Consider the following 144,179-nt stretch of genomic DNA (forward strand, 5'->3'; position numbering starts at 1 on the left):
TTTACTGCAGGCCTTTCAATCTACAATGCTACTGATGAAGAAGCCATTCACTTCTCTCAGAGATGTTTTAATTTAAAAGTGAGCAAACATTTGAAAGAGCATACTTTTACTTTTTGTTGCAAAGTACATTTGTCATGATACTTCTTACCTAATGTAAGTGTATGCAATTCTGAGATGTCAGTGAATGTTGCAAATCAGATTTTTTAAAATTCATGAATGAACACAAAGAAAAAAAAATGCACGTGGTTGTTATTTAAATGTGAGTTTGTCCTTCGCTCTCATGATAAAAGACTACAAAAGTGAAGTACGACGGCCAAAATGACATTAAAGTTAAACACACTTCTTGACATTTTACATCTATAAAATATGTTGAGATGCTCAGGCTGTGGCTTGTGGACCATGGTGAGAGGGGGATGAATATCCGAGGCTTTTAGTGGAATCAGCACGGTATGACTCCAATAAGGTATTCCGGCTCATGTCGGCTCATTTAAACCAATGCAAGCTTTATCTTGTGGTTTCAAATCATAGAAAGACAATTAAAAGTGTGTTAAAGAACCTGCTACTCTTCCCAGGAAATTATGATTCCGTTTTACACTGCTCAGGTGATGAGATCACATGCCTATATTGGGATAGCCAAGAATGTGTTTGTTGTATAAACATACCAACCCCCCACACACACACACATACACACATCTGCATGTACACATACTTGCATCAGGAGGCTAATTACTGGAGCTCATGCGTTACTGATACAATCTCTTATTTTTCTCCCCTTCCATGTCTAATGGCTGTGACAGTAAATGAAGAATGCCTGGGGGGGCATTTTCATTGTGACACGTTTGAGAACGCTAGCAAGCATGATGTGCGTGTGTGCATCTGTGAACGCCAGTGAGCCTCTTTGCGACACTTCAAAGTGCTGTCACAAATCACAAACACACACACACTGAAAGCTTGATAAGATCTGTTCAAATTCTCCATCAAAGATCCACCATTAGTTGTCATCTGTCACCACTGTGTTGAGGCTAGGATGAAGCGGTTATATTTCCATCAAGATGCATTTTTTTAAAAATATTATTATTATTATTATTCTTTTTTTAAAGGATGGATGGCTTGTGATAGCAGCAAGATAGACCTGGCATCTCACAATTAGGCCGCTATTGTTGGTGTTCACAACTGACCACAATCTTTTTCTCTGCATCATCTAATTGGAGCTCTCACAAGGACTTCACTTTAATAAAAGAATACATAATGTGTAAGATAAAGTGCCTTTTACATGTTTCTATTCCATTCCAATAGGTCACAAATGTCAAAGTCAAGGGCCGGGGGCCAGATACGGCCCGCCACATCATTTTAGGTGGCCCGCGAAGACAAATTGTGCATCAAATTGATATGTCAATTCCAAAATTTCAAATTGTTTTTACTTTTAAAAAATAGAGATATTGATAGCAATTTTTATTACCGTTCATTTTTTTTAATCATTTTTATTTTTAAATATTTGATTTGATTTCAATACAGCGAACACTTGTTTTTCGCGGGGGGGTGCGTTCCAAAAATAAACCGTGATGGGCAAAAGAGTGACCTTTTTTTTTTGCAATTATTATACGTATTTCATTTTTAAATATTTGAACAGTTTTTATTAGTCTCTGGTTATTCATCAGTTTGTTGTGTTGCCCATACGATGTATACAATATGAGACATTCATACATTCATTTGGTTTGACAATTTGAATGGTCCTTGAAGGCAAACTATAACTATGATGCGCCCCGCGACAAAAATAAGTTTCACACCCCTTCAGTAGGTGAACAAGAGTTGACATTGCAGCCTGCCATCAAATTTCAAAAGTTAAAAAGAATGTAGATCTTCCAATGGTTCTGGCACACTTAATCTTGACATTTCTTAACAAATGCATGTCAACATCAACATCATTTTCAGTATCAACTTTGTTTTGTTCTACACGGTACCTTTTGTGGATATTTTGTTCTTTTTACATGTCTCTTATCTTAATTCTCATTACCTTGTCTATTTTTACAATGAGTCTCCCATCCTGATATCTATTCTAGTGTATCTATAGTGCGACAGATGCTGTCCCTCATGACATTCCTGCAAGAGAATGCTTAAGAATGCAGGAGGCCCAGCACTCATGGATCACACTGACATGTGGTCAGCATCAGCACATTATGAACTTCAGTTACTTGACACCTCACCATTGCTGCTCCATCTAAATATGAACAATAAGGCTCATCCGAGCCACACTAACAGCACATTTACGCTTATCGTTTCGGCGTAGTCGTCTCACTTGATCTGGCCAATTCGCTTCCATTTTTTGGATTCCCCAATTTAACCAACTAAGATCCCCTAAAAGCAGCCCCCCCCACCCCACCCCACCCCTCTTGATGTTTCAGTCCCTTGTGAGATCAACCACAGGGCAAGTGTGTAAAGCAATGTGGCAAAGGGCATGGAGGAGCTACTCAGTGGAAGATGATCTTATCTTGAAGGCGCCTCAATGTTTTGTTGAAGGCACTTGGGGGCAGTCGTGTTTAGCCCCGTTTTGCCCCACGTGTCCATCTTGATGGTTCAGTGGCTGGATGTTCCTGTAATTGCGCGGCCATCGGGTTGATTCCCACTCAAGCCCTTTTGTCTCGTCGTCATTACTGTCTTTGTCCTCAACTGCTTGTCACTGAAAACTATCAGTTGAGAGCAAAGTCCTTTGGATAGATCTTTAAGAGGTCAGAAACTGTGCAACTTTTGAGCATCGTTAGAACATCAACTCAACTTTCATTTGACCTAGGGATGACATACACGAACATTTTCATCTATAGCAACACATCTGTTTGATTTGATTGGTTATGCAAAATAAAAATGTAAATGTAAGTTGCGGCTCTGTGATGGATGGTGAACTCCTGCGCGAATGTCCAATTCACCTTCCACTTTGCTATTTATAGACACATTACCTACTATTTTGGTGTTGAATGTACAAGTGGGTGCTTATGGGATCATAAAGAATATTTTTGTGTAGAGTGGTTGGAAGAACTGGGGGTGGAATAGAGCCTAGTTTGGTTAATGGACTGTTTCGCCAACCATGACACTGATCTGCACATCTACTGTATGTCACCGTCAAATCCTCACACCCTCTACCAGCTTATAATGAGACTGCTGAGGTCCTTGTCGACAGCATACCTTACATAAAGAGCAGGAGGAGAGGGGAACCGAGGTTGGATGAAGTAGTGGATGAGAGCAGTGTGGGGAAAATTAGGAAGTGAACAGAGGTGGAGCGCTGCGGCTTTGTGAGAGGGGAAGAAATTAACAGGACCCCAGGGATGGTCAGATCACAGCCACAGTCCCTGGAGAGAACTTGCCACAGGGCTCCCCGCCCATTGCTTGTTACGCAAGGCGGGGGCCACTAGGGGACTCCTTGGGCTACACTTCACAAATGTGAGGCTCAACTTAAGTTCACCGAGCAAGCTGGTTAAAAGTCAGCTTGGATGGGAAGGAAGCTCACCTCAAGTATGGCCTGCTTTAAAGCATTCTATTAGGACAGAAGCTGGGAAATTATCATAAACTCAGATACGTTTAAAATCAATTTGGGAATAAATCCTCACAATGACGTCGTCTTATACGCTGAGAACATTACACTCAATAGGCCGAGTGAGTCCCATGTAGGGAATTTTAGGGGACTGAAATGTCAAGCAGATCACTAGGGATGAGAAAATTGGCCAATAATATGCGTCCAGCTCAATGACACTGACACCTTCCATTGGCAGCACCATAAATTTGGGACTGCACTTTTCCAAAGGACAGGCGTAGCATCACATTCAATAGCAGTGAAGAGGGAAAAAAAACTCAATACAGCAAATGAGATCATGCAGAGAGTGGTGGTGTCACTTCCTCACTTTAAATTAGAAGGGAGTGTAACAGAAAAGGAGAAAAGTCACATTTTCTGTTTGTACTCATTTATACACATTTGACACTGTGATGAGGGCGGACAATTGCATTGAAGTGGTATGAATGAAAACCAAGAGATGTTTATTCATCTTCACTAAGGGTATTTGTAATGTAATCCATTCTTGCCACTCGGTCAAGTTTGCACAACATACATGAATATAAAATTGATGACATCAATCTTGTGACAACCACTGGAATCCAACAGTAAAATATAATCTACAGACTATGTTATCATATCCAATATAATTAGGTACCAGGAACTGTTTTAGGATTTAATGTTCTTTTGATTATTAAAATGATTCATTTATTTAACAAAAAAAATTCTTGGGCTTTTGATATTTGGATTATTGATGTCAAAACTATTCATTATGCATGTCTAACATGCCATGAGATTGACAGGCAACCATTGCATATTGTACAAAGTCAAGGTATCTTCCCCTCAGCCATGACCCTGAAATAGCCAAAGTGGTCAATAAAAGGTAGACAAAAAACTAATATCAAACCCCAGATTTTAACTAGGGTTTGAATCAATCCATCTATACCACTTGCCCTTATTAGGGTCACAGCTGAGGTGGAGCTGACTTTTTGGGAGAGAGGAGTAGTTCAACTTGGATTGGTCACCAGGGAATTGCAGGCACATATAGACAAAGAAACATTATATTCACATCCACACCAATGGACAACTGACTTCAGTTAACCTAAATATGTTTTCTCCTGCTACCTCCCACATTTTGGAATGTGGGCGGTAGCAGGAGAAAACATATGTGTACAAAATACATTCACTTCGAAGAAAGGTGACCAAGTCTCAAAGGTCTTCCGTAACTACTCAGCCACTGGCTGCTCATTCGGAATGGTGAGGTGGAAACGGAGAGTGTAGGATAAGGAGGGACAGAAAGGAAAGGATCCAGCGATTAAAAAAAAAAAAAGTTTTTGGGATGTGGGAGGAAACCGGCGTGCCTAGAGAAAACCCATGGAGGCACGGGGAGAACATGCAAACTCCACTAAGGGTCAGAGGACCACTTGCATTGCAAACTACAAATCCAAAACACCCTACATTTTTAACAACAGCAATAATAATAATAATAATAATAATAATAATAATAATAACGGCAATGATTATTATCATTATTATAATGATAATATCTTTTTTTGATGTGACTGACTGATGAGTGTACGTAACTAAAATTCACACACTAAACTATGAACTGCATTTACAACTTTGCACTGGATGACTGCACTGCATGACCCATTTTTGCCATGTAAACTATCCGTGTCATGAAACATTATTCCAAGGTGTGAATTAAAAAAACAAAAATCAACAACCCAAATTAAAAGGTTTTATTTGACTTCATCCGTCACACTGTTTATTTTTCCAAGATGAAAACAGCAACAGAATCAAGCCCTCTGCGGCAGTGCTGACATAAAGCAGATGGCTGCAGCAGCCGTGTAGAAGGTGTTATCGCAGGCTGACAGTGAAGATCTGCTATTGAAACAAGAGGGGCGGAGTGTTGGCATAAGGTAAAGTGCCACCTTCTCTCAGTCTATATGCAGTATTGCCACTGTGTGATAAAACATGAGCTTCTCTAATGGCAGGAGTTAGATTTAAACTTGGAATTCCATCAATCTATTTGCTCTGTTGTTTATCCTGTTCAGGGAGCTTGAGCCTATCTCAGCTAACTTTGGGGGAAAGTTAGTTACTACTAAATCACAAGATGTATACTTTCTCCGAGTGGGTCCTGGCTGCGTGAAACTCAGGCAAGTCAACTAGGACATGACGTTAACTGACATCTTGAGAATACCAAACAATGACTATTTCGATTTAGAAGTACGGTTTGATTGCTTTCAGAGTAGTCTGTTTCAAATTAGTTTCAAGTAGTCTTTTCCAAACTTAGGGTCAAGAACCAAAGCAGAATTTGTTATGCCAAAACACAACATTTTTTTTAATGTTTCAGTGTTGGGGTTTTAGCTTGCAGTTGCAGATAATTAATGGGAACAATTGTTTTGGTTTGTGAACATTTCGATTTGCAAACAGTCTCAGAAAGAATTAAAGTTTGTGGGCTGAGGTGTCATTGTGCCTGCGTTTGACAACGAAGAGGAGTCATTAGCAAGAGATGAATTATTCATTCTTTTTTTTTATCATTTACATTCCCTTCATTCAACACTCAGGGCCCCTATTTTCATAGACAGGTGCCCTTGGCGCAGCTTCATTTTTGTGCAGGAATAAGTCGAGTTTACCATGTTTGGGACCGTGTTGTGCCTCGCTGGGTGTTCCGGTGGACAGAGCTGCTGCCCACGGCGAACCTGGCAATTTGGTGACAGAACATGGACAGCGTTTGGAGTAAAAATGCGTGCATTTTCATTTTCACCTCTCGTTTAGTGTATTTGTGAATTTGGCAAACCATCTTCTCTTTTCACAGTGCTTTAACTGAAACTTACATCATTGTTTAACGAATGGTGAGCTAATCAAGTCCATTTCCAATCAGACTTTGTATTTAATATAACACTGCCGACTTTGAATGGGACACAAGTTACTTCCTCTGTGGCTTGGAATTCTTTTTGGGGTGTAAAAGAAAGCTTCCCTATGAAGGAGCAGAGGACGTTTGCCAGTTTAGAAGGTGGTGGGTAGTGGCGGTTGGTAGAGTGGGCTGTCAATTTGTGTATATGCGATGCAGACCAACGATGGGGGAGGGGGGCTCTAGACAGGGATTAACATGATCAAAGAAACAAATGCAGAACCACATAGAAAAATAAGAGAGCCAGAAGAGCCATGCACCCCCTCTTAGTCCTTTCCCATAATAACTCCCAGGGAGGCAAAGTACTAGAACTGAACCATGGCTTCAACTGTTCTCAGCCCCTCAAACAAATACAAAAGAAATCATTTTTCCTGTATCTGGCATTAGTTTGTACACATCATTTTGAAATCATGTGCTGGCATGTGCAGTATCGGACAGCAAATAAACAAGCAAATGGAGTTTAATAGGGTAGTACCTGAAGCCTCCAGGACATGCACACATGCACACTTGGACACACACACTCATGCACGCAAACACACACACATGCATGCACGCACGCAAGTAGAGCATATCATAGCTGGCATGCTAATACTGCCAAAGGGAAGCCAAAAACTAATAGCGGAGACATTAAGGAAATGATCCCCAGGCTGATGTGTTTTCTATTGATGGCGACTAAACACAATTGCTATATTTATCATACTCCGAGAAACAGAGCGAAAGAGAACCCCACACCACCACACCATTCTCACTGCCGTCCCTCTCACTTGTCCCCGGGAGAGTGATGAGAGTTGCCTGCAGGAGGGAGAGCAACTTAGTGTTTCGTGTGTATGTGTGTGAGTGTGTGAGTGTGTGTGTGAGTGTGTGTGTGACCCATCATTGTACTGCACTATTGAAACAGATATAAATTACGGGCTATACATATGTTCTCACTGCACGTGTTTGACTGGGAATATGCATATTCCTAGTACCAAGCTATGAAAAGGACATTCTTTAAGAAAACAGAAGATAGTTCACAGGCATGGCCACTTTAGAGCGCCTCGTTGTCATGACATGGAACATTTCCACAATGGCCAGATGGGATTGATAGTATTCCACCCAGTGGCAGTGAAAATGGGAGAATGAAAAGGATCATTCTTAATTGACAGGGATTAAAATACTCGCACAACATGACAGTCAGTAATAAACGAATTTATATATTCAATACACCAGTGGTAGGTAATACCAAGTGCATTTGCTTTGCATAAGATTTTTCAACATTGATTCCTGTAAAATGCTTCAGGCTACCTGCTCCTACCTGCAGAGTTCTAACTTTGCACCGACAAGGAACGGAAGCTGAAACAGCAGGATGCCTAAAAAAAGACCAGAAGCTCAGAAAGGAGAAAGGTGACAGACAAGGTGGATATGTTTGTGGATCATCTGATGGAAAGTTCTGAAACACTGTTGTCTTTTCATTACAGTTTATATATTCTATTAGCTCACTTTAATCTCCTCATAAACTCGTAATTAACCCCCTCCCCTCCACAAAAAAAAAAAAGGGGCCCAACTTTTGATAGGGGTTATTTATTGGTTTTTTATTTGAATTGGTAGAGACTGCAGTTATAAATACTTTGGGCTGAGAACATCTTATCGAGAAAAAAAATAGTCATTGGCTTTTCCTTCTTCATTTTAAAGCATGTGCTTGAGATGACCACCATTGAGAATTTCTTGAGGCGCGGCAGTGTATCTTTCTTTGGTGACTGTCGCTATTGCTCTCAATTCTTCAAAGAACATTGATGCGATGACGCCTCTGGCCGAGATTGCAGCCTACGCTGTGCACTTAAGATAGTCTTGAGGTTTGGTGGCTACTTTGTTGGGCCTGCAGGTTTCCCAGATGACATTTGTCTTTGACATCACCTTTCCTTCAGGAAATTTCACCCAAATTGTGCACTGGGCCTGTTTTTTTTTTTTTGGGGCTGCCATGTACATCATACAGTTTCTTTAGTTCAATAATGTAATTTGGCAAAAAATGAGAAAGCTGTTGTGCTCATGTTCAATCAGTCAAAAATAACACGTCAGGCTTCGGTCCGGCTCATTATTATTCAGTCATACCTATCTTCATTCATAGTCTATCTTCATGAGGGTTGCTGGTGGGTCATTATTATTTTCGATAATTCATTGTAGTTGTTATTTTAATTTCATTTTGAGTTTCTTTTGATTCGTTTTTAGAGTGGGTTTGTTAGTTTTTAGGTGTTTTCATTTGCCCTTCTCCAAAATGCTTCAATTGAGCAGGTGAGGTATGTGACACGGAACCTGCGGTGATGAGGAGAGGCAGGTAAATCCAAGGGAGTTGGGAGGGGTTTTTGGACCAGTGCCAGGTGAGGCTTACCCTCTCAATTTAAATATGAGAGGGACATTGGCCTCAAACCCAAATCATGTTTTCATTATTCATACCTTTCCTTTCTTCAAATTACATATTTGTTTGAAATTGAAACTTTATACTGTGGGTATTGTTTTTTTTCTGTAATTTATTTTGGTATGATTACTGTTTTTGTGTCTGTAAGTAATAAATACAAACAAGTCTCCAAAAAAGTATTATTCCTCAAGATAAAAGTTCTATTTATTTTTTTTAAAACAGTTGGGACAGTGGCAATGAGCCCTGATGTGCGTCACTGTGGACGTAACTGAGTTCAAGTGCAGGATACGGCAACTGGTGCAGAAGGAGTCGGTACACGTAACCATATCACGTGTTTTTTTTCTTTTATTTACTGTAAAGGTACAATACAGTGTGGGAATGGTAATTAAGGGAATGAGAAAGGTTTATGCGGCGTAAAAGTATTGAGGAGGATTTAAAAGGCTTTAATATTGTGTACTGGACCACAAGGCAACAAGAGATTCATGCATGAGTCATTTTGGTTTGGCTGTGCATGATGTCCCCTGGGTTAGTGTAGCGTGGTAATTCTGAAGGTGCACACTTTGCACAGCTAGGCAATAAAACCACTCCCCAATTGACTTGCAATACACCCATGTCCCCTAACGGCCAACAAGAAACACTGTGTTGGAAGTTGCATGACAATGGTGTATAAATAGAAATACATATACCTTTTCGATTTCGCGAGTGTTTGTTTATTAAGGTTAGATCTCGACCGCACCTCCTGCAATAAACGAGGGAAAGCTGTATTTTTTATCTGATGCAAAAAAAATAAAAACAGAAAAGGTCAACTTCTCAAACTGAGGATGTGTGAATACAGAAACAGCAAAGTTATTGTATCTTGCTCAAGATAAGCTGAAAAAACTTTACCAAAAAAAGTTGAGAGAAAATACTCCATAATTACCATAGTACAACTGCTATTCTCAACTCAAGGTTTTAAAAATAAGAGTATTAAAGATAAGATTATGGATGAGACCAGGTAGATCAAACAATTGGTGGTAATGCCCATCGTACAGATGCAGGGTAAGGAAACGTAAATTTCCTCTGGCATTGTGGTAATTGCGTGACTGGATCTTCTGGATGTGGAACTCAATGGAAAAAAAAAGCTTTTACACTTCAACATCTCTCACAACAGTGTGTTTTTGCGGCTTGCATTCGCAGAGCACAGCAAAGTCCGTTCCAACAAAAGAGTCGCTTCCTGATTAGCCATCCTTGAATAAAAATACTTTTACCGTGCATCATTTGCAGCCTCGTCTGTACTTTGTCACGCTCGTCTCTCATTCCCCGACCCCCCTTGTCCCCCGCTGCCCTTTCCTGCTCTCCAATTAAACTTCAGCGGCAGGTTTCCATCAGCCGTCTGGTCATTTGCAGCCGAAAGCCTGTCAGGAAATTAACTCATCACTGGGTGACAGCTGCTAATTTCTCCCTCCTCCATGTCACACAAGTGGTCTGCTGCAGTTAATAACGAGACATCCTGCACTGATTAGGGAGATATAGACAGGGAGAGAAGGTGGATATGCATACAATACAGCACACAATCACTCAGTCAGACGTGGAGAATAATAACTGAGCAGATAAACAGACAGGCGTCCATATTTAGAGCAAGATCATCAGCAAAGTTTGCAGCGGAGGGCACAAAACTTGTTTCACTAAGTTCCGCTTTGATTGAAACACACAAATGCTAAATTTACTGGCAAGATGAGAAGCTTGTCAATAAAAATTCAAACATTAACCGTTTCGCATTAAAGGCTGCAGGGTTCAAACTCTAAACATGGGGAAAAAGTAGTCCGTAAAGTATGGTATGTACTGATAATATCCCCTTTTACATAATAATAATGCTCGTACACTTTCTCAGGAATATTATCAATAATGATATTTCTCTACTGATTTTATTTTGTCATCTGAACCTCAGCGAGTTGCTAAAATACTTTAAAAATAAAATTGTTGAAAACAGACCAATAAAACTTGTTTTTGAACTGACTTGCCTGTTTTGAACTTGCAATCCTTTTCAATTCAGATCTTATGTATATGGTCAACCTTTGCGGACTAAAAGTCACAAACTTGAGTGCTTTATACCAATCCTATATTGTGTAAATGTTGAGCATTCAAATGTGATTCCTCCACTCAGTGGCTGTTAAAACATTGGTTCCAGCTAAGAGATGTGCATGACCTCTGTTAAATGCGCAGGGCCTTTGTTGAAAGAGGAGGGTGAGGGGGGGAAAAAAAAAGAATATAAAGTGTGACTTTATCAAATGCTGTATGAGCGTGAGGACAGAAGACAGGTCGAAAAAGCAGACAGGTGTTTTGTGAAATTGCAGGCTCCGTGTGTGTTTGTGGGCTTTACTGCTCTTCCACTTCTCTGTGGCTTCACCTCTCTCAACATCCATCTGAAATCCTCTCATTTTTCTCCTGCCCACTCGTCCACCACTTTCTCTCTCAGCCCACCTCCTCACTCGCTCACTGTTTGTGTGTGTTGGTGTTAAAGGGATGATCTTTTGATGCCCTCGTAGTGTTTGAGTGCTTTCTCCCTCTACTTTTAGCGGTTAGCCATTGTGCTCACAGCCGTCATACTGCTCTCCCACTCACTCCATCAGAAACTACAGGCCTGTGTAGCGGCCTAAATGAATATTGATTCTCCCTCCAGTGCCAAATACTGCATCGAGGGGGGAAACGATGAGTGTATTACACGCAATGAAGGGAATAGGCCTGATGGGGGGAAAGGAAGAGAGGATGGCGATTAGGGTGATCATTGTGGTGATAATGATAATGGTGATGATAATGACTGTGTTAGTGATCACAAAGCATGATGGGAGCTATCAGTAAATGCATGTATGTGCATGGAGGTTTCTCACTGGACGGCGCAGTGCTGTGAACGTAATTGCCGTATTGATGCTGAAATGACATGACAATCGCGGCGCACGTTACAATAAAGTGTCAGGGCAACAATGAAAACCTATGGATGCACTTGTTCAAAGTGGCTCGAATGTTTATTGTTCGATATTAAAATGAATTTAGAACACAGAGAGCTTACAAATAAGCAGCGGCCTTCCAACCATCTACATAATGTAGCTTCAGCAATGCATAAACCAACGATAAGGTTTCAACTATGCAAAACAGTGGTTCGTCACTAATTGTATGCTAATAACTATAAAGGAGAAGAAAAAAAAAATCACAAAGGCTTGAAGTTATGTGATACAAAAAGGAGGGAAAACAACAATACACTGCAACCCTAACAAGCAGATTATATATGGACACCCCACTGATGACCAAATACAATGTGATATGAAAAAGGCAAAAGCAATTTTCAGAAATGTGGCATGACATTAAGCTTTGTATGGGTGGGGGCAAAACATTTAAATTCGCCCAATTATACAGAAAAATCCTCTTTCCTTTGTTGTATACTCGATGATAGGTTGAGGGGTGGTGATGAAAAACTCAATTTCAATTGCTGGCCAAGACAAAATGGTGCTTCTCCAATTACGGGGCGTCATCGTGACGGCCCTCGGCCTCCTGCTCTCCGGTTTCTCCTGCTGCAGCCTCTTCATACACAGCTCCCTCCACCTGCAGGGTGCAGTTGTCCAGCTCCGTAACGATGTAGTGGGTGCCCTCATCGTTGACAATGACCTGGGTGAGACCTTCTTTTATCATCCTCGAGGCTGCTAGCTGCAGGAGATTCTGCATCTCTTCCTGGCCTGTCTGGTTAATGACGTGCACCTCCTCCTCCTGCTTGATCTGCGCTTCATCTCGCGCTGGCTCGGCCGTCTGCGACGACGCGGCCTCGTGGACGGCTGACGCCTCTTCCTGCATTTTTTCCTGTTGGCCCATCTCGCTCACAACGCTGAGCAGGGCATCCAGAGCAGTGGACGACTCGGACAGGACGTGACCTTTTCCTGCAGCTGCGCAGGCTTCGTCTGCTTTTTGAGCTGCGTCCTGCAGCTCATTCGCAGCCTCCCCTGCTGACAGCACCACATATTGGGCGCTCCTTCTGGCAAGCTGGGCCCCTGAGGACGTCACCTCACTGCCTGAAGCGATCACTTCTCCATCTTCTGTGATGTGGAGCACCTCTGTTACCTGGCCTGCCATGGCCAGAGTCTGCAGGGTGGCGGCAGCAGACTCCTCCAGGGTTTGGTCGACGGTCACCTCTCCATCGCCGTAGCCTTGGATGATGATGACCTGCTGGACAGCTCCTTCATCACCGAGCTTCCTCTCTACAGAGGACTCCAAAATCTCTGTCTCCACAAAAGATGCTCCCTGGCCTTTAAGACGGCACTCAAAAGCTTTGGACACGATACCTGAGGACAAAAAGGGAGGCACAGATTAGCACCGCATTGCCTAGTGACATTTACTTCATACCAAAATAATTCAAACAAGCAAGTATATGTTGCACGTTCTCCCGCTACTCTAGATGTGTTTGTGGAAAAGGAATTAAGCAGATGATTCCATCCATGTAGGGGGGCTGCCCATCTGAGGCGACCTGAAATTGACATCAAACTGCCTTACGGCTCTCATTGCATATGTCACATAACCATATCAAACTAATAAACTGTTTAACAGTGATGGCCACAATGCGAGCCTAAAGGCAGTTTGACCTCAATTTCAATCGATAGTAGAAGGGGATATTAGCGTGGCAAACTCCATTGCATGTCTAAAACAAAACAAGAAAAACAAAGGCAGCAAGTAGGAACGAATGATCAGCATACAGTCCAGACGGGAAGGGCAGTTGTGTTTCAAATAGTGACATGTCACTTTTCATATTTATGTGACTTTTTGCTTGATATGACACAGAATAGAGAGATAGAAGGCTGCCAGAAAAATGTAGAAAGAGACATCTGGTACTAATTGAGCCACGTGGTGCCCTCATAGACCACAGGTTGCCATGGTGTTACCAAGGTGATAGGAATAGTGCTAAAATGCCATCGTTTGAACAATGAGCAAGGTCTGGCTATGACACAAAGACTAATCTTTTCCATGAAAAAAAAACGTAAATAGTAGGACTAATAGTACTGAAGTGTGGATGGTGGTAAAACTTTTGAGAATGGATTTACTTATTTGAAAAACACATTTTACCTGTTTTTATTACAGACTCTGGGGGAGAATGAAAGAAAAAAAGCTCGGAAGGTTTGACTTTTTTTTTTTTTTAAAGGAAAAATATATAGTTTTCATGTATGGCTTAGGTGACGTTGACATTTTAGAGGTCCAGGATTTAATGCTCAGATGACATCACAAAGATCTCAGAGTGTATGGAGGGAAAAATCATCCATCACTGATATAACTTATCTCTCCCAGACATTTCATGTCCAGCACCAAAGGTGACAATGTGATCACAAAGTCAGATTGGTTTTTGCAAATGTGCCTTTGTTTTGGAATGCAATGACTAAAATGCTGTATTATGACCAAACAACAACTAATTGGAATAATCTTTTATAACGGAAAGATAATCGGACTTCAATGAACACATTTGCATGTTTCGCATGTTTGTTTGTTCAATGAAGACACAATACTGACTATGTAACTGAGTGAAATCGATTAGCAGTTGGTAATTTAATTTCATGTTTTCTATCTAAATTTTTGTTACGTTGCATTGTTTGAAGCATTTTTTTTCCTCTATGAATAATAGAGACACCTTAATGACAGAATTCAGCAACATCAAATCTATTGACTAATGAAAACGCCCACATCTCACTGAAGGGTGAACGTTTATGTGTGTTGGCAAAGAGGTTAGCAGTGGTTCGTTCTTGTTGTAAAGACATTTTGAACAACAAGAAAAGTAGTCTGTTGAGCGTTTCAGTTGGATAGCTTGTATCCCCAGTGAGGCGACCATTGCAAAGCTCGTAAATGTTGCGTTTTTGTCACGTTTTGTCCAAGGTCTCCAAACGGTTGCCAGAACTTTGCTTCTGGCAAGGGAATTTTGAATATGTTCCTTGTGACAAGAAAAAAAACATGAAGACTATTGGCGAATGTCTGGAGAGCGTTATATCCCGTGTCATACTATTTATTCATCTGATCAAGAGACCTACTTACATGCTGAAGAGTGGACGATTTAGTTGACATTTTCAATGATTTGTTTGCCCTTTTACATATAACTCTGTCTCAGATTATAGACGGTGGTATGTATCTGATGGAGGTTACCAATACCAGAAAGAGCCTAAGCAGCTGTTTGGCAGTAATAAGTGTAGGATTCTAAACAGAAAAACAAAGTTTCAAAGTCAAACGTTCGTGTGACTCTTTAATTCTTCATCTGAATTGAAGGCATTTTGAACTCTATGCTTTTCTCTTTTCCAGCACGACTGCTCCCGTCAACGTAATTGAAGGGTTTTATTTTAGGTGAGCTTGAACACAGAAATATATTTAAATTAATTTTTTATGTTACATGCTCTTTTATTTATTTTTGCATTTTCGGCATCTGTACCTATATACTTTCATGGACTGTACAGAATGCCATGTAAGAGTCCGACTATGTGCAAATAGATTGTTTGATGAGGATACCCCAGAAACTGTACGATCGCCATACCCAACAGAGACCTTTCAATATATATCTAGCCATCTCAATATTTTTTTTCCTCTCCAGTAATTCATTTGTTTATGACTATCAATCTCACATTACTGTCCACAAACTACATGTCTGTAAAATGTTGAGACAGATGGATATTAGTCCGTTCCCGTTTCTATTAGTACAAGATGTCCCTGTATGTGGTTGTGGGCGTACTTATGTTGTGCCATGGGGGTGGTGAGGCTATGCGTTGCTAGTGTGTGTCACATTAGCCATGGGGTGCTGTTGGCAGGTCCCAGTGGCGGCCTGCTGAGGTTTATGGAGTGTCACTCAGTCGTCGCAGCCGTGAATCAAGTTAATGTTGCACATTCCATCTCTTGTGCTGTCCTGCACTCCCGGTGGAAGAACAACATTTGAGCAGCGTGATTTGGCCCTGGCGAGAGCTTGATGCCTGTTTAATATGTATTCTGAGTGTTCTTCGTGACTCATTTCTTTAAAAGGAAATGCTAGAAGAGATGAGAGAGAAAGTAAAGAAGGCTGCTTCATTTACTGAGATGTGAAAGGATTGCTGAGAGGAGCGAAATAAACAAGAAGAAAAGCAGAAGATGAGATTGTGATGTAATTTAAAGGTTTGATAACAAAAATGTCTAGGGTAATTGTTACCGGGGCACTGGGATCAATAATTAGAATCGTTATGACATTGTTCAGACTTTTGGCTCAATTGCGATAATTTTTTTTTTTTTTACTACCGATGTGCAGTGTTGTTTTTGGGAGCCAATTTATTTCTGCTCAGTCTGCCCCACTTCCAAAATCACCCTTAAAAAGTTGTTTTCCCTTCTTCTGTACTTGTGTACAACACAGTTCTCTGATTTGTTGGCATCCTTGGTTGTACTGGTCAATCTTTTTTTTCGAGTGGCAGAGATATACTTTAATGGATTTTAAGAAATTCTGGGCTGCTGAGTCTAGAAATAGCATCCATTTATTTGAATGTGCTCTATTTGTTTTTTTTTATAATTTTGATATTTGTCAACTAATTGATTTATAATTCATTTGGGTACATCAGAAATGCTTCTTGTTTATTCTCTAATAAAAGTGAAACAACTTTGTTGTTTACTGCTTCTTTTGACAGATTTTCAGAATTTATACATGATTTTCCCCCCAAAAAAAACAATTTGCATGAAAAGGCTCTATGTGATAAAGCTTGCTGTCTTTCATGATATTGGATAAAAAACTGAAAGAGTACTGTATTACGTGAAAAGACAGATACAGCTTCAAAGTTGTGGATTAAAGGGAAAACAAATGTCGAAATATGCGTATTTTAGCCATTTTTTAAGCAAAAACTGTAAAAATTCTCTTGCCACATAAAATAATGTTTTGATTAGATTCAAAACATAATAATACCAAATAAATACTTTTAAATCCAGGTTAAAAACTCATCATAATTTTGTTGTCAATGAGCCATATTTGGTCTGTTACTGTTTAGTTGTCATCGAGAAAAACGGGCGTCAACAAAATCATTTTGTCATCGTCATTGTTGACGAAAACACGGTTCCTACGGAGAACATTAATTGCTTGCGAAATTATTGCTGTTTTGGTAGATGATGCTACTGGTACCCTTCAAGTAGTAATGTATGTTGTTGTTTTTTCCCATGCGTGGGTTACGCGGGGTGCCGAGTCTAACAGCAGTTGGTGTCTTAGCATCCTTGTTCGGCGTAAGCTCCAGATGCAACTATTGATCACTGGATCAATGGGCTGGCCAGAAGCGAGGGCCCGAGACCTCTAAGTGGCATTACTTAAGCTCAGAGAGGCTACCAAGGGAGTGGTCAGACAGCACTTACCAGCAGTTACAGAAATTAACCTTAACACTAAGACACCAGTGCATGCAAACACAACCAATTACACTTGCTGTGACACACACACACACACACACACACACACACACACACACACACACACACACACACTTAGAGCAAAGTTGAGGTTAATCCACCCTGGTCTTGATTGAGCACATCCAAACTCAAAGCACACAGAAAAATAAATAAATAAAGCAAAATTGTCAATTATAGTAATAAACACAAGTATACTGTATCAAACCATAACATACGAGAGGACAACAAAACATGATCAAAATCTGTTACAAGGTCAATGGCAGCAGCATCTTGAAAGGCCAGAGTGGAGTGACACAGAACTCTTGCTCAATCAGTTTATCAAGCAATTACCTTCAATTATAGATATAAAGGCAGCGTGGTTAAAAAGAGCAAGATGGAGACCTTTGAACCTTACACACATATGGCTGTTATTTGGGTGGATAGGTGGGAGGGTTAGAGAGTAGGGGTGTAAATGCGTGTCACTGGTGCAGGTTATTTTGAAGGTGAAACTGTTAAGCTGATTAACTGTCAGTTGTTGGTGTATCTAGGTCACCGAAGAACAATAGTATTGTGACAGCTATCCATCTACTCTCCACCTATCTATCTATACCCGTTTAAAATGGAAAATTCTGCATTATATTTTGTAAAGGAAGTATATTTGATAGAGCTCTTATTAATGTATACAATTTTTGCATGTGCTGACTGCATGAACAGAACAACTCCTCAGTCACGCATGTCTTTATTATGGTTCTTTGGTCAAGCAGTGTATTTGGTGACCTTAACAGACATACCTCTCCACACCGACAAGAACTGCATGCGTTTTCTTTTTTTTTATGTATTGGTGTGTGTGTGTGTGGGGCGGTGTAAAATGTAGAGGGTCAGCTGAGGTCCAGCTAGTGATGGCTGTACTTTGTCTGGTAGGGATAACCGCTACTGTCCCCTTTACAAACGCCATGAATCAACACCACTGAGGACAGTCCGGTCGACCAAAAAACAACCAATTATACAGCAGCCAGATTGACACCAAGTGGACAGGGCAGCGAGATGGCGACTCACTCAACCCCAAAGGACGAACAAACAGAAGACGAGGAGGGCACAGGCTGACAAGAGGGCCTTCTACCTTCAATTCGATTCAATGACACGAGTGTGTTTAAAAGTCCCTTATGGCTTCAATCTTCTACTATTGATTTGATTGTTACTGATGTTGTATTATTCAAATGTATGTATATACATTCAGGTATTTGCTCAAATGGTGAATTGAAAGACATGGGATGACGTTTTGTCAGCTTCTCACTCATTCATCTAAGCAATCAAAAGCTAATGCCGAGAAAATGGTATACGTTTAACAGTCCGTTCTTTTATGCTGCATTTCCTACTAATTATATTGCTCAGGGTCACGGGTGAGTTCTCAGCTAACTTTGGGTAAAAAGTGGGGTTCACCCTGAACCTATTGCCAGTCAATCACGGGGCACAAAAAAACAAACAACCAAGTAAAGTTTACAGTACATAGCTAAGGTGACATCACATTAACTGGTGATGGAAATCCACGTTACTGGTATTTCAAGTTTACTCTAAACCATGAAAGTTTAAAAAAAAAAAAAGGTCATAAGTCAATCTTGCAGTTTGCCGATTGAGGTGCACAGAACTCAGAGGGGGTTGGAAAAACACAAACATGGAGTAAGCGTGGGCCGGGGGGTCAGTGTCCTGCTCTCAGCTCTTTTTCTGCTGACAGTGGATGACCCAGTATAATCTAGTCCACAATAACCCGAACTCTATCCCCCTCGGGGTCAAGTCAGCGGTCTAGAAGAAAGGAAACTACAAATAAATACAACAACTTAGGAGGTGTGTAATGTGGTATACAGTAGATTGGCAGAGTAGTACATAACCACCCTACAAAGTCTTTCCTGTATACTGTATCTGGCAAGTTACCTGGACAACCTATATGAGCACGAAATGTTCTAAATCTTTCAATCTTTCTGGTCCAGGTAATTTTGAGTGCGTCAAATGTGAATGTAACATAGAACAGCAAGAGAGCTTGGTAAGGTAAATGAAGATACACCTTGAATTAGGGTAGATGGTACGGAGGAAGACATGTTCTCGCATTCAACATGAAATAATGTAACAACACCATAACGTATGTTGACTTTCAGAAGAGCACATCATTTAAAAAATATTATATTCATTCATTCTCCGAAATGCTTATTGTCATGAGGGTTGTGGGCGTGCTGGAGAGGCCCGGTAAAATGTAATATATGACACCCAAAATATGATGATGAAAGGCAAACTTTGTCTCAGAGTGGCGGGATAAAAATGTGTTTGATTTCTTTGGCACTTGATGAAGAGAAACCTCAAATATAATTCAGTGAGAGGACAACTGCTGACTGCTGGTTATATCAGCTGATATTGGCCATTGATATTGGCCTTGAAACCCATCAGGCAAGCCATCTTTTCAGCCAATCAGATACGAGTAATGTAATACCATTGGTTGACATGCTGGTTATTTCCTTGATGCTGTAAATCTTTGCGATTCGCTCTTTACAGATGAAGGTCAGAAACGATCAGTGTGATAGGGCCAGATACAAGCATTGAAAAACACCCCAAAACAGATTGAATATAAAAACCTCATCTCGAAAAGAATATGACATTTGACATAAGAAATGATAACAACGATCACTTTCTCGCTTCTCCCTAATAAGCATTCTTTCTATTTCTTCGGCACGTATCCTCTCTTTATTTTTTCCCTTTCAAAATCTCGAGAGGTGGACCTTTGATTGCTCCTTTAATTAGCCATGTCAGACGGCTCAGTGGATTTACTAGGGATGTTGAACTTGTGCAGATAATTATGTGTCTTTTCCTTTTCTGTCTATTGCTATTGCATTCACCCCCCCCCCCGCCATCTATCCCCCATCTTCCTTTCACTTGGCCTCCCTATCTATCCGTCTCACTCACTCTCCTATGATTTAATGATTAATTATGGATGTGAGTTTGAGAATAAAAGCTTTTTTGCTAATCAAAATGAAATGTCCCTCATTCTTGTAATTACAGTGTGAGAAGTCTCTTTGTTGCAAAAGCCCGGACTTCACTGTGATCAGCAGTCCATCAAGGCAAATGAAATGAATAATCGGAACGTAATGACTTCAGAATGCAATAGAATTTCAAAATAAAAAAGGGGATTGATTTGTAAGAGAGAAACAACGAATAATTGTGTGGAATATGTTTCTGTACAGTGAACAGAACAGTGGAAATCAGGGGCAAGACAACAAGTAAGATTAAATGCAAAAACAGAACGTGTCCACATGAATAGGCAAATGTGTATTATTTTCCTCAAAAGGACACCACTAATTTGAGCCTTATTTGAATCCGCCAAAAAGCATTGGATTGTATTACGGAATTAGGCACGTTTTTTTTTTTTTGCTACTTGCTGAGGAAAACACTTTAACATAATGATATCATTTTTTTTTATGGACTGTCATCGAAGCAAACATTTTGGAACAAAACCCGTTAAGTGACTCAGATCTACCATATATACAAAGTGCACCAAAGGTATTGGAAGAATGAGGATTTTTCCTTTAATTTTGCGCTACACTAACATTTGAGCTTGAGAGCAAAACACAAATATGAAAAAAGAGATCAACATCTCAGCATTTATTTAGCTCCTTTTGTTTGATCCCAGCCACTTTTCATGTGAGCAAAAGCATTGGAATATGTTACTGATAGGTTTTTTTTAACTGCCTATGCGTGTCTTATTGATATTCATTATTCTAACAATAAATAGTGCTGAATGTCTATGCTCAGGTTCAAATTTGGCTTTTGTCAACAAAAATAAATGAAAACCAGACAGCTTTCTGTGGGTGAAAAACAAGCAATTGTGAAGCTGAATGAAGAGGGAAAATCAATAGGCGCCATTGCAAAAGTATTGGCTTTAGCCAATACAAGCATTTTAACCACTTGTTTTTAGCATTGAACAGGTATATCTAGAACAGCAGACAGAAACATGCCTCTGACATCAAAGACCACAGAACAGATGTCAATATATTACAAATGCAGGATTTTGGTAATGCCAGTGGGTGGGTTACACGCTAGGTGCCGTTTGCAATTAAATATTGGATTTGCGATTAAAGTATCAGTTCAACTATTGTTACAAGTGAGGCGGCTTCACAATCATTGTCAGGATATATTCTTTCCACATCTGTCCTTCGACCCACCATGCCATATTAACTGGGTATTTATTCACTTAACAGAGGGATACTCAAAATATTTATCGTTCTGATGGCATTATAGGGCCGATGAGCTTGTGAGAGCAGAGGCAGGCGCGGTGGGAGGTTGTTCTCTAATCTCCATCTCCAGACTGACAGGCTTGAAAAGGCCCTAATGAATGGATCTTTTCATCTGCACGCCTGTGTGTATGTGACAGTATAAATATTTAGCAATATTGGAGTCAGCTCGTGATTTTACACAGATGGAGTGATTGATGCCTCAACCCTGACGCATGCCAATGAAAATGCCGGAGTTATATAAACCACCGCCTATCTTTCCCTCTAACACCGTTATACCAGCTCACTTTCTCTCCATGTTTCACACTGCCTCCTCTGCTCACCGCCTCCTTCCCAGCTTGTCTTCTCACTGTTGATCTGCCCTCTGTGGCGCTGCCAATTGGCTTCATTGTTGAATTTCGATCATACATTATGGCATCGCTATGGTTAAAACAAAGCAAACAACCTGACAAGGAAGGTTTGAGCAGATGATTGCCTTGTCGACATTGTAAAGTTTATTTTAAATAAAAAATATATCTTCAGGATTAAACGGCCCAATGCTCGCACGTCTGCCTCGCAGTCAAATATTACTCTTAAGTTCAGCTTGTTCCACCACATGCCAAAAACATGCAACAATGTGAACAAGCAGTAGAAAATTAATGAATGAGCCAAACATTGTTTGACAGTATAAGCTAGGCAAATGTCTATCAGATAGTGACTTTGGGAAAGTCAATTCTCAGGTCAAATTTCTCAGTAAACTTTTAGATTTAGACAAGATCAAGTTTGTTATGTAGACATAAACTCAGAGGTTTCTGGTTGTGATTGCTAAGCTCTTCCTCACATAATATATCAAGACTGAACACTGGGTCATATCACATATACATACCACCCAAACAAAATCTCTTCGCCCACACAGAAGCAGAAAATGATTCATACAACATTCAGTTAAGTAAATATATTTGTCTTCTCTTTAGCCCAAACCAAACCATAGTATGCTTTCGTTGACCATATTGACTTGAGGGTCACTGTTTAAAATTCGGGATCCTGTGAGAAAAAGTCCAAGTAAGAGCAGTTATTATACGATATGGGTTTCATATCTTCCAACCGAGGAAAAAAATGTAACGGAAATTTATTACGCATGGTATATACTGCATTATAGTGCATCTATAACGCAGATATTTTGCAAAGCCAATTAAACTGAAGAAAATAAGATGATTTCAAGGAGTACAATGAAGAATATCTATTAATAACATATTTGTCATCAATATATTTAGCTAGTCATGAACATGTATTGTTTTATTTGGATAAATTACTTGTTTGCACTTTCACCTTGCATTGGCGCTCATTTTCATTTATAATATCAATCTGAATTTAACTATGCATTAGGGGTAATATATTTCAACCGTGATCAGCCCCCCTCAGTGACTTTGCCACCGCTTGTAATTCCAACAAAATCTACTCCAATTCAGTAGCTATAGTGCACTTCAAGTGCACTTCTGCTACCCATTGACAAAGCATTGATTTGTATTTGTTCCAAAATGAGAACAATTAGTCTTTTACGAGGCCTCCATCTATCATCTACATGTTGTTGTGCCACGAAGCCCATCCCTGTCTTTAAAACCCAGCTGGCAGTCCTTTCTTTTGGCAGACAGCACAAAAGAAGAAAAGAAAAACACAGAGATGAGGACACCATAGAAGAGCAATAACAGAGAATTGTTTTTCTGACAATGGCATAAAAGTATGACTATAATCTTGTGCAAGCACGTAAGACGTCTCACCCTATGTGTTTCTCGATTAGGTTATTATAGTCATCGTCAAACACTGTAGAGGATACTTGTTACACTTTTCAAAGCAATGAGCAAAACTATTACAAGGAGGTCTTGGTGTCATATCCTCCCCAAAATGTTGTATCTCCAATAACTGAAAGCCATTAACTTAACTTCTACTGTCGTAACTGCACAACAACGGGTTTCAAATGAGTTCAGTCGCCTGATGGTCAAAAGGTCAACTAGAATTAGGGTTGGGTTAAGCGTGAAATGGTAGGAGACATGTTGAGAGAAAAGAGACTTAATTTGGTATTGGGGTAAAATTTAAAGTGGTCAATGGAAGGTTTAAAAAAAGAAATAGAGGCAACCACACCGCAAAAACATTTTGCTGTAGTTATTTTACTTGTGCTTTTATTTATTTTTTTCAGATGAAAGATATATTGGTATATTCATTAGCTAAAGTGCTAAATTCTGTTCAGAATGAAAATATGGGAGTATATCTCAGAACACTGGGGTTAAAAAGAATGAATGATCATCAGTCAGCCATAAAGCTAAACAACCAATCACAATCATATTCCTACCCAAGGGCAATTCAAAGTCTTCATAACATAAAATATATGTTATTGGAAAATGGAACAATAATTTGTACAATCCAGACTTTTTTCTTATTGATATTATTCAAAACAATGACTATCCACAAAATGTCTGATGTTAACATGTATCATAAAAGACTATAAGACAATAATTTATATTCAGCCATTAGTAGCCATTTAATTTCTGCTATGGCAGAAGAGTGGCAGCTGGGGCTGACTAGCAGTGATCAGGAGACTTTAGATCCAATAAACCACCTGACTGACATGGTGATTTGTGACTGACTGACTTGATAAGTGGCTGGCTCTTTCAGTGAATTTGTGAGAGTATGTGCGTGCATGTGTGTGTGTAACGGCCATGGCCAGTGAGGAATGAAGCATGTGAAATAATTCATTTCTCTTAAGCCGTACTCACCCTAATGATGTATAATAGCCTGCAACTACACTTAGCATGACCATTACTGTGGTAAATACTGACCGAGAGGCACGAACAAACACGTATCCTCATAAAGAACCAGTTTTCTAGAGGCTGTTTACCAAAGGCTGTGAGGGCGGGAAATAACTTGGCATGCAGAGAAACGAAGGAGTCACAAATTACACTCCGTCAAATGCGATCCGATTGCAAGCTGTATAAAAACATGCACTCTGACAGCTGTATCCTAGTTTTCTCGCATCCATCTCTCGCACTTCACTCTTGTAATAACCTAAATGTTACAGCTACAATTCGAATCAGTCGTCTCAAAATTAAACTCTTCTTTTTGTAGGATTAAACACGCAGTGTGTTATCCAGCCCTTTAACCCTTGATACATTCATTAGTGCAAATGAGATGAAGCTCATCACTAACACGCATACTCCTTAAGTGTCGTGATGAACGTGTGTGCATGCAAGACGGGTCAGAGACAGTGGAGAGACAGTAAATGACAGTGTCACGTGAGGCGGCTACTGTATGAAACCTCAGATCTAATCAATAGCGGTGAGGAGGACGCCAGGCGCCAGCCGGAGGGTCACCGCTCATCACTCAGGTCAACAGTGAGCATACTCACGTGCACATATGCACACATTCAGAAGCAGGCCATTGTGTAGGTCATATTAGTAGACAAGACTATGAGGAAGTAGAGAATGGGTCAGAGAGAGGGTAAAGCACATAGCAATACATAGAGAGCTGGATCAATAAGAGAGACGAAAGGACCAGAATCATGGATGTCCAGAATACAGCCAAGCAGAGTAAGCAGACAGGTTGCAAGTTTAAAGAGTTTTGTACCACAGATAGGAAGCAACAACAGGCCACCAAAGAGGTCAGGTAAAATGAGAAATTTGGATTTTCATCACGGTTGAAAGAAACGGTCTAATTACCAAGATCTTGAAAAAGGGATTATTGAAGATGGATTCATGCAATGTCTGAAACATAAAATAAACTATAAAAGGACAGCAAAATTACAGCATGGAATTAATGCCTTGGTATTGTTATGTGTTTTTTGTGTGCATTTGACATTGTTCACTGAGAGAGATGAACCACGCCTGGTGGCATTTAGCCCTCCTCTCTAATGACACTGAGAGCTCGGGAGGAGACACAGCCACTGTTATTGAATTATTGAAGGTGCACAGTGAGGTATAAATCCACCATGGTGTAGCACACATACACACAAACACACACACGCAAAGTGAAGATACAAACTCATACACAGAGGCCACTGACAGGGCTGGCGTGACGACTGCAGGCTTTGACTTGCTGACCTTGAGGTTGTTAAAACAAGCTCTCTGTCAGCTTTTCTGCAAATGTTTACATCTTGAGAGGGACACATAGAGGAAGGAAAACTGCATGCGTGCTGCGCCGACAGAACTCTGTTTGTCAAAAGCAACAAGGGTTAACAAGGGTTAAGTTTTAAAGCTTACTTATAGTGATAATATTCCATTAATATTGGTGTTACAGCTTCAAATTTTAATTACATTGACTACTGTATTTTGTCTCGGAAAGTAAAAGTTGATTTTCAACTCCTCTCATTTGGTGCAGACCACAAAAGCAAACAAAAAGAGATGGAAGAAGATGTGAATTGTCAGGTAAGAAGTAGAGCACATCATGCAGACCGAGGTGAATATGTCAGATACATATTAAGATGCCATAAAACATAGCTGTATCTTTAAGTTGTCTCTGTGATCTTCACCCCAAAAAGTTTTTTTTTAGTTCAAAATATCACAGTCATTTAATTGTAATTATAGCTTGTACTTTTAAGTATATTCTTTGGGTGAAGCTAACTAGAATTTCTGCAAAATATGCCTACGGTTACTGTTTCATTTAGTGCATGTCTACATTTTGGTAATATTGTGATGATAGGGAAAAGCGTGTTAATTTATTGTCGCATAATTATGACATTTTCATAGCGTTTCATTTTTGCAACAAAAGTGAAGGAGGAATAAGGTGACAAATGTCATGTACTGCCAGCCTGAATAAAAGGAACATTGTGACGGAAAGGCCACATGAAGCAGTTAGGCTTCTAACAAACAGATTCCTGTGAAGCCACGGTGCTCAAACAGAATAGCCGCATAAAGCAATATATGGGTAAGTACATGTGTGTACCTGTATCCAAACTCATACATCAACCACCAATTACTGATTTTTATCTGTTAAATAAAAAGAGGAAGAATATTGTGACATGCATGAAGACCTTGCGATACCACATGTGGTAATTCCCCCTTCCAGCAGATTTTTACTGCATCCACAATTGCATTTCTACTTCTATTATTATTTCTGTATCTTGGTAAAGAACGGGGTGCCGTTTGTCATTTCCACTGCCTTCTCTTTTTGAACAAATGAAAAGCCTTAAGTGCAATACTGTCAGCAAAATTGTGTGACGGCAAAATGTCGCAAAATGCTTATTTGTATGAATGCATATTTGTGCATGGATATCTGTGTATGAGGAGAAGGCATCGGTGTCTGTCCTGTAGCCAAGGGGAGGGGGGGCTCATCTTATTAACATCATCAGTCTGCATCATTACTGGGCTGCCAGCAGGTACCATAACAGTGCCATGGCTACAATGGCCCGTACAATTGTACTTGCAAAACACACACACGTGCATGCACACTCACAAAGTGGACAAAGACAGACTCAAAGCCCCCTTTTTAAATCCTCCAAAGGGTATGCTGGGTGTGTGTATCTATCTGTTATCCAGCGGGTGACCATTGGAAGCCCGGCCATGTTTTCACTGGGTGGGACAGACTCCATCCATCCTCTTGACAACAAGGCTGTGATACACAGCAGAGGGTGGAATAAACTCGAGTCAGAACATGGGAGGGTCCCAAAGTCAACCATCTCTGAATGAATAAACACAGGCAAACTATTGGGAAACCTAGCTGTTACCCCTACAGATATGGAAAATGGGAGAAAATGTAGAGCTTGCCTATCTTTTATGTACGTATAGGTTTTCCTTCAAGGTTTTAGAGGGTGTATTTTGCGCAAATCGTTCAGGAGAACACTGGTAAGGTCAGAGGTCCCCGATGTTGGACAAAAGAGCCTGTTCTTTAGTTAGAAACTCAACCAGTACTTTATAGATCTTGCTTTGTGCCTTCCCAACATCAATTCACGCTACTGCATATCCTGTTAATGGTCACAGGAAAGCATGCACCTAGCCCAGCTCACTGCAGGCGAAAAACAGACTTTACCGTGGATATTTTACCTGTTAATTGCATGGCACATAGCGACAGAACAATTCAAACCCAAATCCATATGTATGGCAACCGAGTGGTAATCATTTGCCAGAAGAGGTGTCAAATATAAACGATTAATTGACAACAAATCCACTATCACATTAAACACTTTGTATTTTAACGAACAAGTAATCTTTCAGAGCCATTTTTAAATAAAAGTTTGTCCAAATCTTTTAATTTAAGGCCCTCAAAAGTAATAATTCTCTGATTTCACTAGGGAAAACAATGGCCACCAAATTCTGGATAGTTATTAATCACTGAATAATACCAAAACAAGTACAATTGGTTAATCAACAGTAATCGAAGAAAAATATGCCTTTTAAAACACTTTAATGCAAACAAAATTGTGCAAAATTATTCGATTGATTTTTTCACGCATAACAGGTCAAAATGAGTCTGTGACATGCTTTAATTTTGATATTTATACAGTTTGCTGTTTCCATGGAAAATAATTGGCCTGCAAAAACAAGCGGATTGAATTTAGACTTTACTCTAAATATTATATCGTACAGTAGGTGACTGTTTAAGTTCTGTGTCTGCAAATCTTTGTCCGTAGTGTCTAATAAAAAACAACACATGGTGGAAATTCCAATATTGCATCAACATTCTGTAAGACAGCATTTGCATATTGATAGATGGATAGCTATAGTAGTGAAGTTAATGGTAATAAAATACTTCACATTATTATGGCATGTAACTGGAGAATGGTAATGAAAGCTCTACTGTAGGAATGGCAACCAGCCCCAGTCTAAGGCGCCTGTACGGCACCACCCGTGACACCAAAGATGCGTCAAAGGCATCAGACACTCAATATAGCGCTACTCTACCAACTGTTATGGATTATGTAGCCGGTAAGCATTCATGTAAGATACACATTGATTTGGCATTGACAAACCAGTTCATATTAGCTAGGGTTTGCTCTTTACAGCATCAAGGACAATCAGCCCAATGATACCGGATCAAGCTAAATTTAACCTCCTATCAATACAAATATGATTCAAGTTATCCTGCTCATCTACAAAAGGGTTTTGTAAATACCAACCTTATAAAAAGATTCAAGTAAAAATACAAATGAATAAGCGACAATTGATGACTGACAGTGAGAGAGAGAGAGGGAGAGAGAGGGAGAGAGAGAGCGAGAGAGAGAGAGAGAGAGAGCGAGAGAGAGAGAGAGTGATGGAGGAAAGAAAATACAGAATGATAAATGAATGAATGCATTTGCTCTCGTACACTAAAGCAGGAGAAATAAATGTTGCCGGTTAGTTAGTGTTGTTAATTGGGCATGCAAAATTAATATGTTAAAAGTCATCGCTAGAAATGCAGAAGGGCCCTCTAGATGTGTTTGACCTAACAGAGCATGTTTCTTTTCATTCCGTTTCTCTCTGCCACGTGTCTCCAAAACTAATAAAAAAAAAAAAAAGCTGCACAAATCCCCCATGAAACTCTCCATATGAACTGTCACATTAATAACACTGCACTCGTATTCAAATTTTCTGTCGAAAAGCTAAAGAAAGATTGAATGCCCTGCCGTTGCACAGCCAAAGATTGAAGACGTGTCTCATTGACATTGTTAAAAGTTTATGAAAATATATGAATTCTCAAACGTGGTGGGCCACCGTGCAGCTCCACTCTCAACACTTCTCTTAGAGACCGTGGCTTTTAATCAAAATGATTGAATACCGAGAGTTTGGATTCAGGGATTTTAATAGAGGACGGATAAAGTGTCACGGTCCAGAACTAGAAAACCCACACGGGATCACACATGCATACATAAAACCTTACAACACTTTTCTTGTTTTTCTAGTTACGAACAATGACAAATACATGTTTCCCTAGTAATACAACGCTCAAATGAATGACATCGAAGGTGACTGAGTAGTGGCTAGTTTGTCATCAGATTATTTTCCCATAATGTTTTGGCGCTGATAATCATTACTTAAATGGTGCTGTTTTATAATCATTAGTCACATACTCGATACTCATTTCAACTCAACTTTATATAGAGCACTGTAAAAACAACCATCGCTGTACATGGAGTAAAAATCAGACATACAAACAAAGACAAGAAAAAGATGAATGAATAAAAGAAAAACTGGTGTCCACATCGAACCCTCGAGGGCCACTGTCTGGCATGTTTTAAATATTTCTCTCATCCAACAGACCGAATTTAAATTATCCTGATCTTTATCAGGCTTCTATAGAGCTTCCTGACGAGTTGATAATTTGAATCAGAAGTGGTGGAGGAGGGCAAAATCTAAAACATACAAAAATGTAGTGGCACGCTTGGACCGGATCTGGACACCCCTGACAAAACAATGGCAAGTCTAATGCTGAGTTAAAAAACAGACTAAGAATGTGTTTCAAGGCGAGTTTTAAAAGTGGACTGAGAGTGGGCTTGCTTAGCATTTACTGGGAAGTCATTCCAAAGAGACGGACCTGCAACCTCTAGTAGCATCTGGTCCGCTGAACTGAGGCACTGGGCACATGCTTAGGGGTGGATGAGCTCAGGGGGACAAGACAATTTAAGACTTGAGTACAAATAAAATAATCTTAAAATGAACTCTGTACAGGGAACTAGTGAAAGGAGGCAAGGGGGAGTTATGTGCTTCCTCCTACGAGCTCCAGTTAGGAGGCGAGCACCAGCTTCTAAGACCAATTGAAGACACTGGCTGACTCCAAAATAAAGTGCAGTTGAGATGACGAACCAAACAAGCATGCACACATGAACGAGCAGGCAGATGGACAGACTGACAGACACAGTCGGCGGTCTTGTCACTGATCAAGCACTCTTTTCAGTCCACAGTAATGCATTCACACCAAATATGTTGCCAGTGTTTCTGGCGACGTGATCCAATCACATTCAGCGGCGTTTCGGTATGCGGGTGCATGCGAGTGTAGAGCATTTGGACTGTGGGATGCGGAAACATCCAACGCAAATTCCCTCATTCCGCCTCTCCGCTTGATCAAAGTGAAGGTAACTTTTTATGCACTACACCTTGTATCAGCCAATCAGCTTCGAGGATATACCACGAGACACACTAAAGCATACTGGCTGCCACTCGCATTCGTCAGCAATGACAATGGCAATAAAGTGAATTTTGATTCTGATTCTAAAACAGGGAGTATTTTGTTTCCTTTCTTCATGGATATTTCTGACTGTTGTCTGCAGTGGCTCAATGGGTAACATAAGTGCAGTAGATTTCATTTCCATGTACTGTTTAGTATATATTATGTGTCTTCTCATGTTGCTGTGGCAAGTAGGTGGTATTTTTCTCTCACTCCAGAAGGCTACCCAAACAAAGAGGCTTTTTTGCCAACATGCTGTATCACTCTCTACTTTGACATCCAAAATGGTTGCGTGGGGGGCCGACAGGCTGTGAGGTGACAACAAGTACAGAAAACACACTTGATGCTTGGGTACACAATGTATGGGCCGCCTGCGTGGTGTTGTGGGAGGTGACTCTTACCTGTTTACATAAGTATCGATCAAAACTGGTCAAGGCAACACTATTAGGGGCAAATGAAGTCGCGTTCACATTGGAGCAATATGTACCTTAGCCACATACGGAGAATAAATCTTGATGCCAAAATGATCATCTCTTTCTTGTAAACAGCACAGAAAAAATCATCCTTTAGGAGTCTAAAGATGACGGTTTTAAATAAATTTCGCCCAAGCCGGATGGAGCAGAGGTTGAAGCCCGCCCAGTAAATGTGGTGAGTTGCAAGTCCTTCTACAAATAAACGTAAAGGCCTCATCTTTCTCACAGTTGGGCTTTTCAAAGAAGCTCAGGAGCCACAGCTATCACTCTCCCTCCCCTCCTCCCCCTCCACCCATCATCCACCTTCTTGATTCCCCTTTTCATTATCTCTACAGCGAGTGTGGGGGGCTCGAGGAAGAGCGGAGAGGTCTGAAGAGGTTTTCAAATCCACTGAAGCCTGTCACATTACAAAAACATGTCGCTTTAAACTAAATGTGAAATATCAGTAATTGAAGCCATAAATCCACTTTTGTGTTTCCCTCCTCACCTCCGCCTCACCCCCCTTTCCTCTCTTTCTCAAAGCTCCCTCGCTTTCTCTCTCTTTTTGTATGAGTGCTTTTGATGAGCAGTAAATTGGAAATTATTTTGTGTTGTACTGCTGCTCTGAAACGTCTTCCCATTACCATGTGTCAGTCAGCACTGACAGTGGAATTACTCATCTGTCAATCTGGCAATCAAAAGACGTTGGTGGAGGTGGTTTGTGGAGGAAGGTGGGAAGGCAAGGAGGGGTATAAAAGGAGGAAGAGAATGATCAATAAAGATAGGGTGACGGGAGAGGCTGGTAAAGGGAAGACGTTGGGGGAGAGGGGGCGTTCAGTCCGTCATTTTTCTTCTGTTTGTCTGATTGAATAAATTGAAACTCTTGTGCCATTTATTGCCACACTGCTGGAGAATGTTCTAATTATGGGTGTGTGTTTTTTACATGGTATTGGTGCCATGAGTTGATAGAAGGTTGTGAGGGCAGCGGCAAATTAACCAGAATTGCCAATAAAGGAAAAGGGAGCAAGAAATAATGTTGTCGTATGGAAGTGTTTACTGTTGGGGTAACCTGGCCGAATTTCTCTTCCTGACGAAATGTCCAAGTCTCAGATGGCACAGCTGTGTTGTGCGTTTCCTTTTTTGTTTTCATTTAAGAGGCTATGTGGACCTCCGGATGATGGTATAATACAGGTAGAATTTAAGTGTAAGTAAAGCCTATTTTTGAGCTCTCACATTGACCTCAACGGTCGCTTTACAACAACTACTTTACACGAACATCATCAAAGAATCTGATTGCAGGATGCAGGTTTACTGCGTGATTGTGCAGAGTCAGGTTTTCTTGCTTTGCTGAGTTCTGTGTAAACGAGGTTTTCAAACCCTAAAGTGAGACACACCACCAACAACGCGCACTATTTTCAAAAGAAAGACATACTCTGCCAATATTTAGAATCACTTTGGAGTTGAAAGCAATTGTATATTCTGCTAAAAATAATAAATACTAATGTAATGTGACAGTTTTTATTAATACATATAAATAGTACATACTTTCCCAAAAAATCCTACAATGTGGTCAAGAAAAGACACTATTTGCATACAAACCTTCACCCTCACCTGCATGTTCAAGGATAGTTCATGATCATGTTCTAGTGAGATCACTACAACACTGTTTTTGCTATGTGTCTGTAATGAATGCTGGGGTTGAGAGGTTTTGCATTAAATTTGGACATAGAATTACAAAGACAGAGGAGAGTGAGAAGTACTCTATTGCTCAATGCTAAATTAATTGCACCAATTATTCACAGAAAGAGTTGTCGAGTGGCGGCCTTTGGGGGGCAAGGCCCTGACCGCTCTCCCTCATTTTTAATTGGGTGTCCTGTTGAATAATTGATTGGAGCAAATGTGAAATGGATGGGAAGGTCCAAATGTCTTTCATCACAACTGGCTGGCTGCTCTGACAGTCGGTCACAAACAAACTCTGCTGCTGTGCGCAATAAACAAAACACATGCACATACACAGCATGTGTAAACACGCGGGCACACACACACACACACACACACACACACACACACACACACACACACACGCACACACACACACACACACACACACACATCATATACAAACACACACACATGCGCACACGCGCATATGCCTGCTGTAGTGGGGTTAAAATAACAGATAGGACTTCCGTAAGACCTCAACCTATGACCACCCCTCCTTCCAGACCCCCAACAGAAAAACAAAAATCAAACAAATGGGAAAAAAAATCCTGACAGACACAAACAAAGAAAAACAAAAAACAAAAAAATGAAAAAAATTAAATCCTGATAGGGATGGAAGCACCTGTGCAGGTGAGCACAGTGCCGATTTGTATTATTGAGAAAAAAAGGGACATGAAACAGCATACTGAACCATGAAGAATACTGTAACTCATCAAATAGGACCCTGATGGGAAGAAATACTGAACCATGAAGAATACCGTAACTCATCAAATAGGACCCTGATGGGAAGAAATACTAAGAGTTCCTACAAGGCACTTAATGTTCTGTCAGTACCGGCTCAACTTATAGTTCTTTTGACATATTGTAACCAAATGATCAGAATGAGGGTAAAGGGATTATCTGCACCAAAAATACTCTCAAATCTGCCCAAATTAATTTCTTGGTGGAGCCCCACAATTTATGGAGGTCAAAAAATGTGTTTTCCAAAAATGGAAAATTTCCCCTAAAACTGAGTCAATTTCATAACTAATATTGAGAAACAACAGTGCTTGTGCGAGTTTTACGGCTGAAGCGGCATCAGAAATGAAGACAAAACTGAGCAGACTATGGAGCTAAAACTTCCTCCAACCACTCAGGAGATAACTAAATGACAGTACAAGCATTTAGTAACAAATATTACATTGTTTCATATTCTCAAGTACACGCACGCACGTACGCGCACACACGCGTACCGTGGCAATCTAGTAATCAAAGGCTATTAACTCGTGATGCTTTCACAACAAAACAGATGTAAGATTCATGACTTCCAGCGCATGTCTGTTGTCTTTGCCACAGCCTAGTAAAGAAACAATTAGTGCAGCGCTAGCTTCACTGTCCACTCCAATCGATAGTCCCTGATGGTCTTCTAAGCTTATTGACTGAGAACCGTTCCTCTGTCTGACCCCCATCTGTAGCAGCCGACAGCAGTTTAAGTCCACCTTTCTAGATCATGAGAGAGGGTTACAAGGTTAACCAAGACCCAATCCATACTAAGAAAGCATTTATCAAGACCTTCTGCCTCAATCTGCATTTGGTGCTGAGATGCAATAAATTTAGGTCAAAAGTGGATACAGTGAGTGACAGAGAGTCTCCACTCTTGAATATTGTTGTGTCCCTAACGATCTGATTGTCTTGAAAACCTATCCTACGTCTAAACCCTGTCATTACGTTACTCAAATTCATTTGAAGAATTTTTTTTCCTTGTAAACGTAGCCACCGAGGCAACATGTTGATGTTAGTTGTCAGTGTCTTGACAAGAATCCAACTCCTTTTTCGCATAAAAGAACATCTGGACCTGTTTTATTAACCGCTACCTCACCTAACGAGCCTCGCCTCTGTGTTGCAATAGTGGGAGGAGGGGACGAAGGAGGGCAACGAACAAGGAAGGCTTAGGCAGTGGGACGAGAGCAGCTGTAAAGATGAAGTGGTGAGCAGTGGTGAACAGGTGTCACTCCCACTGACAGGCTGCCGCTGTGCCCCACCATGACCCAGGCTACCACGTGCACACCCACACAGGGTAGGTGTCTAGCAGTAAGTGGAGAACACGCTCCTTACCCAACGCCTACCCTTCCTTATCCTCAGTCGGCATTCGAGGCCCCTCAATCTGGTTGTTTTGCTGACAGACTGACATACAAACATGCACATATGCCCTAATTAGCAAACACAAATGTCTGTACATATTCATAGGTATATGCAATGAGCATAAAATTGCAAATGCATGCAAGGAAATTAAAACAGAGACCTTTGTTAGGATTTAGTTCTCTAACGTATAATCTCACAAAGTGATAGTTCCAGTCAATCATCACAGCTTTCATTTTGACGAAAACTAAATGGGTTGCACAATAGTGGAGGTGGCACCTAACTGTTTTTGCTCAATTGGTAACATTTAATTAATTTAAAAAAAAAATGGCACGATTCAAGTAACTTCAATGGTAAATGAACTTCTTTATTCCAAGCTGACACTACTTTGCAGAAACGTGTTTTACCAGAACAGTACAATTGTGTTGCTACACAAAGTACGGGACATCAGTTTTACAACGGATGTAAAGACATCTGACATTAGTCCAGTGATTACACGCTTAGCTTGACAGTACAGATGGACAATCACTACAAAAGATACGACTCCAGCAAAACTTGTGGGGTACATTCACACGCACATGCATGTGCGCACATAGCAAGGGTGATCTGGAAGGCTTTCAAAACCATTTTTCGGCAGGGGAACATAAGAATATGGTACAGGACCTGAGGGACGTCAAGCAAGGCTGTTGTGAGCCAGTGGACCATAGTGATTTTTTTTCTGTATTTCGGTCATTGATGCATTTTCTGGACTGCTACCTACATGTAATGACTGATTTTAACTGAACCCGCACTTTCGGCATGAAAGGAAGCAGCATGTACCCACTACACTACCAGTGCGCTGTCTCTTGAATCTACGTTATTCATCATTGATAAAAAAATACAGTTATAAATGTGAGTGGTGGGGTTCAATCCCTTTCTCGAGGACAACTCACTGAAGCTAAACCATGGCTGGAGAGTCAGAGGGAATATTAATTCTGTCATGTCTGATGACATAAATGATACAAAATAACTTATGTCTATGTCTAGCCATCACAATTGATTTATACTAAAACTTCCCTTGTAGCCTTGGGTTTGTGCATTGGGTGTTGCAGGCAATTGTGGATGGGTAGGGGTGGGTGCGTGGTTACAGAGGGCGTTTGGGGTGTTTGTATAAAACTGCTATCCGGCCCAATAGATACACCTAGACACAGACCACTATGCCCTCAGCCCACTTCCACTCCCTCCTTTCAGTGTTGCGGTGGTGAGGAGGTAAGTAATTACTCTGGTGTCAGTGTTGCTAGGTACAACTCCTCCCCCAGCAAGGGGCGGCGGGCATCCATTACCCATCGTCCTGCCACAGGGTAAACGCTGCGCCATCCATCATGCACCCACTTGACAAATACCTTCCATAATAGAAGTTTATTTTTATGGGAGGCTGAATCAAGGACTTTCCCATGCATACAAAAACGTGTCAGAATTATTTATGGCTTGTGCTGAGACGCACAATATGTCATATCAAAGCCCCATCCCATTTGCCGGCGTTGCTGGAAGCTGCCTTGTGCTTGGCCTGTCGATATCTTTGCTCGCTATCAATAATGTGGAACACTGCCACGATAAGCCTCGGTATTCGGAGGTCATACACACACAATCGCTTACACATGGGAGCTGATAGACATAAACAAGCATTACATGCATACACAGGAAAGGACATTTAAAAAAACAAAAAACAAACACAAGATGACACACAGAGATGTGCTTTGAAATGCATATCAAATAAAAACGCACACATTGACGTTTAACTCGTGCAGGAAGGAAAGACGCACCCAGATAAAAATGAAAATATAAATTTAGTTTCACACATCTACAACAAAAGAAATATGTTGCATACGAAATAACTATATAATAGAAATACCCCCCCCCCCCTTGTGAGTCCAGGCCAAATTTAATTAATTTCAATACTGATTCTGTGGATAAAACCCATGCCTAAACAAAGATGTTCACTAAGCTAAAGGCAACCTGGAACGTGCTGAGCAGACTACAGATTGCCATCTGTCAACTGAAATCACTGCCAAGGTCAGACCAAAACAAAACAGCAGCTAATACACAAGCACATGTGCGATCTTAAAAAAGCAAAAATAAACATGACAACTTAAAGGAAATCCCAGCTCTACAGTCTGCAAGGCTGAGAGCTGTCAATCACTTTGAGTGGCAACTCGCTTTGGCGCCAAGAAAAAAACAAACAAACCAAACAATAAATTGGGTTTCCTGATAAGACCCCATTACAGTGTCTGACCAAGAAGAAAAAAATTGAAAAGAAAAAAATGAGACACTTTACCGTGGGCCACTTGAGTGCTGTCAATCAATTTGACTGGCAGGCTTACATGTCACCAGAGAAGAGAGCAATGGAGGGAAAATATATTAATGTACAGAAGAAGGATCTGTGAGAGAGCAAGCGTGAGGAAGAGAGACAGCATTAAGCAGGACAGAATGAATAAATATGATAATTGAAATTGGGGGCCTGGTATTGAATACACCCAAACGGATTAGCCCTTCACTCACTGTCATTTTTAGCCCTTATGTCCCATATATATACACACAAATAATGTGCCCATGTATAAATGCCCCAGAAAAATACATTATTGATGCTTTCGATAGGGATAAAGCTGGGGTGATGTGGTCAACTCCCAACCCAGAAAATGGGGGTTTGATTCCCAACCGTTGCGACCATGTCAAAATGTCTTTGAGCAAGAAACCAAATTGTTCAGTTGCTATTGATGGTTTGTCATCAGTATGTGAATGAAGACGCAGCGTGAAGCGCTTTGAGTACAAAGAATAGAAAAGCATAATACAAGTTACAAGCCATACCATTTACCATAAAGCGGAAGGTGAAAACCTTGAAAGTAGCTGTTATTTTATAAATGCAATGAAAAGTAAAACACAGTTTTAAAAAAGTGAGAAGCAGCGGCATAACTTTGTCCTGTGAAGACAGAAGATGTATGGCTTAGGGTAGATAGTAGCAACAGTAAATGATTACCTTTTTACAAACTGGGCCTCTGTAATAAAATGCATACGGGTGAGTATTATCAATTCAGCAGCCGGGTGAAGATAACATTTCTGAAGCCACAGCCAGGCTGATGACTATCTACAGGGGGACCTGCATCTGTATTCTTCACTGTGAGTCCAGAAGGGTGAGTTTGAGACCCGCTTGTATGTGTGTGTGTAAGGGAAAGGTTTTGCTTGTGTGCTTCACTGAGAGAGAAATCCGTTAAGGTCTCTTATGCCCGCAGGTTGAGATTTGACAGAACTAAGATCTATTTTCCAGGAATGAATGTAGTAGAGTGACATACGAGACTTCATGTTCACATGAAATCTCCGATATGCACAAACATACACACTTAGTCCTTGGGCAAAGATCTATGAGTTTGTAAATTAAATTCTGAGTCTGTTTTAGTATCCGCACAGGCTGTGTATTGCATACTGAGAATCTCTATTAAACGTCTCACTCTAGGGAAACGTACGGGAGATGTTCGCATACTCCAACATCACGCTTGAGAGCAGTCAAATGGAGGAGATAAAATACAACAGTCAGACAACAGATATTTTGGATGGACGTTAAAAGCCACTCCCCAGCACAAACACAGTAAATGATGAAACTGGCGACACGTTTGTAAAAATAAGTTCATCACTTTGCCGTTGCCTCACGTTAACACCACACATCATGGCGAGCCTTGAAAGAATAAGTTCTTGTGGGACATTTAAGTTATGTTGGTTGGGTGAAAACATGAGACGAATTTGAATTTTGCGGCTTCGCTGTATTATCTCATGTATCTTACTTGGGAGGAAGCGATCAAAAGAATATACTGTAATGAAAACTCCTAATTTATTATAACCAGTACCCCTTATCAAAAACATAATTGAGGGACATCTTTCGTAGAAGATCCAAATCAAAGACTGTTCATAAAAAAAATTACTTTACACTGGATAGGAACAACAGAGGCCTTAATATGGGAAAGAGTGATCATCTCCCAACCATCATGACACTGAAACACTTTGTAATGCTGGAACAGAAGTACCTAACATTTTTTTTCTAATTAGAACGTGACTCTGCTTTTTGTGGTTGTACTTCTTTGATTGCAAACTTCTTTTCAGAAAAAAAGTGCTCCATTAAGCCACATAAAACCAAAAAATGCAAAGCACATATGCAAAGCCATATGCTTCTTTGTGAAAATGTTGGCCGACTTCCAAATGTTTATTAATAAAAGAGGGTGACTAACTGAATATTGCTGTGAAACTGTGAGGTGTCATTTTGTATTCAACTCATATCAAAGAAAAAGACAATATGCCTTGAGATCTCATTAAGACATTTCCCCTTTCTTCATCCTCCTTGTTCCTTTTTTTTTTTTTTGCCTTTTACCAAAGGTGCCAAAAGAGATTTCATGGCCTGTGTGGAATTTGAATTTGCCACACCCCTTTTGAGTGCTAATTTACCCTTTTAGATTTAAACTCTCTGTGAGTGGCTTCTCTTGCCCTTTAATTAGGCTGTGGGGAGTCGACACCGACACTAAACACACAGACTTTAAGATGTGCGCACTTTCTTTTTGTAACACACGGACACGCATGCACGTGTGCATGTACACACACGTACACACACAACACACACACACGTACAGATTCTCAATTCTCATATAAATTCAAAAGCTACTCTCTGTGGGCTTCTTTCACAATTTAGCCCCACTCAACTTTAGCAGTCACCAAGATGTGACCAAGAGAAAAGCAGCGATATGTTCAGCACGTCCTAAAAGACAAAACAGGTCCTGTTGCGGAAAGCGTTTAATTCCAAACTTTTTTTTTCTTCTCAAATCTAAAATCTGCAATAAGACGCATCCAATTTTGCCAGAGAGGCCCATGAGGCAGCAGGAGATAGATGTTTGCATTTGTAGTTTAGCAGCTTCAGTGCCTATCTATTTGCTAATGAGAGGTTTGTGATATGTGCACTCATTAAACCTAAATAAAAGTGGTTGAAAAAACATTTGCAATAGATTAGGTTGAGCACTCCCCGATGTTACAGAGGCACTTGGATTACATCCATCAGTTTCATCATGAAATCAGTGTTTCAGGCACAGCACAGATTTATGTTGACATTAAACTTACTCTGCAAATGGAAGCAGACCATAAAATTTAATCTCGAAAGAAATGGACTAAACTCCTTTGATACAGCTTGTACTGTAAAAGACTATTTTGTGTAGAAAACAGGAATAAACAAAGCAGTGAGCCACGTCAATTCAACGATTGAGAGCTTTGTATTTACATCACAACTCATTTTAGTAGTTCCTCATCATGTGTGTGTGTGTGGGAAAAAAAAGAAACAAAAGAAAAACCCAAAGCGCTGTTAACACTGAAATTAACCTTTGCCCTTTTGTTTTTTGCACTCCAAACAGAAACTGGCCGCTAAAAAGAGAACTACAATAACAGTAGTGGCAGTAGCGACTTGTTATGTTGGAAATAAGAGGGCACTTAATTGGGATCTGATAGTCTAATAGGCAGGACCTCTGATTACCAACTGCACATTGCCTTAAAATAGCCCACTGATTAGCAGCCAGGGGATTCAATTATGCTGGGGGAGAAATAAGGGTCCTTAATAGGCCACTGTATCAGAAAACATGGGACTCGGCTTTAGCTAAAGCGCTGATAATTGGTTGTTTAGTTGGGAAAGTTGAGCCTGCTGGTAATTAGCGATGCTTCTACTGTGTCTGGAGTCACCAAACAGACGACGAGAGGCAAATGAAGAAGACAAAGGGTGCTCGGTACAGTAACAGAGGGCAAAGGTCACGTCAGAGTTCATAAAAAGAACACTTGAGTCAAAGAGGGTGTAGATGAGGTAAGACATCGAGACAAAGGGTTGAGTTGGCTCAGTAAAGGTCAAGATTTGGCTGAAACTAAAAAGCTGCAGTCTTGTCTCAATATGCTTTCCAAAAGTTCTAGTCCAATTCTTTCATTTGGTCAGTAACCCCCCACCCGTCTGTATCTCTCTCGCCTTAGACAGCTCAGATGTATCTGGGTAAGTAGTGTGTGTCTGAATTGAGGGAGAAGGTGGATTGAATAATGGATTAGGATTTATAGGAGGACGGCCTGTCTGCCTGGTTTTAGTCACTATCCCATGGAGGAACAGTGCTGCATTCGAGTATTCCTTCCATACATCACTCACAGGAAAGGACCTCGTGTGTGTTTGACTGTTTCAGTTTATGTATAATACACAGATATTAAACCGCACACACTAGTGTTGCTCAAAGTATTCCACAAACACAAATAGGTGTTGCTGTCAGTGGTCGAAGAAAGTGGTGATGCTGTATGACACCAAGTCTAAGTTATGACAATAGTTAATATTTTGTTTCAAGACAACCATTAGGTGGATGAACATCGATAGATAACATGTTGTTACAGTAATCCATTTCTTATAGATGCAGTCAAGATGTTTGTATGTTTATTCGTCTTACTATGTATGAATGTCGACCATGTGAAGTAGTTAGTTAAAAGCGATACACTGTGACTTGATGGGAATAAACTGCAGTATGTATGTCAAGCATTTGGATGAGATATAGTACAGATTGTATGTAGTTTATCACAGCAGCTGATATCACCATTTAAGTGGATCGGTCATTGGATAAATGACGGCTTCTGCAACGCATGAACGTGCACGATGCTTTTCTCAATGTTGACTGTGACTCACTACCTGATTGCCTTTCTCGTCATCCAGAAAATATTGGTAAATAATTTTACACAATATCTTCACATTTTCATTTTAAAATTCCATATTTTTCTCAAACTATGATTTTCAGGCTTCTTGTAAAAAAATAAAAAATCTAATATGTGACGTGAGATGTTTATCATTTTAATTCTTTATGACACAAAATATTTTCTAGGAGATTAATGATACATAGCTCATGCAATTCAGTATTTTTTTATGTAAAGGCTCATGAAAGCTGTCTCTGTCTCTATCCCTCTGTCAGTCTTCATAGACGGGTCAGTGGCATATAATTATCGCAATATATCACTCAGTAAAATGTCCATTGTATTTGTTTATTTTTGTGTCAGGAAGTGTCAAGCAGTTTTAATTGCCTATTGTATTGTTTTCCTTGTTTGGATTTCAACCATCTTGATTGTGTGTTGATTTCAAAGGAACCTCAACTTTAATGACATGTTTGCGCTATGAGTTTTGTTTAGTTGTTAGGAGCATAATTGTTAAACACATGTTTGGAAAATAATTACGTTTTCATTTCATTTGCATATCTGTTGTCATTGTAGTTTGTCATAATGCACTCGGCGTAGTGATATAACACGCAAATCACGGCTCACCTGTTTTCTATGTTTCATCATGTGACGTTCACGATGCGAGCCGTGATTTGCTGTGGTTTCCCGTATTTAAAATACAGTTTTTTTTTTACTAATAGAGAGAAAATAAACATATTACTGAGATACAGAAAATACATTGACAATTTGGGGGAAGCCAGCAACTGCATAAAAGCCATGTTTTGTTTTAATTAACTCGACCCAAGTGTGTAGCAAAAGTGCAGCTCATCTTGACATACTGTCCTGTGCAGAGCGTACTGAATCTGTCTGGCATATCTGACTGCGGATTGCAAAAGAAAGACAATTGCCATTACCATTTGATTACACCAAACCCTCCCTTTTCCTCATTTTCTTCTCAAATTCCAATCATCATTCCCAAGCATTACTTCGGGAGTCTAATTCCCTTCTTTCTTTCATTTGGAAAATCCCTCTGCTTTTCATCCCTGAGAATGGTTTTAATTCAAGTTGCAACACTGAATAAAGAAGGGGAAGATGGAGAGAGACGTGGGTGAAGAGAATTATTTGGGAAGACAGAGCAGCAGCCAAGATATTTGGATGTCAATCAATCCGATGGGGCTGCAAGGAATCGTGAGTAGGGTGCGTTTGATCTGTGTCTTTCAAAGGCGAAAAAGCAAGAAGGGCCATCACAGATGATTTGCCTCTCGCTGCTGGCCCTGGTGCCACTCTGACAGAGAGCAATCACATGCAGGTTAATTCAACATCCACCTTCTTAATCTTTTTTTCTTCTGTCTCTTTCTTTTGGTCTTGTTCTGCCTAGTTAGATGAAACAGTTTTTTTTGGGTGACCATCTCACCTTTTTTTTAGAAAGCCGGAAAGATCACAAGCGCAATTTCAGTGATTCCAACCTCCCACCAACCACCTAGAGCTTGTATGCATTGATGTGGGAAACATTTTTTTTTTGCCATTTATGCAATGATATATTACCATGCCATTTGGCAGAGGCAAGATCATCACATCACTTAAGATGATCATCATAATTTATAGTCAACACAAGTGAAGCCATGTTTGTTTGTTTACTGTGTTATATTTTGTATTTGTCATGGAAAAATTGAATAAAAGAGGAGAATACTATTGTTCCTTCACAGTATACATGTTCCAGACAGGAGTCGACCTTCAATCTGAAACCCTGACCATGAACTATATGTTTACACAACTTTATATTGTTAGAATGAATTGTGGTCATAGCATGATGCCCATAAATGTGACCTTGAAATCAACAGGATTTTGGAATAACTATTGTGTTTTCTTATAAATGACAATTAAAAATGAAAGGGAACAAAAATCTAATAAAAAGCAAAAGAGTCTTTGCAGCAAAGTCATCCATGTATGCAGTCAAACAGAGGTGAGGGAAATTATGGGGTGAAAGGTTTTCAGGAAGGTGCGAGGTGAGAGGATACGATTTAGGTTCAGCTAGAGTTTTAAGAAAGAACACAAACAGTCCTTGAATCTGAAAAATTATTATAACTTCATAACTCTTTAGAAAAAAAAATGTTTTCAGAAACAACAGAAGGGCAATATCGGCCCTGTTTAGTTTCAATAGGAAATGAAGAACAATGCCGCAGAAAATGCATTGTAGTGCTATAGTTTGAAGAGGTCAGAAGGATAACAGGATAAAGGCTACCTCCTCTGTTACTATGAAGGACAAGCACTCTGTCAATTGGATTTGGTGGCTCTTCAAGGACAAATGAAGACCAATGGGATCCAAAGAAACCAACCGAGGAAGATCATGATTTCATCTGTCTCTGTGGTCTGAGTGACTGACAGCAAAGACTAGACCAGCAATCTTTGAGAGCAGTGTCTTTGTGACTGTGAATAGCAAGACTTGATCTCCAGACAAAAAGAACATTCAGTGAGATGAGAAGATCTGACCTCTACAATTGTCAAAGAGCTTGGTTTGGTTGACCTTAATTACCTCAGATGTCTTTAGTTGGATTCATACAAAACCCATTAAAAAAAACATTGAAATAGAAATCTATTCCTTGAAAATTAAAAAAAATAATACAGGGTGAAATAAAAAAAAAAAAGAAGCGAAAGAAAGAAAAACAATTTAACAATAATACAAATGGTAGAGGACAGTCAGTGTGTAACATGGATTGGTGTATGAAGCTGACATAAAATATGTATTTGTGTATTAAATGTGTTGTGTTTGGAAAGGCAAAAAACATAAAGATGACATACCTGCATGGAGGTAGGCAAGGTCTGGATTCTCAATATCGGGGTGGCTTTCCTTTAGGTGGTTGCGGAACTCTGTCGGAGAGTTGGTACCATAGTCACATTTTGGACAGTTGTACATCTTCACCCCCTCATGTTTTCCCGTATGGAGGATGTGCTTTCGAATGTTCTCAGCACAGTTGGATCTGGCAAGAGTAGAGGTTTGTAAAGGCAAATAAAAAAAACAACAACTCACATTTAAGGCTCACCACACACACACTGAACAATGGAAGTAGCCTAAAGGCCTCTTTATACAATGTTTGGAGGTGTTGCAGAGACTCTATTTTCTCAATCTGACCACAGACACGATGGTGAGCTTGTCAAGGAAGATGTGATTTCCCTGGCCACTGTAGCTTAAATAATACAAAAAAATGTGTGTGTGTGTGTGTGTGTGTGTGTGTGTGTGTGTGTGTGTGTGTGTGTGTGTGTGTGTGTGTGTGTGTGTGTGTGTGGATAAAGCAACCATAGTGTCCAACAGTAGACCACTTCTAAAAATGAGAGATTAAACCCCACACAGTGCAAGACAGTTCAGTAACACAGCCACATCCCCTGTGCACCACCACATTATCTCATTTGTTTGTTCTTTTCCCTTTTAGAAAATTATTATTATTTTTTTTTTGCTCAATTGAGTTATATAGGTGATAGGTGAGCAGGGTCTCATTTTCTATATAAAAAGTAGCATTTTAACAGTGGTATGGAGACTTTTCTTTAATCCACGGTAGATGTGATTCTGCATGTACTGCACATATGCTTGTAGTAAGACATCATTTAAGCAAGAATGTATAGGTAGAAAGCGTTTTTTTTTTCTCCGCGGACACAAACACACACACCATCATGCGATGATGGATGGGATATCCATGCTCAGTTTGGACCTGACATTCTGGACAGTACAGTGCACAATTACTCTCCCTTATCACCTTGGCCAGGCCAATAAAGCCTTACTGTGCCATAGCTCACACAAGCTGAAGAGAAAATTTGTTTTCACTTTTGCAGAGACACCGATCTCCATCACGGGCCACAGTCCACTGGAGCTCCCCAAAAAAATAACCTATATGTTCTGCTCACGCTGTATAAAACCTATGAACACTAGCCATTGATCAACCTTGAGAGCAGGTCACAAGGATGAAGGCCAGTGTGTAATGCTGCGTTAGCCCAAATATAAACTGTTCATAAAAGCTGCATTTAGATATATTCTATTTGACATTGGATTCCTGATGACAGTAAAACTAACATGTCAGGTTTTCAGGTAAGACCACAAACACTTGACATGTGAAGGGAGCATAGCAATAGCCGTCATTTCCTTTGTGATTGTTTTCCCTCAGCAGCACTGAGTATTTAGTCAAGGTCAACCAACCGCTATTGGTCACAAAATAAACAACCCAAATAAATAAATAAATAAATAAATAAATAAATAAATGAATGAATGAATGAATGACAACAGAAACACTTTGTATTAAACTTTGTTTGTCACGTTCTATGCCCTCGTAAGTGCCTGTCTTTGTTGTTATGTGTGTCATTAAAGTAGTGACTCCTAACCAGTTGCCTTCATAACTGATTCATCATAACTAACTGATCAGTGTAGAGTCACCAAATACTGACAGTCCTCACAATTATTCATTCATGAATCCAAGGGATCAGTTATTAAATTCTACACATACCGTATGAATACTGTATGTATAAACATTAGACTGACTCATACATCTGCGGTGGCCATATCATTATATTAAACTGTGAAACTAACAGACCTATGACTACTGTATCAGTTGTTGATTAAGACAGAAACTGTCGTAAAATCTGCATATATTACAAAGAGTGACTTATTTTGCAAAAGTGAGAGTAAAATGTGTATTTAAGGTGACACTTAAAAACTTCTGCAGGGAGCGTAGGTGGATTCCTAGGGGGTATACTATCTCTCAGATATGGTAATGGTGTAATTGTCATATTAAAACAACACAGCGAGCATTTAGAAGTCAGCAGGTGCCACAGTTAGTGAAAGCCCACATCAGCCCTCCTACTATACACTGTATTAATTAGCCCAACACTGTTTCAACTTCCTCCCCCATCAATGCACTCACCATGGGAATCAGCCATACTGATGCTGAGCGCGTTCATCACCCTTTCTGTCTAATTCTGTCTCTCCTGCTCTTCTGCCCTCCTTTATTTTAATAATTTCCATATTTCTCCTTGCAGCAAGCATATGGTAATTGGAAAAGTGTAATTGAGAGGCACTTGTGTAGAGGACAGTCAAATGTGTTTGAGTTTGTTAAGAGGTGCATGAGGGGCTTATTTAGATCAGTGGTGTTTTTTGGACCTTTTACTGCCAAGAAAATCTCACTAATAATCATTACCAGCCTCCACATACCTGCCTTCACTTTACAAGGTTGCATACATTTCTGCCGCTGTCAAGAGGCGTGTCATCCTCAAAGCCACCATTTTTTTTCAAACTGAGGCAGTATTTTCATGAAAGGTATATATAATAAAATCTATGTAGCACCGATACATAAACAGTCATTAGTTGCTGGCAGGAGTCAGAGGCTACGTAACAATTCGAGAAGTCAATTTGCCACTTTGACTTTAAGAATGTAAATAAAACTAATAGGTAAAGAAATAAATATCAAAAAGCAGGTTTCACAATTTTTAGAAAATGCTGAAAAATAGTGCCATCGATAGAATTAATAAGCAGCTGTGTTTGTTCACATGCAGTATAATTCTGCTCCTCTCACCAACGAAAACCTTGTATGTATGCGCTAAACAAAAGTGCTCGATAAAATTTGATTAAAAAATTTAATATTCGAGCTTTGACAATGGTCTTAATGGCTTTCAAGTAATAAAAATACTGAGAACACTGAGTAATAGGACTGTTTCCAATTACATCATTTACATTTTTTCTGAACAAGTAAAACATTTTTTTCATATCACTCACAATTTCTTGTTTAATTAATGATGTGGTATGATGGTGTTATAATGACATGGACCTGCCAAAGTCGGCAACATTGTGTCTGAGTGGGCGATTTTACTGAGATTGTTGATAATGAGATGGAGCAGTGTTGGGAGATTAAAGCAGTCTACGCTTCACCTCCTACATCCAGGTTTTATAACAACACACATGCATGCACACGCAGAAACTGTGCCACCTGCTTGGCAAATTACGTATTCCCCCAAGTACCATACACCGGCTCTGATCATCATTGGCCATCAGCATCACCAAGTGTGGGCAGGTCAATGATCTGATACCAACCTGTATTCGCACCAGGGGCAACGGTATGGTTTCTCCCCAGTGTGAACCCGACTGTGTCTTGACAGGTGGGACTGCGTGGTAGAAGCGAAGCTGCAAAGTTTACATTTGAAGGGTCTCTCTCCTGTGGGGTAGAGATTTAAATTGAGATTTGACAATAAAACAGACAGCAGAAAGAAAAAAAAAACAATTGATTGAATTAACACATGCAAGGAAGTGGAAAACAAACTGAGTTGCACACAAACTAAATTAGAAAAAAAATAATTTGAACTAGTAATATGATTATTGATCCTTGGGCCCTTTCTTGACTGCAGTTAAGAGCATTATGTTGTTTCATTTCCTCATTTCCTCCCCCCCAAAAAAACACTATTATTGACAGCCCATCTAAAAATATGCAATTTCCCTAAGCAACAGACTGACATGGTGGAATGATAACTAAAATTAAAAATCTCAGCCATGCTGGTACACATGCCTATCACTGACAGCGGCGTGTCACACCGATGGGAGTCTTGTTTGTATCATAGTTGGTAAAATTATGTACAGCGGGAAAATACTACTTTTTTTATCTTAAAGTGTCACTCTCAGTCCGAGATTATTGAGTTCACACATTGCTGCCGGTGTGTATTTCATACCTGTGTGCTGGCGTCTGTGTTTGGTGAGAGCGTGTCGTGTGCCTCCAGCAAAACCGCACAGGTCACAAAGGAAAGTCTTTTCACCTGTACAAGGAGGAAAAAAACAGGAAGTAGACACATAATTCTATATGCAGGAACATTATATAATTAGCACACAAAACAAAGTTGAATGTGAATTTCGCCAGCTTGTGTTGTTGTTCTTTTTGACCATTGTTATTTTGACACTGGGTTAAAAAAAAAAAAAAGTCTTTCTGCAACAATTTTAAGTCGACGGTGTCAAACTTATTTCTTATTTAAAAACTCGGTGGAAAAAAAAGTCACAGCTATGGTACCACTAAGGAAAATATTTTTTAAAAAGCCAATGTTAAGACCAAAAGGGAAATGTGTTAGAAGGGTGATTTAAAGTATTATAAAAAGAGAATAGAACGAGTTAGAGTAAATATATGAGAAAGGTTGAGTTGTATCACAGATGAGCCATGCAAAAGTCACAGATCAGTAGTGTATATCCATCAGAGCTCTCGGAGCTAACTAATTCCTCCAATCAGATGGATCCATGTAAATATGTCAAATGGGGGACGGGAAATTGCCAGTGTGGTTTATTGACTGTGATAAAATCTGAAAAGCACCGCTGAACATAATTACATACTTGTCAGAGCCATAAAAATTAGCTTTATTATCAATGGGATGGTTTTCTACAACTTCATTTGGGGGCGATGCCTTCCAGATGGGGAGCGTGGAGAGCTTTTTCACACTCCTCCTCCCTTCTCTGCATCTGGCCTTGTCATTAACAGCATGATGAGCTCCCTCTCTCTTTCTCCCTCCCATTTGTGCAGAACTTCACGCACATACACACACCTGCACCTACACACGCACACACATTTGTGATAGGCACGTTTTGATAATAATGGAGGCCTTTTACAGAGTTGACACAGATGTCTTGCCAAATAATATGTACTATGTCCAACACATCGAACTTCATGTATTGTGGTATATTTTTCCATGCATGATGATTCAAATACAGTTCGGTAGAAACTGAACTCACACACACTTGCACATAGAATTTTAGCAAGCCAAGCCATTAAATATTCATATAAATTCAAATATTGAACTGCATTTTCTGATTATTGAAGTAGGTTACTCTCGCAGCTGGGCCTCTGTGGTACGCCACACGCTTTTCTGAAACGCAGATAGCAACTTTCAGTGAGAGCCCAGAGAGACAAACTTGCATCAAATTTCCTCGAACCTATCTGTTTAAAACCCCTCAACTGTGAAAATAGCTTTAATGCAGCACCATTTAAATAAGAGAAAACAGCCTTAAAAAGCCACATTTGTCAAGCTGCATGAATAGATTCACTTTCTTCAATGAAAACGTATTAGTCTCCCCCAAAAAAAGAAACGTTTTCCAACACGTTAAAACTCTAATAATGGCGGCCCACAGGGTAAAATTGACAAGATAAATAATATGAGATTTTATTCATTTGAATTTTAAGATTAGTTTTTACTTTTTTTCAATTTATTACACATTCGGCGTGTAGTTCGGTTTAATATATACTTCAGTTCAATATATAGTTCAAATACTCCAGTCAAGATGATGATTAAAAGTGCTCCTATTTTGTGGTCTGCAATGTGACGATGCTCACGATAGTGTTTTGAACAGATGCCCAGCATAAACGAGGTCCTACCTTCTTCGTTGTCTCTAGCCTGTAAACCCTATCTACTTAGACCTTGACTTTATATGAGAAAATACGATGCTGGTCACTCTCGCCCTTTCCCTCTCTCCATCTCTCATTACACCCAGCGCTCCAAGACCTCACCACAGAAAAATCCATAACCATCGATCCTTATGCCTAGCTGCGGTCGCCACAATTATTCTTGAGCATTCTTGAGGAGAAAACATTGGCAATAAATTACTTGCGCGCTTTTCATCTGCTGATATGTGGTGGAACACACACTCTTGGCTGACCAAAAAGGCAAGGTGGTGGGTGCAGCGGAAGAGTGATACACAGTTGTTAAAACTAAGGGTCGTAGTGACTTTACTAACCCACAATGACATGTAGGGCCTGACGTCAACCAGCCGCTAATCACACAGTTTTGACTTGCAGCAACAGATAAGTACACTGAATGAAATACGTCCATCACTATGAACCAGTGAAGGGGAAATAACTATAAAAGTGGAAGGTGGAAATTACTTCATCCCACACAAAGATGTCCCCCATTATTTGCAAACACCACAAATGCCCACCATGCTGTCCTGGGCCCGGAAGGAGAAAAGGCCAAGTCTGTGCAAACATTATCTGGTCGCATTGGAGGATTTTTATTTGACCTCTTCCTGTGATTGTTTCATTTACAGTACCGAAAAAATATTCACAACATCAATGACTAGAGAAAAATTTAAATTGTGCAGTTCCTAGAAAGAACTGACCGATCACCTACTGTATCTAATCGACAACTATGATTTAACTGAACATTTTCACATGTAACATATTTGCAGTATTACCACAAACCTCTAAGAGTAGTCAACTGATTATATTCTTAAAGTACTTTAATGCAAAACAATAAAATAAGTATCTTTAAATCTAAACAGTACAACCTTTCCTACTGTGTGTGTGTTCATATATATTCCATGATATGTGTGTATGTTTCAACCCTGAAGGAGTCTGCATGCTATAATTGCCACCCTCATTAGTTATGTTTTAACAGGAGAGGACGGGAGGGCAATTAATTTTACCGCTTAATTTTTGACACGGAATCCGCTGCTGTATTGATGTGCTCGCCATTTTGGCTCTCATTTTTCAGAGAAATTAATTGACAAAGTACGAAGATTTATCAGCATATCGCCAGATTAAGCGACAAACTCAGGCAATGAGGAAATCAATTGTAGCCCTGTCGCTGTGTTCAGCCCCCAACGCATCCCTCCCCCCCTCACCGCAGCCCCCCTTTCCTTGCAATGCCCAAGAGCATGGGGGGAAAAAAAAGCTGGGTGGGTAAGATGCGGCACACTTATTTATTTATTTGTGTCGTTCATTCATCAGCGGTTACAAATGACCCTGGCGGCTGAAGACCACAGAACTCCTCTCGCTGCCCCACCCCCCCTCCCTCCCAATCGCTCAGACTACTGCTGTGCGAGAAAAAGTGATTAATAACAAAAGCACACAAATCAGAAAGGAACAACGCATGCAGTTCAGGGCAGTAAAGGAGAGCTGGAGGTGCTAACGTTTTTCTCTTTAAACAATAACAACAACAAGGAGACCACCGTTTAGGAATCACAGTTAATATGGATTGCACTGGATATCACCCCTCCAAAATAATTTGCCATTCAAAATGAATGATTACCCCAAAAGTCATTTGGTTGTTCTTAAAAGACAAGATATCAACATTTATTCTAGATTTCCAGGTAACCATATCTGGTGAGCAAAAGTATAGGAACAGAGAGATATAAAATACCATGAATTTAGGTGAACAGGAGTTAAGATTTGTAAAAAAATTTGTGCTTGCAACAACTGTACCAAGCCTGTAACCTATCGACAGTAAGAAACATTACAATTCTTCAGTGATGATGTTTCAGGATTTCACCACATCTGCATGGAAAATAAATGCATGCTCTACAGACTTTGTGTCTGGAGACTGAAGTGGCCTGATGGGTTCCGGGTTCTTTCTTCTTCAGGACATTCCCAAAGGTTGTAAGGGCTATGTGTAATGGGGCCGACTGATTGCTTAACTATAGATCGTTTTTCTACACAATATCGGATTTGGTTAATAACTTTAAATATTGTTAGTACAGCAATTATGTAAAAAAAATCCCAGGAGGATGCTATTGGAAAAATAATTTGTAATATTGAAACAGGCTGATGTTTATTTAGTATTACTTGTATTTTTAGATGCCATTACTTAATTAAATTAATTTTTTCAATAGAAAAGAAAAGAAAAGTTACCTTACAATGTGATTATTACAGCAATGACTTTTAGCTTTCAAATTGTAGATTAATGCCGGTTTATTCTTTTTATTCATTTATGTATTTTTGTGGATTCCAGTTTGCCTCAAGGTTGTGGTTCTGATCAGAGCTTCAACAACTAAAGAAGGTTATTTTAAAATGCTTGTTTTTCTATTTGTCTGTCTGAAATTGTGGTATAAAGCAATTTTTGAGTACGGGGACGTTCTTAGTAAATGACAATATCACAATAACTTTGGGCTCATAATCGCACAGTACAGTTACTGTCCTGTGAGTGCATTATTCATTCTCATTCATTCTCTTTTCTTTTCCATCTCACTTAATTCAGTCATTTCAAATTGGTGTTTCTTTTCTGTCCAAGACAAAAACATACACGTGCAACGACAACTGCACACGGCTCTTCTGGTGACAACTGGGTGGCAGCGATGTCAGCAACCTGATGGGGAATGATGAGTGCTTGATACAAATGAAAATGAAATGTCTAATTGTGTCAGAGGTGCCTCTCGACGTTATATCACTGTTGAAACACATTTAAAATAACATCCAGCAAATCTCGCTCCCACACAGCAGGCACCCATGACGGATGGAGAGCTCTCCTGCAAGCATTCAGTCAGGCTGTCAGGCCGCTGGCTGCTGCTGCGTCTGTCACTGACTTAAACGGCCACGTATGGGACATTATTAAAGCTGAGGGGAAACTGCTTGGCTGCAACAAAGACACATTTGGGTTGGCCTGGACTACCACTGAGGTATTATTTAGGGGAGGGGGGGGTTAAGAGTGGAAAATTGACTTTTTAATTGATTGTTAATAAATATTTGGGTCTCGAGAGTGAATGTCCACCCATCAAGGGTTGTTCGTCTTTGCGTGCCCTGCGATTGGCTTGCAACCTGTTCAGGGTGTCCCCCGCCCGATGACTGCTGGGATAAGATCCAGCACGCGTGCAACCCCTGTGGGGACAAGCGGTATAGAAAATGGATGGATGGATGTTCTGATTATATTAAAATTATTTGTGGTTGGTGAAAAAATAAGGATAAGGAACACCATACTAACCGGCGGAACCTGGTCCAAATATCTAAATTAAAGTAAAAAATAAAAACATTGTTTTTTTCTTATCCCTTTGAATCTAAATAGTTGATTACAGTACTTTATATAAATTTGATGGCAGTGATTGAATCTGGAAGTGTAAGCGTTTCTAGTTTCAATGACTGCTCAACTATCTCTGGGTGTTGAAAATGAATACAGATGGCCAATAGTCAGGCAAAAATGTGTGATTTTCTAAACAAACTTGTGAAGTTTTTTTTATGCGAGATGACATTTTCACAGTTTACACACAGATTTCAGCTTTTTAGTTTCTCCACCTATTGTCCATCTTTTTTTTTTTTAACATAAGAATGGTGTTTCAGAAACTAATTGTGGTGTTTATTTATGAGTGCATGTCACTGTAAATAATTACAGGATTTAAAGTAGAAGTAACTCAATTTCTTACCAGTGTGTGTACGGTAATGGTCTTTCATTGCTGACAGGTTGAGGAAGGCGTAGTGGCAGGACGGCCAGGAACACTTATAAGGTTTCTCCCCACTGTGCAGTTTCAGGTGGTTGTTTAGTGCCCATTTTTCACTAAAGGAGCGCTCACACAACTTGCACTCGAACTTCCTGTAGAATATAGGAGGTAAGGAAGAAAGAAGTGAGGCAAGGACAGGAAGTCAGCAGGGGGGAAACTGTTATTTACCGAGATCCTAGAACTAACATAAAATACTGGTGAGTTTATGCCATGGGAAAGAAAATGGAGGTTGTAGTTGCAGGCCCAGTCTCAGTGCACGGGAGCATTTGATTGGAAGCTGTATGTCTACACTGGATGGCACGCACGCACACGCATGCACACACGTGCACACACTCAAATACATAAATACACACACACACACAGGGCCAAACACAGGAGTGTAGTTGGCTACTGGTATGTCATGTCTGTATAAGCAGGCATTGATTTTTCTGTCCTGGCCTGCCACCTCTACCATTTATTCTCTGCTTTGCACCAGGGCCCAGAGGACTACAGAAATTCTGTTACAGACCACACACACACACACGCCCCTCCCTCACACACACGCACGCGCACACACACACACACACACACACACACACACACACACACACACACACACACACACGGACACACACACGGATGCGCATACACACGGGGTGGGTGGGAATATTGGAGGCCTGCGGGGAGAATAAAGTTCACCTGTCCAGCATCCCTGACCACTTAGCCAGGGTTAAATGAACAGTTATCAACATTTTACCCACCATCTTTTGAGCCCCCTGGATCATAGCTTCTCCACCTCCTCCAAACTCCTTTCAAACACTTACTCATCTGTGTTTTTATCATGAACACACTCCTCTGCATTAAATAGACAGTATTCATCTCATAAACGTGAATGTGTGGATACAGTCCACCGTTGCTTGCTTTGCCAAAATGATTTGGGAATGCTTGACAATTGATATGTATGAGTCAATACATTTACAACAATTGAAAAGAACGGGAGCATATTTTCAAAATTTCAAATGGAATCCACATTATAAAATGTTTAATTATAAAAATACAAATTGACTGTATTTATAATAGATACTGCATAAAATGTATAATATAGAATAAAATATGATCATACAATATAATATGATCCGACAGTATAAAACATGTACAGGACACAATATTAGAAACACCTCTCCAATACAGTCTACAATATTACTTGTACCGCCCTGAAAAAAATTGTAAAATAAAATATATTTTTCTAGTGGCAATTAAAATTGGCTCTTATGTTCTTTACAAAGGCTGTTTCTTTTTTTTTATTCCATGTTTGTAATGCATCAGGATAGTAGGTGTCAGGAGTGTGAAATCGCATCTTGTTTTTACTAACTCGACATGTGTCTGTTCCTCATGCTGACGCCTACATTATTTGACACACTGTGGTCTTTTTTGTCTCGTGTGGGATGTCTGCACCTATATTCATCTGCTGTGCTATTGGGCTTCAAGAAACAAACAGAAAGTAAAAACAATAGAGAAAACTTGGGCTGGAATTAATCTTTACCCCACTCTATAATTTAGACGCAGAATGACTAATGTGCAAGTCATAAACAAATGATGTCAGGTTTTGGGGAACATTTGTCTTGCAGTGAGGCCTGTGTTATTTTAGGGAGGGTGGCTGTCTTTAAGTCCTGATTGTGTCGTTTAATCCCCATGGTATCTGTTTCATAGCGAGCCGCATGACACTCACCTGAACAAATAATGACTCCACGCAGCATGTAGCATGTGTCTGAATCAATAATTCATACTCATACATCTTCCTTACTGGAAGAAGGGGGGGGGGGGGCAAGGGAGTAATAGTAGAGAGACGTAAAACCAAAAAGCCAGGAATTAAAGGTAGTGGGGGTGAGGGAGGGGGGCGTATTAAGAGAAAAATGGCTTGTCATGGTGACAATAACAATCTATATGTTCAATGAATTTGACTTTGCACCAGATATGCAATAGATGTTTCAAGCACGCTTACGAGAAAGGAAGGAGAAGCTGTAAAATGCCGCCAGTAACCGCCAATGCTTTATTAAACAGCCTTATTTCTTTCATCACGTGACTTAGGACAAACATAATTTGACCAATAGGTGTACATTTGCATCTGTTTTTCTTCACTCCCTGCGGTATTTATAGAACAACTCATTGTTCGTGCCACCATGGGAGAGATAAATAAGGTGAGTGAAGAGATGTTATCTTTTATTGTAAGCAATATGAGCAACAGTCCTGCTTTATGAGCTAAACAGGCCATTGTTTATTATGCGGCCTAATCACAAAGTCAGGCAGGCCTTGACAATGCTGCGATGGAGAAAAACAAGAACCAATGCAAAGCAGAGGAGAACATGGAGGAAGGTGCGTACGCTACCACCACTGACTATCAGTCGGTGGTTTGTAAGGATGAGAGAAGGGCTTGGGTTTGTTTTTTTATGGGATCAGATGGAGTGCTTTGATCTTGTCCCCGCATGTCAGATTTGGTCACGATTTACTGTCTCACAAATCCATATGCACATCACCTCTAAATAGCAAGGCACCTTGCAAAATTCATTGAAGGATAATTTGCTTGCTGTTAATGTGCAATTGCACATTGCAAAGAACAATGTAAGGTCTGAAATGTTTCAAATGCATTTGCAAGCAAAGAACATTTTAACCCTTTGGACTCTTTTTATGTATTTCTGTATAGTTTGCATGGCAGTTTTTTAGGTTGTTTCTGAACATCAAACATTTAAAGGGTCATGATATTCGGTATGGATGCTGAAGTCTGTGTTTTATTTTGGTATTGACTGGACTACTGAGTACCAATTCACATGAAATCAAATGGTAACCATGTTAAAAGTTGTTGATTTTTCATGGCACACATAAACACAACAGAGCACGCACTCAGGCGTAATTATGTTACTCGCTCACGCTAAAAATACTTTTCCTGGTTTTTAGCAAGTGAGATCTCACTTCAGTATATAATCTATATTATACAAATATATTGTGTTTCGTGGAATGAAGATAAACACGAATACACAATTACAAAATATCGTCATTCCTTGTGCAATGTTATGTAAACAGCTTAGGGTCACACTGTAGTTTGTAATACTTTATTATTTATAGTTTTAAAACATTATACCATTATTTTTACTTATTTTAAACTCATGATGTTATTTTGATATGTTTGCCAAATGTACATCTTGAAAAAAAGACATTTTACTACTTAGTAACATTGAATGGCTCGAGGTTACCATATTCACAAAAATACAGACTAAGTAGAAGGGATTGAGAATCAAATTCGTGCCCATGGCACCTATGTTGTTTTTTCAAAGTGATATATAGTAACAATGCACAGACCAAACAAATCAGCATCATTTTCAGGTATTTGACCTGAATCCTGACTAGAAGATCACACGATAAATATGCTTTTGTGACTTGGAACTCGATCCCTTTCGAGTCTTTAGAACTCCTTTTCTTCTACCGTATCTTGCCTCTGTATCCGCAGGTCAAGCAATGAGATGATATGACTGGCATGCGATGGAGATTTATTCAAAGACCCAGGTGGGCTTGTTGCCTCTACTGTCTGAAAGCTGCCAGCTTCCACAAGTATACAGTCACTCATTACCATATACCGTGGTGTGATCTTGTCATGAGTTCAGGAACAAGATACTGGCAAAACATCACAGGCCACACTGGCCTTAATTGTGATATACTGTATGTTTCCTAGGAGGTGTAAATTTGTATCGTTATCAGTCGTTGTATTATATAGATATAAAAAAAATCAAGACCTGGTTTCTTACCATAGACTCACTGCTGCCTCCAAGTGGTAAGGTGTAGACGTGAGTGTTTAAGTGACACAATTGCTGGCAATTATTTTGATTCTTTAGGTTAATTGTAGTAGGGGGAAGAAAAAAGAAGACACAATTAAAATATATTCACAAGAAATCTCTGTTCCTGGTGAACATCATACCAATCAATGACGGGAAAACGTTTTTCTTTCAAAGAATGACATTTTTGATGGACCGCTTAACAATATTTATTTGTCAAGGTTGTTGGCCAGTTGGTGTGCAGAACTAATCTCCAACACTCTCTCATGGCAACACAAAGACAGGAAAAGAGAGGGGCCGACTCTCGCCTGAAGCCAAACTGACACAAACAGACAACTTCAAAGTGAAGCCTGTTGTTTATTGGGCAACGGGAAAGGGGGGAGAAAATTTATCTGATATGCAACTGTCAGGAGAGCATTTTCACATGCAAAATAGCGAGTGAGTGAGAGAGATTACCTAGAGGGAGGAACATGACAGCATTCACTAGGGTCAGGATGGATCATCATCTTCAGCCCCCCACTGCATCATCTCTCTTTTTCTCCATCCATCTTTATCTCTCAGCTTCCCTCACTTCTTCCTACCATTTCCCTTCCCCAGTATTTTCCCTCTCGTCCTGTTTTCAGACTTCATCACTCTGCACTTCGACAAGCTTTAGATCCAGACTGAATTAGCTGAATGAAGATTAAATCATTGGCCATGAGCTCTTTCAAGATATTGGGAGAAAGAGTGAGTAAGCCTTATATGCTAGCTAACTGATTTCGGACCTAAATATGTGTCTAAAGAGATGATCCTCTTTAAATAGGGATCAATGGAAACACAATTTGATTGTGGTGTAGGGTAAAAAAAAAAAAAAAAAGCTGAACAAATTACATTTATCTTTCCTCAACACGGATGCTGGCTTTGTTATTTGTCACGGGCCAAGACAATCTGGACTAAACTATCAAACACTGCTCAGGGTGATCAGGATAATTCTATGAGATTTGTAGTTATTAAAAAAAAGTGTTCTGCTTGGTGTGAGTCAAACATTCAAATAAATAGAGAAAGCTCTCTATTGCTGGCTTCAGCATAAACTAGGGAAAGCCACTCCTGTAAGAGAATTCTCTCTCCTGGGAAAGGCCAAGAATTACCCTAACAGAGGGCCGTTTTAAAGTATACAGCCAGCATACTCATCACAGGAAAAACAAATAAATACATAAAACCACAGTGAAGGGGCTGCGTGTGTCTACACACAATTGTGGATGAACCTCCTATAGAGGAGGACCGCTGCAGATGACTGCAATATAAACAACGGCACACAACAGAGATGGTGTGGCTGATTTATGTTTACCTTCCATCCCAAGAGGAGGAGGAGGAGTGGAAAGAAAAGATAATGAAATAAATAATAAAAGGCCGAGCCCATCAGATAAGCTCCTGTTTATCCTGCTGTAGGGCAAATACAAATTGTCAATTTAATGAACACGGCAGACGTGACGAAAGCGGGGTGAAGGAGCCTCCCGTCTGACAAACAATCAGGAAATGTTATCTTAATATTGTTGTGCTGTTATTCAGCCCATAACTTAAGGACGGAGAGAGGAAAATGAGGTGGCATGACGGCAGAGGGGAGTGAGGTACAAAGGCCATGTCCCTCTGTGGTGGCCTTGTTATTGCCTATTTTTATTATTAGCCATAGTTCAAGAGTCCCAAACACACTTGGAAACATGCAGTCCTAAATCTTAACCACACACTATGTCTAGCTGCACGCACACACACAATTATGAAACTAAAATAATAACAAAACATACCCCAGGTGTTGCTTTTCTATCGTGTGCTCAAGCAAGATTGCCGTGATGTTTCACCACAAGCTACTGGCCAAAAATATACCACGGGACATTCTCTTCAAACATAGCAAACGTATTGATTTGCATGATACACTTTGGCTCACGCTCAAATATTCATCTCCACCCATCTTTTACGGACCGCTTAAAAGGGGGTGTGAATGGGTCGTTCAAAGCTTCATTATAATTCTTTAATTTAAGGCTTTGCAATCTGTGTAGCCACCTAACTTAACCATTATCTCCATATTTATATATTGCAAGCACTAAATTGCGTCAGGAAGAATTACTATCAATATGAGTATCTGCAACAATAACTCAGCCCTGCAGCTAAGGACAGGATGCTCTTTATCAGACTCCTGATAGGCCTTAAATACAGCACAAGGCAGCCATATCAGAGCTTTTTCTCTCTAATATCAAGCTGCATTAGCACGTCGTAAATCAAATTACACTCAGAGAATTTCATTTGGGTCACCTGCCAGTGCTGCGGTGCAACAGAAATATTTATGTTTCCATGCTGCAAATCAGCGCTTTCAGGTATACAAAGAGATGGGGAGGGGTGGGGCTAAGTGTGAAAATTGGGTATAAACCTAATTATCTTTTCAAAATACAGAGAAAGCATGCTATAAATTGTGGAACTCATGACGCAAGCAGCCGTTTTGGAAACCTGTGAGGATGAAGGGAGCTGCTTTTGCGGTTATCATCATTAACTGGGGTTTGCTCGCGTCGCCACTCAAACGATCAGCGTCGTCCCTGAATTTGCTCAGAATAGAACAGGACGATACGTTGATATGTTGATTGAGCGGGCCCTCATCAACAGGCTAATATGATAAGGCAAACACAAGACTCCTAATAAGGCAAATACTTATTTTTACAGGATTGAAATGTTATGAGGAGTCTGTCTTCATTATCTAACTATCGCCAAAGAATTCACTTTCAATTTGTTGATTGGATTATATTTGTGGCCCTATTATTATCATCTTCCTGTGGGATAACTCTTCATAGGTCCGGGTCATAATCACAAAGACTTTGATTAGACACTGTCAGTGACTGGGATGGCTGTCACGTCATAGAAAGTGCAGAAAACATGTCAAACGACATGAAGCAATAAATCATTAGGTCTACAACAACAATGCTCAAAGCCGAGCGTCAAACGGGCTACTCATATTTACTCTCCGAAATGATTTTAGATGAATGAGCACTGGCCCTAATCCAATTACATGGGGGCTAGTTACACTCATATTTGTTTTTTCTTTTCTCTTCTCTTTTCTTCCTTTTCGGAAATTGGGTAAATCATTTAGCTCGCAGATAGCAGTAACAGCAAATTAGCTCTTTGGCCTGACTGCTACAAGATGTCTGTAGTGCTATCTCATATGTAACACCGATACATTGCAACAATAGGCCGTTTATCCAGAATTAAACGTGTGTTTGTGTGTGTTAAGTGTGGGTCTGTGTGTGCTTCAGTAGGTACAAGTGAAAGAGCAGGTCCATTCTCTATTATTACTGGAATTGTAATTCAATGATCACCTTAGATCACATACGTGCCATAAATCAGATAGGCATGACAGAGGATGAAAAATTGTATTAATAATGTGAAACTTATTATACGGTCCCAAATGCTCCCTTGATAAATGACATTGTTTGGGTTTGACAATGATTGCATTTAAAACATTATTTCTGTGTGTGTGTGTGTGTGTGTGTGTGTGTGTGTGTGTGTGTGTGTGTGTGTGTGTGTGTGTGTGTGTGTGTGTATACTGGACATTGCAGCAGTGTCAGATTGTTGGGTGGGGAAGACAGAGGTGGGGTCCCCCGGTTTCATAAAATATTCAAGATGTTTCTTCCACTTCTCTCTGGAGTCAATGGGCATATAGTAGCTGTGGCAGTTAGGGTATAAATATTTGTGTGTGTGTGTGTGTGTGTGTGTGTGTGTGTGTGTGTGTGTGTGTGTGTGTGTGTGTGTGTGTGTGTGTGTGTGCGTGCGTGACAGTGTGTGTCTGAGCAGGAGTTAAATGATGAATAACTGAAACATGCATATCTTCAAGTTATGAAGCAATTATTATCCATCTCAGTCAGATATGCACATCTTAAAAAAAAGGACACATAAAAGCTACACAAACTACACTTTTCTAAACTCAATTATTTATGAATTGTTTTGTTGGATTTATTTTTTACCTTTTCATAATCCATTTATCTTGGTGTGTGACAGAAAAGGATCCAGTAGTGGTTTCCTTTCTATTACATGCACAAACACATTAATTAATGCACTAATGCTTGTTTATGCTTGTTTCAACACCCATTCATATGGATTAAGTGCCTTTCCTTAGTGCATTAGCTATATTGAAGGATGTGAAGTCGAACATGGAGCCAGAAACCCAAACCTGCCTGCCAACTTGGACTGTAAACTGCTGGATGGCAATGTCAGCCATTTAAAAAAAAAAAAAAGAGAGAAGATTGTATTGCAACTCTGACAAACAAGTGTGTGACAAAGTGCCGCTAAATAAGTACGTACAAATTGGAAAAGGTGCATTAGGTTGTGTGTTGAATGGCTTTCTTAATTGTCTGGATTATTTGATCAAGGAAATTACGTCAAATCCACAGCAATAGATTTTGTGTCCCATTTTGTGCAAAGTTTATTGCAATGGAAGGTGTATTTTCCCCAGTTTCCAGGGCAGTGTCTGCAGAACTACTTTAATTTTTTTAATTTTTTGGCTTTCTAATTGAATGACAATAATGAACATGTGCAGTGTGCACTATGTTTCTTATAGAGTTCTAAATGTTGGGGTGGTTCAGAATTTTCCTGCGTAATTTTATTTTGGCTTTATTTTTGGTTGATTTCAAGTTGTGAGTAGTAACACCGTGACCAAGAGTGGCCTTTCCCTCTATTTTTAATCATCCAGACCCTTTGGCATGTCCTGGTCAGAGTGACACCAAGTTCCTCCTAAGGAACTTCTCAATACCACTACACTAATCATTTTCCACTCCTTTTCTCTTCCTTGCAAACAACAATAATGAGAGGCTATTCATCTCTCTCTATTTGAGACCACAATGAAATAAATCAAGATATTTTCCCACAAATATAATAATATTTGTATTTGGGGTAGGGCAGACATAATTGATGACTGTGGCCGTGCTAATTAAAAATGGCAGAGGTTTCATTAATCTTGGTCATTGTGTTGGGAGATAGTAGAATAGCAGCTGCAGAGCTTGCTGGACAGAAGAGACATCACTATCTATGTGATTTGGCATATTGTTGAGTTCATTGGAGGAATTGAGGTAATGTGAGACCTGAATAGTATATACATTTAGCGTTCTGTTGTGTTGTGTTGTGTTGTGTTGTGTTTACAGCATGTTGGAGAAGTAAATTTATTTTGGTGGATTTGCATTGTAGTCAGCGTCCCACTGCTACATGCATACAGTTCAACACAAAACAAATCTATTGTATAGAGGTTTGCCTGGAATGAATGCATAATGTCATTCTACCAGAGCTGCCAATATTTTAAAATTGACTTCCAGAACAATTTGTCTGAATGTCGATGCTTTCATATATATTCTCTCTCTCTCGTTTTCTCTCTTTCTCTTTCTCTTTCTCTCACTCTCTCTCTTTCTCTCTCTTTCTCTCTCTTTCTCTCTCTGATAAATAGAAAATGTAGCTTGAATTGTATTTTGTGCTGTTTTCCTGTTGTGATTTTTTTGGGGGGGGGGTCTTCAGGTGAACTCGAATAATATGCTATATAATATATGTTAAATGCAACAAGGGATATTTTAAAATCTCTAGTACAAGGCAAACGAAAAATATTGCTTAAGTCCGTCTTTGGAAAAAGCAGAATCAGGCTAGCAGGAGATTAAAGACACGGATATTATAGAATTCTAATTGACCAAAAATACCGGAGGAGTGTATAGAACCACTGATGGTCGGGCATCTTACGTTGCCAATCTCTAAACCTGCCTATCTTGAATACTGTACATTGATTTCTCTGTGGCATTTTCACTGTTTTCTGTCTCTTGGTCGATGGTACCACTGAGTATTGCAAAAGCGTTAAATGCTCATTTTATCAGTGATCATTTTTTAATTTTCCATTTTAAGGTGTATTTCTTAGTGCTGCTTAAATATTTTCCCGCATTATGTTGTCAGAACCATCAAGAATGAAAAAGAAGCAAAGCTCATCAACGTACAAATTAGTTGCAAAATGTAAACATAACCTTGGGGAAGCGTAATCTGCACTACTGACGTAATATACTTTGAATGGACGATGCAAACAGTTAAGTTGGTGCTTTAAAAGGCTCTCATTACCCCATTCAGGGAGTCGAGCCTGTAATGCGCACTTAGAACAGTGTTTTCAGGGAGAATATAACAACAGTGGCAACCTAAGATGGAGGCCCATTGGCTTCAGCCGCAAGGGGCATATTGTGCTCCATTTCTATTGGCGCGTTTGGAAATCAACACTGCCGAGTGAGGATCTAGTGGAAGGCAAGTTTATAATTGTTCAGTGACATCATGAGAAATGTCATGCCAAAAATCATTCAAAAGACAAAGATCAAGACTAAGGTAAAATAAACACAAAAAAATATTCCTTGCACAAGATTATTCACAACATATTCCACAGTACATAGAAATGGATACACAGAGGCATACTGAAGCTTATCAATGAACTATTTTTGACCTGTACATGGGTGTATGAAACAAACATGCATATACATTTGCATAATATACTATCAAATGCACAGCGCCTATATGTTAAGTTAACATATACACACAAAGGTGTCTGCAGTTCAGAAGGACAGCGACAGCTCAGAGCCAGCTGTGACCTGGAGTCCAGGTGCTCAGGAAAACCGCTGTTAACAGCAACGATTGATGATCTAATCAAACTGTCACCACAGCAATCTGCTTTAGGGGAGGGGAGTCTGGGTGCCTGTGTATCAGTGGAAGGTGAGGAGAAGTAGGGTGAAAGCAGGTGGGGTGGAATATCCAGGAGGCCTGGTGCATGCTTACTGTTCGTCCAAATTGAGAGTGACAATCTCAATAGTGAAAAGGCCTCCCCACCCCCTATAAGTAATGGAGGAAACTACTACAGCCTTCTTCCGGAGGATGTCACATAATCAGGGGAGCCCCAAAAAAACCCTCACCCCACTCTCGTCATTATGCCTTGATTCAAGCGTGGTGAGGGGACTACCAAGAAACGTATCACATCTAGATCTGGCATATACAAAGCATAGCTGCAAGCCAAGTCCAGACTGCAACCTGTTATTTACGGGGGCAGCATTAAAAAAAAAAAAAATCTGTCCAGAGTCAAACTTCTGTATGTCTTTTGGCACCTGGTGGCACTGCTGTTTACAAGGCAGGGGAACAGTAGAAGAAGAGGTAGTGCCATGGTGTCACTGGTGTGATACGTACACCAAAAAGCAAGTAATAATAAACTTTTGAAAGGATACAATAAACCTCCACTATTCACAGGGGATAGGGAGTGGACGATAGCAAAATTCTGCTTATAATCATGTAAATGGTAAATGGACTGCACTTAATTTATCTACACCACATGGTGCCCGAAGCGCTTTACAATGCCTCAAGTTCACCCATTCACACACACATTCATCCACAACATAATCCCGCTGCAATTGTTACTATTTGATTTTTTAACCCTCAATTTTTTTGAATAAGTAGGGATATACCGGCAATGAGTGTTTTCTTGACTGCTCAGTGAACAGGCATTTATGCATCGTGATTTTACTGCGATTGTTTATTTGTTAAAGCTTCGATTATAAAATGACATGTGGTTTGTATTAAAACTGGATGTCTGATGTTTGTAACAAACCGATTTGTGCCAAAATTGCTAAAGAATTCATTGAGTTTTAATGAACAAAGAAAAACACAAAGACCAGCTCTATAGCTCTATGGTCTTCTTTTTCACCGCTTTCTTAGTTTTCTTCTTTGTCTTTGTCTACCACACTTCCAGAGAACCACTCTGAGTCTTTTTTTTTTTTTAATCAACAAATACTTTTCTTTTGGAGGTCTGACAATCTAGGTGAAGGGTTGCAGGTGAACTGGAGTCTATCCTAGCTAACGTTGAGTTACAGGCAGGGTACACCATGCTTACCAGCAAAAGAACCTACTGGTACGTTTTGTGGGGTCATGCATGTACGAAAAATATTTTCAGTTTGTTATTGCTTACAGTTTCTCAGTGCATCATGCACATATGATTTCAATTATCTTTTAATTAAAAATTGGTTGCAATGCCTTAGGTACTTGTATCTGTAATGTTTTGTTTTACTGCTTACATTTATTTTGGCAATATTGTGATTATCCTGCTATCAGGGATCATTTAGATCACTATAATCATTCCATCTTTAGCGAGGATTTTCTACAGCATCGACTCATGTCGTCTTTTTATCCGATAATATGACAATATGTGTACAGTAAATCAGGGGCAACACTTATTAAATGCAAATTGATGTCATTTAGCAAAGGGTCGCAACTATTTGATTATTTTTAAATACAACTAAAATTAGTGCATTAAGAAAGATGTAATATATGCAGATTACAATAAATTTGTATACATATGTTATCTGTTATTTTCCATTATATAGCCTACATAGAACATGATGGCTAGATACATAATGTAGATAGCTAGACAGGAGCCTTCAAACTTAATAGTGGCTTGTTAATCGCTGCCTGTTATGCTTGTGTTAATCACCTTCCCCAGGATATATCCACGAATGCCACTTGCCTGTCCAGTTCGCATTAATTTAATCGCTGCCCGGCTAATTCATTGATTAATTGGTTCATTAGTGATGCCTGGCAACATCCATTTCTACCATGACAGTCTAATGTTTCAATCGAGAAGAAAAACAGGCTGGCAACAGGCCAGTTTTGGCACAGTCCCACCGTGCGTAATGTCTGACCACCATCACCAGTGAACCTCACAATTGTGTCATCGTGCAGTCTAACTCTGTGGGTTTGTGCCACGGGATACGGTGAACTATGTGCTTTTTTTTTTCCTGTCTGGTTGAGTAATGTTACTTGGATTAAAGAAAAGGGTGCCATAATTATTTAGGCAAGAACAGCTTCAAAAGTTAAAGGGACCGATGGATGGTTCTTACCGCTGCCGCAAAGATGAGGTAGATACTGTTGTGAGAAGATAAACTACTGTTGTAGGGTTATTCCACGAGTCAAGGTCATGTCACTTTGACATGACAAGTGGTTTCCAATTCTGGCACAAGCTGTCCAATACTAACTTATATTATTGTTAGTAACAAGATCCAGTAGGGCCCTGCTGCACCCTGTTACAAGGTGGTGGATTTTACTTTGATTTATATCAACACGCAGCTTGACACAGACAATGCATTGGCTAAATGGTGACAGTATTCTCTGACGGCTTTACTTCAAATTACACGGGCTATTTTTTGTACTTTTCTCACTGTTGCTGTTCTAAAACATGGATAGCACTGTGGTTTTTTTTAACTAATGATGATCTTAACCACAGGGGTGGGAATTTATGTTTTACAGAGTGTCAGCAATATACTTCCCTCACGCACTGTACCCACAAAAACACACATATCTTGCACAATTCTGCACTATATGCCCATGACAAGTGCATAAAAATCGCTCCCAAGTGATGGCACAAGCCAACCCATAAAAACTTAATGCATCTAATTTTCTAGTAATCAAACTTTTATAGACTGCGATGGCTTTTAAACTAACAAATTGTAATTATCGCTTAATTTTAACAGCAATATTAGCGCAATCCTTCATTCTGCGAGTGCTCATTCTTCATGAAATATTGAGTAGGGTAAACAGTGAGCCGCTGTCCGTGCAACCCACAACGCTAAAGGTCTGGTAGGGGTCGCTGAGACGTGGCCAGTGCCACAGTGGGGCGGGCTGCAGAAACCTCTGGAAACTGATCTTGATGATTTTCAACACACAAACTAAGACATACAGCTAAAGAAAATAGTGCTGTTAGTAATGGTGTTTTGTTGGTATGACCCTCACTGTACGCTGTTCTCTTTTCATACGCTTTGCAGACTTTAACGATGCTTAATATCCCGTAGTGAGTTACTTTGAAGTTAACATTTTCTTGTTGCCTTGCCAGTGTTTCGTGGTACTAATCATTTGCTTATGGTCCCAGCAGCATGGGATGTTACTGACTGCTGCCCTTGGGTGGCTAGTAACTACGCCTTACCACCCAACATCAAGACAGAGAGACAAAGTGCTGACACAAGCAGATAAGGGAAGGAAGAAAGAGGAAGATGAAAGAGCAGATTCATTATCAATAATTAAGCGAAAGGCTTTATTATAATAAATTAGAGTCTGTTTTATCAACTCTTATCTCCCTACCGCACAACGAAGACCTTTCCTTAGCCAGCACAAATAGAAATGTTGCATACACTTCTGGGTATGTGTACTTTTTGGTGTGAGGCCTGCTCTATTTAGCCTATGCTGTCATCATACTGACACCAGGCAAGATTCTCCTGCCCAGTGTCCCCATCTGGCCAGCATAGTCAATATGGCTGTACTGTGAAGCATGCTGGGATGTGGCTGCAAGCTCGAAGCCAAATTGTGACCTGGCACAACCACTTGACCACACTAAGCAGGAAGGTTTGTATTACTGTTCATTTTCTTGGTGAAAACTAGACGAAAATGTTTTTGCCATCACATACCTTTCACCGGACAAAAACTAGACTAAAAGAGAAAAGAGAAAAAAAACTCAATTCCTGAACAATAACTGGGATGAAATGAGTATGCATTTTCGTTGACTAATGAAGACAAGATGAAAATGTAGAAAATGATGTAAAGGAGATACGTTATACTGGTCGGTCAACAATGCTTTTATACTTTTCCCCTTGCTAAAACTAGACTAAAACAAGGTGAATAAAATTATGCTTACTTGGACGAAAATAAAGACTAAAATTCTTAACTCATAGCCGACTACAACTAGATATAAAAATGAGCACTAGTCTGCATACATTGACACAGTCGTGCAAAAATTACAAACTAGATTTTAACTGATATGGAAAGAAATCTTAGTAGGATTCCACCCCACACTCACTCCCACATATATAATGTTTTCTTAACGTAGACGTAAAAATAGTTCGTGGTGTAAAAAGAGATTTGAGGACCACGACACTACTACTAGAACTTTGCCAAATCAGCTGAGTCTTAAAAAAAAAATCATCTAGTGAGGTCAGTGGGTGGAAAAGAAGCAAAAGAAGCACCAAGCAAAACCCTCAGTTGGTAATTTGAGAACCAGTTCAAAATTGTTATATGAACCCCTGATTTTGTATTAAGCCATTTTCTTTTCGCTATAACCAAGTTGTATGAATCATTATCTTCCCACCATGACTGGCTGTTAAGATAACTGTAAACTACAGCAGCGTCAAATGCTAACCAAACGTTGCAGGCTGTAGCAATTACACATCTCTAAAACAGTGAATTCATTATTGCCCAAGAAAAAAAAAAAAAAGTTAAATAAATATTTCTTTCTTTTGGGCTGTCAGCAGCCCCTGTTTTAAAAAAAAGATGAGTGTATTAGTTTAAGCGGTTTATTATAACAAGCATGAAAATTACTGGCGTTTTAACAATTACCTGTGAAAACAAGTATGCGAGACAGGCCAGTTGTCTTTAGGCACCCTGTTTTGAAAGACTAATTACAAGCAATTGAGTCAAGGTTGCTGCTGTCTGTCATTCCCCACGAGCCACTCCCCTCACTTTTTTCAAACGAGGACTTTTGACACTCACTCACACGTGCCTTTACTTTCACACAAATGTGCATCCGGTTAGATGCGCCCCCCTACCAGTAAATCATTAGGTGTTTCAATTTAATTGACTACATATCCGAAATATGAATTGCATCACCGCCAACATGAAAAAGATGCTAAATGAAGTTGTCACCTACCTCATTGTTCTGAGCAATTTCAACAGTAAAACCGTACTGTAATTCTCTCTTTGAAATGAAATCGAGATACATCCTGTCACAAGTCAACAAAACACAAACACATGGAATGCTTCCCATGAGAAGAGTGCACATCCAGTTAATACATGCAAAAGGACAAAAAGCCCTTATCTCGGCTCAGTGCCTGCAGTGAGGAGTGGTGGTATGACAGAAATGAAGACCCAGTTGTGTCACTTCCTAACAGTTCAAACATATGACTAATATTTAAATGATCTTGGACGCTAAACAAAAGCATCGCCAGACGTTTTTTTTACTGGGCACATGCCCCAGTTAATGAGCTGTGCCCCAGTATTGGGTGCGGACTAGACATCACACTGCTGGTGCGGCCGAAGTGGGAAGAAGACAGAAGAAAAAATCCAGAGTAGTTATTAATTTGTCGCAGGCAGCGACCCGCAGTGTTTACATACATTCATTATTTGATTAATTTGCTCTCTGCTCACGATAGACCCTCCCCCTTCCCATTACATTTGGGGCATAGATGCTCCGCTACAGAAAATATACGTTCAAATCGGTGGCGTTGGGCGGAATTCTCCTATCTCGAATATCATCACATTTTAGTAGAGCAAAATATGACAAGTTCATTCAAAAATGATCATTGCATCGTGAAAAAGATCGGGGTATTTTTAACACTTTAGTCAATAATTTGTAAAAATAATACCAGGGTTCTTGCAGGTTTGAGTAAGTGAAATGTGTGTGGACCAAACGAACCCCTTGGGCTGCCCAACAACATGCCCGACCTACATTAACGTAACAAAGGACACCTTTGGCTATATTTTTGATTAAAAAAAAAAAAGCTACATGTGTCAAGAGGTTAAGCAATGCCAGTCTGTGAACAAGTTCTGAATTTGTCATGTTCAGGTCTGCCTTCGTCCGCCATTACACTCAAACTCCCATTTGATTCCCTCCTGTTCTTTTTCTCCTTTCTTTGTCAGGACTGTCACTACTCAAGTATACTAAATTATTTTATTGGATCCTTCAAATGGCTCTGGTAAATAGTGTGTTGAAACCGTATTCATAACACTTTCCATTCCATAGTAGCTTAGGTTTTATGTTTAGGGTCATTGCCTTCTTGGAAAATGAATCTACTACCCTTTTGCAGCATCAGACAAGTTTTCTTCCTGAATCATCTTGTATTTACTTTACTACTTCTCTGTCCATGCACACTACACTTTTTACTGTTATATTATTCTATTTGCTGATAATGCTGAGAACTATTCATCATTTTTATTCACATTCATAATAATATCCTACTTCAACAAAATACACTCAAGTTTGTGATTGTAAAGTGAAGTGTCACCCGATGGCAAACCTGGTGTACGACTAACAGTTCTCCCCAGCATTCTAAAAATATCAGGTCACCAGATGTGGTGATGAAACAGCCTCTCCAACACTGTCCCATTCCATCTCTCCACTGGTTGCTTCCCCCCACGACACACACACACCTACACTTTCTTTCTGTCTTTCTTTCTTTGTCATACATCCCAATTTTGCATTTGTAATTGTCATCCTCCTTCATACATTTATTCTCTTACATTTACCAAATTTGTTCCACTCAATAAGCCCTCCCCAGTGATTTTCTTCTAATTAAGCTGTTGAAAATGTGATAGTTAATTAATGTGGAGAAAAGAAAACATCTGCAGGATTATTGGAAAAATGGTGACACCTTGTGCCTGATAGGTTTAAAGAGACCTCATGATTGTTGTTCACCTGCACATGAAAGGCACCCATACTTATTCCCTGCATATGCTGTGCACATAAGAGTGACAACAGGGCAAGATCATGATAAAATGCAAACTTCTGTAAAATCTTGAGTATAATACGTCCCTCCCCCCAATCAACCTTAACATGTTGCTGGTATCCGTTAAATTTGTTTGTAATTGGGAAACTGCATGTTTTTAAGGGTCCCAAAACAAGTCTCACAATACAATGGAAAATATTCAATTAAATCACTGTGGAAATATAAGAAGTTGGAGACTTTACCTCTCTTTACGTTGGCCAATTCCATGTTTGCCAAGTAGGTGAGTGCTGAGGTGTTTCTTCATCACAAAGGCCCATCTGTATTAACAAACAAAGAGAGCAGAAGTCAACCACGTAGCAATCTCAATGTACTGTTTTATATCTGAGAGCATAAGTGAATTTATAATGATCAGTATCTTTTTCAAAAAAAGTTTCTTTTTTAACAAATTGTATCACATCTTGTACATTGACATGTCAAAGGACTGTGCACAAATAAACATACCCAAATACTTGTGTATGTGGAGTACAACCAAAAAGCAAACAGTACAAAAAAAAAAACAGGGATGAAAAGGAAAATAATCATGGAGTACTGGAACTTCCAAAATAAAGCAGCTTGTTCTTACTTTCCTGTATTTATTGTGTCTCCGAAACAGCACATGGAAATATAATGAATGGATGTCAAGACTAAATACTCAAACATCCAAGCTGCTCCCACAATAATTTATCCTATGGCCTTTTCATTTAGCACTCATCATTTCCAATTATTATGGAACAAATAGACAATAGCCACATCTAATAACGGAGGATGGAGCGCTAAAAGAAACCAAGGGACAGTCATGCGATCACGACTGTCACTGCGAAAACTCAGCTCCCCTTCTGTACAATTCTTTTCACTTCCCACTTTTCTGACTTGATGTTCATCATTCTAATTTTTTCCCCAAAAGCAAATTAGTGTGTTTTGCCACTGGGAACGTGTCTATCAAAGAGAAAATGCATAGTTATTTCACCATTTATGTCACTATGTCAAATTGAGAAGACTAACGAGTATTACACACACCAACAGACACAAAGCTATGTCCCCGCCAACATGGACAATCCTCGATGCCCTTGAGGCAAATGCTAACACCACTATAAATATTCAAAATGTTCCACTGTATTCTTTCATGATAATGACGCTACATTTTCTCAATCTTTTTCTAACTCAATCTATTTAGAATGTTGCCTCAAAGTCAATCTGGGAGAGTGACTCTGACTTAGTCTTGCATACTCCCTACAGGGAAACTGAAACTTAAGAATCCCAAGGATACTAATAAGTCTAGCACAAAACACGGTCTAACTTTGGTGTGCACATTGGTGGAGATTTGTTTCTTTTGGTATTCTCACAGACGTGCACAGTTAGGAACTGGCGCTTGTACCATTGTGGGTGTGAAGACAGCCGACTTGCTTTCCCGCCAATGAAAGTGACTCCTCTCGTAATACACTCAGGAGAGGCTGAAGTCCATGCAGAAGATCAAAATGTACCAAGTATGTTTAAAGGAACCGCAAGAAATTCTCTACTTGCGGATGACGTAACGTCGGCCAGGGAGATCACAGATCCCTGCTGTGAAGTGGGAACATGGAAAACACCTTTCATCCAGATAATTTGTGCTTGTGTTTAACAACCTCCACATAATAAAAATACAAATGATGATAATAATGCTTTCATTTAGGGCTGAGCAACAGCAACATATCAATATGTAATGTGATGGATCAATATTAATAAGGGGAACAAGTTTAAAATTGATATCTTGGTCTCCATTTTTCATTTGACAAAAAACTGGAACCGGAGCAGGTGTCTGTATTGCATTTTATAGCCACTTAAAATAACGACACAAAAATAGGCATAATTAAGCATAATTAATGTATTTGAGAGCAGGTGCTGTTGATGCATCAATAAAATTGAGAGAAAAGCAAGGCCTTGAGAAAGCTTAATCTTGTTTGTGTTTGTATGTAATGTGCTTGTTTAAGTCGGCGTGTTTAGAAATGAAGAGAACATTTTTTGCAAACATCTCTGTTAATTATGTATTACAGCTGTCCTTCATAAACCTAATTACAGAGCGCTGAAAGGCAACAGGGGCAATTTACATATGTGCATGAAAGACAAGTTATATGCAAAATATGATTTTAATTAGCAGTCCTTGATAGCGAGGGGTACAAATCAAACTGGCATGTTGTGGGATTCTCATCGTTGCCATTTTTTCAACTAGATTGATCTCAGAATACGGTGAGTAAGACAGGTAATGCCTTGAGGATGCTCCTCACTCAAACTACACACAGTCACATGCTGTTTGAAAACAGAAATGGTTTAAGATTAATAATAATAGTAATAATAATACGCACAAGAAGTACCGTATTTTCTTGACTATAAGGCGCACATAAAAACGTAAAATTTTCTCAAAAGCCGACAGTGCGCCTTATAGTCCAGTGTGCCTTATAGATGGACCAAATTCCTAAATTTAAATTGGCCCGGAGCATTGTCTTCAAATCAATCATAAGTGGCCCGCTGAAGACTATGAATCATGAATCAAAAAGACTATGGATCATTATTTTGTGATTATATAGTAATTTGTTGCGTCTGAAGTTGAAATAAAAAAGATAAAATAGAGAATAATTTGATTTGGATTAAAAATCTGACATGATGCATTAATGGTGTGCCTTATAGTCCAGTGCGTCTTATATAAGGACCAAGTTTTAAAATGGGCCATTCATTGAAGGTGTGCCTATAGTCCGGTGCGCCTTATAGTGCGGAAAACACGGTATACAGAAACATTTTTTTGATACTGTCAATGTGCATTGCAGGCTGCATCTAAATAAACTGATCAACATACAAACGCATTTTTATCCCAAGCATCCAATTACACACAAATACACACATCAGTGCAAACTATATCATTGATCCCATAATACACGTGTTTAAAGGGAAATGGGTTTTTAATTTATTTGTCAATCAGTCCCCTGCTTTATATATGTCAGGTTTCTCTGGCATCCAGGTCAAGGCCTCAGCTTGTTGTGCCGATGCCCTGGGCTGCATCATCAACCTGAACCATCCGCCTTGATGGTTATTGTAACAAAGGGATACTTTAAAACGCCATTCATTCGTATCAATTCTCCCCCCTCCCCGTGAAATGAGCTAATAAGGCTGTGCCTATGCCCTCCAGGGAGGCTCATAATATCCATAGCAGATACGGAAAAAAGAAAAGAAAAAGGAAGACAGAGGCCGTGGTGTTTCACGTTCGACTTTCCCTTCAGACTAATCGCCGCGCCACAGCTCGTTAGGTCCGTGACGTGCCGGAGCTTTACCGATAAGCTTGGGAGACACGGCTCAATTACCCACACTTACAATCTTTCTCTCTCTTTTCCCTCCCACCGGCTAACGATGAAGAGATAACGTGTCAATATTTGATACAAACAACTTCATTTGACTAATGGTGTTCCTCGATAGGCCCATCTACAGGTCTGGAAGCCATGTAAGATCTAAGAAAAGGCCCCAAGGAACGCTTGGCTTAGACATATTGTCTCGCCTCCAATCGGCGCAAACTCTCTGCACAAGGCATGCCGCAATAGTGCTTGATCAGACACAGTAGAATAATATACCAACTCGTTTGATGACTTGGAGCAGAAGTTCAGAAATCGGTCAGATAATAGTAACTTCCTTTCATTGGTGGACACATGAGTTCCAAAACTCAATGGTCTACATGTTAGACTTTAATTAATAAATCAGTCTCTTCTTTCCTCTTTAGGCTATTCCAAATTGTTGTAATGGTTGCTCTGCTGGACTTTCATCTGCTCTCATCGTTCCAATTGCTTTTTTCCGCCCACTGACACCTCTGTAGTTTTATATTGGTTACACCTCAAGATAATACCCATGCAGCCTTCACAGGGCAAAAGCTGAAGCTCATAGTAGATTGTCTTTTGTTAATCAATGTAAAACAGACCAGGACAGCAAAATACAACTGGTAGTCACACGTTTGAATATTTTTACTTAAATGAAAACCAGGCGCATTGAAACTTTAGGTACTTCTTCTGCTAGGTTGTGCCTTAGATTAAGATCTAAACACTTGGAATGAAAAACTGAAAATGCTTATCAGTTGCTTCGGACCCAATGTTTCCCCAAGAGGAGGAAAAATAAAGATAAAAAAAAACTACCTTGATAATTCCCAAGCTATTCTGCCCATAATAAATACCAATTGATATACTTAAAGATGTACATTAGGCCCGTGACCTTGTTTTGGTATGCAAGACTTTGGTTTAAAGACACTGGTAATGTATGCAAGAGCTGCCAGGTGGAGCAACGACTCATTCCCTTTTCAGTGAAAATGTCGAACCTTGGCTTAAAACTACAGACGTGTCACAATGGGAGAAATGAAATACGGGGCCAAAAAGCATTCTGGCAATGGGCTGCAGCCCATTTAGAGGAGATGCACCAAACCCACAGACAAATTGTGAAATGGTCTACTACGCCACGGCCCCCTGTGCCTGGCCTAATGATGGTCTCCACCTGCTGCGTTAATGTCACAGCTGGATCGCCCTCCATCCCTCACTGACTCAGACTGCTATCAGCAGCAGGTAGTTCTCCTCAGTGCACTCCTCCCTCACTTCAAAAATACCTTGACGTCCATCTTTTTCTGATATGGCAAACTCTTCATCTATCTTGATTTGGATTGCTGTTTTACTACCCCATAAGACTTTACATTCACATTAAACTGTTACTCCCATTTATGTTGATATAATGTCTTTTTTTTATCACTGACATACTTTATCATCAATTCTGCATGCATCCATGTAAGCTAACCTTACCGTCTTCAGCTGCCCGGTCATTAGTTGTTTATGAAGGGTAGGGTCTTTATGAAAGAAAAATATGGTCTTCATTAACGAGCCTGGAAGCATTCTATCTGGAAGATCTCATCTTAACAATAAATATTTGAAAAATGTTATCAAGTCAAAATAATACAGTAATTAACGAGGATCTAGAAAAAATGGACACCGACTTATTTAGCCATGAGAGCATTTTGGAAAAAACGTACACTTATAGAGCTCTTTTTTTTTAATGCGAAGAATCCATTTTACAATTTTACAATTGCAAATATAGCAAATGCTGTTCAGCAAGTGAAATATGAGTATTTCAAAGTACAATTATGGCCCATTTTTGCACATTTATTGAGGTGCTATTTTGACAAACTCCGCCTCGAGATTTTATCTGATTGTTTTCAAACTTTGGATGTTTCATGTAAACATGTTTAGGATGAAAGCTCTTTATTTTGTCGCACATGGTTGCAGTGGCGCTATCTACAAATCAAAATCGAATTGTTTATCAGGGTGTGAACCTTGGCAAAATTGTAACCCAACACGGCCAGGGTTACGAGGGCTCTTCAAAAAACATATCAAACAGAGGAACATGCTGTGGATTTTCCATTTATGTTAGTTAAGCTAATGAGTTTGTCAAAGAGTATGATCAAAGCACAAGTTATATCAATGCACTTGACATATGGAGCTGCCAACCTGTTCTGACTTGAAGTATGGTCCTCACACATACAATCAAAAAATGTAAAAAGTTATGCTTGCAAATGAATTCTTAGTTGCAAAATTGTTATTTTTGAATTATTATTTACTGCCCAAATGCCCATTTACCAAATAAATGGAAGCAAATGATTGCACCTTTCTTTTAAAACCCATCCTCTAAAAGTGGAAACATCGGAGATACTCTACGAAGTCATGTCTCATCTGAGTCGCTTTGACAGGCAAGTGATTTGACAGAAGAACAGAAAGTGACACTTGGCTGACAGCAAGCCTGCAGCACTGAGATGTCAGACAAACATATAAACAGACAGGAACAAGAAGACGTAAGATAAGACATTTATTGATAGACAGTCAGTGTCTCATGACAGTAGAACTCAAGAACCAGGACTGAGAAAGTACGGATACTACCAAGTTTCGACTTTCAAATGTTTTATAGCTGGGTTGTAGTCGCACAGAATGAGAAGAAAGTGCGGTATCATATTTTCAAATGCGTTTGGAGTGATAAAAAGATGATTAAAAATAAATAGAGAAAGAAAAGTCACATGACGAAAAAAAAACCAATCCTGTAATGGAATAAATAGTATAATGTCACGAGTGAAGTACAGTTTCACCTGGCATCCCTGATCCTGTTCTGCAAATGAAATACAATGAGGATAAAACTTGAATAATCTTATAAAACATCTGGATGAAATTGATGGACAAGTTGCATCAAATGTAAATTGACAAGAAGAGCAATGTCATTTAGCTTAACAGAAGCAAGAGGTGACTTTGCATCAATATCACTCGGCCCTTAAGAGCTCCGCTAACAGAGACATCCCAATCATGTAACAGATATAGGGGGAGGAAATAAATAAATAAAACAGCCAAATTGATTTTGGTTTTTTTTCCCCCCAGCACTGTTGGGAAGCAAGCACTTGATCTACTCTAACGTGATCTTCATAAAAAATAAAAGGGAGTGTTTCCTTGATGACTGATCAATGTCAAGCATCTGAATGAAACAGACACCATTTCTGATGCTCCATTTTTTAGTGCGTAGCCGTGTGCATGCACACGTGTGTATGTGTCCTACTACTCTAAGATGAGGTACATTAAAAGCTCACTTTGCTTCACCAAAGGGGTGTTTGGATGATCTGCTGAGGCAGGTGATGGGGCTTGACGGATTGATTGAGGCAAAGTTCTCATCAGTGGTGGCAGCGCCCCATCGAGTTGACAGCTCCAGTGCACAGTGTTCCATTAAAGGATCATTTAGAGGCAGAGCAAGTTCCACCTGTATGTGTGCAGTGCAGACCCTAATGTGAGATGAAACAAGACATTTCCAAGCTAGGGGGGGGGGGGTCGGGGGGGCAAAAAATATATAAAAGTGAACTCGAATAAAAACCATGTTCCCTCCCAACAGCGCATTGTATTTTTCAAGAGAATAGCAATTGATTAATTATTTAATATTGAAGAAATGATGATGCGCCGATGGCCGTTTTAATGTTGCGAAGCCTAAAGCTCAAAGAGTCGTAGTAATAGTGAATATTAGGCTACTCAACTTCATTATATTCTCTAATTAACAGTTTTCATTTGGTATTCAAATCTTGAAATATGCTGAAGAGAGAATATTGCTGTCCTTTGTCTCAGATGAAAGGAGAGCTGTATAATGAACAAGGTAGAGACATATTTTATAGTTAACGAATTGTGTTTATCATTAGGGATGCGTTGAGATTAGCACAGATATTATCGTCAGATAGCCAGAATTCACACGAGCATCTCTCTAAATACAACTCATTGATTTTTATTTTGCCACACTAGGATGGTAATTGTATCCTTGCAATTAATTCTTGTGTTGCTAGTATGTGAAAAGCCACTTTTATTTTTTTTTTAGGGAAATGTTTTTAAGAAGCTGGTTGTTTAAGGGAGTTAGCCACTATTGCTAATACATCTCCAGTTTTCCTTCCTTTCTAAACTCTCTGCAGAGCAGTTAAAGGTATGAAAAATATATGCGCTTTTCTCCCTCTCCTCTCCACTGTGCCATGTTAAATCATTAAAAGAGAAGTCCTGCTCATTATCTCTCTAAACAAAACTCCTCTTATACCAAATAAATCACAGTTGTGCAGCGCGGCTAACAGCCGTGAAGGAATAAATTACAAAGCGCCGCTCTGGCAGCATTGGTATTTTAAAAAGCTTGCAGCACAATTTCTATGATGTGAAGTAATTTGTAATTCACGTTTTCTTGTGTTTATAGCAGTCTTTCCAGGTGTATAAATTCTGAAATAACATGTGTCCAGGCAATTCTTAACGGTGAAACAGCTGCACTATATCAATTCCAAAATAAAAATATTTTACCATGCTATCTTTTTCTGTCCCCTCCAAAAAGTTAACATTTAATCAGAAAGTAAGATTAATTTATTATACCACACTTAAATTGTTTTATTTTTTGGACTGCATGTTGAAGATGTGACATTCTCTTTCATCCTTACTGCACAGCATTTTTACTTTTTGGGGTGTTTGAAAGTTAAAATATCTGAAACAGATGATGATTTATCAGAGGAAAAAAAAATCATGATCGCACGTGGCTGGTTGTGTTATATGTCATAAATTTGTATTTTGTTTCAGAGGTTTTTAAATGAGAGGTGGCATGCTGGCGCACTGGTTAGCACATCCACCTCACAGTTCGGTGGGTGCAAGTTTGATTCCATCTTCGGCCCTCCCTGTCTGGAGTTTGCATGTTCTCCCAGTGCCTGCGTGGGATTTCTCTGGGAACTCCGGTTTCCTTCCACCTTCCAAAAACATGCATAGCGCTCCAAATTGCTCGTAGGTGTGAGTGCGAATGAAGATGGTTGTTTTGTCTCTGTGCGATGACTGCTGGGATAGGCTGCAGCAAGCTCGCGACCCCCATGGGGACTAACGATATGGAGGAGGATGGAGGTTTATGAATGAATACAATGATAATCTTTAGATGATCTTTTACCAAAAGACTAAGATATTCAAATGAATTAGTCACCCAAAATAATTTCTTACATATCAGTGCCTGGTGAGGTCACTATCACCCCAAACTCCACCTCCAACCTTTCATTGCCCCCCACTGGGCAGATTAAACTGCACTTGGGTCCTTTTACAGCAGCAAGCCCCCCCCCTCCCCTTCTTATTCCTCCTGAGGATAAAAACCAACACTAGCCTTAAGACACCCCCACTTAAAAAAAGAGGGGGGGAAATAGACCCATGATTTATTCAGTCTGTTTACTGTACACTATCTGCCTATCCTCTGAGATCAAATTAAATGTATGAAAAAGAGAGTGAAAAAAAGAAGACTAAAATGATGGATGAGAGAAAAGAAAGGGAAATATATCAAAATATAACTAAAATGAAATTCCCTGAATATAGAGGCTTAAGTTTATTGATGGTGCAAGTTGCTTGGATGCCTGTTGTTCTAAAAGAAGAACTGTAATGGCCGTAGACAACTACATTTTTATATCTGTTATGCAGGTGAGCCATTTTACAATGAATGTCTACACTCTGTTTCTGATTTCTGTTTTGTCTCTAAGGACTAAATTTGGACAAGTTAGATGTGCACTGAAATCATGAAAAACAGAGAGCAGTCTATGTGTGAGGAATCCTTCCAATTGTGAAAAATCTGTCACACAATTGACATCCATCCATCCATCCATCCATCCATCCATCCATCCATCCATCCATCCATCCACCTTCACAAGGGTGTACATTCTTTAAATCCTAGCGTAAGCTTCTTGGGGTTTCTTGTTTGGTGAAGGCTTAGGCGTTAAAAACAATGTGCTTTGAGGATATTGAGCAATACAGCCTAGGAATACACTGTAAAGTGTTATTATAACTATTACCTCCCACTCAAATTGAACATACATCTCTTTGAAAAGAGCACACTCACTCACAAACTCACAAAAGATGTCTTTGTTTAGCTATCGCTGCTGTTGTCTTGACACCTACCATCTGCCACCCCAGTAACAGAGAAGAGTGAAGAGGGGTTTTAACAGGAAACTGTCCGCCTGATCTCCACCCCCAAACGCACACTGTGTAATGGTTTAGTCATAAGAGTGCAGGCCTCCCTCCCACTGCTACTCAGATACTTGTGCAAGTTTTGACACTTATCTTTAAGCCCTTTTTATTTTTCCTGATTCATTTGATAAAGTCACATCCTATACATACAGGGTCCGGCAAAATGATCTGACACATTTGTAGGTTTAATAAAATGTGTTTCGTTTCGTTTTCGAACAATGTTATTTTGTTTCGTTTCAGTTGCTAGAATGAATTGGACCGGTGAGCATCGCGCTTTCATTGTGGAAACGTTTATCAAGAACAAATCTGTAACTGCAACACAACGAGCATTGTGCTTCAGACTTGGTAGACATGATCACGTACCTGTTCAAAACATGATCTTGTTATGGGTTACTAACTTAAGAGCCAGTGGATCAGCATTGAAACGTAAATAAACAGGCAGCGGTAAAGACCGAAATAACATTATTTGAAAACAAAACGAATATGAAATGAAACTAAACAAAACGGCATTATATGTACTTTTGAAAAAAATAATAATAATTGATTTGCATTTTATTAAACCTGCAAATGTGTCAGATCATTTTGCCGGATCCTGTACACGTGTGCATTTATGTGTGCACAATGGCAGGGTTGCGATGAGTCCTCCTCAGTCACCATCTACCGGCACACAAATCACTCAGACCAACCACTAAACGAATAAATAGTGTAAGCAAATAAAGTATGTTATGCAGATGAGGGTGACAAAGTCTCCATCTCGACCTGTTCTACAATGCCCCCACCATTCATCACCTCCACATGCAAAGCGCTGTCTACGGTCCTTAGCATATTCGCATATTATAATGAAGGCTTGCATGCAAATCAGAACGACCTTTTCCTATTGGCTTTTCTTTTTTTTTCTCCACATCACAATTTTACAACTTTACATTAAGAGGAAGAGAGTGGAGAATAGAGGCTGTAATGGTTGTTGGAGCACTGGCTGAGTATGTGACGTCGTGATCTAAACTCACATACTCTGTAATTATACTAATCTATTAAAAGACGGTAGCTGTCAGAGATCTTTATAGCAAAGGGCAGGCTTTTCCAGATACTTTATTTATTCAAAGTGTGGATGTGGTCAGTTGCAGTCACAGAATGTAGCAACACATGAGCTCAGCCATGGGGAACATCAACAATGGACAATACAAAGGCTCTCAAACCTTCGTGGTAGCTACGTATATGCACAAAAATAACATTATAGTAAAGGCAAGTTTCATTTTAAAACTGAAATGTCTATCTCAAAATTGAAAAGATACATTTTCAGTCACCATGACTGCTTGTTATACACCATCTGAAATGGTAAATGCTAATGAAATCCAAATTAAATAACAACCAAATTATATGACGTGAAATATCATACAAGCTCCTAAATGCTATGTTTGTGCTAAGTATAAAAAAAACCTTCACCTCTTCTTTTCCATTCTGTCACTAGTGACCAATGGGGGGGGTGTCAAAACGTCCACCAGGCGGGGTCCTGTGGCGGGCCGAAGTTATCCTTCCTTACTATGACTTTGAACTTCCTCGGATGAGGCATACATATTGAAATATTAAAATGAAAGATGCGGCAGACGCAGAGGGAGTGGGGGTAATGTTTGTGTGTGCATGTATGTGTGTTTGGGGTATATGGAGGGAGAAAGGCATAAGACAGAGACAGGAAGAGACGATAGATGGGGTGGGGGGCGGTAGATGAGACAGGAGACCCACTGAGAGAAGAGACAAGGCCCTCACCCCTCTGCCAGGCTGCATTCTAGCAGGCCGACAGTTATGGATAGGAAACATTACTGCTGCTGGTAATTAAAGCAAAAACTAATACTGTCTCTTGGATGAGGGGGCTTCATAGTGAGCATCCATTTGTCACTGCTGCACACTTGCCAAGGCCAGATTAAATTGCTCACACAGCCCTGCAGCATGCAGAGGATCTATCAACCCATCTATCAATCTATTCACTTTTCTATCTAGCCAATATCAGAACTAACAAGGTAAGTGTGAATAGTTTGTGGGGGGGAAAAAAAACATGCCTCAGCCTTCAAAAGTAAATATACTGTATGTGAGCTACTGCAGACATTAGTGACTGACTGAATGACTGACTCGAGAGTAGCGGTGAAAAGGCCACTGGCTGGGTGGGGGTAGGAATGGGACACGAGAACATGGAGGAGGGGATGCCATGTCGCCAGACGGAGGGGATCGGTGACACTGAGCGTGTCACAGGGTGACGGCTGCACTCTGCTAGGACCAGTAGCCCCTCCAGCGCTGTCAGAAGAACCAGCAGCTCCAGATAGTGACACTACCAGCCATACTGACAGGCCAAACATGACTCGTCTCCACTCTAGCCAAAGACAAGGCCTGACGGCACACAGACACACTGGGCTGGAGCAAGAGGATGGGGGGGGAGACTACAGCACATCGATGTCTCCCATAAATGGACAAAAAGAGCAAGGTTTCCAAACAACATCTAAAACGCAAAGTCAAATTCCATCAGTTGAGACATAGAAAAAGTGATAATATTGGCTTTCTTACTTTAAAAGATGAGAGATGATTGACAAACGATTGTCTACCTTTTGCTTTAATCGTACAAGCACAAACTAAAGTTGTGAATGTCACCTTCTTGTGTGTAATAATTTTCTAAAACTGTAAAGCTACCATATTTCTGACTTGCTGGAAAATGAGCAGTGAATGATAAGTGCAAATCTATTGTCTTGTCACTTAAGACAAAATAGGAGATGAATCCAAATGTAAAATGCAACTGAAGGAGTGTTGACTTCCTAGCTTAAAGTAGGTATTGGGTGGGCAAATTTTTAGAACATTTGGATCAAACAAGAAAGTAGATTGTGGGGAGGATGTAGAAGACAAGAAAGCTGACAATGGTAAAATACAGATGGAAATATGTTGTGAACAGGAAAAAAAAACAGGACTGGGGAGATTGCCCGTGGGGGAAAGTGAAGAAGACAGAAAGGAGAGGAAAAGAGGGCGGAGACATAAAAGACTGTGAGAGAGTGCAGTTGTGAGACTGATCGCTGTTGATCTTCACGATAAGCGCTCTCGACAACTTGTGACCAAAGTGGCGCTTCGACACTAATCGGCCGTGAAGGCTGACCTGCAGCAAGAAAGTGCAGTTCAGTTCACATACAGCTACCGCTGCCGCGCAGACAAGATGAACTCGGACAGGAGACATTCAGGCATCAAAACTCTCTGAGAAATCGCAACATAGCTTCAGTGCACTATGAAAGGAGTTTAAGAGGGAAACACACAAGCAATGATACTCTGCTGTGGCAGTCAAGGCAGACGGAATTGGCTGAAAATGAAAATGAAAGAGAGAGAGAGAGAGACAGAGAGAGAGAGCTGTATCTTACATATCAGTCATCAAATCCAAATCTGTAATGTTTGTCTTTCTTCTGACGTGATAAAAACGCAGCCTGGTTGTTCGCAAATCTGCGCCACAGTCAAGAGGCTCGAGAAGCAAATCTCAGATGGAGTCATCTTGCATGGAATTCCAGGGTTCCTACACATTTGATATTTCTAAATTCGCTACTTCTTCCAGACCTCTATGTTTTACAAAATTCAAATAGTTTGTGAAATTTGAGAAACTTGATGTCTGTCATTCAGATTAGGAATGCAAGACAACTACGGGGCCGATATGGGAAGGCTCAGTTTGTGCGCGCTCACACACACACACCCCCACACACACAGTATTAATTGCATGCTTCGATGTAAGGGGGACTTACCCACTTCAAGTTCTTGTCACAAGGTAAGACGACCTACCATTATATCAACAAAGAGCTCTTATGATGCGGGCTTCATACAGTTGTGGCAAGACTAGCTTCACAGTACACCAGCTTCACAATGACAATGCACTTACAATGAATTCCATGAGTATCTTGACAGTTCCTAGTTTAAAAGAGCATCACTATGTTGGAGGAGCCAAATCACTCAACCAGGTTCAGCATGCCTCCCACCCCTTTCCCTAGTTCAAGAGTGTCGTTGATTATTAGACTACAAAAGAATTTTTCTGAAGGAGAAAATGCAGTGCAATGTTGGTATTGGACGTACCTTTTCTGAGACCAGTCATGAAAAATTTCTGACACCTCTTATGGGACATAGAAAAACTTAAGATCCACTAATTGTGATGATGTGAAAACGATTCCGTAATAGGCCAAGTTAAATACAACCACAAGGTATCAAACTGGTTGTAACTCTTATCGTGACACGGCACGTATGCACGCACCCATCTTGTTTGGTTAAATCTGAGACAGGCACTGGGATTCTAGAAATATTATGTTATTGATTTGTTGTGGGAAGATGCTATCTCGTTACATAGCGTGCAGATCACTGGAGCCAGTCGTCACACACGCACGCACACACAAAACAGTGAGAATGTGCTATCATCTACAAAGATACACATGAAATATTTGCAAACCTACTCGCAAACTTGGACAAAAAAAAAAAAGCTTGCAGGAATAAAACATGCCGATATAAAAATTGTCCAATTATTCATCTCCAATTCTTAATGATTATTAACTGTGACAAAACACTTTGCTAAATCTGTAAAATGTGTAAATCTATATTGCCTATATATCTATCTTTATCTACATATAAACTGTACATATACACATTTACATATCGATCCATCTGTTATCTACCGCTTATCCGTAGTCGGGCCGTTGGGGCCACACGCTTCAGCAGGGAAGCCCCGAAATGATAAAATAGGTGTTTTTCAGACATGGCAAGATGTGGAGTTCGTTAAACTAATTAAATTGTGAAAGGACACAAACACCAGTGTCGTATTTTAACTAGGACTGATCGAACTTTCTATTCTAGTGCTTTCTATACACCCGAAATAAGACCATAACTTTTCATTAAGTTCCAGCAATCTCCAGCAGAGCTTGTATGTAACACTGGCGAGTCTCATGTTAATTAAACCGTTTTGTTTGCTTTCCCTTCTTCAGCTGATTGTCAAAACATCTTACCGGGAGCATAAGGTTTTGTCTACACGTGAAGGAGTGTGCTGGGTATAATGTATGTGTGCTTTACATGCACATGCAGCACAGCAACAAGTGAGCAAGTGAATGTGTATGTGCAAGAATTATGGTATCTACGACACACACACACAAAAACGCACGACTCCCAGTCAACCAGATGTGCTCCTGACCCTGAGCTCAGTCACTGATATGCAAAGTGGAATGCCTACTTGGGCGCTCTTCATTCCAGCGCCCGTACAACCAACTGTCACAAACAATGGGGGGGTAAGGAGAATGTGGGTTTGGGTTTGCAACAACATGCTCTCAATATAAATCTTATTTCACAGGAGACAAGCTAGTCTGCTACCCAGCCAGTCACCCAGTCAAAGAGCAACAAGGTGCTCTGCTGTTTTTCCTAAATGGCAGTACTTGCAATAAAAAAAGCAATCAAACATGTTCAAAGATCCTCCTTAAAATACAAAAACTAGAAATGGTTCAATTGTAGACGCAATAGAATATCAAACAAAGAAACCAGCAGACTTCATTAAGATGACAGTTTCTCCTTTTCGACTGAAGCTTTTTTCTTTTGAGCATCTTCCGACACACGTTAACAAGATAAACAATTGTTCAACATCTGCAAGGACTGTGGGAAGAACAAAGCAGGTCATTTGAAAAACACTTAATATATTTGAAGTGGTTGACAACGATGCTGAAGAAAATGTATGACTTTGTATGTACTCGTAATTGCACTTTTGTTGATTAATGGTCAAAATGTTGGTTGCTGGGTCTCATTCACTCGAATGACATGTCTACAGCAGAGGGTCGCCGTTCCCTCGGCCTGACTGATAGTGGCCTCCGCTTAGGGAATGGCGGCTTCGGGATGGCCACCGCAGGGATTCGGACGCTACAGAGTGAGAATGACGAGCCACTGAATCGGAGTGTCTACCAAATGAATGAGAGTGAGCGCTCTATTCAAAATGAATGAGCGCTGGCAGCAAGATTTGCGTACCGATGGTGAAACCACTATCACACTATTTCATCCATGGTATATATGAAATTGAAAACGTAGTTCAATATTGTTATGAGACAACAAAATATGTGCTGAAAACAGTCAGGGCAACTGAAAGATTCTACTGGACATCTTCCGATCAATTAATTATTGCAGGAAAATCAAGAAATACAACATCAACACATTAACAATAGCAAGAGGCTAAACACGTGCCCAATGAGACCCAAACAAGCAATGCAATAACAACAATGCTAATATCACAAAAACTGTTGGGTTTACTAAAAAATGGAAATGTGTGAATTTCCTGACAAAAAGGAATCACTTTTGTGAAACTGTGAACAGATATAGAAAGGTGTGAGTCTCTTAAATTAATGTCCAACCTCTCCTAACTTGGGATGTGGGGGGGCGTTTGAACAAAACAGGGTACAATTGTGTCCCATCATTATTCTTCTCGATCGCGCACACAAACTGACTCGCACAGCACACACTGAATGCATACGGTGCCCCCCACCCCTTTCTTCCTCCTTCATCTTTCTTATTCTAATCTCAAACTAATCTTTTCTCATTCTTACCTCCCCAAACTGAATCATATTTCACTGGCCATATCTTTACATTTTCTATTATTCTGCACTGGAATATGTGACCAATGGAGGTGCTGTTTTGAAATAATATATGAATCACCCAGATGAAGATATGTTGTGGCTATTATATATTTATTTATCTTTAATTCATGGTTAAGCATCAGTAGCCTTTGTCTGCTGTGGTTGCCATCCTCCTTTTTGAAGACTGTAAACTGAGTTATTTTTCTTCAACTCACTGACATTTTTATAACTAGCAATTGTATGTTTTACTTTTTCCGCAAAACAGTGAGGCCGCGAACGGTAAGCCACAATGTCGCGACACAGCACTGTATTATTAATTGTATAGCACATTTGCAGTACTATGGAAATTTAATTATTTATTTGTACGTCTTATTACTTATGTATTATGATTGTCAAAATTCTGAAGCCTACAAAACCATTTTGTCCGGCATTTTACAGTGGTAGAGTGTCCGCCCTGAGACTGGAAGGTTGTGGGTTCAAACCCCAGCCGGGTCATACCAAAGACTATAAAAAAATGGGACTCATTGCCTCCCTGCTTGGCATTAAGGGTTGGAATTGGGGGGTTAGAGCACCAAATGATTCCCGAGCATGGCACCGCTGCTGATCACTGCTCCCCTCGCCCCCAGGGGATGGATTAAAATCGCACGGGGATGGGTTAAATGCAGAGGACAAATTTCACCACACCCAGATGTGTATGTGACGATCATTGGGACTAACTTTTGACTTAACCATGACCAAAAAAACACTGCCCAAAAAAGTAAAATTTCCCTAAATAGCAACCACTTAAAACGTGTGGCTGTGTAGATCAACCCCTGACAAGCAAGACTCATAAAAAAATTGAAGTTGAAGCGAGTTTAAAGAGGAATAATAAACAGGAATTGAAAAGTAACAGAATTGAAAAAAAAAAAAAGTATGAACTCATTTTTGTGCAAAGCAATATGTATGTGCGTGTGGTTGTTTATGAAACTACAAATCAAACGTCTTGCATGTATGCAGCTGCTGTTAAAAGTATGTCTGATGGTGTCTGCTTTGCATGCATCTGTGTTTAATTAAGAGCAGTGTTTTGGCTTCCCAAGCCACCACTACACACACAAACACACACTTACACAACAACTCAGCAAGCAAGGGTGGATGGCTGGCCCTAATGTGCATAATTAACTTAACCCCCATCACTTGACTTTAAAAGGGCTGTTTGGAGGACTGAGCCAGGCAAATGGAAGCTGGGAGAGTGGCCCTCTATGTCTAAAATATTCATTACTACATTTGAAAGTATTTTGAAGCATCCGCTGATTTTTGTTTTCTCGTTCAGGGGGACAGATTGTTGCTAAGCACTTCTGAGACAACCGGAGAGGCTCGTAGGAAATAGGGACATTCCTCATTAGACACACACAATGAAAAAAATAAATGACAAAAATATCATATATATATATATATATAAACCCACAGCGAATAACAAAAGTGGAAGAATTGCATGTAGTACACTCCGGTACCTGTACTGTACTACTCAAGGACAAGCCAGAAAGTATTTGCATGAGAAACAACAGTCGGGCGAAGGACATGAGTAGAAAAGACTGTCCAATAAAATCTCTTAGCCCTCCAGCCCAGTCCTTTTTCTTTCTTCTCCTCTTCACCCCGCTGTGCCAGAGCTGACTGCTACCAGCCACACACTTCACCTCTCATCAGGGTCAGAGCGCCAGCAAAAAGGTCAGCAAGACAAAAGCTGATTGGCTAGGACGGCTCCGGTCAGCATTGGGTAGCCAATGGCTATCCTGACACACCTGAAGTGACACACCGCTTCAAGCATCCTCTTCAGAACAGGCCACACAACAGTGCACCCCACACAGTTTTGAAAACTTCATTTTGGAGCCAACAAAAATATATACATATGTGTATTTTGTACTTCATTCACCAATATGTACAGTAAATGTGCAATGAATGACTTTCGAGTTACAGTGGTACAACTTTTGAGGTCAATCGCAGGCCACAAACTGTTGCCTATTAAGTATGAAACCATTTTTATGGAAAAATATGCCTGGTAATAATCACCCATTGAAGTTTTTTTTTTATTTGTTTTATGAAAATGAAACAAAGCCGTTTACTCAGTTTTATAAAAAGCATGAAAAAGAAGAAAGAAAAAAATAGGGGACAGTAGACAGGAAAACAACAAATTCAATGCATTGAAGTGATGAGCAGTACAGAAAAAGAAGGAAAAAGTCGATTGGGAAAAGGCCAATGTGACATTCCTTTGTACTCTTTTGCAGCATTTTGGTAAATATATATTTTTTTTAGGTTGCTCCTTTTGTCACTCATATCAATAGTTGACTTACGCAGGAAATGTGGGCGGAGGTAATTGTTCATGTTGTGCCCTTGAGCATCCGTGCCAACCTGAAAAAGTTAATGCACGACTTGTTTTGGAGCACTGGGTGGGCTGGTAGTTAGCTCTGTGTGTGTGTGTGTGTGTGTGTGTGTGTGTGTGTGTGTGTGTGTGTGTGTGTGTGTGTGTGTGTGTGTGTGTGTGTGTGTCCGTGCGTGCGTGTGAGAGGGAAGAAACTGATACCTGTGTGTAAATTTTCCACTATCCTTAGCCAAATTCCTGTTAATGGCTGGATAAATATTTTAAGCTAATAAGCATCCGGACACATTGATGGTTAGCTTTGCAAATGTGATTTGCTGCTTCTGGAAATTGAATCTATGAGGCTTAGACTGCTTTGGAAAATATATATGATGACTTTCATCTATTGTGGAAATGTATAATTTAAAATTCAACATCCAGACATTTTATTTTAAAATGTTCCCTCCCTAAATTTACATCAGCCTTGGCAAACGTAATTTTGATTTGTTCTTAACACTTTCAAACATTCTACGGAAAGAAAAATCCATAGTTAGAACAAAAGGGTATTTATTTTTTCATATAAACGAATAATTGGCTTACTAAAACATTTTGACGTACTTAGATAAAGCGCTACGTAGGTCTTCTGCAATCAGTATTTAGGAATAATATTATTCATGTTCAGGTAAATACGTACCCCCCCACACACACACACACGCACACACACTCCCACACCCCTTGATATGACAAATCTACTTGAAGCCATTCAGTGATGTGGCCACGAATGATGAATGAGAACTATAGGAGCAATTCCAGGCTATTTATGATGTAAGATGCATTTTGATAGATATTAAAAAATGCATTGATCATAGTTTGCAGTATTAAGTGGTTTATCATAATTTCCTGGACCTTACAGTGTTTCACTACTTCGCAGCTAAACACTCTCCCTTTTTTTCCTGTTAATAGTGGTGGGTTGACCGTAAGTTGAAAAGGTAGTCTGCAAATAAATTATTCAAATCGATCATGTTAACCATAAACACACACACGATGTTAACTTGAGAATGTTCAGTTTTATTTCATAGCAATTCATCAAATATACTGCTTTCATCGTGTCCCTCTATCAACACCTTGATGCCAACACGCCACCACTGTAAGGCAGTCTTAATATTTACCTAGTTCACTTTTAATACACATCAGCATCAGGAGTGTGTTTTCACTGTGCTCTTGCAAGCCAGAGAAAATATTTGCTTGTCTCAATGCTCCCCCTCATCCTCTAAAAACCACTGCACTCCAAGAAGCTGCACGGACATCTATTTTATATATATACATTAATATATATTTTTTTCATATGTATATGTACATATACGAATGCGCGCACACAGACACACACAAACACACACGCACACTAGCACATTATCTAGAATTTTTTTTTTTTTTTTACCTTTAAGCCAACATTGGCTTTATTGGTTTAATGACCCATTCCAAACCTTGAATACGTGTTTAGTAAGTACTTGAATGTAAGAAAATAATATGTCATTGAAAGCCATTTCACTCAATCTTTCCAGCAAGGAGCGGGATAGTTGAAGAAAAAAAAATGTTACACAGCTTTACACAGCCTCTTTCTAACTGGTCCAGTGAGGTGGCTGGTCTACTCAGGTTTCAACATGTGGGAACTCAGACACACAAACACATGTAAGCCTCCTCCCCACAAACGGAGCATATTGCGTCTCATTTTCTTCAAGTTTGTGAAACATCCATGACATTGTGTGTCAGCTCCATTAAGGTATGACATTAAAGCAAACATTACAGTGTCTTTATACAATTTAGACCTCCCTTCTTGTGGAATATCAAAGCCAGATGAGATGTCAAAAGCCTATATTCATCAATTTCAAACTGAACAGAAAATTGTTTCCTACTCTACACACTAACAGCTCTGATTTGGACCAATCTTGAAACCTCTGAAAAAAAACATTTCACCTCTTTTAAGTGAGAAAAGAGGAGGAGGCACGAGATGGAGTTGAGCAGAAAAAGAAGAAAAGAAAACCGTCAGTCTAATTAGGAGTAATTACAGCCTTTTCATTTCAAACATGATGAAATAATTTGATTCTTTTTAAAGATGGGGTCTGGTTTGCCTCAACGCAGACAAAGCGCCCCTACGTCGAAAGTTGAGAACTGTAGTAGGACAATGGTGGTCCTTCTGAGAGCTGTGGATCACACCAGCCCATAAATCATGGCAAAGGTAGGCTTCAGACACAGTCACTTGACTGTGCCTTGCTGATGACTGCCATACAAAGGTGACCCACATTACCGACAAAATAAATACGGGCGATGGAATAGATGAGAGAGAATGAAGACCTGAGGCGCCACAAAATACTTTTAACATACACCCATCGTACATCACTAATGTTTCAACTCTGTTTGTGAAGACAAAGAAAAAAAAATACGATGGAAATAAATAAAGTTCATGAAACACTATGTCTTAACACTTGGAAGTGAGCAGGAGCGTGTTTAACCGGCAACAAAATGTAGAAGCGGATGACAGTGAAAGCAGAGCAGAGGAAAAAGTGATTCTGGCATAATTACTGAAGATACAAACATTAACAGAGAATAACAGCTCTAGTCTGTTTCTGTGGCATGATCTCCAAAGTTTCACCTTTTGAAATGTCAATTTAAACAACCTCCACAGACTTTAACAGTTTCACCTTAAAAAAAAAAAATGGGGACATTATGAACAGCACAAGGTTAAAAGACCAACTTAATCATCAGCAATGCTTTCATGAATAAACTCAACTTTTGAACTGAAGGTTGGACGGAAACCTCTATTGGGTAATTTCATACGATATAGAACGAACGTACTTATCATCACTGCCAAGAATAAGTTCAAAATAAAAGCATATTGATGCCCAGTATATTCTCTAAACTAAAGTTTGAAGTTGGCCTTCTTGCATGTTGGCAGCGTGTTACTGTCAGATATTGCTTCAAATATTATACCTGCGGTTAGCTTGTACAATAGTGCCAGAGTTAAATAAAATGATCCTTTTACAGCAAATGTCAAAACTTTTCTTGCTAAAACTGTTTAAAGGGAAGGTATTCTTCAATTTTACTTGAAGCACTGGGATATTCAATTGGAGAAAAAAAAATGATAGAAAATATGTATATATATTTATATATTTTTTGTAATTACAAGGAAAAATCTATTTTGGGATATACAAATTTCCCGTATCAAATGAGTATTTTTTAAATTACCTGACCGAATTGACCTCAAAATATCAATACCAGTCAAACCCTAGTTAGCATACCATATTTTCTAATAACATCTACTATTATTTTTAAGGTAAAAATCATACCACTGTGTAGAATTTTAAGTCATATTCCTCAGGGTTGCAGGATATTTCTATCTCCTTCCCTCACCATCACTGTGGACATTGTTATGAGTTGTGACAAACTATTGCAGTTTGTAGAAAAGTGTGTGATGTTCTTTCCAACAGATTAATGTGTAAGGACATAAAGCCTTTTTCTAAATACACAGTTATCGACATATTGACGCAAAGAATGTAAAAGCAAGAGAGATGACGGAGGTCAGAGCCCCTTTTATGCTTACAATCATTGCAGAAGCCCCACTGGGCATGTAAAGCTGAACTAGGCATCTGCCTATCTTTTTTAACTCTCTCTCATACCCCCCCCCCCACATACGGTGAGATATAGACATAACTACTCAGCCAGAGCTCCCTCCTTTGCCTCTCGTCCACCTGGCCGTTTGATGAAGCCTCACTTGCTCATGACAACACATCGATTTTACTTCTAGCTGCCGTGTAAGCCGTCCGCCTGGAGGAATCCATTAGGACCAAACACTTCTCATCCTCCCATTGAGTGACAGCCATGACAGCCCCCACCCCCAATTGCCTCATTGCAGACTGACAGCTCTGCACTCAAACAGGCCTTTTTCCACAGCAGCTTTAATAGTTTGAAACGCTTACCAATACCAAGCATAGACACAAGGGGGCTGGATTGAGGAAAGGCAGAAGGAAAGAAAAAAAGTTGACTGGTGGTAAGTTGGCAAGACAGGTGACAGGTGACTAGTTTCAGCAAAACCTACTCCTCTTTTGTTGCAATCAATGCTTTCATCTTGTATCATTTGCTAAAATAAGATGTCAGGGGAAGATCGCTTGAGACAAAATTTAACATCTGGCATGTACATTTCCATCTGTGACAGAAAACCACAGAGGTCCAAGACATTCAATCAATATTTGTGACCAGAATATCTTTCACAATGATCAAAAATGCTCTTCAATAGCGAAGGGTATGGCGAAGACTTTAAAGACACTACGACTCCAACAGTACTGCTTGATAATACTTTTTTTTCAGAAAATTCAGAAAAATACCAAAACAAATCAGGACCAAGAAATCAGGCGAGATCGAAACATTTATACATTCAGTGAGATTTAATCATTGCAACATTCGTCAACAACAGTTTTTTGCTTTGTTTTTTCCCTGCTTGGCTCGACGACGAGTCATAAAGTTGCGTTTGTTTTAAATCCTTCCATGTCCCTGTGAACCGCACACGACTAAGTCAACTCTCATCAAATCTGCAAGTCTTATAAAAACCTTATAGTACATGTTCCTCATATCAATAGCCACTCAAGAAAAAAAAGAAGAAAAAAAACGGACATAAAAACGACCCAGGGAGGAAATTCCAGTGACAGACATACATAGAAATATGCCAAGACTGAATGACAGAACAAGTACCCAGTGATTAATGAGCTAATAATTAAGACACGGGGCAATATGCATTTTCAAATTAATTAAACCTTGCCATGCACCATGAATCAAGCGTAACTGTCATTGTTTGACTAATTCCAAGCAATAATAATGTTGATTGTGTAACTGCAGGGGTTGTCAAAGAAGAAAACCAGGATGTGTTTGGCAAGCATTGACTCCACTCCAACGCCCCCAAACCTTCAACAAGCTCACAATGGTGAAATCAAAAGCAGCATGGTTACATATCAAGATGCGGGCCTTTCACTTTATGAGAGATTATCAAAATGCGGGCCTTTCACTTTATGAGAGATTATCAATGCATATGAACAATAATGAAATGAAAGCACTACTATCGTACAGCTTGGGCAATGGGAATCATTTCCTACAACTGGAAGGTCTATTCAAGCATAGTGACAAAGTGCCCGTTTGCTTTCATTGCACATAAAAGGAATTTCATTACCTAACATTTACAAACACACAAGCCAATGGATGGAATTGTTATTTCGAATATATATTATTTGTCACTGTTGGCAAATAGTGGTACATTTTTCTTCCTAGTTGGTTATGCATTACGATGTAAACAGATGCACACAAATTTCAAGTATGTTGTGACACCCGCATGTATAATGAACAATATGAGCCACTGGCATAATTATATTACAAAATGTGTTATCTCCGTATCCATAATGAACTGCCGATTTGATTCCTTGATACAAACTATCAGCACTCAATTGCTTTTCATAAAATGGCATTGATTCATGTGGACACAAACACAAGACATACTTGAGTGGCAATTAATCAGAAATTCATGAACAGAGCAAAGCATTGCTTTGTGCTTCAATAATTCTACCTCCCAAACTGTTATTTTTTTACAAAATGACAGACACTCTTTATTCCCAATAATTAGGAACTGCATAATTTTCAGGGGGAAAAAAGGAAATTGTCTTGACAAATATAAACGCACATCCTAAATGCATCATCCACTGGCAGCTAAGAAGAATTTATATATTCAAACGATGTCTACAAGTTGCAGCCTGATCAGTTGGTTTTATTTGTATGTCTATCCTCTTAAGTTTTTGAGCCAGCTTGGTCTATGTTCTAACCATTGTGCCCTGGGCTGGCATACTAATATGGCCTTGGGTTTGAATATATTACTGCTCAGATTAGCAGGAAGGATGAATAGATTTTATTTTTAGAGATTTGAATATTTGTTACATTATTAAAAGGGGGGTACATCCTTTGATTTTTCCCACGTCTTATTTTTTGTATGCCTTCTTCCTCTGTGAGATAGTCCCCAAACTGCCTACCTGTGTAAAAACAAAAGTCTTCAGTGGACGTGAATATGGCTTAGGGTAATGAAAGCAGCATGTCTCTCCCTTTTGTAGCCAGGCGATGTGCACGGCACGCCACACAAACTCTGTATTTACTGCCACAGCATATTTCTTCCTGCCCCCAGTCTTGCTTTCTTTATAATTCACTCAAATCTTTTGTTATAGGGATTTCCATATTTGGGAATAAAGTGGATTGATTCATAAAAAGTCAAAAGAAAATAAGGGATTATTCCACCTATACATAAACACAAAATCACTGATCTGATGAAGAAATGTTGGTGATCACTTTTCTACTTTTTTTCTATAGCTATGCTGAAATGAATTGTGGTTCTTGGTCTCTTTTTTACCTACCAAGGAAAAACAACACCCATGACAAGGTTTCTCAAATGGTTTTATGAAAAGGGGAGCACCAGAATTTCTGCAGATACCAGATTTGAACCACGACGGGCCCTTTCAATTGGTAAAATATATGTGCCTTCACCCCATATTGATCTACATTGTCTGCTAGTGAAGCAGTGATGTGATAGTGATGCAGCAGACTATTGACTAGCAAGAGCACCAACCCCTACAAATATTTTTTGAACGGCCTCAAGGCCCCCCCGGTCGCACCCAAAGGCCATTGATATCTCTTTCTCCAAGATTCCTTTTCACTTTAGACTGCTAGGGGTGTAAGTAGAAGGGTTGGTGGTCACTTCGAGTGTGTTAGAGTGTGTGCGTGCGTGCATTTGTCTGTGTGCATGCGCGTGTGATGGGCTAATTAGATTGATGCCCTGAAAGAGGAAAGATGACCAACAGAGCAGAAGAAACTGCAAAGTCCTCCATCCCTCCGTCACGTCAGGAGACATTCTGTCGTGTGAGACACCCGGTCAAAGTGTTATAATGCCTAATTACCACCAGCAGCACTGGTGGCAGATCGACTTATGCGGACGGATGGCCTTTTGTAGATTCACAAGGAGTAATAAGAGGGGAGAAAAAAAGAAACAGATATGGCCTTTTGGCACTGACGGAGTCAGTGTGTGTGTGTGTGGGGGGGGGGGGGGGGGGTACTAAATAAAACAATGAATTAAATGCAAGAGTTTAGGTAAATTTGACTGCCCTATTTTATTTTTCTGACTACGCATGACACATTTCATCTTAAATGTAATGATATGGAATATTTAACAGCATCGCTTGCAGAGGACTCATTGTGCATCTTGATTTGTTAGTACAGTATTGAATAGTTCAGTAACAGATTGAGCAAATATGACAGCTAATTTTGTGAGGAAAAAATGAAAAAAAGTGAGTATTTTCAGAATTAGAATGGACATTCACAATCAAAATTCCACCAAACTGTATTTTTCATCAAGCAGTGCAGTACAATATCAGAAACAAATCATAAATATTCAGTGCATCATCGTCCAGTGACGTATTTTCTTGCCCGGAGGAACATCCGAGCAGAGCTAGTCCTGTGCCATTAGTTGTAAATTGAGTACAATTTCATGGCATCCACAGAGTGTGTCACCAAGGATTTGTTTTGAGGCATTCATGTGGGCTTGAACACGAGGAGCAGCAGGGAGATCTCACTTTGGACCATTTCACTCCGAACTGGCATGCCGTCTACGGCCTCTCCGACTCAGACACACACACAGCAGTGGGTGGCGGGGTGGAATGCAATGTTGTGCGAGAAGAACAAGTGTTCAACCGGCACACTAATCGTCATGACAGAAATAAAATAAAAGGAGTTGGACTCCGTCACAACATGTATGGCCCCTAAACCAGAGAGCCAATAAAAGAGCTACAGCTACTTGTCCTTTCAGCTGAGGCTGCTCGATCCCACATAGTCACATTATCTTAATTCATGGGATTCTTTTAAGTGTCTTCTTAAACAACACAAAGAACCCTAATGGGGAAAGACAAATGAGTCTACCCGTTTTAGCAGGGCGAAGTGTCTGTCTGAATTCAGCGCTATCGATCCCTATCTAGATTAAAACATGACTAGGATTTGCCACTGCTTGGATTTAGACAAATAAAATGGCATATTACAAGCTGCACAGAAATGTGTGTGTCATCCTCAGTAGTGCATGGTCAATATCTGCAAGGCGCCACAGCAAGCACATTCACGCATGCAACTATTCCAGACAACACACACACGTGCGCGCACTCTATTGGTAAAGGGAAGCATTCACGATGGTCTGCCCTCTGAATCCACAGGGATAATTGATTTTTTTTTTTTTCCTCGCTTGTCTTTTTTTTTCCCCCAAGAAGACGCTAGGCAGCTTTTTAACCTAACACTCTAACCTGAGTGTTAATGCATAAAGAGACATTGTGTCCCATTGATCCATTGATGCCGCCACAGTATTTTCAAATGTCTGAGAGTGGGAAATAACATGAGAGAATTGTGATAGAAAGATCAAATATCCGTGAAATGAGTAAGCACTTTTTTTGGGCATCACACGCGTATGCAAATAGACAAACACACACACGACCCCATCCATGTACATGTATTCTAAAATACTTGTAGTGACGAGCAACCCTTCTACTCACACCCCTAGCAGTCTGAGGGTTGCAGTTGTAATTTATACTCAACAATCACCTCTATGCATCTTTACAAAACGTGGCATGTTAGTAGACAATTTTGTAAGAACTTTGACCTTAAGTGGAGTTCACAATACAACTGTAGATATAATTATCCCAGCAAGGCACATTCTGTCTGATAATTACTGTTAAAAATAATAATGATTAATAATAGATGAAAGAAAATTTGGGAAAAAAAAAAATTCAAGCTGTAAAACATATGTATTTTTAATACTAATTTCAGTGAATCAAGAGCCTCAATTAGCAACAGCAAGCAAATTGCCAGGCAAAGCATAATTACTGCAAGGTCAGGAGGTATTATTCACAGTCACTTTAGTTTACCACATTAGTACAAGACGGTATGCTGGGCTAAAATTTTATATTCCATTCCCATATCTGTCCAATTCTGATTTAGATGGATGAAGAATAATTAACTCTTAATTATTCAGATCACTTAAGGCACTTTCTGGATCCACAAAAGAGATGCAGCCACGTCTCTCAGCCCTCTTCAGTTGTTATCAAGAAAAGCAATCCAATAACTTGACAAATGACAACACGGTCAAACGGAAAAGAAACCCGATTCTGGCTTCTTTTCTGGCCGCCTCCTCCCATCCGTCATCTTAGCTCTAACCTATACTACCGCTGAGGGTCTTAAGGAAGCACCCTTCCTTTAAATTTATACATGCAAATTTCAAGATGTGATTTGCATTTTAAAGTATTTAACTCCCCATATTTATTGGGCTTTAAGGCCTTGCTGATCATTGATTTATGAGCTTCCGGCAATCGTATTTCCATATTTTGTGTGGTTTTTAACGACGGTAATAATTCAAATATGCAAAAAGTTGTTCTTTGAACGATATCTTTAATTATATCCTCAAAGCATCATTCTTTTTAACCTCCTTTTCCACACAGCTGACAATAGCTATGGAACAATAAATTATTATAATTTTTCATGCAACTTTCAACTTCAGTGCCTTATCTACAGAGAGACATCTTACTGTAAGAGTGTTTACCCATCTCTTCCACTACAAACAGACTTGCAGCACTCTGCTGCACGGCCACTTGTGTGACCTTGTCCTCAAACCATTTATTAATAGTGACATTCTTTCACCTCAAATCCTGTCCCACATAGTGAAATTTGTCTCTTATGTGAAACCAAAAATAAAACAAAAAAAAAAAGCAACACGTGCATAAAAAAAAGAAACCTCCCCCCCTCTTTTTTTGCCGCTAACACAGAAAGTTTCTCTGTCACCTCTCTTTATTAGAGTTGTCAGAGTCGCCGCATGCTCTTATGAAAGCAGTCACTACCCACATGATTAAAAGTGGCGGGTTCCCAGCACCGTTTGGCCTATCAGCACAAGCAAGCAGCCATCAAATATGTCCGGAGTCATCCTTGCCCATATTCACATTGACACCTCGGCATGGTGTGGAACTTTTTACAATTGCTCACCCATACATCAGCATGAGTAATAGATTTGATTAGTGGTGTTTAGTTGCAAAGAAGAAAGGAGACATTTTATTATCTTGTTCACTTGGTAGACCACATACTGAGATGCAATATGAACATAAAAGACTGATTCATTCAAAAGGAGAGCCTTCACATTAGACCTTGGCCACAGTATGCTGCACAACAGCATACTGCATCAAAAATGATGGCGCTAATCATTCCGTATGTCAGATATATCAATGTTAAAATAGCAACTGACTTACCGACAAATGATCACGACAAGAACTGCCTGTGTATAATTTTTAAATGATATAGCTGCATTTCATGCATTATACCATGCCACACCATCATATCATACAGCACATCCCAGCGCAGCAAAACCTGGATTAAAGTGTGTCAAATTGCAAATTTAACAGATATGCACATATGTACGGTACATACTGCATACACACGCAGAATATTAAATCTGTTGACAAATACCTAATTTAATTAGTTACACACAATAATATTGATAAAAAATGTTTTACTACTAAAAATTACAGTGTAGTGATTAAACGTATCAGACCGGTTATTTAAAAAAAAAATCATTTCAGTGTGAATTTATAAAATAATTTGGAGGGGCTTTAAAGACACATAAAAAGAAAATAAATCTGAACACAAAGGCCCTTGAAATATGAAATTCAACTGGTTCAATCACTGCTGAGATTTGCACTGAGGAATACATTTTACAAATCCCACCTACAAGGAGACTTCTGGCAGGCCACCTTGCACCATTAAAAATCCATTCTGATAATTATTTTTATGATTATATACATGAATATGCATCCATCCATTCATTTTGTAAAAAAAAAAAAATGATAAAAGCCAATCAGTCAGGCTCCTCTATACAATAAATGGCTCAAGTGGTGAAGCGGAGTCTCAATTCCTGTTACCTGTTCTGATTCGCTATGAACATAAACTGATGATTTGAATAAGCAGCGCTCAAGAGGCTGTTTTATCAGAATCCAAATGGGTGTGTGAACAACCAAACCGGCATTACCGCAAAACCCGCCTCTCTTCACCCCTGCCCCATGAATGAGTACATAAGGAAAGATTTTTTTTGCATTTGTATTCAATTCCTTACAGCACAACATGGTTGTTTTGTTTTGTTTTGTTTTGTTTTGTTTTTCCTATCCAGTATATATAACTATTGGTACTTGGCATGAAAACATATCCATTTATTTGACATGAAATATTCTTATTTTTTTGCAAGTTCGATAGTACTTAAAGAAAAAAAAAAAAAGTCAAGTAGCGATGTGTTAAAAATGAAATGATGATCTGTTATTGTGCAGCATTTACACTCCAAGATAGGTTCAAATTTGTCATTGGCTCTTTTTTCCTCAGAGGCACACCCTTAAGATGATAATTTGGAGTTGATGATTGTTTGGATTTTGCTCCATGGAGGGGAAACCACCAGCAGGAGCAAGCATCGTTCAAGGAGTTCGGAAGAACGGTGGCTATATGACCTCTGGTAACGTATCCTCTTTGGGTATGTTAAACAGTAAAAACACACGCAAATACAGAAAAAAAAAATGCACACTGAGGCCATGCTCATCACTGGTTCTCTTAAGAGGCTAACCTGCTCTCTTCATTAGGGTGCTGTGGGGACTTATCACTGCAGAGTCTTTGTCCTTGCTGTAATTGCCCTCTCGGCATGTCAGCCCACACCACCGCGATCATCATCATTGTGGCCGCCCCACACCCTGCAAGCCAACCAAGCCAGCATCAGCCCCCTTCGTGACAGGCCCGGTGAGACGACAGAGTGGGGAGCCTCTCCTGAGACCTGCTGATCGGCCCCTGAGGTGCACCGTTATTGAGAGGCTTGTCCTAGTTAAAGCAGGAGTGCCTTTAGGAAGATTTCATCTGCCCTGCCAGGCTCCAATTCTGTTCGTTTACACCAAATCTGATCGTGTAGTTTTCTACTTGAATGTATTCTATATTATTATTATTAGTATTATTATTATCATCATCACACCTTCCATCTTCCTTTAAGGTTCCAATTCAATTCATCACACAGCTGGTTTGGATCTGAAAATTGTTTTGTCCGACCAGACAGACAGACAGACAGACACACTGCATGTGAGATGTGTTTTCAGAAAATCACTCCTGTCACCTGTCAGTAAAAGACAGTAAAGAGTTTTTTTTCTGGTTTTTTTGGGGTTTTCCAGAAAAAGTGACCTTTTTTTTTTTTACACACTGTATTTTCAAAGTTAAAAATGGTCTGAAGCTAGTCTGAAAAAAATCTCTTTTTGAAATCGATTTAAAAAGTCACTATTTCGGATGACATTTCCACCTTGAAAAGCACAAGCACCAAATGGTCTCCCAGTATCGTGAAACAAACCAAAACTGTCTACTCCTACGCCTCTTGAGTCTTTCCACTCAAAATTTGTGTAAGCTACAATGCATACAGCTCATAAAATATATTTAATCAGAGTCCCAACAGTGTGTTCTTTCCATTACATACTAAAAATGGCTGTTACTATGTAAAACTCAAATGTATGGTAAATAAGGGGATTTCATTTGAAATGTTTAATTGTGAAAAACAATTTTATCAAAATTACATTTGAAAACTTCTCTAGGTAGGGTACGTTAAATGACCCTAACTCTGTCAATTTTACTCAGAGTTGCCTGAGTACATGCCTCATTTTTATTCCTTATAGTCTGCACCAGAGGTGGGCCTTCTGTCACAGTGACATTAATGGTCTATTCGTCTGTCACAAACGGACCCCCGTTTTGCATACGAAGGATGGGGGGACAAGGAACAATAAAAGGACGGACTGAAGATGTAGGGAAGTGGTTTTCCGTCCGTTTATGGATCCAGGTCAAGTGCCAACTAACCTCTCAGACCAACCAACGAAGCGTTTCGGCACAACAACATGGAAGTGTAACAAAAATAGGGCAATCCCCCTCTACATTAGGGCTGCACGATGTATAAAAAAAAATATCGCCATCTCGATAATGGCACGTGGAATATGCTCACAGCAAAGACGTACGATAAATTAATACTTTCGCATGGATTGCATGCTTTGTTTTATGAGCTGCCGATTACCTAATTCTGACCAATCAGATGGGACATAAACACCTAACCCACTAGATAGTGCTCTCCCATCAGCTAGAGTGAGCACCCAGTGAGCAGCCCAGCGACCGCAGACAGAGGAAAAAAAGCAATGGCAGACACGGGAGAGGAGCAAATCAACAAGGACGAACAACAATGAACAACTTGCACCTAAAAAGAATAGCACATCTGAAATATGGATCTACCCCCGGCTCCAGGAGAGAAGTTATCATCGTTTACTGGTTGCTGTTTGAATTATGATGAAAAATAGATACAACACAAACACGATAAGTTAAGTAACAAGACTCCCAAAACTACTAACGTGAAGCAAGTTGTAAAATAGCAACACATTTACAGTCAACCTTTAAGAATAAGGACAGTTTTGAGAGAGTCACACCTTATGAGAAAACTTCCTAGCGCCAGAGATATTACTGCAGCATCTCACCTTTCCACACTTGAGCAAACTCGCCAGAAGGTACCTCAAGTAAGCGCCTCACGTTCACAAGAGACTTTTTAGTGCCTCGGCATGTGGCTACATTTAGTTGCCGGCGTACTTCTTTGAAAGTGAACTTGGTGATTTTAATGGCAAAAAAAAATAAAAATACCACATGAATTTGTTGTGCAGTAATGATTTCCAGGGTTACTGCTTACATTCATTCTAAATTAACAGAAAAGGAAGTTTTACAGCTTGGGAACTTTCTTTATAATTGTTTTTTTTTAAATATATTTTATCTCATTTAAAAAAATGTTATTTTGGTTCGATATTTTGTTTATATTAATGTTTTGTTATTGAGAAGAAGATTGAAAAGTTTTGTTTTCAAAAATAATCTTTTACATTCCATTTTAGATATACAAAAAAAATAGATATTGTTAACATCAAGGTTCGTCCATTACTGAAAAGAATCTCAAACTGGGTTCAGCATGAGCACTGTGAGAGTATTATTATTTGTACATTTACACCAGACAATGTCAAGGTTCTTGGAAATTACATGGATGTCACACATGGTTATGCATGAATAAAACAATTGATTAGAAGTAATGCTTAAAAGTTTTTACACACACACGCACACACACACACACACACACACACACACACACACACACACACACACACACACATGCACACAAAACGCTGCAGCAGGAAAAGCTACCCACTGTGTCATTAGTGCTTGCTGTGTTCACTCCCCTACTACAATCAGGTGCAGTGGACACGTTTTGTGCAATACATGTAAAACGTATGCAAAGCAATAAATAAATCTTAGTCTTTAATGGCTTAACTGCATATCACTCAAAGAGGGTGTCCACGTCCCACCAGACAATAGTCACATACAGTATCACAACTAGAATCCTTGCAGGTTTTTAGCTAGTTGAATGGCGCCATCTAACGTTCAATTAAGTCATCAGCATGGGTGTTTGCCTCAAAAGTGAATTTTAATGGAAGGAATTTGTTTTGGGTATTTTTGAAGCTTATGTAGCCTGTAAACGTTTCAGTAATCACATTTTGCTGGGGGGGGGGGCTTGAAAGGCCAGGCAGCCTTTGAAACAACCATAAAAGTGATGAAAGTGAACCGCCTAATTTGAAATTTAACTGTAATAGACATCCGGCTATCAGTGTTTCAGCACAACCCTGACCTATGTTTGTTTTGCTGAACTAACAGAATAAATGAATAAATGCTTCCGCTTCACACAGCGTGCTCCTCCTCATCACATACACAATGCCCCCAACCCCACCCCACCCCAACCCCTGCAGGGATAATTGATGTGTCAGTGTTTTTACGGTTGGATGCAGGGGTTGCAGACCTAGAGTGCCTTATTTAGGAAGCCGAGGTTTGTGGGGTTAACATGGTGTAATGTGAACGGATCACGCAGATAGTCTGGTTGACAATTCTGCCCATGTGTCCGCTAATTTTTCCTGCAGGCAAGGTCCAAATTATAAATGCAAGTAGAGACAATCATTCTCATCTTATTGTTAGTATAAAAAAAAATTGCTAAATAAAGATCAAGTGTGCAAATCATCATGTATTTTCAATAAAAACAAATCCAGCTTCACTCTGCACATTTTGAAAATTTAGAAATTATACAAAAGGATCTTTTTAATGCATGCAAGACACCATGAAATGCTCTTATAATTATTCATGACACCGATGATCGCAGAAATATGTAATCTGGTGTGTTGGCACACTTTACAGCTACCGCGACGCATTCTCCTCATGCAGCCTAATAATGATCGGTCTGATAAAAACTATTAAAACTACTCAAATATTCCAAGAGTGGATTGTAGGTGAAAAATGATCAATCTACTGAGCTCCTTTCTACCATGTTTTGGTACAGCACTGTAAAATGTGGCTGATGTCATCTATTTATTTGCTGTATAGATGGATTCCTCTTTCTCCGACGTGCACACCCAAAAAAAACACAACTACTTCTCAAAGAGATATAATGATTATGAAAATCTCAAACTCTAATACCACCCCTTTGGAAACATTTCCATCCCTAGTTGCGAGCATGCCCCAACAGCCTCGTTTTTCCACTCTCGATCCTTTTATCTCCTCATCTAATTCTTCCCATGTGACCCTGTCGGGGGTTTTGGCCTAATTTGGTGGCAATTGTGATATATTGGCTCACCTATAAGACGCATAGTGGATGCAGGCAAACGAAGAAATAAAAAATGTGATATGCATCTTATCACACTTTGGTGCACCGTATACAAGAAATGCACACATTAAAAAAAAAAAAAAAAAACGGCCAATGTTGCATTTTATTAAATGATACATACGGCAACTTATTTATGTCTACATTATCTACAGTCACACCACACTTGGACCACATTTGTAATGTTCAATCCATCCATGGATGCATTCCTACAAGCCTTGAGAGTTTTCAACAGGTTTTATGCCTCCCACGATACTCAAAGACAGTGAGATGTTGCTTAGAGCACACAGAGGATTCGAGTCAAGGACACAAGCACCATCACTCACCGCACTATTATTTGCTCATATTTAAAGCTGGGTGGCACAGAGGCTACCAGAGGGGCTGTAGCAACGTACACAAAGAAAGATGGGTGATTTTAGAGTCCGACGGGTGTGCTGAGCAACTGGGAACTAAAGGCGTTGCAACTCAGGTACCCGAAGAGAGGATGGGACGCAGGGCTTTATGTCAGCCTGGTGATATGAGCACTTTCATGGCTGAATATTTTTCCCGATGTCACAGTTGGAGAAGAAATCACCATAACGTTGGGGACTAAGAATATTGCCCTTGAGGGCCCACTGTGGCTGCTTCTGTTTATGGTTGACAAACAGTCGGCCACTGATACAAACCCGCGACCTATCATCCATCTATGTCATCAATTAATCAATTAAATGAACATCAGGAGTGAGCGGGGATCGTCTAGGTGTGTTAATACACGAGCATTTTCAGGTTGATCTCATTTCATCACTAATGTCACCCATTTATCATGGCTTATTATCTGTTTTGCTGAGAAAATGGTCAATACGGTTTCATGAATATGGGAATCGGAGACCTTGGGATATTAAGCCTGAAGGAAGGGTGGTCTGCAGAGCTTGAGGGGCCCAAGTTAACAATTGTGGGAGAATTTAATTGTTCAAGGTTTGGTCAATATCCGGTGTACCCATTTTTATGTCTAGTCTCATATTTGCCAAAATAATCCCCTTTCTATCGTATGACGTCATGACGTTGACGGAGCCATTCATTCCACCCACCACCTGTTGCATCCCTTTGACAAGGCAGCTAATATCTTAGTGAGGAACTCTCCATGAAAATAAATAAACTACACCTCCAGCAAGTCGATCAAAAAGGGCCAAGGGAGATGAAGTGTTACGTGACTTCTTTTGTGCAGGCCGTGAGTTTGTCTGAGAGAACGGGCATGTCGTTTGACTACTGTGTTAGTTTAGGTGATGAAAAGTTTCTGTTCATAGTCATGTCAGAAAACAGATGGTGGGAGAGGGACAAGATTGCTATTGGAAAACCTTTTAAAGACCCCAACCCCCATGAATATTAAAGAGGCCCTGGCAGCAGACAGCCTCAGGTTTACAAAATAGAGTAATGTGTCCGTTCACTGAGGGAGAGCCTCTGTCTGGATATCAATTAAATCACAGGTTGTCAGTCTGATGGCCTCTCGATAGTGAAGCAGCCCATTCCCCTTTGCCCATCAACTCAACTCTATGTCAACCATCCATCTCTCATTGTCCCCATCACTATTTCTTCCTTCTTAGTTGCCATCTTTATCCTCTTCGTGTCTCTCAAGCAGCTGGCAACTGAATGCACAAATTACTCTCCCCTCCACCTTTAACTCAGACTAAATCTTTTCTCTTCGTCACTTTGCTGAGCCAGGATATTTTATTCTCCCATCAAATATGTATCCCATTAATTAAGTTAAATTACTCCTGACTGCGAAATATTCCCTGCCTCTATGGGCGTCAACAGAGAAAATAAATGACTATGAACCTCCAATGACACGGGCTCAACACTTAAACATGATTTACAGCCTTTTCAGTTCTATCCATGCGCAGATTACCCGGCACTTTGCTGGAATTCACCAGCGTTCTTTTTCTTCCCCTCTACCGTGCTTTTAATAAGTGTGCAATGGATGACTCTCATGCTTGGGATAATCAGAGGACTAATATTTTGATTATACTGTATACGTTTGTTTCATTTGACTTTCTCGTTATGGTTTAATTGCTGTTGTTAATCCCTCATTACGTTCTTATTTCTTTTCCTGCCAGAATATACAGTGAAACAACATAATGCATGTGTTACTAAAAAAAAAAAATCTTCTGCTTGATGTGATAAAAGCATATTTTTTTGCATGTGCTGAGTGTTTTTGGGTTTGTTTGTCTTTTCCATATTGGCTCTATTTTATATTACTATTAAAGTGATACGTGATGATTATCAGGTCCCCAGGTCCCGATTATGTGTGCACTTTATGAGATTGTTATTAAAATAGGACTGGTACTGAAGAATATTTCTCTCTTTGTCTCTGGCACTCGGTAAATGCCGAATTGGGTCCACTTGGAAAACTTCTTTAAAATGGAAAAAATAAAAAAATAAAAAACAGAATGACCAAGCAAGAAGCGTTGATCTCCCTTAAGGTACCCTTGGCGCGCGAGTTAAAACAAATATTTGTATATTACAGCCACAGAACTTGAATCGCCTTTATCTTATAGTTGTATTAACCACTGAAGGTTAAGCCTATTATATATCCCTGTGCAAATAATTATTCCATGATCCAGTTCAAAAATCAAGAATACACTGACATACTGATGTGTGCAATTCTCTCTGAAATGTTGTATTTCTTCTCTCCTTTTCTTTTTTTCTGAATGTACACATGCATGTGTTTCTTTTGCTCTTTTGCAACAACAAAAAAATACAAAAAAAACATTAATTTTCCAAACATCAGCCCAAGGCTACTAAACACATCTAATCCATTATGCCACACGTTATCGTGTTATGGGGGGGTAACGGGCTCTAAAGCTGTCTCGGTCATAAAGAGTGATCACAGAGTATCGAGTCAAACCAGCACACCAAGCTCTCCGAGCAAAACACAGCCCTTGTTATCATCACAACTGCTCATTCACATACTTAACCTTTCCAGACCAGCCATGCGGCATTATTTTCTAAATGACCTTTAGTGTTATTCATTTCATCTCCAATAATGGTGGACTAAATCCAGTTAAATGCATTAAAGCATAATGTGTTTTTTTTGGTGAAGGGGAGAATTGAAATTGAAAAGGACTCTGTTCCCAGGCAAACATTCAATTCAAAGCTCTTCCTGAAGTGAATGATGAGGCTTAATGTTTGAAAAGGTGATATGACCTAATGGGTCCATTAGCATTTTAAATGGAATTGAAAGAATTGAACAGATAATCTGTGACTTTGGTAAATTCATATATTTCTGGTAAATATAACAGTAGCAGAAAGTCAAGCTCTATTACTTGCGTGAAGGCAGTACAGCATCCTTAAGGTTGAGAGAAACTAGTAGGAAAAAAGTATGCAAAACGCAAACACAAAAGGTTTCACAAAGTCATTCACCACATTGATTAAAGTGTTGCCGATTCTTTTCCTCTACCCAAGAAATGGTTCTGGCTTGACACCCACAGACCCCAAAAAGTCAAGCATATTCTATTAAAGCACAATTTTGCAATCGCTAAGCTTATTGGGTGTAGTATTTACCGTATTTTCCGGACTAAAAGTCCCAGTTTGGTTGGGGGTGCGACTTATACTCAGGAGCGATTTATATGTGAAATTATTAACACATTGTATCATTTCACATGTCATTTTCACACTAAACCGGAAGAGGCCTCTCGAGGCATATGGATTAAATGGAACTGCAACTGACGATACGTAAGCGACGTAGAAGACGAAGCGCAGCATCTACTATCGGTTAGCGGAGTTGTTCATAAGTGACACTGAGGATGAAGATTTTATTGGATTTAATGATTTGGAGTGAGACGGATGGTTCGATAAACTTATTAGCCTTGTTATATATGCTATAGTTTTTGGAATACCTCTTAATATATTACCTCAGGCACTTTTTTTAGTTCCTTGTTTACGTGTTTATGTAACTTTAGCATACCGTACTGTTCAGCCCGTTGTTGCCTATCCTATTTTTATTTTAAGTTGCCTTTCAAAATGACATGTCTGTTCTTGGTGTTGGATAAATTTACCCCCAAACCTCTGGTATTTAGGGCTGGTGCGACTTACACTCCAGAGCGACTTATAGTCGGGAAAATACGATAATACCCTTGCTATGCATGACGAGGGGTAACGTGTGCTCTTCGTAGAATTGTTAAAGGACGCAATGATTAACTATAACTCATAACATTGTGTGTGTTGTCCATTGGCCTGACAGGCAGTAATTCTGTGTATTATATTCGTCCGTTTAAATTGCACGCCACCACTGTGTCCCTCTGACACGTTATGAAGCGATGATGTACAATTATTACGAAGCGGCGGGAGATCATTGGGGTGACATTATAATCATCCTCAAAGGGATCCTTCTCTTCATCTGCGACAATTATTAATGTTCAACTGGGAGGGAAGAAGGGGGGGTGGGGGGGGATCATAAAAATAGTTCTCAGGGAGTTCTAACTAAAATCTGTTTGAGGATTACAGAGAATCACGTCAAAGGAGAAGGAGAGGGGTGTGAATAGACAATAGAGGGTCCGCATCAAGTGACACTTTCTCTGGATAAGTAGCAAGCTGAGATGCTCCTCTACTGTCACTGCCAGGCCTCACAGTTCTCATACAGTCCCGGGCATTAACGCACATTACTACGGATGAGCCATACAGGGTGGAACTGATGGGCTATTCTGGGAACAGACCAGACAATCTCACAAGACAGGAGGACATAAAAACCCTGACATGAGCCAGCCCCGTCCTGTTAACAGTCACATCACACACCCGACATGAAATCATGACTATTTATATATTTTCTCTCCAACACATTAAGTGAAGAGAACTGTAAGCACGGAGAGAAAAAAAAAGACGGTTGCAAACTCTGCAAACTTTTGAGTTCCAAGCAACAGTTTTGAAAGTTTTACTTAAATTCCTGAAGTGACACACAGTTTATGACTCATAATAATAAAAAAGCAGTCCACAAGAGAACAATCCACGCCTTTGATAGTGTTAATACTAGTAAGGCCAAGGCTGAGGGGGCTGATATTAAACCAATGCCTCAAAGCATTTAGATTGTTTATGCATAATTTAACACCTACAACAACACTGCATGTCCGTCTGGACCAGAGAGCAGGGGGGTGAAAATGCTGAATGCAGGGCCTTTCTGGTAGATGATGGAGTAGAGGAAGAAGAGGCTCATTAAATGACCAAGCCCCACTGTGGACAAAACATGCTGGGAGGAATACACAAGAACTTACCACCTCACGTACTGGTGGAATTTTTTTAAACCAATTAAATATGAGAAATCTTATCGCGCATGCTAACGGCCAATTTGTGTTTTCTGCTGTTGTTGCACCTTAGGAGTTCTTTATAGGCAAATTTAAAACAGATCTCTTTGTTGTGAAATGAAGACACCCATATGCAGATAAGTAAGATCACTGACAAGAATGCGAGTGAAGGAAGTGAGCAAGATGGCAAGGCAAGTGTTTAGGGTGATGCGCTAGACACAGATCAACCTTCTCTGGCAGCATGGTCAAGAGTTTTATATATGCCGTGGCCTCGCATTTGCATTTGTTAATTAAATGCCACAACAATGTGATCTTCAACCATCAACAACTTCCCCCACTCAGGACAAGACCTTAACAACGATAGACGGGGAAGGTCCAGCAGACCCAACCACAGAGATTTAGGTCAGAGATAATCTTGTGGTTTGAAGCTTTAACAAAGCAGAAAAAAAAATTGATGACAAGGTGATGAGAAGGGTTTGGTAAAGCAAAGAAAATAAAACTGCAAAACGACATGATAGGATTTGTACATTCTGATTGATTATCTACGCCGTAATGATGTTTGGAGTGTGTCGTCAACTAGTAACTAATCACGTGTTTTTGGAATAAGAAGACAGAGCCACTTTCACAAAGAGATGAGTGTGCTGGATGAAATTACAGCTGAACCTCGATTTGATGCACTTTGATTCGACACGATTTTCCTGTCATTGATGATTTTGGTGCGTTGGCCACATTTCTTTGACCGTAAGGTTAGATGCTTCTATAAGCAGGGGCATGGTAGCAATCGGGAATTTTGTGAAATTGACTGAATTTTCTCCAACGGCCGGTGTGTATCAGTGCTGGTGCCGACCCGCAACAAATTTTTGGGTGCGTGACGACTGCCGTCCGTACCCCCCACCTCGCCAGCAGCAAATGTTTTGTGAAGCGTGACGGCCAATGTTCTCGACAGGGCCACCACCAAAAAAGGCCTCGTGTAGGACCCTCCACTATGTGGCCATGAACTAGTGATGTATTTTAAAATAGAATTAAGGAAGAAATCAAACAGCAAAAGTTGAGGCTGTGTGTGGTTCTGTTCTTAATGAGGGTGTTTCTGGGGGCTTTCTTTGTGTTTGCTCCTATTTATTCAAGATGAGGGACGGCCCGGTAATCAGTCAGTAATGAAAGCGCACACAGGGCCGATTTGTCACCAATGGCCAGCTCTGGCAGCACTTGGCTCCTCTGTGCGTATGATTTGTGAAACCAGGGACCGAATTTAGTAGTGCCATTTAAAGACATATTGGAGAACTGTTCCATATGTATTTGTGTGTATGTAAAGTGTCACATTTGCAGCACTTTGGGAGAAGAGGGGGTTTTCGCTGGAGAGCTTGTGAAACATGAGCATTTCTACTCATTAAAGGAAAAGCAATGTTTAGACCAAAGCTTGCTTGCGCCTGCTATAATATATTTGCAAACATCGTGGAAGCAAATAAACATTCACTCAGCGGCTTTGGCCTGCAAATGAACTAAGTGGAGTCAGTGACAGAAAAAGACACAGAAGGAAAAGTTCATATCTTTAAATATATATCGTAAATTATATAATAAATACATTTGTAAAATTTCTAACTGCATGCTAATTACAACAATCTAAAAAGACTTACCTTCTTTACCAAGCATTTGGGAGAAATACACACATTTTAATTTTGGATGCATAAAAATGTGTAGTTGAAGTAACGATTACTTAAACTGTGGGCATTAAATAGAAGTTTGATGTTTCAAAACTGTAAGCAAGATTTGAATATGCTTTCACTTTTTTCATTTTCACAAATTCATTTTTAGTATGAGTAGATAGTTTAAAAATAATTGCATTTTTGTATATAGTACATAATCTGTTGTGTGAGCATGCAACGACAATCAAACATTTCAGGCAAGGTATAGACTTAGAAAGCTTTTCCGATCATCTGCAAATGTTTTTTTTTTTTTTAGTATTTAGTACATCTACACATGTTCTACACAAAGTCAGCAGATTATCTAATCACTTTTGCATCCAACTAGCTGCAACAGCGTGTGGAATGTATGACACTTACCTGGAAGAAAACCTTGCGATTAAAATTGGAAAAAAAAATTGCACACAGCTTTGCTTCCACTTAAAAATGTCCAAATTATACCAGAATTGACCACAGTTTGTCACATTCCATTTCTAAACTCATATCATTTGACAACAACATATTGCAAGCCCGGGAGACTGATAAATAGAAAAGTTCCAAATCTTAAAACTCACCCACAGATGTCGCATCTGTACTCCCTCATGCCAAGGTGCCTTTTCACATGGTTTCTGGCATCTCCCAGTTGAGCCGTCGCAAAATGGCAGATTTTACAAAGAAAAGGCTTTGATCCTGTGAAAAAGAAAATAAAATAAATAAAGAGTTCATGCACAGTGTTATTAAAGCCTACAAACATTTGAGTTGTAGTGTTCTTCTATCTGTAATTATTTAGTCTAATTGACATAAAACTCAAGTCTCGCCTGTGGTGCTTCATTTTTGGAGTGTGAATGTGTATGTGTAATGGAGGGTCCATAAACACGTCAGCCTGGTTTTCTGAGAAATGATGAGAAACTGAGAGAAGATAACGTCTCTCTGCCACAACATGAAAATGTTCTAAATGTCTTTGCGACATGAAAAATACAGTGTCTGCTGAACGACTGGCGACTTTCGGGGGAACGTTGGGAACTTTGGGCAAGTGGACCAACTACTTTGAGGTTCAGTCTTAAGTCAGGCAAATGACTCAGATGAAGAAGTGACCAATTTAGCTAAAGATGCAAATTCTAGTGGTACTTCCGTAGGAAAAAAAAAATGGAAATGTGCACACGTTTCTTTAAGGGACAAATTGACAAATCTTTGTGCAACCTCCCACTACCTTCAGTAATTAATCATGGGGATAAAAACTAGGTTGTAATTAAAAGGATCTGGACATGATCCCAGCTTCAAAAGTGAAAGACCCCCATTGAGCTGTTTCAAAGTCCCATAAACAAATTCCCAAAATAAATGAATGACATAAAAAAAGGAATTAATTCACAATAATGAGGGAGCATAAACAATACTACCAAATTGCAAATGATGCCAAAAAGAAGAGAAATGTATGCTTTCCATAATTATGATGGGCTGAAATGAAAAAGAAATTTTGAATGTAAAGCATTTCTCGAAACCGGCCACGTGGTACATGAAGCGGTGAAGCTTCGGATGTGATTAATTTTGGCCCCTCCCCTAAACGAAGCAAGCCTCCAAACACGCTTTGCATCCATGATGTAAAGACATTCCAACTGCCATTAAGAACAAAATAACTGTGTAATTGTGCTCACAATTGGTATTTAAGCTCCAATGAGGACTCAAATATTGGCAGTTATAGATCAGATTTGGCAGAATAAACACAGAGAAACATCTTTTATTACTGTTGCAATTTGTCGGACTGCATGACAATCTACACCATCTTCAGTCAGAGAAAATGGATTGCTGATTCGAAGGCTCATTAATGTTTGAGCAGAGGAAGGGGGGGGATGAAACATTCAAGGCAGAAAGGGGCATTTATTGATGGTTCCCTCACATCTCATTCGTGCATTAAGTTGATTTTAAAAGCAATTAATACACATGGTCAGGGAAATGTAATGGAACACCCTATGTTCTTAACCTGTCGAACATTTCCCAGTCAAAGCCCTGAGCGATGCTCTGCTTTGCATTATAAATGACAGGATAAATCTTAATGGATTGGGGATAATCAACTACCTATGAAGGCTGACGTACACACACACATTCACTCGGCGTTCTACCACTTACACACAACTGTGGACGTTCAGACACAAGGGAAATTAAAGGCTTTGAATACGTCTGCATTGATTATTTTAAATTATTAGCCCACCTCTCTTTGGACCTCCAATGCTTTTAGCCTGAGCTTTAACACATTTACAGAGACTTATTGACTATAATTACAACTGAGTCTTGGTAATGGACACATCAATTATGAGTCGCACATGTCTCTGACCATGCAAGCGTTGCTCAGGGAATCCCAATCTGCGGTCCATTAGTGTTTCTCTCGTTGATCTGAAGCCTAATCAGTCTTTGCCATCACCTAGCTGTACTTGAACAGCTTTTACCTGGCTATAGTAGACATTTGCTTTACCATAGGGCTGTCTGGCAAAAAGAGGTTAGTTACACTTAGGGTTGATTCAAATTATATTGCGTGGTAGACTTACAGTATATGAGAGCAGAAAAATAAAACATCAATTAAACTACAGATTACACGACTGATATAAAGACCACATCCCATCAGAATGGATTATTACTGTCCATCTGTTTCTAAAACTCTATTTATTGGGTGATAATTAAAGATTTAGGTTTGGTTAGGATTAGGTTTAACATTTCGCCCGGTCTATACTACACACAAGGTTTCACCACACCAGCATTTTTATGGCCCAATCTACACTACCTTGACATAGCACTTTCAGCTCATTTTATGGCCCAATCTGGTCGGTCTACTGTGCGCTGGTACTGACAGCTCATCGCATCTGTATAATTGTCAAGATTTTACTTACATGAAACAACCTGTCAGTTTTAGAGTATAGGAGAATTTTTGATGATACATTTTAATGAGGGCTGTGACCTGTTTTGAAAAAAGCGATGTGCGTCAAAGACATGTTGGTCACCTCTCCTCTGTCGCAATTTGGTCAATTGAATATTTTCTCACAACTATGTCTTATTGGTTAGTCCACGTGTAAGGGTGTTTTTTTACAAATTACTGACTAAAAACCTAAAATTTTCTCAAAAGCCGACAGTGCGCCTTTTAGTCCAGTGCGCCCTATATATATGGACCAAATTCCTAAATTTAAACTGGCCCGAAGCATTGTGTCATGAAATCAATCATAAGTGGCCCTCTGAAGACTATGAATCATGAATCAAATAGACCATGGATCATTATTTTGTGATTATAAAGTAATTTGTTGCGTCTGAAGTTGAAATAAAAAAAGATAAAATGGAGAATGATTTGATTTGGATTAAATATCTGTCATGATGCATTAATGGTGCGCCTTATAGTCCGGTGCGCCCTATATAAGGATAAAGTTTTAAAATGGGCCATTCATTGAAGGTGCGCCTTATAGTCCGGTGTGCCTTATAGTCCGGAAAATACGGTAACTAATAAACCCTCGTACGCCAGATAGACTGTGATTGAATGCAACAGAATATCGAGCATACACCTTTGGCAACCAAGACAAAATGCACAGGAAATACAGCATAACAAAACACAAATTGAAATGACCTTTAAATGCTGAGGAATACATTTTACAAAATATCACGTAATGCCACATTCTGTTTTGTTTACCGTGACTACTATGGCAAATGTTTTGACAGGCATCCCAGATGTCTAAGCCTGTCACCTTTGCCCATTTTATCCCCACATCAAGGTTATTCCTGTATGTATGTCCACAGTAGCCTGAAAAGTGAATGCCTCGTGTCCAAGAACACATCAATACAGTGGGTTTGTCGTTTTAGGTTTCCTTGAGATGTTTTTTCACTTGAAGTGTACATGCCATAACTTATTTAATGCGATAAAACAGGTTTTTACATCAATGTGTTGACTTTCCATAATCAATGCGCATGTGAAAGCAAGGAAGGGAGGGTATAAAAACATTTGACCTACCAGTATGTGTGCGAATGTGCGCCAGGAAGGCCATGGAATTGCTGCTCTTGCACACCTTGCCACAGTACTTGCACTTGTTGCCTTGGTGCTCCTCCCGCTCACGATTGATCTGTTCTGTGTCCTCGATCACATACTTATTTACTTGTCTCAGCAACTCATCGTGTTTTTCCTTAATGTGAATGAACAGCTCTTGTTCCGTTTCAAAGCGATCTGTGCATTTGACACACTTGAAGCACGCTCTGCCGTCGAGACCTTCATCCTGGCTGTTTTGCTCATTTCGGATGTGAGAAGCACTGGCCAGGTGTTGATGAAGGTTGCTCTCAGTGTAGAATGATTTGCCGCACACCATGCAGTGAAAATGTTTGTCCTTAGTTGGGTGCTTCATGGAGATATGCACATTTAGGCCGCTTAGACCATCCGCTAAAAAGCCGCAGTCGTCGCAGCGAATCCGGGTGCTTCTCACTTTGGCTTCGACGATCGCTTGCTTGTGCTGAAGCTTTTTGACATAATGGGGCAAGAGCCCAGAGGGCACTGGTGCTTCTCCTGTCAAGCCTTTAACAGCGTCCGCGCCTTCGAGAGCAACGCCCTCCAGCGATGACTGCCCCTGTTCATCGAGGGCCTTTATGGACATAATGCAGGTATCAAAAGGTCGAGAGGCGGAAATTCTTGGAAGTGAAGCACAGCTTGTTTCTAGGTTGGTACCTTTGATGCATTTGTCATCTTTTTCTTGAATTTCTTGCGGTGGAGATTTTTCCACTTCAACTTCAATTTCTGCTTGGACCATATCCTCAGACTGTGCTGTTTTCCCTCCTGAACAATCATCACCACATGATGATTCCATGCTCTCTGGTTCCTTTTCCTTTTCTTTTCCAGCTAACTCCACCACACCGTCAACGTGATCGACAGGTACGGAAGATGCCCCTTTGTACTGTTTTGTTTCTTTTGGGCTTTCTTCTGAATTTAGTTTTGGATTATCCGGGAGCATTAAAGGTTCAGATTGAGGATGAACCGTCGCACCGCTATGATCAATAATTTCGTTCTGTTCTTCAGGCGTCGGCAATGATTTTTGGCCACCACGCTCTTGTAGTTCCAGGAATGTCTTGCTTCGCTGCTTATGTCTTTCTGTACTGGCATGGCGAGAAATTTCCTCGCTTGTTACAGCATAGTATCTGCATGCCAAACAGACATACTCAAAGTCTCTCGTGTGCTTTCGTTTCACGTGAAGATTGAGGGAGGAGACTGAGCGGGCTATAAAATTGCAATGACTGCAAGCGAAAGAGTCATTTTCTCCTTCTACTGGACACGTCGGTGTTTGCTCTTCTTCACTGTGTTTTTTTGAGCCTTGTGATTCCTGTTGCACGTCTGTGCTCGCCGAAGCTTTATTTGATTCCAGGGATTGCGTATCTGTGACTTCTTGTGGTGAAGAGTCGACATGAATTTTAGCAAGGCCGCTATTTTCACTCTGCTGCACACGTTTCCTGTGTTTTTTAGTGATACAATGGCGATCAATGTCTCCTTTGGTCACACAGCTATAGCAGCACAGAGTACACCTGTAAACATACTCTTTGCTATGTTTGCGGCGGACGTGGACACTGAGGTTGGTAGCATTAGACACGACCAAGCCACAATAACCGCATTTGGTCGAAGACACTTGTTTTGGTCTCCCTCTTTTAGGTTTTGGAGGCTCAAATTCCGAGTCTTCGTCATCCACCACCACTTTAGCAGCCTCCAGTTCCTCCTGAATTCCCTGAGCTACACCATCGATGTCATCTGTACCCCAATCTCCTTTGGATACCCTTTCAACGCAATCAGTGGAGGAATGAGAATCGCTATCCTGCGTGCTCTGATGTTGCTTGTGAATATCTGAGATGAGGTGTCTGTCCATCCATTCAGATGTAGCAGAAAAGAAGTTACATAATTTACAGCGGTACCAATCCAGGCCTGGATGCTTAGTGCGAGCATGACTCTCCAAGAAGGAAAGTGTGGAAACCCTTAAATCGCAGTTTGCACACTTTATTTTAAATCTGTTTCCTGTATCTTTTGGGTCCACTTGTTCAGGGGTTATCTTGAAAGGACTTGCAGTGTCCTCAGCATTGTCTTCTTCCTCCGTGTACTCTTCAGCATCAACTGAAAGACATTTCAAAGACAGCTACTTCAGGCATTGCAATTCTTGAGGTATATTAATAATGTTGATCTTAGCGCAATCTTTTCTGTTGTCGGTTTACCGCTATACGTTGAAAAAAAAAAAAACATTGCGTGTAACCTAACATCATTTCTATTTTCAAAAATTGGTCCAAAACTGAATCATTAGTAAATTGCGTTGTCCATAAACCGACGACTGTTTGTTTAATGAATGAATGAATTCAAGTTCCACTGTAATTGTAGGAAGCAATGTTCTATCAATGACAGATATGCTTAGAGGAAATACTCACGTGTGCGCGGGCTGTCTTTGCTGTGGTAACGGTTGACATGAACATCAAGAGGAGATTTGTCCCGAAATTCAAGTCCACAATAGTTGCATGAATAGATAATCTTGGGTTTTGGTGTTCTTTTGCTCACTCTTCTCTCTTGATTGGATACAGATTGGTCTTGTTTGGCCTGCGTGTCTGGTATTGCAACTTTATTGCATTCTTCATGGGAGGAAACAGATCTCACACCATCAGGTCCTGTCCCTGAATTTGACCCAGCAGAACTTTCAGTCTCGATGTCCGTCTCTTTAAGAACGTCACCTGGATTGTCGTCGGAAATAGTTTGCTTGTCCGCAGCAGGTTTTGCAGCTTTATCTGTGCTCTTTTTATGTTTCCTTGCATAGTGAATCTTCAGTGATCTAGGGCATTTTGCTGAGAAGTCACAAACAGAGCAACGAGTACTCAAATCTTCATTCTCATTGGATGGCTGCAGACATTGAGTGGGTCCTTCATTTTCTTTTTCAGGTTTCATAATCTTTTTGGGTGAGTTGGGTTGTTCATCATATCTTTTCACATCTTGGCAACCCCTTTTTGGCATTTTGTTCAATGGTCAGTATTTGGTTTTTAATCTGTGTCTTACTCCATTTACATAAAACGGACAAAACTTGAGATACGTTGATGATGGATGAATCACCTGCACAAAGAGAGACATCATATAACTTCAACTTGGCATCCTTTATTAGTCTAATACAAAATCAAAGACATACATATTGAATTACATATTGTAAACCAAGTACATTGGAGTCAAACTGCCCAGTAGCAAAAACAACAAACGTGTAAACGTCGCCATCTAGCGTTTGAACCAGCACATTGTTTTAAAAACAATTTGGGTGGGTTCCTTTTATCGAGTCAACTTTTTATTCTTCCGTACTACGCAACAATCTTTTTTTTCCCCCAAGTTACAAAGTACTGAGCGGGGTCATCATAGATAACAATCACAATATTAATAAGAATATTGAGAACAATGAGACAGTCTAAGTTTAAAAATCATTGACTTACGCAGCTCTTAAAATAAGTACATTCCCTATGGAGCTCAGCGATGTTTTGTTTCATATACAAAACGTACTCAATTCACCTTGCATGGAATAAACGGGCTGTCTGTCAAAGTGTACAAAATATTTGAATGACAAATGCATTTTGCAACTTACTTGCAGATGCAAAGCGAGGCAATATTTTTTTATTATTTTGCAGCATAATTATAAACCCAGATCAGCTCCTCGTATCGTGGTTTTTACACTCGGCGAAACCTTAATATCTTTGTTGCCTTTTTGTAAAACGTGCAAAAGGAGTCCTTTGGAGCAAACACAAACTAGGAGGGTGAAGACTGGACACAGCCCACACACTTGGTAAGATCAAGCCATTGAATCACATCCAAAGACATTGTAACGGGCGCGAGAAAACGCCAGTTGTTTTTCTTTTTGGTTCAAATTATACTCAGACGGTAGTTGTGCTAAGCTTGTTGTCAAGAGCATTAGCTAAAAAGTAACGCGGAGTTGATCTAACTACGATCGCTATTAAAAGTATCACATGACATGATAGTACATCACAACCAACATCGCTTGCAAATTATGTGGTGTAATTAATGTCTTGTTTGTGTTTGTTATTGGTTTGTCATGCACTGTTTTGTCAATGCAATGTGGCAGGCGTGGAGCATTGCGAGCTAGCTACGTGCTCTTCTTCAGTATGGGAAAAACTAACCAATTGAATTTCATCGTTACCCGTGTAGGCCAATCACGGCGCAGTTCCAAACGTCGAAACTCAGAAAACGACGGCGGCACAGAGGCCCAAAAAGTAGGCTAACGTTGGCCACCTAAGACTGTGCAATAGTTGCAACAACATAGAAGTTAGCACATAAATGCGGTGGGCTCAGAATCTTGCAATATAGGATTAGACCAACACTAGTGCAAAAATGCATTCAATAGCACAAACTCACCTTTGATTATCCCAATATCGCCGTCGTCCGCGCTTTTTGTTGCTAGACACAAATGGCGTACCGTAGCATGAGCGATACGTCACATAAAGGCGGAACTTGTGGCCGCCTTTTCCCCCCTGACTTCAGCTGTATAAGCCAATGATGCTTTCAATGTCATGGGAGAAAACAGCAGTCACAAAGTGTTATTACCGTTAAACCGACTTAAAGTCACAGGGCGCAATATAAAGTCATAACTCCATTGATTTGAACATATTAAGCATCTAATGCTGCTTATGGTCGAGTCAACAATATAAAGGAGAAATAAAACAATTTGAAATGTGCAGTTTTCAAGTTGTGTGTGTGTGTGTGTGCGTGCGTGCGTGCGTGCGTGCCCGCGTGCGTGCGTGCGTGAGTGAGTGCGTGAGTGCGTGCGTGCGTGAGTGAATGCGTGGTGCGTGCGTGCGTGCGTGCGTGCGTGCGTGCGTGCGTGAGTGAGTGAGTGCGTGCGTGCGTGAGAGAGAGAGAGAGAGAGAGAGAGAGAGAGAGAGAGAGAGAGAGAGAGAGAGAGAGAGAGAGAGAGAGAGAGAGAGAGAGAGAGAGAGAGAGAGAGAGAGAGAGAGAGAGAGAGAGAGAGAGAGAAGAGAGACAACGCTGGTTGACTTTTGTTCCCACTAGAGGGCAGTATCTACACATTTATTCGGCAGTTTGCAATAATACAAACAGCTGAACAGTGGATTGGGGTATTCTATTACCTGCCGCATTCATTACAAAAGCAACAGTCTCCTTATCTTAATTAATAATCAGACCAAATCGTTTTTTTCATTAGTTTTCTGACACTTATCTTGTTTAATGGATGCACTGGAGCCTATCCCAAATGTAGGGGTAACTCTAGTGTCAGAGATTTAAGGGTGCTCATTGAATGAGCTGAACATTTATAATTTGAAATGGGAACGGCATGAATCTGATTTGTTGGATGTGATGGGAATATGTTTTTGCAAGAATTTAGTGGGGAGAATGATGATTTTGTTTTGGTTAAGAAGAATTTTTGACATGCAAATTGAATTAGCTGAACATTAAGATGATCAAATACAAACCATGAGAATCTGTTTTGTTGAACTTTAATCCGTTTTATTTGGCTGTTTCAATGGGAATTAATGGGGATATTTTTGTGGTTAATTTTATTGTGAAACTTGAGGTTTTGGCAAATGTAACTGTCATTTGAAAATTCTTGAAAGTTGAAAGGTTTTAATTATTAATGGTAGCAATGTGAATTTGGTTTGTTGAACAACCATTGGGAACAATTTGAGAATTTCTGGTTGAAAAAAGTAGAATTTGGGGAAATCTATGAACTTTTGGAATGATATAATGGATGACATGACTTTTTTTATTTTGTTTACCAAGTGACACGGTGATCAACTGGTTAACACGTCCACCTCAAAGTGCAGAGGTTGACAGTTCAATTCCACCTTTTTCTCCTCATGCCTGCGTGGGTTTCTTCCAGGTACTCTGGTTTCCTCACACATCCGAAAACTCGCATGGTAGGTCGATTGACCTTTCCAAATTGCCCGTAGGTGTGAATGTAAGTGCAGTTGATTGTTCATCTATGTGTGCCCTGCGATTGGCTAGCAACCAGTTCAGGGTGTAACCCGCTTTTGCCTGAAATCAGCTCAGATACGCCGGCGACCTTTGTGAGGAAAAGTGATTTGGGAAATAGATGTATGGATGAAATTACAATCAGTGAATGAATGTAGAAAAATGAGTGAATAATGAAAAATATACTATGAATTTGTCAGGCTCACTTTCAGCCACTTCTAAAAAAGCAACTGAAATTTACCTAGATACAATATGTCAAGGTAAGAAGATGAAGAGGTGACTACTTCCTCTAGAAAGGGAGGGAATAATATACAAGAGTTTGGACTACATTTGAAAGTATTTCTTTGAGGTCTGTGCTGGTTGGGAGTATCCGAGTTGAAGCAATGGACACAAGGGAGAAGCGCCTTACTTTTCTGGAATCAAACACAACAGCGCACTACACAGCTGTGGGATACTCCTATGAAAGGGTCACTCTCTATCTCAACCCCGCCCGCCACCCCTCTCAATCCTTCGTCACTCTCATCCCCCCCGTTTTATTCATTCCTCGAAGCATTACCTCACAACACATTGGGGAGACCCGGAGGTGTCACCTGGGGAGTTTACTAGTACAATCGAGAGTATGGGGGTGAATTAGACAAAAACAAAATCTTCTTTGAATATTTCTGCTGAAAGTTGACATTTTTAGAGCAGTGGGTGGAGCACCACAAACTTAATTATTCCCTCTTCTGTTTCTTGTATTTAAATTGCATCACCAGTAACTTCAAAACATAACATAAATAGTGATCATATAATGCAGACAAACAAATCAATTGCATGTCTACATGAAAGGCAACACTGGGGAAAAAAAGAACAGAGAACATTTTTACTGATAACTCCCGGTAGTCAGAAGTTCAAGTACATATACTCATCATAGGCATGATTGTCAGATTAACATGGAACTTTTAATAAGTGATCTTTTTTTCCCAAAGTGAAATGGTTACAGTACATATATATATAGTGAGTGTGCGCAAAAGTTTGTGTTTCTTAAAGATTTAGGGTTAGAACGACCCTATTTCCCGGACTATAAGGCGCACCTAAAAACCCAAAATTTTCTCAAAAGCCTTATAGTCCGGTGTGCCTTATATATGGACCAAATTCCTAAATTTAAACTGGCCCGAAGCATTGTGTCATGAAATTAATCATAAGTGGCCCGCTGAAGACTATGACTCATGAATGAAAAAGACTATGGATCATTATTTTGTGATTATAAAGTAATTTGTTGTATCTGAAGTTGAAATAAAAAAAGATAAAATGGAGAATGATTTGATTTGGATTAGAAATCTGACATGTTGCATGAATGTCCGGTGCACCTTATATAAGGACAAAGTTTTAAAATGGGCCATTCATTGAAGGTGCACCTTATAGTCCGGTGCGCCTTATAGTCCGGAAAATAGGGTATATGCAGTATAGTATGTAAATATATGGTATGTAAATATATTCACAATAATATTGACATAAGTGCTGATTAAAGTTGTCGAATATTTTTAAAGATGACAAAGCCAAGCCCTCTTGACTTCTTTTGAGCGGTTTTGATTGACTGCACCTTGTAGTTTGTCTTTGCAAGGCATAAAAAATTGTTTGACATTTCTTACTGAGTTGACTCATACCAAGAACAATGGGAAAGTCTAAGAAATTCATCTGTCAAAGATAACGAAAGATTTCACATGAACTGGCAAAGTCTTTTGACGCCATTTCTAATCAAGACAAGATCCTTGGTTCAAACTATTGTGCACAAGTACAAGTTCAATAAATGTGTAACCACTTTGACTGTTCCGACGTGAATACTTTCAAATCTCGACTAAAATTTGTAGCTAAAAATGTAGAGAACCCAAATATCTTCTGGAAAAAGCTTTATTGGTCAGATAAGATGAAGATTGAGCAGTTTGTTATTGCAAGTATCAATATATGTGTCAATAAGTGAATGTGAGATTTTGTAGAGCGCTTTGAGGCACATGGTGAAGATTAAAGCACTACATAGTAGGTCCACTCCATTTGTCATTCCACTGTTTTCATTTTTGCTAGTGTCTTTTTGGGGGAAATAGTTGCAAGAGGCTCAGAAAAGCCGCTCAAAATAGTGAATATGTTGCTAAATTGGCAACACTCCAGACATTAGTCATAGCTCTTGTACTAGGATTTACCCTGTGCATGCCCATACTACAATAAAAACAAAATGTTCAAAATCAATGCACCATAATATTGTTTCACTTTGATTTCATCGACATTGTGAGGTCCAGTCAGACACTATGGGCAGACCGGATTTTGAACTTTGCCTATTTCTGATTTATTCGTTTGGCTTTGTGTATACATTTGAGCTTGTAATAACGGTGTGGATTACAGCAAATCAACTTCATATTTGTCATGTACACCCAATTCCTTTTTGTACTGTAATTAAAACTTATTTTAAAACGATTTCCACCTTGAATGATAAATCTAATGATTGGTGCTGCTGCTCAATATGAGTAAGCGGTCACGTCTTTATCCAATAGTAAGCCAAGCTAAATGGAGAGCGAAAATGTTGTTGTAGAGCCATCAAATGATGCTGATAGTCATGTAAACATCCTCGAGGTTGTGGTTTATGAAAGTGGCTGTGTATAACATCAGTCAAACAGCAATGAGTTCAATCTCACGGACTCTTCAAGCCCACCCAAAGAGACAAGTGAAACAAATGGAGAGTGGTTTACATCTGCCGCTTGCTTTTCTTCATACTCGCCTCACAAGTTTGACTTAATCTTATGACTCTTTTCACTCCTGAGTTGATTTTATTATTCTACACACCACTGTTTTGTGATCTCATCATTAATCTTAAACCGATGTGTTTTAAGCATATTACATTAAATGCAGGTACAGATGGAAAAAAAAAACAACACATACCCTTTTCCATTTTGACTACAGTAAATTCATATTCATGAAACAGCACATTATCATTTGGAGAACTTGAACGGCACTTTGGACTTTCCAACAATGTACGTGCTCGAGTATGGCCTCAAAGGATAACTTTTTGGGATGAATGTTATAGAATTGTGGAGGGGTGGGGATCATGTCCAAATGTCTTTAGGTGATTAAGATGTCATGCTTTTTGCTGGTATTAGGTCTGAACTCGGGAAAGCATTCCAACACTCACATCTAAAACAAACCTGCTTGCTTTCGTCATATACATGTATATGGAGACTTATGCACGTTCACACACATGATTTGGAGGAAATGGGTCCTCAGAGAGTATGTTTAGATCTGACCATTGACCCACAACAGTTGATATATGGAGAGTTGGCTGTAGGCAAAGAGCTGCATTAAATGTCAACTTGTTGAAAGAATAATAAGTCAAGAGTAGACTGACTGTACTGTACATTATATAGAGTGTATTCATTCTTTAGATCTTGGTATGTAATTCATCAATATTGTTTATGACTGAGCCTCTTCCTACCTAAACAGGATACTATGGTCATATTTTCAGAAAAGGCCAGGATTTACTACTTGACTGTTATAATTCACACTTGATGAGTGGCTTGGCTATTTTTTTTTTTTACAGCAATTAAACAGACAATGTTCCATAATCCGTCATTGACACATGCTAGTGATGGAATTGCAGCATTGGAATGAGTAGAATTGTTCTTTTTTTTTCTGAATTTTCTAAATTGTTCTCCTTCAGAAATTGATTGAATATTTTTTTTATTTTTTATTTATGAATTTTTTCAAATTCTCTCTTTCAGAAATTGATTGCACCATTGGAATGAGTAAAATTATTGTATTTTTTTTTCAGAATTTTCTAAAATTATCTCTTTCAGAAATGGATTGAGGAGCAGGATCTATTATGTACCTGACAAGAAGGAGACAAAGATGAGATTGTGGAGAAGAATACAAAGAATATCAGTAACTACAGCACAGTGTAAGCAAGCACCGGAGCGGAAGAGTGACAAAGAGTACTTTAATTCGACCAAATAAAACCTAAAACGTATAAGTGTCATGGAACAGAACAGTCATTGCACAATAACTGTTTATCCTAATTATTAAATAGTGCTCTTTTAAAGGTGGTCAGAGGAGCATCTCGTACTGTAGCTCTCTGCTTGTGGAAACAACAATCGAGGTGTATCTTGCACGTAAAAAAGAAAAAGCACCACTCGGAAGTTCATTTCATTTGAACTGGATTAGAGAGTTTATAGAGGTGAGCTCAGACTACATAAAACTTCAAATGACTATGCGGAGACGAAACTGTTGTTTGGTTTGTGCTTTGTAACTATCAACTGTGTCACTGTGATCTTGACTCTGACTTACTGTCAGTGTATAATGGTGTCATATTTTGCCCATTTATTAATCACGTTTGCAGGCCACACTGACCTAGTTAAATATACATGAAGGGGCGGGCACGTGGCCATATTCCACATTAGAAGTATGCATTTCTGAAGGCGTTATTTATTTATACAAAATGAATGGATAAAATAGAACATTTTCCTGAACAAAAAATAAATACACTGAGCTTGTTAGTAAAAAATGCACAATCATGGCCTTATTGTTTCTTTAATATAGTTAAATGTCAATGGTCAGCTGTCACTGTAATGTAGTTGGGACACAATAGGTGCTCAAGTTGATAGGAGAGTCTGCACGACCAAAAAATAATGGTTTTGCAGCAGCACGCCTTTTTTGAGCCGGGAGAATGTATCGCATTTAAATCACACTTACACGTGCCTCCATTCAGTTCCATTGCATTTGCCATGGCTACTGTATTCAAAACATATAATAGTGCTGAGTGAATTTGAATACTTTAAACTCCTGAATTTGGGAGGGATGTCACGTTCTGTGGAAGTGAGGGCATGTGTGAGTCCTCTGTGGGTGTGTTTTAATAAAATGTCTGGGCCTTCTGGGAGGGAAGGGTCTGAAAAAGGTCTCTTCTGATGTCACGCACATACTGATGGAGTTACAGCTGTCAAGCCACAAGCCTCTGAGAACCTCAGTAACATATTCTAGTAAAAGCCTGGTGTGCACTTCCAGTCCTAAAGGAACCAGGAAGTCCCCTTTTTGTTTGTGAAACATCTGGAGCACAGAATCCCTGAATCCCTTGTTCCCCTGGCAACACTAAATCAGCCAGCCCACTGCCTGTCTACAGTGTAGTTTGTGTGTGTGCGTAGTCTGCAATTGAATGAACATATGAAGAAAATGAGTATAGAGGTTGTGTGAGGTAGCCTTGCAGAACTAACTTGGGGTACCTTGAAAAAATGGATGATCATATACAGTTTGCACTCAAGTTTGAGATTTTATGTGACGACAAAGAAAAAGATATTTGGAACTTGTGACTGCAGTAGCGTTGTTTTCAAAGCAACCTTTAGGAATGAGATTGTTTACCGAACTTTTCTTAAAGGTGAAATTTTCTTTAGAAGGATGTGGAGGTTGGTGGCCCAAATACTGGAGATCCCCAACTTCTGTATTTGGTGTGTTTAATTTCAGTGAAAATGTGTTTTTTTGTATAAATGATCCTTGAAACTTTGATGTGGATTATAATTGGCTGTCCAGCATCAATTGTTCTGCTAAATGCTCAAATACATTTTGAAGATGAAAAAGCTTCTAATTTGAAAGGGGAAATACCAACGGGCAGAATCATGAAAAGGGAGTGTTTGCTTTTGCAGAGAGAGAGAGAGAAAGAGAGGGAGGGAGGAAAAAAAATCAACCCGGCGAGAGGGATTAATTGATTCCAATTTTCAGGAAAATAACTCCACTGTATTCTGGGGTGGTCTGTACATGTCATGACTAAAATCTTTGTTCTGATTGTGGAATCGCATCTGCCAAATTTCAAGCAGATGGATGTCAGTAGTCCCATCATGCAGCGCCACCTCAATTCCATGTTCTAGTTTCCTAGAATGTTTTGTTTGTTTTTCATTTAATTTTTGACAAGCATTTAAAACTGACACAAAAACATGATTTAAAATAAATGAGTGCATTGTTTTTTTAGGCTGGATCTCATTAAAGGTTAGATACTGGGAAAAAAACCTAAGATTTGAACGATAGAAGAAAACATTCGCATTGTGTCAAGGCTTCCTCCCTCCTCTGTTGTTTTCGCCAGTCTTATTTGTTTCATTTCTTTGTACCACTGGGATACTGGCATTAAAAACACAATTTGACTGTCATTGTTTTCCATCATCAACCACACTAACATGAGAATAGCTGGAGACAGTGATGTTTGTTGGATTCATCCATGATACGATGGATGGATGGATGGATGGATGGATGGATGGATGGATGGATGGATGGATGGATGGATGGATGGATGGATGGACTGGCAAAATTTGGTAAATGCCAACTTCTGCCTTTCAAGGCACGTCACATCTCCGCAACACACCTGGACTATATGGAGAGGCGTTTTCGGTAAGCCGACAAAAAGGCATTGATAATAGGGTTGTGTATTGTGTTGTGTGAACATGTGTGTGTGTGTGTGTGTGTGTATAATCTGTGCCCTCGATTACCCGTCAGCACAACAAAGCACATCGTCTAGTTGCCATGCAGACGATCTCGCTGAGTCCTGACCAGTGACGTGAAGAACAGGAAAACTGAGGGTGTAATGGGTATAGGGAGGCTCCAACGTCCGGCTGGATCAATATCCAGGAGATAAGAGTCCAAGATAACAGTTTTTGTGGGAAGAGGCTGAGAATAATTTGTCAGCCTTGAGTCTTTCACTGGAGCTCTCAATGGGCATCGATAGATCAACTTTTTGAGGTGAACCAGATTGAAAGAGTAAAATATAAAATATTCTAAACCTAATCTCTGGGGTAGAACAATTTATTTTGATACAACAGCTCCTCAACAACCAGTTACAATGTGCATGTTTCTGGACTAGACATACCTCCAGCGCGGACAACAATTACCGATTTTCTGGAATGGAATGTTTTCCCTGCTCTTCTCTTTCTCATATAGTGAAATTAATCAAATGGCGTATTTTGTGGACTATAAGATGTTGTTTTACCCCAAGGTTGGAACCATGCAGTTTATTCATGATTTTTTACAAATACAAGTCATGAATAGATTTGTCCAAAATCTTGTCAAATATGACCAATGAAATATACTGAGGAAAAATAACCTTCGAGATGATTACCCAAGGAGTATCCAAGATTGACCCTAAGGCTCTGAAGGTGGAGCCACATGCTGAAACTGAGAACCCAATCGAATACCACGTTAGAAGTGTGAGCAAGAAAATGAGATTAATACCACCTCTCTAATGTCCACACTATTCAGAAAAGAGGTGGTTATTGAAACGTTGCCAACCTCTGTCAGAAGCAGACTGAGGGTGTGGGACTGACGTCACATTGAGAATTCTGTGATCATGCCGTTGAGAAATACAGAAGGAATCAACCAAGGATCCAGGAAAAAGACAGATGCAGTTAAAAAGGGCTTCTTGACTGGCTGCAGCTTGTCATCAATGCTGTCATCCTGAAAGCGAGAGCAATTTTATAGTCTGCCAATGAGGAGACATTTATACTTATTGCAATCGGGGAGGGGAATCGGGAAAACTGAATTCAGCTGTCAAACTTTGTGGCTGTGTTTGTATTGGTATATAAATAGCGCAATGAATAGCAGATAGAGCAAACTGCTAGTGCAAAGGCGCCTTCAGGAGCCACATGTCATTCTTTGAAAATGTGGCCCACTGTTTTTTTTTCTTACTTTTATACAACATGAAAACATATGTACTTAAATGGCACAGGGATGCTAAGTTAGTGTTTCACATACTTCAAATAAAAGCTTCCCTATCACTTGTGGCTTTTGGAGGAAAAGGAAAACACATGGGAGTTTTTAAAACAATTAGCTTTGGTGAATGAACATAATTATGTTGTTGGTGGCGGTGGTGGGGGGGTCAGGCAAGAGGAAACCTAAAAAGAGAAAGTTACTTTGAATGGAGACATTTTGGGTCGAGGGGGTTGGGTAGTGTTCAACTTACATTACTTAAATGAAAGTAGCATTGACCCATTGTGAGAAAGCACTCAGGGAGGGTGTATGGAATGCATCTCAGTGTTTAGAATACTCTACCCTGACATGTCAATTAGGGGAGTCAAAAGGGCAAGTCGCTATCACAGGTCCAGTCGTTACTGAGAAAAAAAAAAGAGCCTGTTATAAACTATTGGTCTTCTCTGACTGCAGAATAGAATACGTCTCCAAGCCGGAAAGGATGTATATGAAATCAAAAACAATAAATACATATCCAAATGATGATTCCATCCATTACATAGACAGTAAATCTTTCTATATTTTATTTATGTATAATTTTATATATAATTTTTTCATGCCGATGGAGAGTGGGAGTCGTTACTTAACTTTTAGACACCGGGCAGGACATTTCTGTCGAGAATAGCTTGATAATCTTGTTATAATCTTTTTTTACCCTGCACAAATTCCAAACACACTTTAATTGAGTCTGTTTTACAAGAACTGCAGTGTTCAGCTAAAGTTGAATTAATTTGATGGATTTGTTAGATCAAAAGGCTAAGTAAGGAATCAATAATAAATAACCAAAACAGCAGCACATTGAATCATAATGTTTTATTTGGCACAACACAAAAGTGCTTAGTAATAACACCTGCCCATGACTAGCCAGGCATGAAAATGAATTTGTGTTTAGTTGGAATAACACCAAACCTTAATTGTAAAAATAACGTCTATTTCTTTTTTGTTCAGTAAAGAATCATTCACCTTACAACATGATTTTTGTACTGAAATTAACGTGCAATTGCTTTTTTTTTTTTTTACTTTGTTGACTTATGTTTCTGTTTGCACTGGCTTAACAGAGCATTCACCAAATTTATCACTGACGTAAGCAGAAATAAATCACAGAATTTCACTGATACAAACAAATATGTCTAATTGCACTGGTCAACATTTTTTTAATCAGAGATGAAAAGACACTATTCTAGATTTTTTTTTTTGCTTTGATTCTGAATCATTTTTCTCTAGCACATTAGGTTTTAATAACAATAATATTAATAATAATTATAATAATAACATATTTAAGAATATTTATGATTTAAGGGTTAGGTTCAAGAAAATCAGTTCAGAAAATTAATGAATAGATGGGTTAGGTACTCCCCAAAGAACCTGATGTGCTAGAAAAAAATAGACATTTTTAAATCAGCGTCAAAATATGTTTGGGACAAATAAAGCCATCTCTGATTATCATTTGCTGTTGATCAGTGTTATGTTTTGTCTAGTGGAAGCATTGAAACCTTCACTGTCTAACCGTTTAATAGTTTTGAAATAAGTGTAAAAATTCAACATAAAATATATCATCTCAAATTATTCTCTCATTTTGTGTTGTACCTTTTCAACCTTAGTACTAAGCACATTTAACATGTAACATAATGCTGTAATATAAATATGAAGATTTTATACACAATCACAGGTTCATCATCTCTCATGAATTCAATAACTTACCCCTCCAAATTGCATTTGTATTGCTGTTATTGCCGACAAAATCCCCAGCTCATATTTTCACATTGTTTGGTCAGATAAACAAGTCAATGCCGGAACAGTTGAAAGCACAAAATAGATATTCTTTTCCGAAACATGAATGAAAAGCATAAAATGTAATTAAAAAAAATCCATATACACTACTGGTCAAAAGAACTAGGACAGTTTCTCATTAGAAAGTGTGTCAAAACCTTTGACTGGTAGTATATGCTTTATATATACACTAAATACAAAATGCACAGAAATACGGGGCAAAAAAACTAAGTAAACAGGTACAGCAAAAGACCAACAAGGCAGAGTAATCTATCTTTAAACTGCATATAAAAAAAGGCCACTTTTATATTTAACAAACAGATCATAAATTACATAAGCCCTTTTAAATGCATTAATCTATGAATGGCATCCTGCATGGAAAACCACTGAGGTATTTCATCTCAATTATGCCATTACAAAGGACGATGGGAGAGACATACTGTAAAAGTGCATAAGAGTTAAACTCAAACTTCATCTGGCTTTACTACAGCAAACAATTCATTCCAGAATTCTGTTTCCCTTCATGCAAGTGCCCTTATTCACTTTAATTTGATCAGTTATTCTGGTTAGGTACTTTAGTTACGGTTGTCGCATTTGTTTGATCCCACGCCACTGCCCACTGAATCCCACCCCACAACCAAAACACACTCACCCACCCATCCCTCTATAACAAAAGATTTAATATCATCCTGAAGTGGACACATTTAACGAAAGGTCACATGATGAAAGGAAGGGAACAAAGGCATGAAGGCATGATTCAAAACATCATTAGATTCGAAAATGTTGTTTTCTTGATGATTTTCATGAAATTTAAAGGTCTAAAGCAGGGGTGTCAAACTCTGGCCCGCGGACCAAATTTGACCCTCACTGTCATTATATTTGTCACGCAAAGATAAATTGTGCATCGATTTTATGTGTCAATAGGAAAATTGGAAATGCTGGCAATTTTTATTACCATTCATCTTTTTTAAAATTTGAACAGTTTTTACTAGTCTCTGATTTCAAAACTAGTTATTTATCAGTCTGTTGTGCAGCCTATACTGTATATGAAACATTCATACATTTATTGGGGTTGACCATCAGAAGGAAACGTTGACTACGATGCAGCCCGCGGCAAAAATGAGTTTGACACCCCTGGTCTAAAGCAACAATATAGTGTTTAACCCACTGTCAATATAAAATCATCTTAAAACACAATTCATTGTTTCTGGAAAAAGATAAAATTGTCACAGCAGCAATGATACACAGTCTCTCTTCTGGTCACATTTTCACTTGATTTGGTGGAAATTATACCTACCAATCAATGATCAGTTTGAGATTTTTCACTTTGTAAACTTACAGAAAAATACTGAATTCAAGTCATATGGGTTTCTCAACAAGACTTGTAAGTAGGAATAGAAAACAAATTGTTGTTGTAAAATATATAATTCTCTTCTTCTATAATTTCTATTATTGTTATTATTATTATTATTATTAACCAGAGATCTTGCGTTGGATACTTGTTAGTAATCCACAAAGCAGGAGAAGGGGGGGGGGGGGGAGCCTCCAAGGTTGCCACATCGCTCGAAGGATATGACGCATGTCGTGACTTGAGGCCGTAACTATAGACGCCACCGTAACCGTGCAAGCCACCACCTTGAACAAGAGAGAAGGGAACCCTAACCCTAACTGAATAACTCGTGTAGAACCAAAATGGTTAAACTTATCAGTTTAATTGTTGTTTTATGTTTTGTTGAATTGATTCCACCCCTGATGCCCGTATGTAAATAATGTTATCAGCAGGCACGCGCACAGACATTTTTGAGGACAGGTGCTGAAGTCCGCTAAAATGGGCACCCTTCGCCAATAATTGAGATCAGCGATGTTGGACGGGAGGGGTAATCAATGATATAGATTATTTGTATTATTTCATTTCCTCACCCAATGAGAATTGATTAGAGGATGGATATGGAATCAGATTTGTTAAGCAGTATCAACAATGTAACCACTAAATTCTTATCAATTCCCATTGCTACTTCTACGTGAGTCATTTGTAGAGAATATTTTTGGGGGGTTCATTTAACAAACAAATGCTAACAAGCATTCACACGTTTTTTCAAGAGATTTTTGATGAACAACAGTATTAGTTTTTTTTCAGAATTTCTTACAGGATTGTCCCCATATGACTTGAAATCAATAAAAGAAAGAAAGCAGCATTCCATTTCATAGTTGTTTTGCAACCTTTCATATTCAAAAGTACCATCAAGGTACAGCAATATAGAGCCTCTGAAACAATATAGAAATGGATGACAAAAACAGTTCCACACACACCATTCTAAATATTATTTTGTTTGGCAATAGCTGCACACAAATGATAGCAATAAATTCTGTTTACATTGCCAAACATAAGTTCAATGTTAATTGTAGAAGCAGGTAAACACTGTAGAAAGCAACCTGGCAGATGCTGATTGGTACTTTGTTATTTCACTTTTTCAGTTAAGGTAAACAAAGACTTGCACAGTTATCCTCTGGAGTTCCTAATGGTTAAGAAAAACCTTAATGAGCAGTATCGACAGTTTCTTTGGAAGAGATATGACAAGTGTAAGAGGTAGCTATCCATACAAAGCCATACACACTTACTGAAAATGCTTCCTCTTGTCATACTGGGTCATCTTGTGCACTGATTGCAAACCTATACAAGTTGTGAACATATAAATAGGCAAGGTTACTGATAGTGTTGTCCAATGATTATTAATGGTATGGTGCTCCCGAATGTACATCCACTGTCATTTTTGTATTGTCATTCAAGTTTGAAAATTTTGGTTCAGCCCATTGCAGTTTAACTCAACACAAACTCCAGAGATGCTCATCTTATCAGAATGTCCCCTAAGAAGAGCATCATTAAGGCATCGAGTGGTACATACTGAAGGCAAAGTCAAACGTCCAGCACCATATCGTAGTGGGTTTCCTTCTTCCTTTTACCACACTTGTTTATGAGCACTGCATACAAAGTCAGCAGTATCACCCAATAACTGGCATAGACGACCGCCCCAATGATCAGAATGAGGATTTCTGATTCAGGAAAGGGTTTTTTAGTCTGCAGGATTGTAGTGTATATGAACCCAATGAAGAGGATGGTGAACCAAACTGATATTGGAATGAGACCAATGAAGTTCACCACTATTGTTTTCCTCCCAGAGGTGCCCCATCCGGATTTGTTGATTGTTGCTATTGCAAACATTTTGGCTGGCAACAGGCTTGACATGTACAGTACAGAATAAAAAGACATAAAAACCATCACAATGTTGCCTCTTAGGCAACTGGCGAATGTCGATTTGATCAATGCCACTGCCTGGACAATAAGAAGAAACAATAAAATATTCCAAAGTCTTCCTTGATAGAAGAGTTGGATGGCGGTGGCAATGAGAAAAAATGGGAAGAACCCAGTAATCACAGCCTCATAGGTCATCCAAAGATGATGTTTGTGGAACCACATGGAATTGTAGAGCCATTCCCGGAAATAGGACTTACTCCACCTAGTCTGTTGATTGAGCCACCGCAAGTATGTGATCGGTGTCTCTGTTAGGCACTTGGACCGTGCAGTGTACTTGGTTGCATACCCAAGACTCAGAACTCTGTTCGTAAGGTGGCGGTCATCCCCAAAACTGCAGTGGGATCCCATGAAGGTCTGATTGTACCAGTCCTCAAGGAACTCGTGCAGGAGTGAGTTTCGATACATTCCTAATGGTCCGCTGATACATTGTACACAGCCAAAGTAAGACTGGCAAGCCCGCTCAATGTTGAAAGCCATCCAGTACCGTACGCTACTCAGGAAGGAGATCCACGACTCATATTTGTTTAGAATCTAGACAGAGATGTATGAGGAAAACAAGAGGTATGAAGGTATCATCAAAATTTAATTGGTATAGAGGAAAACTGTAGTATCATTTATGTTACCTTACCTGCACATCACCTCCAACACCACCCACCATAGGGTCTTCTTCAAGAACCTTTACCATCTCCACTGATGATGCTGGATCCAGCATAGTGTCAGAGTCACACACCTGGGTTAAAAACACACAAAAAACATGATAATACATTATTAGTGCAAAACCCAGATAAACAGCATTTGTACATGATTTTTCTTTGGTTCTATGATGGCCTAAAAGTCCAACATTCGCTCAAACAACGACATGATGAAGCTGCACTGTAGTGAAACTCCTGCCAAGACAAAGTTAACCGTGAACCAGGGAAGGGAGTAAATGCTGTTTATTGTCTGTTAAAACATGCTGAGTCAGAACAACAATAGTTGTAATGTTGTGTAGTGTGTAATCATTTTGTTAGCACCGAGAAGTGAATTGTAGCTTACTGTCGATCCCAGTGAGTGCTTTCATTGTGTATTTGTGTGGTGGACTGAAAAAATATGAGAGGCAGAAAACCACATCCATATGAGGACTGGGATTTCACAAATGCTTATCATTTATTGAAGCTGCAATCTATTAAACCCGGGTGAGCAAAGACTATTTGCTATACAAACATTTTGCTCTGTTATCTGTTACAATGTGTTTGACTTTTTTTTTTTTTTTAACCACTCAACAAACGGCTGAAAATGCATAAAACATTTTGCTCTCCTTTTTTTCACTCGACTCAAGATGTGGCTTCTGTGAAGTTTGCGCATCAAAAATGAGTAATTGATTAGTGTCAATGACTCGTTTGTCCAAAAAGTTGTAAACTGGGGCACCACTGTATTAATAATAACAGTAATACAAAACTAATAATGATAATAATTATAATTTGTATTTAGATGCGTCAATTTCCTTCTTTAAATTGTCATTATACAACCTGAACCGTGTTTAGGGTTCACATATCTTATACATTGAGATGAGTATTCGGATTGCTGGCTTCATTACAATGCATTACTCAGTTTATCAAATGCTTTTTCAGGGATTCATGTTATTTTGGACTATTGACCTTTATACGTCGTAGAGCCATACTTCACACAACTTGGGCAAGTTACCCATTCCATTCTCACCTGTACATAGTCAACGCTCCTTCCAAGCGCTTTAAAGGCTGTGTACATGACTTCTCTCTTGCCTCCCCATTTCTGCATGACACACACACACTTGTTGTTTAAGACCAGTCTAGAGATTTGCTGAAGGCTGTCAGCGTAGCTCTCATCTGTCTCCTCTGGCCCTCTGCTGTGAAAGTTACTCCTCCACACATATGTGGCAACATTGTCCCATCCCATGATTTCTTTGAAAATGTCCATCATATACAAGTCATCCTCTGAGTTCCCGTCGACCACCAAGATGACTTTGATTCCAGGGTACGTCAGCCTCTTTACCGACACCAGGCATTTCCTCAGGTAGTTTGGATCCTCTTGATATGCTGCAATGCATAGGGCTAAAGATTTATTCAGTTTAATTGGCGTCTCTAAGGACCGCTTCATATTTCGGTGTTCTAAGAGCGCAAAGATGCTCTGGATAAGGAGATGGATAACCAAGATGGCCCCGTACAGTCCAAAAGACAGATGATTGTGGGCAGTGGTGAAGAACTGGTAGCCCATGATGTATGCTGTGGAGATGCCCACCAGGAGTGAAACACCAAACATTGTGGTCCCAAATATCCGCAGATAGGTGAGGACTCGTTGACCTCTCATCTGGGTTGGGGGGAAAATGGAAAGTAATTAATGACAGTGGTGGAAATATTCATTATAATTAAAAAAATATTTATTGAAATAATAAACATACATTTAATAAAATACTAAATACAATATTTTCTGGGTAAAATATACAAGAAATTCCTTGACATTGGTGTTTAGCATACAGGATTTCCTCTTGTTGCACTTTGTCTGGAGCTGTTAGTACATGGGAGGTCCGTGAACACTTCAACGGCCAGTTTGAGGGCACTGGGGACATAGACGCTTATAGTTGGGATTCCCACCCAAACTATGGAAAAAAACACAACTTATAGTCCAAAAAATACGGTCTGATGGATGTATCAACCAAACAATATAGACAGTTGAATGTCAGCAATTGTTCCAACTCCACTGTTGTGTACACATGACAGGACCTCCTGACTTACTTTTAACAACAAATGTGAAACGTGTGGGTTCCAATTCCTATTTAAGTTTTTTTTTCTCTTCACTTTTCATCAGTCACAAGCCAAACATCCAATACATAAATATCTGATTTAAGTAATTGCGTTTTATGTAGGTACTAGTAAAGACAAATCTCTTTTCATTGGTCTCAACTATAAATGTCGGACTTGTATGAAATTGCTCTGCTCGAAGCCTTCTTTCCAGCAGTCATTATGTTGCTACTTCCATCTGTTTGGCAGATCAGCGGAGACCCACTCAGCGTGGCTCAGCGCAGTGCGGACCACCCTGTGATGTCATCTGTTTATATCTCCGTGGGAAGAAAAGGACAAGCGCTTTAGGGTTTTCTGCTGCTGCATATGTGCTCAGTCTCTTCTATCACTTGCAAAGAAACTATTATATCGACTGTGTAGTGTATAAAGCTATATACTTGCATGGAATCTGTCACTAAAGTGGGTAAACAGCCTACCGATGTCTAACGTTTGAAATGATTTTTGAGATGTCAGGGCCCTGTGATGAGGACAGAAATGTGTGCGTTGGTGATATTTGGTGACTCAGCTAAACCCTATTATATTGAATTGTATGGGCAATGTTGTAACACATATCCAAATAGATTAATGAATCAATCATATTGGGCTACATTGTCTTAATTATCAAGTTTGGTTTTAAGAAGGCTTTTTTTTTTTTTTTAGCATGACTTTGCCCTAGTGTACATACAAAGCAAGAGCTATAATCTAACTTTCATGTGGGAGAAGAGATGTGACCTAAATTCCATCAAACATATTTGGAATGAACTGCAATAGATAAGTCTGACCCTTGTATTTAATATTTGTGACCTTTGACAGTCACTCTCCAAAATTATAGAACTTTCTAAGAGACTGGAATTTGTTAACCATCTTTTCTTTTTCTTTTTTTCTTCCAGAACATATAATTATAATAGACAATATCACAATATTTATGATGGCAGCATCTCACAAAAATATATCGTTAACTGGACCAACAACAAAGTTATTCAGCTGACCAGTACAATTACCAAAGTAGACCACCCAAAGATGTGCAGTAGGGGGCAATTGGAGTTCTTCACACACTACCGAAGAAAGATAAAGAAAGGGATAAAATGATGGAGACAAAAGAGCTAAGTCCAATGCTGATTGACAGGGACAGAAAATACAACAAGCCCCGAACCTTTTAACTGTGCTGTTGGACACTAAAAAAGGAGTGAGAATGCAGATAACCAGCAACGAAGTCCAAAAAGCTTTTGGCCCTAAAATAATACCTTGCTCATTTCATTATTGGATGAAAAGGCCCCAAGCAGTGGAACAGGCCTTCTTTGGCAAGTGTCGAGGCTATTAATGTCAGACTCTCTTATACAAGACCTTTTTTATACACACACTCGATTTATGCATGCTTAAGACAAATGCACACAAAAGCTCATTAGAACTGAGCAGATTCTATGTTTATGTAAATATACACAAATCAACCTGAACCCCCTTCCACATTTGTGTGTTAGCTTCTATTGTTCAAGTACAATGTTTTATTAGACAATTGGAGCAGAATAAATCGCTTTGCCCTTTTCTTTTGGATCAACTTTCAATGTAACAAGCCGCTCGCGTAGAGCAATAAAACATTCATCATTTTTTTTGTTTTAAATCCACATCATAATGGGACAAAAGCCACAATGACTAGAAACAATCAGGAAACAAATGTATTCTTATACCACCATGAACTCTCACCCTGACAAAGACGCATTCACACCTTGGTGTTCCAGTTCCCCTCCTCAGTTTGTTTTTGAACTCCAGGAGATCCTGATTAAAACCACCACAAATCCATGGACAGCATGCAAACACATTTTGTTGCCTTCAGTCTTTGTTTATCTGCAATTAGCACTTCATATACATGAAATGTCTGTTGATGATTTTCTTTAGAAAATAAGGTGTTAAATTCCATTTTGTTAGCAGAGACATTCACAATTTGCTGCCGTGCTATTGCTGTAAATAAGGTGGCAAACTGCAAAGTGTCAAACCTTTAGGATATGTGTGAATTCACTATTATGTCGAGGATGACGCTCTTCAAACTTGCAACTTGTAAGGAAACTTTTGTCCTTTGTAGCATGCCAAAAGTTCTTTTTAGTCCAATCCAGCAGACCAAAGGTCAGATCACCAGTTGGCCAGTGTGAAAGTTAACGCTAACGGCAGACAGAAAGTCGTTACAGTTCCAGACAAAAAGTCATTGCAGTTCTTCTAAACTTGGGTCATTTTGCTGGGACATAAAGTGTGCGTCACTACATAAAGAGAATGTCACAATGTGGCTCTCCATCATACAAGATAAGAATGTGCAAATTAAAGTGGTCATTAATACTTGTTGATGAAATCATCACAGCTTCATGTTTGTTTTTCAAATTTGGCACTTGAAAATGTATTGGACGTATTAGCCATGTCATTCTGATGTCACTTATTGAGTAAACTCCCTTTGGCTCCATTTCACACAAGGTCATACATAGTAGAGCAAATTTTGTATGGGTGGGGAGCAGGTTTGAGATGAATGAAAAACATGAATAAGTGAATGAATGTTAAAAGTGGGTTCGAGAAGACTGTGCTGGATGTTTAAAATGATAACAATGTCTATTCTCCTGAGATTTCCCAGCCAAGCAACATAATGACAGATGGGTGTGTTTAGAGAAGCAGCAGCCTTGACGTTTGCACATTGGTCACTGGGGACATGGTGAGGCTTTGAATACCTGCTAGGCGGGCGAAAACATCAAGCAGTGAATTCCAATGAGACAGAAAATGAGACTTTTAGCCATTTTATTTAGCATAAGCATGATGGTATGCTCATGCAAGTTACTTTGAACTTTTTGAAGCCTTAAAACATATCACTTCAGTGTTTTGATATAACATTCTATTTATTGTGTTTTCCTGCTTTTCTACTTAAACAAATGCCAATAAGGGTTGGGATAACATTCCTTTGCTGAATTTCATGGGGTTTACAAAGAGAATTTATTGATACAGCTTTGCTACATGATCAGAAAGGTCTCATCAAATGTATGCATCAAGTTTCTACACTGCTTATTCTTGCTAGGATGCGAGTTTGTAAAGCGAGATACACCCTCGATTAGTCGCCAACCAATCGTAGGACACTTTGATACAAACAACTATTAACCATTGATTCTCACATTCACACCTATGGAACATTTAGTGACTGTAATTAACCTAATAGGCCTGTATATTTTATTGGAATGTTGAAAGAAATGCAAACCCCATACTGGAAGGCCCGATATGATTTCCCTGACCTGAGAACTGTACGTGCTAAGTAGATGGCCACTGTGCCTGCCCTGAAATGTATATATATTGTTACTTAACTGGGCCATAAACAAAAATGTGATATCTCTCGCAAGCTGGCTGACTGAATGATTAAGCGTGTCCAAACATGAATTGAACGTTAAATTGCAGTTTAAAAGTACAAGTACTGCAACCCAAGCCATCACTTTTTTTGTGGTAGAGAGGTTTGGATGAGTGTGGTAGGGCCATAGAGAACAACTTCCAGATAACTTTCAGGAAATTCTGATCCACCATTCCTGCTGACCTGAACTCAGGACCTTGTGAATCGGTTGGGATGATAGAAGACCTCAAGTCCAACGATATCGTTTTCTCTGTGTCTGAACTCTGAGGCGAACTCTCCTATCGCTGAGATAGCTAAAAAGCTCCAAAACATAGGTGAATAAGTCGAATAGAGGGCTGCAGATCAAAGTGATTCAATTTCAGAAATGTGCCTTGAATTATAAAACACAGTCTTGGAAATAAAGGAGATATTCCTTTAAAAGTCAAGATTCTCGTCAAAAATTACACCTGTTTCTAATGTGCTTACTGGTTTTAACAGCACAAGAAATCAACAGCAATGCAACCCAATCCTTCAGAGCCTTTGAGGCTATAAACAACGTTTTCAGTTTTGACCTTATTAATTTGGAGAATATTCAGTGTCATCCAATGTAACACAGAGACTGGGCACTGGATGATAAGCCGTTGCATAACAGAACCAAGTGGGGATGTGTAAATTGAACAGGAGAGGGCCAAGAATGGATCTCTGAGGAACACCACATGGGAAGATTACATGGTCTGATTTGTGGTCACTAAGGCAAACTGAAAATGATCTATTGGAGATAGGAGGGAAGCCATGATTTGTGGTCACGAAGGTAAGATGAAAATGATCTATTATTGAGAAAAGAAGAAAACCAGTTTAGAGCAGTCCTCCTGAGAACTACGTTGTATATGTCTTCAAACTTTGCCATTGTCTGAATTCATTCTAAGATCCATGACAACCCGGATAAGAAGGGTTTCTCTACTGTGGTGGATTCTAAAATGAGACTGATACAAGTCAATTGATTTATGTTTTACCAGATCCTTGCATAATTGTTGATAAACAAGTTTTTCTCGAATTTTTCCAAGGAATAGTACATTTAAGGTTGGTCTATAGTTGATGACCCATGGATCAAGGTTGCTCTCTTTTAAAGACGGCACGGGTAAAATTTCCGATAGCAGTGGTATTAATATTGAGAGCATTAGATGCAAAGACCACTCTTAGAAACCTTACTAAACTGACAAACGTTAAAATGTGGAATTAATTCATACAGTCAGGCTTAAAAACTCACAGAGTGGAGCACATTGGCTTGTATTTGAGTGCGAGGTTTGAAAAGAAACATCTAAAATCACATTGGAAAGTTCCGGTATGCAGTGATGTAGCATTACTTCAACAACACATACTGTAATAACTCCAACAAATGTTATGTAAGAGTAAAGAGTCAAGCATGTATATGTGGAAGACCATATACATGTGCGCACAGGAAGACACGGTGAAATCCCTTTTGGCAGATGATTCACGGCCTTTTGGATCTTTATTCTGTATAAAAATGGAGTGAGTCCACATCGTGTGTCATTAGCGCTCAGTATAATTTGTTTAGATCGATTATCAAGTGTTTTTTTTTTTCTGACGCATAACTCCCTGCTTCATTTCAAGACTTTACTATAATGTAAAAAAGTCTTCCATGTCTCCACATCCAAATCAGATGTCTGTGGGAAAAAAAAGATACCTCTAACGGTTATGGCTGATATTCAATGCTGCATTTGCCAGAATTTGCTCAGTGTGTGTGCGTGTGTGTGTGTGTGTGTCTGTGTGTGTGTGTGTGTGTGTGTGTGTGTGTGTGTGTGTGTTTGTGTGTGAGTGTGTATGTGTGTGTATACGTGCGTGTGTAGGGTTATGTGTGCTGGAGGAAGTATTTTAAAGGCATTAAATACAGAAATGGGCCTCCTGGTAGTAGATGGAGGATGTTGGAGAGTCTAACATCATGCTGAGCAGAAAACGATGTCGAAGAGCAATGAGGAAATCGACTGTAGTTTCTTTACTTCTTTCTGTTGCACTATACGGTAAATGAGGCTTTTGCATATTGCTGGAAATATGTCTTTTGGGGGATTGGAATAAAAGATGACCCAGAAACGATACATTTACATTATTGTTCTTGCAACACTCAGAAGTCACACCTCTGCCGAGAACAAAACTTTTTGTACTGTTTACATGCACAAACTAATTGAGTTACTGACAGTTTAGTCCCTAATTGTGTTTTCCCTCCTCTGTTAAATCTCAGATTAAATATGTTGGATTAAATTTGATTTGAGAGAGCCCAATTATCTCTGCCCTTGATGCTAATTGAAGGTGCTTTTTTTCAGATCATTTAGGCATGGGGTATGCCAAAGTAGAGTGGCTTGTAGCTACCTAGAACGTTATTTGAATTATTATTATTATTGTTATTAAATAAATAAAGTACAGTGCAGAATACACCTATTTGTGACATTTGGTTAAATCAATATGCAGTACTATTTGAGGATGGTCTTTAAGTATTTCATCCCAGGGACAGAACAGAGTGCGATCTTATCTAAAACTTTGTTTGTTTTTTTGTGGTGTTTTTAGGTTGCAAACAAAAATAAATAGATGTGAGTCTTTGTAAAGCTCTATGGCAGCCAACAGATGGGTTTCTCATCTGTACGACCTTTTTTTATACAGACTTAAAATGAACGGAGGAACGTACCAATGACAGTAGCCCTTTTAGAATGATAAGGATTGGAGGATTATATTATGAATAAAGACGGACAGACAAGGACGATAGAGTGCCCAAATCGTGGACCAAGGTCAAACCAGCAACATTTGGTAAAGTGTTCACTTTTGTTATATTTCACTGTCCTGTTTTC

General features: G+C 39.5%; 2 protein-coding genes across 3 annotated transcripts in view; both read right to left on the reverse strand.

Moving 5' to 3' along the window:
* Positions 1–11,813: 11,813 nt before the first annotated feature.
* Positions 11,814–120,887, reverse strand: znf407 (zinc finger protein 407). 2 transcript variants are annotated; one of them, XM_085918693.1, is made up of 10 exons: positions 120,786–120,887; positions 118,817–119,486; positions 116,385–118,511; positions 112,978–113,092; positions 71,364–71,438; positions 53,751–53,917; positions 48,317–48,400; positions 47,688–47,808; positions 44,417–44,595; positions 11,814–13,154 (listed from the first exon to the last, which is right to left on the reverse strand). In XM_085918693.1, the coding sequence occupies exons 2-10, from the start codon at positions 119,388–119,390 to the stop codon at positions 12,340–12,342; spliced, it is 4,257 nt and encodes a 1,418-aa protein (XP_085774819.1). In that variant the 5' UTR covers positions 119,391–119,486; positions 120,786–120,887; the 3' UTR covers positions 11,814–12,339. The 2 variants fall into 2 exon arrangements, with proteins under 2 accessions (XP_085774819.1, XP_085774820.1); XM_085918694.1 differs by lacking the exon at positions 120,786–120,887 and adding an exon at positions 120,551–120,670.
* Positions 120,888–134,781: 13,894 nt separating this feature from the next.
* Positions 134,782–144,179, reverse strand: part of has2 (hyaluronan synthase 2) — a 13,689-nt gene continuing 4,291 nt past the window's right edge. The window contains exons 2-4 of the mRNA XM_085918695.1: positions 136,879–137,505; positions 135,809–135,910; positions 134,782–135,711 (exon numbers count right to left, since the gene is read on the reverse strand). Of these exons, the coding sequence (XP_085774821.1) occupies positions 134,782–135,711; positions 135,809–135,910; positions 136,879–137,505 (1,659 nt within the window). The remainder of the gene's footprint in view (positions 135,712–135,808; positions 135,911–136,878; positions 137,506–144,179) is intronic.

This window comes from Syngnathus leptorhynchus, chromosome 8, assembly GCF_054491065.1.
Source record: "Syngnathus leptorhynchus isolate UIUO chromosome 8, UIUO_Slep, whole genome shotgun sequence".
NCBI lineage: Eukaryota > Metazoa > Chordata > Actinopteri > Syngnathiformes > Syngnathidae > Syngnathus > Syngnathus leptorhynchus.

What these genes read in the sequence shown, in the direction of transcription:
- znf407 (XM_085918693.1), bottom strand. Translation starts at nt 119,390, where the DNA reads ATGCCAAAAAGGGGTTGCCAAGATGTGAAAAGATATGATGAACAACCC. An exon ending in CAAAGACAGCCCGCGCACAC is followed by an intron (nt 118,512 to 118,816) that starts GTGAGTATTTCC and finishes AATGTCTTTCAG; the next exon opens with TTGATGCTGAAGAGTACACG. An exon ending in TACAGATGCGACATCTGTGG is followed by an intron (nt 71,439 to 112,977) that starts GTGAGTTTTAAG and finishes TTGTTAATACAG; the next exon opens with ATGGGCCTTTGTGATGAAGA.